The sequence below is a fragment of the Pollicipes pollicipes genome, unplaced genomic scaffold, assembly GCF_011947565.3.
Source record: "Pollicipes pollicipes isolate AB1234 unplaced genomic scaffold, Ppol_2.1 Scaffold_3447;HRSCAF=4054_pilon_pilon_pilon, whole genome shotgun sequence".
Classification (NCBI taxonomy): Eukaryota; Metazoa; Arthropoda; class Thecostraca; order Pollicipedomorpha; family Pollicipedidae; genus Pollicipes; species Pollicipes pollicipes.
This window is the reverse complement of record NW_023596297.1, coordinates 39114588-39238088: the sequence shown is the minus strand read 5'-3', so window position 1 is coordinate 39238088 and position 123501 is coordinate 39114588. Positions and strand designations below refer to the sequence as shown.

General features: G+C 51.2%; 3 protein-coding genes across 6 annotated transcripts; 2 read left to right on the top strand and 1 right to left on the bottom strand.

The window, feature by feature from the left end:
* Nucleotides 1–31298: 31298 nt before the first annotated feature.
* On the bottom strand, nt 31299–46839 carry LOC119091366 (uncharacterized). Of its 4 annotated transcripts, none has more exons than XM_037214117.1 (8): nt 46716–46839; nt 38700–39697; nt 37634–37828; nt 35095–35375; nt 34455–34597; nt 34023–34162; nt 33348–33498; nt 31299–32770 (listed from the first exon to the last, which is right to left on the bottom strand). In XM_037214117.1, the coding sequence occupies exons 1-8, from the start codon at nt 46810–46812 to the stop codon at nt 31833–31835; spliced, it is 2943 nt and encodes a 980-aa protein (XP_037070012.1). In that variant the 5' UTR covers nt 46813–46839; the 3' UTR covers nt 31299–31832. The 4 variants fall into 4 exon arrangements, with proteins under 4 accessions (XP_037070012.1, XP_037070013.1, XP_037070014.1 ...); XM_037214118.1 differs by lacking the exon at nt 46716–46839 and adding an exon at nt 46366–46513; XM_037214119.1 differs by lacking the exon at nt 46716–46839 and adding an exon at nt 46377–46513.
* A 4598-nt stretch (nt 46840–51437) lies between these two features.
* On the top strand, nt 51438–70567 carry LOC119091999 (WASH complex subunit 1). The gene is made up of 4 exons (XM_037214951.1): nt 51438–51471; nt 52918–53043; nt 68814–68882; nt 69580–70567. Exons 2-4 carry the CDS (start codon nt 52963–52965, stop codon nt 69715–69717), a joined length of 288 nt encoding a protein of 95 aa, XP_037070846.1. The 5' UTR covers nt 51438–51471; nt 52918–52962; the 3' UTR covers nt 69718–70567.
* Nucleotides 70568–77019: 6452 nt separating this feature from the next.
* Nucleotides 77020–109471, top strand: LOC119092645 (uncharacterized). The gene is made up of 3 exons (XM_037215606.1): nt 77020–77098; nt 95581–95910; nt 109158–109471. Exons 2-3 carry the CDS (start codon nt 95614–95616, stop codon nt 109305–109307), a joined length of 447 nt encoding a protein of 148 aa, XP_037071501.1. The 5' UTR covers nt 77020–77098; nt 95581–95613; the 3' UTR covers nt 109308–109471.
* The last annotated feature ends 14030 nt before the right edge of the window (nt 109472–123501 follow it).

The following is a 123501-nucleotide window of genomic DNA, read 5'->3' as shown; positions in this document are numbered from 1 at the left end:
CTACCACTCATGGGGAGAAGGAGCACTTCGCCAGCTGGTGCCGCGGCAGCAGCAGTGCAGCCACTGCCCGACCAGCTCAGTGAGATTACAAACCAGCTGTTAAGGAGCCCCACGCGCTGGCCTACTCCTCAGAGGCCTCTGACCCAACTCGTCTCACCTGTACTGTCCAGGTGACAGCCGATGGCACCACCCAGGATGTGCCACTGCAGGTGGACACTGGTGCAACGTGTTCCCTGCTCAGCCTCAGCCGTGCCAGCCAACTCTTCTCTGGCGTGTCCTACCAGCCGTCTAGCGCTCGGCTGTTCGGTTTCGGCCACCAGGCTCTCACGGTACGAGGGGCGCTGCCTGTCACTGTCTCTCACAATGGCAACCAAGTGGTGGCATCCTTCTACCTAGTTGAGATGCTCGCAAAGAAGCCATCGTGGGGATGGACCTGCTGAGTGCGTGGGACGTCACGCTCCACCCAGTCTCCCACACTGTGTATACAGTGACAGCAGGTTCGACGCCCGAGTACCTCCCAGCCACTGAAGTGTACCAGCACCTGATCAAACTAAAGCCGGATGCTGTGGCCACTGCCTACAAGCTTTGTAGACTGCCCCTTGCCTACAAGCTTTGTAGGCTGCCCCTGTCAGTGACGGATGAGGTGTTCGCTGAGCTGCGACGCTTACTTCAAGCAGACATCATCCAGAGGATTGACCCCTCCTAGTGGGTGAGCCCGCTCACCGCGTCTTGCAAAAAGGACGGCAGCATAAGGATCTGTGCGGATCTGCGAGGCATCAACTCCCAGATCGTGGCAAAGGTGCACCTTCTCCCCACCATCGGCGAGCTCGAAAACAAGCTCCGTGGATCGGTCTACAGCCGGATCGACCTGAAGACGGCCTACCATCAGCTGCGCCTGCGCGAGGAATCCCGCCACATCACCGCCTTCCTCACGCCGGACGGCCTGATGCCTTACACAGGGGTCCCGTTTGGCCTAGTGTCCAGCAACAGCGCCTTCCAAACGACCCTGAGTTACCTACTTCAGGACATCGAGGGCTGTGGCCACCGCCTGGATGACACCCTGGTGGTCGGCCGCGACCAGCAGGGGCACGATCAGCGTCTTCGCACCGTGATGGACCGCCTCCGTCAGGCCAACGTCACCGTGATGGACCGCCTCCGTCAGGCCAACGTCACCGTGATGGACCGCCTCCGTCAGGCCAACATCACCTTGATGGACCGCCTCCGTCAGGCCAACGTCACCGTGATGGACCACCTCCGTCAGGCCAACATCACCGTGATGGACCGCCTCCGTCAGGCCAACGTCACCGTGATGGACCGCCTCCGTCAGGCCAACATCACCGTGATGGACCGCCTCCGTCAGGCCAACATCACCGTGATGGACCGCCTCCGTCAGGCCAACGTCACCGTGATGGACCACCTCCATCAGGCCAACGTCACCGTGATGAACCGCCTCCATCAGGCCAACGTCACCGTGATGGACCGCCTCCGTCAGGCCAACGTCACCGTGATGGACCGCCTCCGTCAGGCCAACGTCACCGTGGTGGACCGCCTCCGTCAGGCCAACGTCACCGTGATGGACCGCCTCCGTCAGGCCAACATCACCGTGATGGACCGTCTCCATCAGGCCAACGTCACCGTGATGGACCGCCTCCGTCAGGCCAACATCACCGTGATGGACCGTCTCCATCAGGCCAACGTCACCGTGATGGACCGTCTCCATCAGGCCAACGTCACCGTGATGGACCACCTCCATCAGGCCAACGTCACCGTGATGAACCGCCTCCATCAGACCAACGTCACCGTGATGAACCGCCTCCATCAGGCCAACGTCACCGTGATGGACCGCCTCCGTCAGGCCAACGTCACCGTGATGGACCACCTCCATCAGGCCAACGTCACCGTGATGGACCGCCTCCATCAGGCCAACATCACCACCAACATGGAGAAGACCTCATTCAGCCAGGCACAAGTGGAGCTCTGCGGACATCAGCTGTCCCAGACTGGAGTGGTCCCACTCCTGTCTGCCACCAATGCCGTGGGCGAGGTCCCGCTTCCCACCAACGTGAAAGAGCTCCGTAGCCTCCTGGGCACAACTGGCAGGTTCAGCCAGTTCGTGCCCCAGTACTCATCAGTGGTGAGGCCTCTTGCTGCCATGCTGAGGAAGGACACCATCTTCCAATGGACCCAGGAGGCCGACGACGCCTTCAGTGAAGTGAAGCAGCTCATCTCTGTCAGACTGGTGATGGAGCCCTTCAACCCGAGCCTCCGCACCGTTGTGACGTCCGACGCCAGTGGCCGCGGCGTGGGCGCCGTCCTGACCTAGGTTCAACCAGACGGTGATGAGCGCCCCGTCGCGTACTGGGCGCGATCGTTCACCGACACAGAGTCGCGTTACTCTGCTTCCGAAAAGGAGGCCCTCAGTGCCGTCAACGCTGTGGAGCCGCTTCTTCACCCTGAGGACGGACCACTCGGTGCTCACGACGCTGCTCACGCCGAAGTCGGCCAACCGCGCCGGCGCGCGGATCGTCAGACGGCAGGCACGTCTGCTGCCGTACTCGAACACGGTGGAGTACCGCCCCGGCCACAGCATCCCCGTCGCCGACGCCCTGTCCCGCCTCGCGCTGCCAGACACGGTCCCCGCCGAGACCGACAGTGACGGAACCGTCGCCCTTGTTACCGATGAGGCCGCCGACGTGACCACGGACGACGCCGTCCGCGCCGCGTCCGCCGCCGATCCAGTCCTGGAGGAGCTGCGGTCGACCATCCGCACCGGCTGGCCGGACGCCGCGCGAAAGTGTACGCCATAGGCACGCGACTTCTACGCCGTGCGGCACAAGCTGCAGGCCCGAGAAGACGACATCGTGCTCCGGGGTCTGGACCACGCGGGCGTCCCGGCCGCCCTGCGCACCAAGTACCTGGAGCTGGCCCACCGCGCGCACAACGGCATGGTGCGCACCAAACAGACCCCGCGCGATCTGGCCTGGTGGCCCGGGGTGGCGAAGGCCGGCGCAGAACTGGTCACCGACTGCCCGGCCTGCCACGCCTAGGACGCCGTGCTGGCACAGCAGCCGCGCCCCGCGTCGCTGCAGCCGGTCTAGCTCCTCTACCGGCCACAAATCAAACTGGGGCTCGACACCATGGGCCCGATCCCCGGCGTATCTCTGTCCGCCAGTCACGCCATAACAATGACGGACTTTTTCAGCAAATGGCCTGAGATCGCTCTGAAAGCGACCGTCGACACCGATGACATCATCCGGTTTTCCAGCCTGCCCTGGTCTCGACAGGGGTTTTGCGCAGAGCTGGTGATAGACAGCAGCCTGGAGTTCACCAGCGATAAGTTTCGCCAATACCTCGCCGAATGCAGGATAATGCATACCACCTCTGCAGCAGTGTTGGAAAACTCGACGTCTCCTGGCATAATGTGTACCAGGAGATTTTGTACTCCAGGATTGTGACTATGTAAAATGCAATATTTTGTGCTCCATCATGATGCAACAAAAGCGGTTTTTGAGAAGAAAAAAAGATCATTACATCTCTCTGTTTTAGGACAAAATGAAACCAGAAGGTGCAACAGCTTGAGACTTGCTGCTTCCATGAGGAGCCATGCATTGATATCTGCAAGAGCACAATCTTGCACCCACCAGACTACGATGCCCAATAGCAAGCAGCCCTCGGTGTCACCTAGGTATACGACAAATCATGTATGGAAATGTGAAAAACAAAGTGTGTGAATGTTGAATGAAATCGCCTTTGAACAATCTGAAGATTAGCAAAGCTCTCACTTCCTACGTCCTACCCAGACCAGCTCAAACTTGAACATGACTTAACCTACCATTGACGACGAACCGCATTAATTGCCAAGGATGCAATGAACGATCATAGAAAGGATCATAGAAAACCACACAATCAAGCACCTACCACAGACGGCCGCCTGCTCTCGCGCCACCACTGTATCATGACAATGCAAATAAGAGAATCACTCGCAATTTAGCGTCGGAAACGTCTCAACTCATCAGTGGCTTGCGCCCGCCTCCCAACTCAGGTTGGAGGTTAAACATAGCAAAACTCTGCAATTGGTTTCAATGATTCGCCTCGTCGTGGCTGCTTTGTCAAGAGCATAAACATTCCGCTGGCGCTCATGCCTCGAGCAGAGCTGTAGACATTTGGTGGGAAGCTATATAGAGATGGGTAGCACGATTACGACGGAGGACATATTAGTACTCATCCAGATCCGCTCTGTGGTTGGATTTTTGGCCATTTCCTGGTATGCAGAGTACAAAAATGCAACTGTAGCGAGGGATTTAAATCAAGTTAAGTTTTTCACTTCAGGGTGTGAAATTATATCTGCTAATTCAGGTTTTACGAAAACATACTTTTAAGTCGAGAAACTTTGCTATAAATGGCCAAAAAGCTGTCTGGAGACAGCCATTTCACTCCGGCAAAAACACCACGTCACCAGAGTGACATGAACCCACAACTTTGGCCCGGCAAATTAAGGAGAAGGGTTTATTAGGAAAAAACGTCAATGAATTGCAACATTATTATATTTCGCAATGACATGGATTAAAGCGCAACAAAGCCCATAAACACATCGCATTATCCGCCGGAGTCAGCGGAGTGACTGACTCCGATCCCTTTTGGCTGTCTGGTGTCTGTCAGGCATTGTACTTGCGCTGGCTCGATAAATCGGTTGAAAGTGCCGCCTGTTCCTTTTATTCGGCTGGGACGTGCGGGCGAGGTGGAGGGTATTAATTTTTAGCCGTTTCTAAAACCAGTTAGAGCGTTGCAGAGCGTGAGTAGCGTGATCGTGGTGGAGCATTAGTAGGTAGTCGTCTGTGGCATGTTCATTTGCATTTTTTGTGTACCATTTTTCCCTGGCTGTGCGTATCGTGGCCACCCTTCATGTTAGAGGGTGTATAAGCCCGGCGCGTAGCTATCTTCAATGTTGGAGGGTGTACAAGCCCGGTGCGCAACCAGCCTGCGTTTTGGAGGGCCTATACGCACAGCCTTTCATAAATTGCAAAGCTATATATATATATATATATATATATATATATATATATATATATATATATATATATATGCACCTGTGTTTCATACCACAGAGTCTGAGACCGCGTTGTTTCAATGTCTCATGTTCAATACTGATGTTGTCTTTCATTTAAAGTGCTTCTACATGAATTGCTGTACATAAAAAGTGGCACCTTTGTTGATTACCACTCACGGCACTGTTATCTCCTAAAGATAACCTAATTAAAACTGTAATGACCCGCAGTACTTAGATCTTTTTGTACTCCGCTACCAGGAAAACTTTGGGAATTTCCAACACTGCTCTGCAGTATACTGGCCACGCGGCGGCACTGCAGCAGAGCGAAGCCACGAAGTCACGCAACTGGTACCACGTACGACTGCGAACTTCGGAAATCACGTGCGACAGTATCTCGTACAGAACAGGGCAACACCGCACTGCACCACTAGCGAATCGCCTTCCATGCTACTGCACGGCACCGCATGCACCTCAACCTGCCGGTCGCTACAGTGGCGCCGCCACGCGGCAGCGCGCTCCAGCACCGGGTTAAGACGCAGCAGCGACGCGACAGCCGCAGCTACGACGGCCGATAAGCCGTCCGACCGCCAGAGCTCCGGCCTGGCGACAGTGTCTGCGTGCGGAACCAGGGCCACGTGCCCAAGAGCCACAGCAGGTGGTTCCAGCCCACTCCGCATCGCGCGGCAGCTCGGGCCGGCCACGTTCCTGCTGTCGGACGGCAGCAAGCGGAACGCCGCGCACCTGGCTAAAACGCCGAGCGACAGCGTGGGTGCCGCCGCCTCGGCACCACCGATCGCCGACGGCCCGGTGCCGCCTCCACACCAGCTGACGCCGCCGCCGAGTCCCAGCGCCGCCGCCTCGGCACCACCGATCGCCGACGGCCCGGTGCCGCCTCCACACCAGCTGACGCCGCCGCCGAGTCCCAGCGCGACCCGGCCAGGGCCACCGCAGGGCGGCGCCAACACTGCACGACTGGGCGATGCTGGTGGCGAATCGCCAAACGGCCATGAAGACGCGCCACCAGACGGCGCTAACGTGGCGCCGCCTGGCGACACCTGCGTCCAGCCAACCGACGGCTCGCGGACGCCCTCTGACCGAAGCGGCCCGAACCGTGAGCTGCGGCTTCCTCGAAAGGATGCCGCCGCTTTCTGCCCCGGCGTCTGACGTAAATACGTAAATGGAAACATGCGAACCTTTAAGGGCCGGCGGATGCAGTGTCCACAGTTGGCTCACCGTGACAAACCATGCTCGTATTGTCCACCTCTTTAAGTACATACGGTTCCACCTCTACCCGGTCATCTTGAAATACAGTCTTACGTTGAAAACCCGCGCGTGTGATCCCGACTTTAGTCCTGCCGGTTCGAGTACACTTACAGAGATGTATGGCTTCGTGTTACACTCCGCTGTCGCGTCAGATTGAACGATTCCCTAGAAACTGCCTTCTCTAAAAGGTAACCGCAGCCTGACGTTGACCTTTCATTGGTCAGCGGCCTTATAGTGGATATCTTATTATTTATATACCAAAAGATCTGCAATGCCTTTTGTCATAGCTATGCGAAGTTTTGCGCAACTGCACCGCGCCGTTCTCAAATAATTCTGCAAAAACCTTCGATGGGTGGAGGTCAAACTAACGACTAAGTTGGGTGCTGGAATGTTTGAGCACGCTTGAAGACATTGAAGCAAGCATGGGATATGATGAAACAAGCCTACTTGATGGTGTACTTTCAAATGCAGAAGACTGCTTTAACAGCGCAGCTTTTCTGTTTAGTAGATAGCTCCTCAAAGCGTCATTGGTTGTGCCATGGAGCGTTTTTTGACAGCACTCACTTGTGGTACTTGAATATTCCGTGAGATGGCAGCACGGGCTTTGAGTGTCTGCTGTGCCAAATATCTATATGCTCGAGTTTTGGCCCTTTCTTGTGATGTTTTTCCTCATATTTATCCGTGAGATTAGTATGTTTACTTGCATTTAAAGATGCGGGTTATAGCTCTAGTCCTTGCTTTTCGACGGGAAGCCTTATTTCAGTAATACCTAGAAAGTAGAATATTCAAGATGGTTAGTTCAGTTCAAAACCTGGTAGAACTCTTGAGCACTTTCTTTAAGCAAGATAAATTATTTTAAGAAAAGCATAGTGCGAAGGCGCAGACATTGCCTAGGCCATTCTTGGTAAAAATAACTTCAGGTTACAGCTGTGCTTACCTTACCTAACAGATCTCAATTTTTCTCAAGGATCAGTTCGATAAAGAACAAGGATAGGGCGTCCCGCCAACACTCGCGGATCGCAGCCTATGTGACATGCAAAATCAACATGCATGAGTATACACAAATCCTCCATCGGAAATCCTCCGGATCGCAGCCCATGTGACATGCAGAATCAACATGCATGAGTATGCACAAATCCTCCATTAAATCCAAACCTCGCGCTTGTCATTTGCCGTGAAAAACCCCGATCAGTCAATGTTCCTTGACACCACTGTGTGGATTGCCGGTTTGAGTTATGTAATCTGACGTCAGCACTCATAATAAGCATGACTGAACATTTGGTGCCGGTTTTGCAAGTCTTAACTCAACTCACAAGGTCGGCTCGGAAATACTCAAAGCTCACATGTCACTCTGTTATCGAAGAGTCACATATCCGTTTTATGACTTGACACACGTGTCATGTCATTGGGGCTCTACGACGCACTCAGCTGTTGAGCCTATATGGCGTCGCCTGCGTCTCACCCTGGCAGGAAAGGCGGGCACTGCGGGGAATCGAACCCCGTACCTCCGGTTTCCCAGACGCGCAGTGGAACTTGACACACACTCCCGACTCCATTTCTTGCGCAGGCCGACCTTGCTAAAGGTCACGCCACGCTGAGCTCACCCGACCCCACCAATTACCCCGCTCCACGTGTTCGCGTGATAGTTGGGTTTGACCCGAGGGCAGTTTTCTTCGAGGGGCCAACAAAATCGTAGTTGTTACCAGCGCCACCTGTTTTACGCACAAGGGTCATCCTCTAACAAGCCTCAAACTTGCCACTTTTCACACAACTGGTACCTTGTGGATTGAGTATGAAATAGGCATCTCGAACAACACTAGCAAAACAGCTCAAACAGCTGTTGATTTGGCTTTTGATTAAAGAACATTAATTTTTGGAAACACCCAAAGATGTGCAATTATGGGAATGCACTAGCAGACCGGGGTAGGTTCGCGGTTGCGATTGTTAACATATTATTGTGATGTCAATTTGCGGTTTACGCGCTTATATGTGAGCGATGAGGGTTATAAGTTTAGTTTTTCTGGTACTAAAACGTTTCTTCCGAACAATTAGTTGGATAAGCATGCCGAAGGCTACACCGTCACACACAAAACATTTTGTGGTAGGTCACCCGGCTGCTCCGTCCCACCAACATCTGCCGACAACGGGGAGTTACATCAGGTGGCTGAGGGAATCGAAGCAGAATCTGACCAATACCATCTTCACGTCCGCAATGGTAGAAATCAGGGAACTGTGGACTAACGGAAGGATCTCCGTTCATTATCTAAAATACGTGACAAAAGTTATCAACAGGGATTGATATGATCGCAACAGAGCTATCAGCAAGAAATCAAAGAAAGAAACAGAGGGACACATCAACACCACCACCGCGAAATTCAACAAGCCTCTCGATGTCACAAAATGCAAGCGCAAGTCCCAGAGCAGCTTCCCATGCCCAGCTGCCTACAGAGCGTAGGAAGAGGACGTTGCCTTCTTGAGGGACAAGTGCAAGTACCGGGAGCTTACCTTGGGGTCCTAACCTGACCACGACTGTGACTAGGGAGGTTCGCGAGGTCCGGAGGATAGTCAAACAACTCCATGGGCGTCGTGAATCGGCCGCCAGTGAGGCGGTGTCTGCTGCTGAACCTGCGTCGCCTTCCCCGCCGACTGCTGAAACCGCTCCGCCTGCTGAGCTAGCGCTGGCTGCTAGCGCTGAACTCGGGCTTGATCCGGGATCAAGTGGTCTCAGCGCTGGCGAGTGAGCCGCAAGCACGGATTCTGACTCGGTGTTGTACATGGTTGAAGGTTGCGACGACTCTGGTTGTTCGCTACGGGTAAGACCACTGTCGCTGTAGATTGTAACGTTAACTATATGACTAGCTCCGCTCTGGCGATTGACAGCCACGGTGGATCGGATCGGGTCGCTGATGCTATCATCAGCGACTCCCAACAAGCCAGCAGAGACGGACTGGCTGCTTGAAATCAAATATCGTAGATTCTGAGAAAATCTGGCGCGCAAGAGGCAGAGCGAGAGAGGAGACGGCCCATGACATTGTTGAATCGATCCATGGGTCAGGTTTGACCATCCTCTACTTCGACGACCGCGAAGGCAGGACCTACATGAGCCAAACGCAGCCACGCGAATGCCTTCTAAAAAGCACGTGGTTGTCATCGTTGAGCCAGACGGCCGCTACGTGACTCACTTCACGTCCAAGTCCGGCCACGCCCCGCACTTGCTCAAGGCGGTACACTCCGAGAGCCTGCAGTGCGACGGTGACGTCAATATGCCCGCCTGCGATGACACGGCCGTCAACACCGGGGCGGCGAGTGGCGTGCTCCGACTGTTTGAACCGGTCACCGAGCCGCCCTTATACTGGTCCATCTGCCAGCTGCGTGGCAATGAGCTGAACATCCGCCACCTGCTGCTGAGCCGGGACGGCACCACCACGGTGCCGAAGTTTTTCTTGACCCATCGGCAAAATCCGCGCCGGACAGGACTCGGAGAGGGACGTTGTGGCATTCAAGCCTACGCCGCGGCATATGCCAAACCTGCCGTCGATCTGATCTAACAGCTGAGCACCGACAAACGGCTGCTGCACCCGCTGGCTTCTGGCGCTCAAGACGGCTCCGTCCGGACCCTGACAGCCCGGCGGTGAATCGGACCATCGAACCATGTCAGGTGAATATGAAAATGCATTGTTCCCGAATTTATATCCATGAATGTGTAATCCTAATCATGAACCATTTAGTATTTCATGTGCTCACGGCTGAACATTTACTTATTATCATACGTTATGCCGTAGTATGTCTTATCATTGCTCGTTGGTTCATGCTTACATGTATAGTTGCTGGTATGTACTCTGTTACTTTTAAGGACTATTGATATTGCATAATTACACGCACCAAAGAGGCGTAATACGTTTCGTATGATCTAGTGCTCAGTTCCTAACGAATTGTACCTATCCATCCGCTTTTGTTTTCAGATGGTTTACACTGGTCGTTCGCCTGCTCCTAGCTGACGTCTCCACCTATATCTCCAGCAGGACTCTCAAGGTCCTCGTCCAGTACGTTGTCGGTCACTTTGTGCAGGCATGGTCCGTCATCCGGCAGAACAACATCTGCGACTTTGGCTCACGCAGCTTGTTCCGGAGCATCGCGCTGCTCGGCGAGCTGCCGCAGCACACACAGGCCACGGTGCAGCCAGTCCTCCAGCGCAACGGGCTTGTCCGGAACAGCCGCTGCTGGCCATGGTGGCGGATGAGAACCATGTGGTCCGCACACAGGATGTTCCGATCGTCACGCCGCGCGTGAGCAGCAAACCAAGGATCTTTTTCAGTCCAGGGTTTTCGCCATACCAGCGATAAAATTCGGGCCATGAGGTATATCGGACTGATCTCCGGCGCGAACCAGTCACACAGTCTCAACTGCAAAACCTCGGCGACAGCGAGCTGCGGGACAAAGTGCAGGCTCCGCTGGCCATCCCGCTCTTTCCAGCTCACACCCGGGCAATGGGGAGGCCCAAGCGCACCGTGGCCGACGCGTCATCGGCGGAGATGGGGTAAGCGCACCGTCGCCGAGGCGGAGATGGGGCAATCGGCGGAGATCGGCGGAGATGGGGCAAGAGGCGGAGATCGGCGGAGATGGGGCAAGAGGCGCGGTATGGCCTCATGACGGCCAAGCTCAGGCAATGCCAGATTCTCCCCAGCGGCAACTGTAAACAAATATGTTCTGAATGTAAGTTGGTAATTGTTAATCAATCACGTCCTGGTATCAGACTCCCGTTTCGACTTCAATCTATTATACAAACGCTCGAACCTTATTTATCCTTATGTCCAAATTAGGCATATGCAAATTGGAAATGCATTACAAAACGGAAATAAATTACGAGATACACTGTCCTCTTTTCAGCAAATTTTATGATCCCTGTGCTTCCATCTCAGCACTTTAATTGTGTGTGCCGAAGGTGGTCATGACAGCAGGCCGCGACAAGGCAGCCGCCGCCGTCGCCGCCGCCGCACCATGCCGCCCGCCCGCTGCCTGAATGCGGGACAGTCCTTCAAAACAGGGGAGATCGGAGAGCGGAACGCCTGACCGGCACTCGGCTTTCCCACATCCAGCACGGACTGTATCTCTGCCTTCTGGTCCAGCAGCACGGGGGCAGGAAAGTTGGAGACGTGCAGCACACAGAATGAAGACGGCACGCCGCGTATCAGCCAGCCCGGCAGTGGCTAGTGCAACAGTGCATAGCAGCATAGCAGAGTGAGACAAGCGAGGCACTGCAGAGAACGTCTGGGGCTAGAGCTGGAACTTTGGCAATATATGGAGCCCAGCTGCGACGGTACCTCTGCTACCATGCAATCTCAGCCAACACGCGTTTGGGGTTTCTGGTTTGTGAACAGCAACTGTCTGAGTCGGTGCATCGAATACGCATGCTCGGCCAAAAGCAAGATGGGCGTGGGGGTCACCCTAACCCCCCTATACCCCCCATACGCCCGTGGTGCAAGCTGCAGATCTTGCTATAGTTTTAAGTTGTACACCGGACAATATATTCTGATCCAGATACTAAACATAATTTTGTTTGCAGCACTGGCTTGTTTTAGAGAAGTAAAGGCCTAAAGTAGTACTTACCAACATACTCGTACGAGTTCATACTCAACGGCACATAAGGTTTCCGCCACGTATGGCAATCAATAAATATGACAATGAATCAGGCAATGCCTGATCCGCATATTAGACCTTAGACCCGGTCATTTTCGTACGACGGCTTAAGGAGCGCTCGGTAGCATCGTTTCCATACGCGAAGTTATTTTGTATCACTTGCCGCCCACGGCTGTTGTTACCTGCGGCGGCCGACGCCGCCTAGCATACGGCAACTGCAACGCCGGCCTCTATTCACAGCGGTATCTCGATCGGCTCTTGCGCCAAGAATTTTGTTGTTTGGAAGGAACTTTTGATATGCCGTTTACTTTTGGGCTCCAGCGCCAAAGAATTTGTTTGTCTCACTTGGTTTTGTTGCTGATGACACGCCCTATTCAATATCCTCTCCATGTCCCTTATTAAGGACATGGTGTGAGGGCAATTGGACGGTAGTTGAGAGGGTCAGCTCCAGTGTTCCCGGGCTTAAGTACTAGCACAACTTTCGCCCCCGCCATGATGGCGGAAATGTGCCAAACTACCACAAACGATTGAATACTGGCAGCAGTGCTCGCGGCGTAGAGTGGGGAAGTGGGGAATCATATCCCTGTGTATTAGGCCAGGACCTTCGACAACTATAACTCGCGAACGAATAGCTGATTTAAGTTCTGTTATGGTGAAACGTTGGTTGTACGTCACCATATCATCTGTGTGAGACACTGACTGGAGAAGCTTTACATGTGCTCCTGCGTTGCAGGAACTGAGACAAAGGTGTCATTTCGGCTACGATCTGACAGTGCATGGCCAATAGCGTTTACGATCTGGCTCGGGAAAATGACATTTTCACTTCCAATTTGCAATACTGGAAAAGGAACCAAGGAGTACCTGGACCTGTGCTGCCCTCTGCACCGAAACCGAGGGCGGGTGCTCGCTGAGCGCATATCTCCTCCATGCTGGAACACAAGCCCACTTGTACGGTTTGTACGCCGTCACGCCACTCGTCTCCGATGTCTCCGAGGGTGACGCCACAGGGCATCTGCATCATCGAGAGAGAACCTTTTCCTCTGGATGATGCAAAAGTCCTGTTCAGGCAGCTGCAGTGCCCACCGAGCCAGCCGGCCCTCCGGTTTGCGAAGCCCAGTCAGCCGCTGCAACACAGAGTGTTCGTTACGCAGCCGCGAACTGCCGCCCGGCCAGCAAGTGGCATAAGTGCCGTGTTGTTCAAACCACCGCCAGGAGCTCCCGTTAAGTGACTGAATACAGTCTCTCAGACTGTGTCAGTGCACGGCTCGCGAGAGCGATCATTTTGCCATCCTGAGGTAAGCAAGCACCGGTCCTGCTCGCGTCCGCGTCCGTCACAAACGAACTGAGATGCGCCAGTCTTGAACCTGGGCTGACCGAGAACGGGCGCTGCGACCAATTTGGCTTCACCCTCTGAAAGAACACCTCTGCGTCCATGTGCCCAAAAAATAGAATCCTCTTCTCTGTCAGTCTGGTAAGCGGTTTCGCCGATGAAGAAAAAACCTGGACATGGTTTCTAAGATATGAGCAAAGACTCAGAAGTCCTGTAACATCTCTTAACAGGTATCAGTGTCGGCCAGGGCTTGATGGGCTGTGCTTTGGCAGGGTCGCAAGAAATGTCCTCTAAGGCAATGATGTATCCCAAAAATTTGACAACTTTCTGAAAAAGTGCAGCTTGCCGGTGTGCAGTGCAAAAAAAGTGTGCAGGTTTGACGGTGCTCCGAAAAAGAGCACTGTCAAACCAGTGCTCTGCTGAAGGTACGTGGTATCCCCATCACGCCATAGGGTGCAGTGGTGTAGTGGCGGGGCACGAGCTCTGTGGTCACGGCTGTGCTGTTCTTGTCCGACTCTTTTGATGGAAATTTGTTGATATGCCTGATTAGGATCTTCGGTGGTGAGCCAGTTCACCCCAGAGAGACGATTCAGACAGTCCTCAATCCTACGCATGTCTTGAACTGACGGTACAGTAAGGACGGATGGTAAGACTGAATAGTTTGTGCAAGTCCCCACGGATTAGGATGCCTCCATTTGAATTGTTCACCAAATCCAAACGATCGGCCTACTGTAACTCGTTGAATGCCTTTAAGATTACTGGTTCACCAAGTCTGCAATCTGGACTTGTACTCCGCATGTGAGGTGAACAGGGCTTGTCTTTAGGATTGTAACACTGGCTTGGATGTGCCTGTTGGAATGGTGTGCTCATAAATGCTAGCTGCACCCAAGCCCGTATAAATGCTAGCTGCACCCAAGCCCGTATAAATGCGAGCTGCACCCAAGCCCGTATAAATGCTAGCTGCACCCAAGCCCGTATAAATGCTAGCTGCACCCAAGCCCGTATAAATGCTAGCTTCACCCAAGCCCGTATAAATGCTAGCTGCACCCAAGCCCGTGAAAGCACCCACGAACTCAGTGAGCAAGGCTTTGAATTTATCCCGCTTTGGCTGCGGAAAGCGACCAGCCGCTTTGTCAACATCCAGGGCTATCTCAAGGGCGGGATGCTCCTGGGTGAGAAATGCCTGTTCTACATACACTGTTCTGCTTGTTCTGTGCACTACATGCACTGTTCTACATCCAAACTACGTACATATTTGCAGTGTGAGTTCCGTTAAGATGTACATCCTGGTCACTAGTATTGAACAAACGTAGAGGCACCCTGCAAACCGATGAAATATTCACAGCAAGGCATGCGACAAGAAGAGGATTGCGCTCTAAAAATCGACCCTACCCTTCAACACAGCAGACAAGGAATCAAGTGTGGCATTGGGCAGAGAACAGATCTCTCTGGCACAAACAATTTTACTCCAAGCGCGGATCACAATAGTGTGACAACTGCCAAACTAAAGTTTACTCAGGAAGTAGTTCCCCGTTGAGCTAGACACTTATTTTGCAACACATGCAAAGGATTCATTAGCTGGCAACTAGCCATACACAGCATGAAGCCTGGGCAACACAGCATGAAGCCACACAGCACAGCACCTTCAATGTCTCGGACTTTCACCGAGCGTTCTTCCGAAGGCGATTATATCGTCGAGATACACAAGACAAATGCCCCACAGAAGCCCGCTAGCGACGCTGTCGTGAGCCGCTGGAACGATGCCGGCGCCCCCTTCAAGGAATGGATGTCATGTTAAATTCGAACTGTCCCTTGCGCGTTGCAAAAACAATCTTGTGCTTATCCTCCTCCTTGAGCTCCTGCTGCAAATACCCACTTTTCAGATCCATGACATGGAACCACTTGGCCGCGGACAGGACGTCCAAACAGTCATCGATTCAGGGCAGTGGAAAAGCGTCACTCGTGGTATCCGCGTTCAGTCTACGGTAGTCGATACAAAATCGAATCGTCCCATCTTTCTTCTGCACCGGAACTACACTTGCTGCGTATGGGGACACACTTGGCTTGTGACGTCACGTGCGAGCATGTCGTCCACCATTTCATCCATTTGCTTTCGCATGCGATGATCCACTCGCCCCGGCTGCATGGACCTCGGCGGCGCAGCACCCGTCCGAACTTCATGCCGAACGACGCCTGACCTTTCAAGTGTTCCATCGGTGGGAAGCCGATCCATGCACGCAGTCAGAAGCATCGCGATCTTCTCTTTTTTATCTTCCATACTCGCCTTCCCTTCCTGTTGGTTCTTTTGGGCGACGTTACGAACAAAGTGGGGTGACGAGGACTCATGCACCACCGCCACCTGTTCAACATGTCCGACGGTTGTTCCTTTGTATAATTTGGTGCTTCCCTCACCTGGATTCACAAACCTCGGGCTCACCTGATGCTTGTCTCCAACAGTGTTCAGCACATAAGCATCTGCAATCTGGTGCTTATCTTCAAGCGTCCCATCAGGAGTGTACATTACGCATGCTCCGGCTGACTGGTCCAGAGCCGCGTTCTCCTTCGCGACGATCTCATGTCGACCTGGGACGACAATATCGCATGACAGTGTTACCCTGCCATAACGGAGAGCTGTCACAGCTCCAACCTGCATCTCATCACTAATGAGGCAAGATTTTCCGAACCTACAGACGCCTTTCTGGAGACCCAGTCAATTGAAACGGTGGCCCCCAGCCTTCTTACCATATCAGTGCCCAGCAAACACTGCGTGGTCATTGCTGACACAACAAACACAGGATGTTGCGAAAGAACAGAGGCGTCTACACGAGGATCCGCCAACACCAATGCCTGGAACAACAAGGGCTTACCATCGATTTTAACAGGCTGCTGGCGCACCGCGCAGGGTGCTAAGTCGCAAACGCCCGGGACTGCCGAGCTGACTAATGTGCACTCGGCTCCTGTGTCCAACAACCATGTTGCAGGCTGCCCCTGCACCGACCCTCCAACACACACAGCCTTTAAATTGTTGTCGGGAACATTGGTTGCACCTACCGCAGCTTCCACACCGCGCGCACCACTGCGCAGTCCCTGGACCACATAGTCACTGGGCCTCGCGCATGGCACCGCAGAGTGGCCCTCTTCTCCGGCTCTCACTGAAAACCCACCTGAGCTTGGCAGAAAGGCGCAAAATGACCGGGCTGTCCATATCAGTAGCGCAGACCAACACGCCCCCGCTGCAGCCACCACAATCTCTGGTCAAGTAAGCGCGAATACCACAACGATAACAAGTACCACCAGGAACGGCTATTCCTCCACGACCTCCATGTTCAGTGCACTCGCCTGCTCGGTAAGCACCTCAGCCGCGCACTTCGTGATGAACACCCCCAAAGGTCAACCTGCCAACGCTCGCCTGAAGTTCTGCCATCGGGGCTGCCACCGCCTTGACCTGGTCGCGGAGCTCCGCCACCTACTCCACTTCAGCAGACCCCGCCTCCAACCTCCCCGCCGGTGAAGAAGTCGGAGCCGAAGGTGCACCGCGAACCTGCTCAATCCTCTTTGTCCGCCATTCCAAGTCGGCCAGAGATTCGTCTTCTGGGGATTGAAGCATCAGCTGCATCCTGAAATCGTAGTCTAGGCCAGTGATTAATTGAGCCTTGACAACCCCCTTTAGAGGGTTAGATGCCCATTCCGGGTAAGCCCGTTCTGCCAGTTGCTGTAATTCATGCAGAAATCCGGCAATTGACTGTCCCTGCTAGCGTCGGTACGAGCTCAGCTGCAGTGTATAGTCACTTTGCAAGCCAGGCGAGGGAAACTCGGGCATCAGCGATTTTCGTAACTCTGCATACGTGCTTTTGCAGTCATCTGGCAAGAGCATGAAGCAATCACATGCCGTGTCAGACATTGACATCGACAACTGACCCAATTTGGTGATCTCATCAGTCCAGCCATTAACCAGTGCACACTGCTTAAACTTGTGAAGAGAACGCCCGACATTGTCCCTCCCATCAAAGTCTCTTAGTCTGACCACTTTGCCAGCAGATGCTATGACGGATGACTCGAACTCTTCCTGAATTGTTGGCTTAATGTCCTCTTCAGATGTTGTCTTCGGCGTCAGGTCTGGCTGCCGCTGCCACCGTTGTGACAACTGCCAAACTTAATTTCTTCCGGAAGTAGTACACTGTCAAACTAGACACTCATTCTGCAACACGTGGAAAGGATTCATTAGTTGACAACTAGCCATACACAGCATGCAGCCCTGGGAGCTAGCATAAGGGCATGCAGCATGCAGCAACGAAAGCGTCCACGACCGCATGCACCAAGCGGCCACCATGCAGGGAAATACAGCATGCGACATCAGGAGCACGTGCACAATCACCAAGACATGCACATGCAACACGTCACAGTAGGATCTTTTAGAACTATCCGAGTCGTATCTGACCTTGAACTAGACTGGCGGCACGTCCGTGGTAGCGTCTCCTGTGGTACAATGAGTTGTCCTCTTTTCATGTCCAAGTTTTTCTCTTTTTCATGTTCACGTTTCACCTCCTATCTCGGTGATAGTTTGGCGCCCAATATGCACCGATCAAACAACTTGTTTGACACGTAACAGCCAACATGGTGCGTACAGGGCCCCAAGGCTATTGTGACAGTGGTCTTACTGAGGATGTGGAGACCAGTCCCCCTCCCCCTCATCCGCCAGGCTCACTGTTTTGTCCAGAGGTCGCAAGTGCACACATGAGGGCTAGCAGTCCTGTCGGACGTTGATGGTGCAGTCCTGTCGGACGTTGACGGCGGTCGGCGTGCACCGTAACCCGGCTTGAGGAACTCCGCTGGACGTCAGGCTCCACCTGCCGCACCGCGCGCCGGCAACGCATCCTCCCAAGTCAGCAGCGACGACCGCAGCGGTAGCGAGCTAAGCAGCGGCGGTAGCGAGCTAGGCAGCGGCGGTAGCGAGCTAGGCAGCGGCGATAACGAGCTAGGCAGCGGCGGTACCGAGCCAGGCAGCGGCGGTAGCGAACTAGGTAGCGGCGGTAGCGAGCTAGGCAGCGGCGGTACCGAGCCAGGCAGCGGCGGCAGCGAGCTGGGCAGCGGCGGTAGCGAGCTAGGCAGCGGCGGCAGCGGGCTGGGCGGCGGCGGTAGCGAGCTAGGCAGCGGCGGTAACGAGCTGGGCAGCGGCGGTACTACCGAGCCAGGCAGCGGCGGCAGCGAGCTGGGCAGCGGCGGTAGCGAGCTAGGCAGCGGCGGCAGCGAGCTGGGCGGCGGCGGTAGTGAGCTAGGCAGCGGCGGTAACGAGCTGGGCAGCGGCGGTACTGCCGAGCCAGGCAGCGGCGGCAGCGAGCTGGGCAGCGGCGGTAGCGAGCCAGGCAGCGGCGGCAGCGAGCTGGGCAGCAACGACAGCGAGCTGAGCGGCGACGACAGCGAGCTGGGCGGCGACGACAGCGAGCTGGGCAGCGGCGGCAGCGAGCTGGGTGGCGACGACAGCGAGCTGGGCAGCGGCGGCAGCGAGCTAGGCAGCGGCGGCAGCGAGCTAGGCAGCGGCAGCAGCGCGCTGGGCGGCGGTTGATTTCTCTCCTATGGCGTTTGCCATAGTGGCTCCTTCCGAGAAGCACTTTGGTTTTGGTAGTGAGGCGTACCACATGATCCATGTGGTGCACCGACCCAAACTTCAACCAATGCGATTTTCGGTAAGATGCCTTTGCCCGCTTGGCCAATCACAAGCGTTCTTTTGTTCGCGTCAGTAGAGGTGCCCACGGTGTCCGTCATGACGGCGACCGCGGCTGCAGACTCTTCTATGGCAAATTCCAGGCCGCCTCTCAGCCAAACACAAGCCACCAATCGCACGCGTTCTCCGCCAATCAACAGCCAGAACTAGTACTGGGCCCGATGCAACCCGCAAATCACATCCCGCAAATTTGAGTCGCCGGCGAACTGGCACCTGCAATCCGCAGTGAGCATCGCTGCCATAGTTTTGCTTTGGATAGTTATCTCGACACTCTACGCAAGGATGCGTAGCGCCGCGGGATGTTGCCAGGTTCGTAACGGGCGGGTGGCGAGTTCGATTCCCGGGACAGCGGCAGACCTTCGTTTGCGCCCACTTTGCACGCTTGCGTCGGATTTGCTGGAGCAGTTCATAGGCATTTAAGTAAAGTTATGAGATGTTCATGCCGCGCAAAGCTCAGCCATTATCAATTTCATTGTACGGTCAGATGCCGGTCATGATGAGAACTCACGCGGGCATTCGGCCTTTCCGTCAATATCGTCGGCTCTGGACATACGCTCCTTGTATTTAGTCGGAGCCGAAGCCTAGCCGGTATCTACGAGTTGTCCGGATGTGATGTGGACCACGTCGCGTAGAAGAGCCTGCTTCGAAACAAAAATAACCGGACTTCAACCACCTTGTTTCGGGTGACTTGGTGTTCTTCGTTTTACCTGTATGCGTCTCAAGGTGTAATTGAAATAGAGAACGCAATTCTAACGGTATTTATATGATAGTGCATGCCACATATCTGCATCAATACAAGTCAGCGGCATTGTTATCTCCGCCTGGTCCTCTAATTGTTGGCACGTGGCCGCTGTGGCCTCCCCTCCCCCGCACCAACCTTCACCACTGATTGAGTCAGGGGCGGATCCAGAGAGAGTGGTCACGGGGCCCATGACCCATCGTGGTACCCCGAAGTGGCCCATAGGCTCCGAAGGGGCCCGTAGGTGACCAAACAGGTACAGTTTTTAACACAAGACACACAAAAACAAAATCTTTGGATTTCCAGGCCACCGAGAAGAGTTGCAAACGAAAGTGAACGGCCTATGAGAAAAGACAAAAATGTTCAATAACGTAAAAAGTTGTTTATTGGAAATTATAGGCCTTATCACGCTGTCCATAGTCCCATCCTGTTTCCGGGGACCTATATGCCCACTTGCAAGGTCATTTCGATCGTTAAGGAGCCTTCCACGCTAGCCCTGACTGCTTTGCGTTTGCTCGAAGGGACCTGCACGACTTCTGCACTCTTCCTGCTAGCGTGCCGTGGCACTGTTGTCAATCAGAGGCCTTCCACGGATTCTTTCCAGTCGCCAGAAAGGCTCTGTGGGCTATAGCAGGGGACCCCCATGTTAACTTGCTCGGGAATTCTCGGTGGCTCGGGGGTCCTTTACGTTGGTTTCGGTTCACCTACCGACACACTTGCGATATGCTCATGGGCCCTCTGCATTGGTCTAGGGCGCTTCCAATTTTATGTCACTTGCTTAGGGCCCTATGCTCTAGTCGGGGGCCCATCTGTTAACCTGCTTATGCACACTGTCGGTCGGGGCCCTCGAAACTGGGTCCAGGGTGCTTTTCATTTGAATGGAGGGCCCTGTACACTTGTCGGGGCCACATCTGTTAACCTGCGCCGGCACACTGAATTGTTTAGGGGCCCGGCACATTGGGTATTTTAATGTAGGGACCTACGCTCTTGTCAATGCCATCTGATAGCCTGCTCGGATACACTCGATCTTTCGGGGGCCCTCTACATTGGGCCTTGGGGAGGCCCTATTTGAATGGAGGCCCTACGCACTTGTCTGGGGTCCCCTCTGTCAACTTCTTTGGCCAAAGTGGATTGTCCGGGAGGCCTGCACATTGAGTCTTGGCGTTTGAATTTAGGGTTCTGCGCTATATCGGGGTCATCTGATAACCTGCTCGGGTACACTCCATCTTTTGGGGGCCCTCCGCACTGGGTTTTGGGCACTTGTTACTTTAATGGAGGGACCTACGCTCTATGCTTTTGTTGCGGCCCCTTCTGATTAGCTGCTCCGGTGCATCCGATTGTTGGGTGACTTCTACGTCGGGTCTTGGATACTTGCTTTTTGAGTGGAGGTCTTCACGGGGCCCTATCTGTTAACATTCTCAGGCACCCTCGATCATTCGGAGCCCTCTACAACGTGCCGTGGGTATTTCACATTTGAATTGATGGCCCTGCACTCTTGTCGGCGGCCCCATCTGTTCCCCACCTTTGAATTTAAGGCGCTGCACTCCTGTCCGGGGCCGTCTGGTAATCTGCTAGGGTACACTCCATATTTCGGGGGCCCTCTGCACAGGGTTTGGATACTTCTTATTTGAATGGATGGCCTAACGCTCTTTTCGGGCCTCTTCTGATAAGCTGTTGAGGTGCATTTCATCGTTCGGGGGCATCTGCATTGGGTATTGAGTGGTTCCTATTTGAATGGAGGGCCCTACGCTCTTGTTAGAAGCCCTATCTGTTAAGACGCTCGGACACACTTTATCTTTCGGGGCCCCTCTTTATTGGGTCTTGAGGACTTTCTATTTGATTGGAGGTCCCTGGGCTCTTGACGGGGGCCCGATGTAATAACCTGCTCGGGAACTGGCCACGCGCTCATGTCGACCCCCCCCCCCCCCCCCCCCCCCCACACCCATCTGTTACCTCCTCGGGCACACTCGATAAGGAGCTAAATAACTATCTAGGTAAATATATTGTCTCGAAGCATAAGTGCCCGGGGTGCGATGGGTGTCGTATATGCATGCCTGGGTGTTAAGGGGTTTGCACGTGAAGAAATATGGTTTACGAATTCAAGCGTAAGCTGCGCGAAAAACATGGGAAGTACATGGGCTGTGTTGAGAAGTCCATGCGTCCTACTCGTTTCATTTGTGATGAACACCTGCGAGATGCTCAAAACGAAACAGATAATAAAAATAACTCTTTGGCGACCACCTTTTTGACAGAGCACGCTAAGGTTAAAATCCAAGGAAGTACGAACCATTTCCCTTTAGAGCTCAAAGGTATCTTCAAAGCACGGGACCATCTAGACAGGAAAAATGGTGAATTTATTTTTATAAGAAGCTGGCGACCAGACTTCAGTGTACAAGACTCGTCATGAACGATTATTTGAATGTGACTAGTGTCTTGATGTGTTATGCATGCTGGCTTAAAATCGCCTTCATGTATCAGTGTTGTCTGACGCTTGATACACGACATCTGTTTAATTGAAATCGTTGCGTGTAAAAGTGATGCGTGATGCGACGTGCCTGTTAACTTGAAATCGCTTGCAGAAGTAAATGATGTGTTATGCGTGACGCCTGTTAACTTAAATTCGTTTGCATATATAGGTATTTTTCGCGCATTTTAATTCGCAGTTAGATGTCCACTGTATCGCAGAAATGACTGGCAATTGCTCCTTGTTTAATCCCCTGCATGTTGGTGGTCTGTAAAAACTGTGGCTAGCTGTTTTTTTTAGGAAAAAAGTGAAACGTCGAGTAAAATCGGCAGAGAAATTTGAATCTGTTAATCTTTTCGATAAACGCATGTAGCCGAAATATCACATGTATCTTTCCATTTTCCTCTTTTTTCTTTGAGAAATAAAGTGATTAAAGTTGTTGTATCTATACGCATAATGTTCCTCACAAATGCACTTTACAATTTGGCGAAGCGCTGCCATCATGTCGATAGTGATGGCGGCATGCCTTCTACATAACAGTTTAAACGTAATATCGAGATTTTGTCCGGTCACTAAGGTCAGTCTAGACCGAAGTCATGCCATAACGCCAGGTCGACTTCAAATACAACTGCGTTAGGAGCAATGGCTAAATTCCTATCCTGTAAATGAATCGTGTGCAAGGTTGATGTGTGGTCGTATATGCAACTCCTGCAACGGGAAGAGCGTTCATTTCGAAGGACGGAACGGCCAGCATCGTCTCGCATAGGATTGTGTCGCCGAAGACTCACCCTGCGGTAGAGTTTCTCTGTTGCCGGCGCAGTATCACATGCCTGCCGCCGTCAGCAGCTACAAAGCCCGCCCCCACAAACTCGAATTCAGTTAGTAGCCTGTGCCGGGGAACTCAGTTGAAATCGCCGGGCGCGACAGGGTCCGATACCTGCCAGTCAAACACGCGATTTCAAACAGCAAAAGTAAGGTGATGCAGATGACTTCGTGGACTGGAACACGTATCAATTTGGTGTTTGGGAGTTGCCCTGTCGCCTACGCCACCTTTTTTCCTTTCTCCTCTCCTTCTTCTTACCTTTCCGCCCACTTCCCCTAATCCTTGAGTTCCCCCCCCCCCGCCGAACTCGGCGAATGTGCACCAGCTTCGCTTGCGACCGCAGGGAAGAAGTGCATTGTTGCCACCAAGCGTTGGCGGTGTCATTTAACTCGGAAGTGACTTAAAATTGATATAATTATTATTTGCTGACAGTGCTGCATTTCCTCTTCTCAGCGCTATTATTAGGCGTAACTAGTCCTGAGGTTTCACTAGAGAATGTTTTTGAAGCAGGCTCCAAATGTGGAACGTTACTTTTGAAGAGAGTATGTCAGTTTCATACATGTTCCATCTACAGCCAATCCGGACGGAATTACATGGTCATAGCGTCCGATTTAGTTTAAGTAAAAGTTTAAGGTAAAAGTTTCTACAAGACATAATGACAATATGAAATGGCGACTTGGACAGAAGACATGACGATGAACTAAGCACTAATCAGCCAAAATTATTATTCAAGAATTGATGTGAAGGCATTCTGTTAAAACATTCCAATCAATAAACATTATTTACAAATATGAAGCCTTATCACGCGAATTGAACAAACCGTTAGTCTATGGCTCTGGTGTCACCCTTTGGCTTGTAACACGCTCTTTTTCAACTCGACATGACTGTCTTTAAGCTAGTGAAGCTCATTTTCGTCACATTAAGAGAAAGTTGGGTCCGCGCCGCCCGCGTTGATGATGATGACTGGGGTTTTAGGGCGCGTCGACTTCTGGAGTCATTTTGTGCCCATAACAGCTAAGTTTTTACCGTGGTGTGTAAATGGCTGTGAATCCTACGTTTCTCAAAAATGAAAACAGCTGTCCGGTGCCAAGCATGCGAGAATAATCACCAATGAGGTCTAAAAAGGTAAGACCTGGCGCATCTCGTCCGAAGTAAAGCGCCCGCTCTTCTCTGAACTGTGGGCAAGAGTGAATAACGTGCCGAACCGTAAGTGATGCATCACAGTGAGGACGTTTAGGGCGTTCTTCACTGCACAAAAGGTAGCTATGCGTTTCGTGTGTGTGGCCAATTCGTAATCTGCTGAGGGTTACTTCTTCGAGTCTCAACTTACGCGAGCTTGAAGACCATGGACCCAGCTGTGGCTTAATCATCTTTAACTTATTGTTTACAATGGCGTCCCAGCAGCGTTGCCATTTCCCCCACACAAAGGTCGCGATGGCAGGGTAAAAGTCCCTTGCTGGCAAGGGATGCGGATAAAGAACGGATGCAAGGTGCACGCGCTGCCCATTTTGCGGCCGGGTCAGCACGCTCGTTACCTGCGATACCCACATGACTCGGTATCCAACATAAGACGACAGTTTTACCAGCAAGATCCAGCGCTCTCAGGCGAACTAAAATATCCTGTATAATGGGACAAGGTGGGTTAAAGGTTGTCAGAGCCAACAGGCTGCTCAAAGAATCGGATAAGATCACGTATGAGTTGCTCTCACCAACTTCGATTAAGCATAGGGCTTTACTGACTGCAACGAGCTCGGACGTGTAAACTGAGGCGTGTTTCGGTAAAGAAGAGGACCGGATGTCTTGGCCATTCACAAATGCAGCACCAACGCCTACCTCTGTTTTGGACCCATCAGTATATGTGACTTGCAATCCTATGTACGACCCGATGTGCTCAAGAGCCTTCGATCTCAGGTCGCATGGGATCGCTCCCTGTTTGCTAGTGCATGAAAGGGATACATCCACTTTAGGTGAGATTAGCTCCCATGGAGGCACTAATGCGGGACGTGACCTCAGCACACCACGCAAATTTATGTCGCTTTCCCGGAACAGCTTCCTCATATGGACACCAAATGGAATAGCGGACAGCCTTCCGCTACTTTGGAACTTGCTTTCCACATCACGTGAAAAGAATGCTCGGTGAGTCGGATGGTTGGGAAATTGAGCTAGCTTGCAAAAGTACCGCATGCCAAGCATTTCCCTTCTCAGTGCCAACGCCAGGTTCATTAACTTCCACGGTAAGGCTAGCAACTGGCGACGTCCTGAATGCCCCCGTCACAATGCGTAATGCGGTATGGTGCACGGTGTCTAATAAACGTTTGGAGGAACTCGGCGCGCGGTCATAAATAAAACAGCCATAGTCAAGTTTCGAGCGTATAAGTGGGCAGTATAGCAGTAACAGTGTTCTTCTGTCCGCTCCATAATATGTTCGAGACACATACTTCAATATGTTCAATGCTTTAAAACAGTTGTCACGTAGGGCTTTCAAATGTGACCCATACGATAAACGGTTATCAAACTGCAGATCCAAGAAGCGGGTACTGGATTCGTTCGGGATGGTCAGGCCGTATAGCCTTAAAGCCATGGCGGGACATTGACGACGTCGTCTGCAAAAGTGCATAGCGACTGTTTTGGAGGTCGAGAAACGTACTCCGTTTATAACACTCCATCTTTCCAGGCTGATCAGAGCCAGCTGCAAGCGACGCTCCAAAGAGGCAAAGTTTGACGAGGCGTACCAGATGCCGACGTCATCCACGAAGAGAGAGCGGCTGACCGACTTTGGAAGGGAGTCACCAATATCGTTAATCATAACCGCGAACAAAGCGACGCTCAAAACGCTGCCATGGGGCACGCTATTATCTTGTTGGTACCTATACGAGAAGTGTGAGCCAACACGAGCTCTGAAAGAACGATCGGTCATAAAGTTCGCTAAGAACGTGCCCATGGCTCCTCGAATGCCATAATGAAAGAGCTTTTTCAGGATGCCGTAACGCAACGTCGTATCATAGGCTTTTTCGGCATAAAAAAACACAGCGCCAGCATGTCGTTTTTTCCTAAAACCGGTGCGGATGTTTGTGTCGAGAGCTATAAGATGGTCAATAGTACTGCGATTTTTCCTGAATCCACACTGAGCAGCCGTAAAAACGTTGTACCGCTCCAAAAACCACGACAAACGCACATTTACCATACGTTCCATCAACTTACAAATGCATGATGTCAGTGAGATAGGGCGATAGTCAGCAGGGTCAGCCCCACTCCTACCAGGCTTGACCATAGGGACAATATGTGACTCACGCCACGACTCCGGAAAACCTCCATTCTCCCAGAGATTGTTGTACGTTGCCAAGAGGGCCTCAACTACTGAAGTGGGAAGTTGCTTAAGCATGGCGTTGTGAGCTAGATCCGGACCCTCTGCCACATTGCGCAGCGATCCGATCGCGGAAATTAGTTCGGCCATTGTGAAAGGTCGGTTATACGACATCTGCTCCGCCGTGCTGAAGTCGACAGGGGATGCCTCGCAGCGGATCCGGCGACGCATAAACTGCGGGACGGCATTGCCGTTACCACGCCGTTCGGAGAATGCGCGGACGATTTTATTTGCTACGTCAGCTGGGTGTATAATGTCACGTCCATTGATACGGAGCACAGTGTGTGGTACAGACGAGTGCTGTCCAGCAATGCGTTTGATCCGCGCCCATACATTGGATGTAGGTGTTTGGCAGTTTAGTTGGCCGACGTACGATCGCCACGATGTCTGCTTAGCCTCTAGAATGGTACGTCTAGCGGCTGCTCGTGCTCGTCGAAATGCAATAAGATCCTCAGTAGTGCTCCGACGGTCAAACTTTCTAAGGGCCCTCCTACGCGCACAGATTGCGTCCCGGCACTGCTGCGTCCACCATGGGACAGGAGGACGACGAGGGCAGCCCGACGTTCGCGGTAAGCACCCTTCTGCAGACCGCAAAATCAGCGATGTCATATCCTCTACCGACGGGGTTTCACTCGCTGGCTGCATAGTAAGGGAGTGCTTGATCCTCGCTTGAAACTCAGTCCAGTCGGTTTTTCTAAAATTCCAGCGCTGTGGTCCAGAACCAAGAAAAACGTCAGCCCGGTACTTGATCCAGATGGGAAAGTGGTCACTTCCCATTGGATCGTCTGACACCGACCAGTCAAAATGGTTGATCAGTTGTGGGCTCAAAAGACTTGATCTATCTAACGGGGACGGCGCCGGCGAAGACGTGACCCTCGATGGCGGTGCAGGAGGAGGGCCCATCAGTGGCTTCCGAACCTCGGATGATCCACCAGGGGCCTCTACGCGTCGCCTTGGGTGGTGGACCGGCTTCCCCCGCGGGTGCACGTCCCTGATCTGCCCCTGGCAGCTGGCTAATCGCCTTCGTCCTCTCTTGCTCAACTAGACGCGCTCGTTTGGCTTCGCGGGCGCGCCTGTCAGCTTCTTGACACTCCATCGTCTCTGCTACACGTTCACATACACTGGTGAGGGGTGTCTGTGATGAGGAGACCGGTGGTTTCTCAGACGAAGGAATACCGGACGGCGCGCGAGAGCTGCGGCCACGCCGAACCGTCGTCCACCCGTCATTTGTTGGCGATCCAACTGGTGCCGAGGAGGCCGGCAGCACGGCGGCCACCGACTGCTCGGTTGGTGGGGAGGGAGCTTGGGGTGCTGGCTGTGAGTCCGGGGCGCGTGCTGAGGGTAGAACTGATAGGTCAAACGATCTCAAAAGTTCCAGAAATTGGACAGCCGTCATGTCCTCGATCACGTTGGTGTTCGGTAACGAAGTTTTCACTTTCGATGCGTACGATGTTTTTGGGTGGGTCTCGTTGTAAAGTTCTCGAGCCTCACGGAATGATACGTTTTTAGAAGTTTTGATTGATATGATTTCCTTCTCCTTAGCGTAGGCTGGACATGCACGGTCGTAGGACATGTGCGGAACCTGGTCCTTGCCGCAGTTGACACAGTGGAGTTTGTCAGAAGTACATTCTTCGCTCATGTGCTCGAGGGACGCACATCTGCCACACGATGCGCGGTTCCGACAGTTGGGTTTCGTGTGACCAAATCGCTGGCACTGATAGCACCGCATGGGGTTAGGCAAAAACTGACGAACTTTTACGCGGACGTATCCCACACATATCTCAGATGGTATGTCGGGGCGACTGAACGTGAGTATAAGGTTGTTCGCGGGCACTAACTCTCCTCCCCTTCTGACAAGAATCCGTCGAGCGGCGGTCACTCCAAACTCCGAGAGCTCCTCCACGATGTCTTCCTCGTCAACGTCACGCACATCAAAACGGTTCACCACGCCCCGGGACGAATTTGTCGTGTTGTGTGGTTGGCTGACATTGACACTTTTTTTCGCGTTTGCCAGCCCCATCTCGAACACTGTACGAAAAATCAGTCGCTTCCATAGCCCGACTCGCCTCCAAGTCACTAGCAAATTCAGCTTCTATTTTTCCATCCCGGAGCTTGTCACATCTTAGAATTTTTCCAAATTTGTCGCAGCCATTTTTTCTCTGAAACGGTGACAGGGACGCCAACCTAATCTCGTCACTTCCGAAGACGAGGATCCGTGGTCCGGGGATAGCAGATTTGCTTCTGCACCCTGGAGTTGTCGAGGTCCGCCCCCCTTTCAGAGGTCGGGTGTTTTTAAAGGTAGAGGATGCCATGCAAAAAGGGGTTTGCATTTCGGCACCGGGGCTCCCCACCCACCACGGAGCCCAACTGGGGGACGTCCCAACACTCCCTAGGGAGGTGGTCACCGCCAGGGCTACCCCGGTGCTATACGGGGCGAACAACGCCTCCCACACGGCCAGGCGTAACCGGGGAGACCCCTCCCCGTCCTGACCGTGGCTCAGCGCCGCCGCCCCTTGACCCCTTAAGCCGCGGCGCGCGGCCAGGTGCCCCAAGCGGAAACCCGCAAAGAGCACCCAACCGCAACGCGAGCGACAAGCCGCTAGACCCGTGTGGGGCCCCACGGCCCCCCCACGCCCCCGGATATCCTGGCGAAAGTGGAGTGTTGGGACGCGCCGTGACTGACCCGCACGACGCGCCCCTCAGCCACCAGGATCCGATCAACCCGGGGACGTGGGCGAGGGGGCACGGCGACCTCGATAAAATGAGGATGAGGAGTGGTGATAGGGCCCGATGCGGGAGTGCGGGTAATGTGGAGGGAGCGGGCGGGACAAGGAGCAGGAGCTCACGTACCGGCAGGGTCGCTACGCCCTGGGAGGAACAGCTTGCGCTGCCCGCCCGTTACCGGAGCTGGGACCCGAGGGGGCGCTAGTTCCCTACACCAGCCGAAGCCGGTGCCCCTGTGGGGGGGGGGGGGGGGAGGAGCGGGCGGGACAAGGAGCAGGAGCTCACGTACCGGCAGGGTCGCTACGCCCTGAGAGAAACAGCTTGCGCTGTCCACCCGTTACCGGAGCTGGGACCCGAGGGGGCGCTAGTCCCCTACACCGACCGAAGCCGGTGCCCCTGCGGGGGCCGCCCGCGTTCGAGCGTTGTAAAACGATTCGGTATGTGCCACGTTTCCATATCTTCCAACCGATGCTCATTATAATCGTCAATGAGCAAGGCGTTTTATGGTCCAAATCGTAACTGCCGCATAACCTTGCCTGGCCGCGGGACTCGCCCGGCGGCTGTCTCCCTGCGGTCGGCGCCACGTGCACGCCGCCAACAGCTGCAACGTCCGCCCCAGCCTACCCACGAACAATAAAACGAACTCGGATCCGGCAGAGGCCTGTGCCGCAAAGCCCAGTGACACTCGCCGGCCGAGGCAGGGTCCAATGCGCGCAGTCATTGACGATTTCGAGAGAAGCCTACAAAATATATGAATTTAATGCTTGGGAGTTCCGCTGCCACCTACGCAACTCTTGGCTTTGCTCCCCTCCTCCTTACCTTTCGCTGACGCCGCTTGTTCCCTCGAGTCCCCCCCCCCCCCCCGACGAACTCGCCGGATCGCCCCCAGTTCCGACGCGAATGCTCGTTCGTGCAGCGTATGCTGCCGGGGCAACACAGACTGAGAGCATACGTGCCGGTCATGGCTATTGTCCTACTGGAGTCACCAGGGACAACCGCACGGGCATTGCCAAAATACACTAGCACAAAACTCTAGGTGTTCTTGTTTCAGTTCACTTCCTACACGTCACGTGTGAAGTCCGTCGGCCGTTGTTGTCCTGGCTAATACTGGCCAAAAAGAGGGGTCGCAGGTGTCGGAAGCGTCAGGTCCCCCCAGATCCCCCCCCCCCCCACACGCACACACCCTAGATGCGTCATCCACGGGGCACAGGCAGCAGTGCCGCGCACTGCTGTGGTCGTGTGGTCACATGCCGCACTATTGTGGGGCGCTCTAAAAAATAAACACGCCTGTATGAGACTAAGTAGCTTATGTATTCCTACTCTCGTCACAGAGCATACACACGTAGCAATCAAACGTCGCCACAGCACCCGTGCTGGACCTAGAGATCAAGACAAACTGTCACGTCCAACGAAACAAAAACGTTCCACGTAACTCGATAGGTCCAGAATAAAATAATATAATGCTAGGGATGAAGTCAACAAGTCTACACAAGCATCACACAACCCGCCATGAAATGCATAGGAAAGAAGTCTTAACATTACACGAAGGGTCTACATAAATACATACCGATAACCACAACTTAGACAAAGTCGGTCAACATGACTATTTGCGAAGGCCACCGGGCGTAGATACTGCAGCGTCGTCCAATCAGCCTTGTTTCCAAGGCGAACAGGCCATCGCGCTCGTGAGCCTACTACATCCTTTGTACACGGCGTCAGGTCCCGATAGCGAGGGTCCGCACCCCGACATGGCGCAGGGCGACACGCACCGCTCCCTATATACAGACAAAGCGTGTATAAAGGCGTGCGTCGTGCGGCGGTGCTGGCCGGCCGTCCCCGGCTCACTTCTTCAGGGCGTCCATGCCCGAGAGGATGTCGCCGAGCAGATCGGCGCCGGAGCTGGACCCCAAGCCCGAGCCGGGGCCGGGGCCGGGGCCGGGGCCAGAGCCAGGGCCACAGCCAGAGCCAGAGCCAGAGCCAGAGCCAGAGCCAGAGCCAGAGCCAGAGCCAGAGCCGGGGCCGGGACCGGGGCCGCGGGACGGTCGGCTCTCAAGGCGCGGCCGCTTGCCCGGGGTGGGATCGGCGCCGTCGCCGGGCCGCGCCGGCGAGCCGAGCTCCAGGCGAGGCCGGCCGCCGTCCGTCGGGGAACGACGCTTGTGCGCGGCGCCGGTGCCGGCCGGCCGCGGTTTGGACACGCCGCCGCTCGACTCGGAGCGATGCTTCGACCGCGCGGCGCCGCTGCCCGGCTCGGGACCGCGACCTACGCGCTGGGCTGCCGGAGTGCAGCGACGAACCGCCGGAGTCGGTCCGTGCCTTTGGAGCCGGACTACTGCACTCGGTTCGCGGCTTCGGGACCGGACTGACGGTCTCTGTGCGCGACTTGCAGGTTGGACTCCTGGCATCGGCGCACGCCTTTGGCGTGGGACTGCCGCATTCAGTGCGTGACTTGAGCGCTGGACTGCTGGACTCGGTCCGTGGCTTCCGAACCGGACTGCCGGTATCCATCAGAGACGGGACAGGGCTGTCCGCATCAGGCAGATATTTTGGTATGGTACAGCTGCCCCCAGCCCGCGGCTCCTGCGAAGGACTACCGACTTCGACGCGCGAAGCAGGGCTGGCAGAGCCTGGCTCCGACTTGGGCGTGCAGCTGGTGGCATCGGGCTCAGGTAGTGCTGCCGCCGACCGGCTGACCTCTGGTGGCAACTCACCGGCGGCCATGTTATCTGCCGTCTGCGGCGTGGGCCCCGAACTGTCGCAGTTCGCCCGGGGCTGGCGCTTCGCCGCCGTCCGGGGCGGCCTGGCGTACAGCCGGAGCGGTACCAGACTCCGACAGCGCGTCGGCAGAGGCCGCCGTCCGGCCGGCCGACGGCGCTGGCCGCTCCGGTGAACGGTAGGTCGGCGCTTCAGAGGCCTCGCCGGCCGGCTGGCTCGACCGATCATTGGTGGTCGTCAGTAGCTCGGAGCTCACGCTGCTCGGCTCCGCCGGAGCGCCGTGAGCGCCGACAGCTGGCTGCTCCGACGGCTCGGCGGCAGCAGCAGAGACCGAGTCAGCTGGCTGCCTCGACGCTGCGCCGCTGGAGAAGGCCGAGCCATTTGATTGGCGCTCCGGGCTGGCCGAACGGACCGCCTGCGCGGACGACGGGTTGGCCACATGGCCAGACTCAGCAGGCGCGGGGCCATCCACACAACTCGTCTCCCTGCGAGCCGGGCTGTCCACACGCCGTGCCTCCTTGGCCGCCGCCGGGCTGGCCGACCGCGTCAGTTCCTTGGGCGCCGGGCTGGCGAACTGGCCGGTCGGCTGGCGGGCCGGACTGGCGGCCGGCGCCGACTTGTGACCGGCCGAGCGGTGCGCGGACGGTGTGGAACCCGACCGCGGCCGCTCGCCGTTCGCCGGTCGCGACTTATGGCTGCGGCGCGGCTCCGAGTCCTCCCGGTCCCTGTGCCTTTTCTTCTTCTTGTGCGGGGTCGAGCGCGGAGTGGAGTGCGGCGTCGAGTGCGGTGTTGACTGCGGCGTCGAGGCCGGTGTCGGCGTCTGGGCGGCCGGCTGCTCCGGGGCCGGCGGAGTCGGCGGAGCTGCCGCTGCCGCCGCCGCCGCCGCCTCGCTCTGCTCCGGTTCCTCCACGTCCGGGTAGTACTGCTTCAACCGCACGTGCCACGCTGTCAAACAGACGACAATCATGTTAGTACAGGTGCAGTGTGTATGCATTTTGCGAAGACTGGATCAGTTGTCAGCAGGAAGACAGTTATTTCATTTCTACATTTCCACACAGTTGAAATGGTGATTTCTTGTCCGGTGTGGCTCCAGTTGGCGGACGTCCCTCCCGAACCACGCATCATGTAACTATGCACGCCAACACCGAACAGACCAGACTTTTGTGCGCAGAAAATACAGAGAAAGGCAGCATGCTCTAGGTGACGAAAACTTTGTTGTGTGTTCCTTGTGAACATGACCTGTTGCGCACAACAAGAAGGGCCGGGGATGCAGCGAAAGCGCTCGAGCTGCCTGTTGCCCGCCATGCCTGACGCCGGTTCTCCACCGGCCAAGAAGTCACCCGCGATTGTCGGTTCTGCTAGTACAGGTAGCTCCCTCACGACAGGCCCACACTTCGGCCCCAGTCGTTCCTGCGTGACACAGCCACCCGTGACGTCACAGGCAACACCTTCAGGTACTCGGCCAACGGGCCTCGAGCGGCTGAGCAGAAGGTTGCGGCGGCGTCCGACTGCCGTCCCTCACCGACGCTGCAGACGGCGGTGACGGTGCGGAACTGATGGATGATGTTGCGGGGCAGGAAGTAGATGTCGTTATCGGCCAGCCGGATCCGCGAGTAGCGCACACCGTCCCTCCGCAGCTGATTTAGCTTGGCGTCCTCAGCCCAGTAGATGGTCTGCGGCCGAAAACAGTGACGGCACGGGGCCAGCCACAGCACGCGGGGCGGGGGGGGGGGAGGGGGCAGTACGTTCCAGAGTCTCTGCTGTACAGCTGATGCAACCTCTTGGCTGGGAAGATCGGAAGTGCTTTTACCGGGGTAATCGCCCAACAGGCGAAGCCGCCGCCTAACGGGTAAGAGGTAATTTCAAGTTCAGCCAACCAGCGCTGCGTCCATCAGGCACGGCACGGCTAACGACCACCCAGAGCGTGACCCAGCTCTCTGTTAACCGAACGTTGCAGGATTTTTTTTTTTAAAACGGACGTTTTCACAAATCTTACAACGTGCGACATCTCCCGGCAGTTACCAAGACGAGCGTAAATTGACGGAAGCGACCTAGCAGTCCTTTCGATCCACAGCGCTTAACTGGAAACGCCCCAGCCGCACGCAACTCGTGCCGTGCGACCAAGAACACGCTGCATGGTGACGCAGCGAACGCTCGCGCCTGACCTAATGTGTCGGCTCAGCTGGGCGCACCATACCTGCGACATAGGCGGCTCATGGAGGTCCAGTTGCAGCTTCTCCACTATTGTGTTGAAGTCCTGGGCGTGGAACGCCACCACGTCTTTCGTGATCCGGTTGTACTTGTACTTTTCGCCGCAGTGGACTGCCTTCAGAATGCCTGCACAGCAACACACGAGGTCAGTGGACCCAATGGTGCAACACTGAGAACATCCTAAGGTCTGACATGTTGCACGGATTTTTGGCAACGTACTGCAGCTCGACCGGGAAAACAACACGCGGCACCGGCCATTTCCTGGACTTGCATCGGTCCCTAAGCATGTCATCAGCGCAGCACTCTTTGAACACGTCGTGCGCGACACAGGTCGACCGACATCGTCATCATGCAGCGACGAGCCAGCCGTCCACGTGACGCGGCCCCGGGCCCGGCCGGCGGGCGCCTTTGCACTGACCGACAGCGCCGGTGGTGATACGGTCCAGGCCGTGGCCCACGTGGTCGGCGTGCGCGCGCGTCCGGTCTTCGAACATGATCTCGCGCGCCTCAGAGATGCGCGGCAGGTACTGCAGGTTGCGCAGCTCGTTGATGGCGGCGTTCCTGTGGGAGGGGCGGCCGTCAGCACAACAGCCCACGCCGGCGCTCCGGGCCGTCCTGGTTTCGCTCAACACCGCATACTGGCCAAGTCACCGCGTTGACACATGCCCCAACTCATACCAACACGGCGTGGGCTGGACTCATCCCGCGCGCACATAAGACGCTGGCTCTCACACGCCCAAGAACACGCGACGACGAGCACGACGCATTGCCACATTAATCTGCTGCATATGACGCGGCACACGAATCTGTCATTCGTCACAAACCAATAATGTCACAAACAGTGCGGCTACAAGCTGGTAAAATTCGTCGGAAATTATCTTACATGCATGCCATATTACATTGACCTGCAATGGCGTATCCGCCTTCTTGCGTGTCAAGCCACCTCGGCAGGCAAACACTCCACACCGCAGAGTTCCACGAAACAGACAGCGGCGCTTCCCCGGAACCCGTCGGCGACCTTCCGCCACGTCTTTCCAAACCGGCTGCACGGCACCCACCGTTTCCGTTTGAAGGGGCTCTTGCCGAGCTCGATGGTGGGTATGAGCTGCTCGCCGGGTCGCACCCACAGTATGGGACCGTCGTTGGACTTGCGCGGGTCCATCTTGTGCAGCACGGACATGGGGCCCCAGGGCATGACGGCGCGCAGGAACGGACTGCGCTCGAACTCGGCCAGCAGCTCCGGGTAGTAGCCGCCGCACTCCTCGTGCACGGTGCCCACCAGGCTGATGTGGTCCAGGGGGCCGTATCGGAACGTGCCGCGGTCGTAGTGCTTGTGCACCTGCAACGCGATATCGAAGCTCGTTAGAGGTGACGCTGAGCCTTGTCAGGGGCGGCGTCGAGCCTTCTCAGGGGCGGCACTGAGCCTTGTCAGGGGCGGCACCGAGCCTTGTCAGGGGCGGCACCGAGCCTCGGCAGGGGCGGCACCGAGCCTTGTCAGGGGCGGCACCGAACCTTGTCAGGGGCGGCACCGAGCCTTGTCAGGGGCGGCACTGAGCCTTGTCAGGGGCGGCACTGAGCCTTGTCAGGGGCAGCACTGAGCCTTGTCAGGGGCGGCACTGAGCCTTGTCAGGGGCGGCACCGAGCCTTGTCAGGGGCGGCACTGAGCCTTGTCAGGGGCGGCACTGAGCCTTGTCAGGGGCGGCACCGAGCCTCGGCAGGGGCGGCACTGAGCCTTGTCAGGGGCGGCACCGAACCTCGGCAGGGGCGGCACTGAGCCTTGTCAGGGGCGGCACCGAGCCTCGGCAGGGGCGGCACCGAGCCTTGTCAGGGGCGGCACCGAACCTCGGCAGGGGCGGCACTGAGCCTTGTCAGGGGCGGCACCGAGCCTCGGCAGGGGCGGCACTGAGCCTCGGCAGGGGCGGCACCGAACCTCGGCAGGGGCGGCACCGAACCTCGGCAGGGGCGGCACCGAACCTTGTCAGGGGCGGCACTGAGCCTTGTCAGGGGCGGCGTCGAGCCTCGGCAGGGGCGGCACCGAGCCTTGTCAGGGGCGGCACCGAGCCTCGGCAGCGGCGGCACCGAGCCTTGTCAGGGGCGGCACTGAGCCTCGGCAGGGGCGCGCCCGCGGATCACCGCGTTGTGACGACCGCGAGAAAACGGGAAAAGTGCGGGGAAACCGGCGCCGCGCCTGTCCCGTTTTCTTAACTATTCCGGTTTATTAGCTTGCATAAAGAAAATACGCTAGGAGCCAGAAAGCCTTAGGGTCCTGATTTTCTAGTACGCGTGACCATGCTCATGGTCACTTATGATCCTGAGCACAGTCTGAAACGTCGAGTTCTGTCCACGTAGCCACGGTTTGCTTGATAACGTCGCTTTCGTTTAAACAATACATTTTTACCTATTTTCCCCCATTACCCATTATGCATCTTTACCTTTTTTGCCCTTTTCAATCCTCATCCCGCACTTTGCCCCCACAACGGTACCTTTTCATCGACTTAGGGCCGGCGGGGTAGAGCCGACGGCAGGATAGAGCCGGCGGCGGGGGAAGCCACGGCACCATCATTCCCCAAAAACAGTGGACATAAAACTAAAATTAAACATGGATATGGCTTTGCATTCAAGATATAAGGTAAGCGTTTGGCCTGAAGATCTCAGCAGCACAGACACACTGTTGGAAGGATGCTATCAGCCTGCATACCAGGCGGACGAAAGCTGCATTGCACCATCCAACTGTCACGCCCCTATCGAAGAACCCAAGTATAATTACGTACACTTGCATGCAATGGTCCCACAAAATCACGCCAGAGAATTTTCATCACGAAGTCTTTTTATGCAGAATGAGGAAGTGTATTGCCTGCACCCCTCTCATCGCGCAACCAGGAAAATCCCGATGGTTTTACTTCGAGCACTTCAAGCACGCACTTCAAGCCCACAACTACCCGCAACCCATGGGACAGAATAAGATCATGTTAACGGCGTAAGGATTTATTGTTGGTGAAAGAGCTAACAGCGAAAGGGTTTGGGGCCTCCAAAAATGTGCTTCCTTGTTGTTCTTCAGAACAATCAGAAATCATTTCAAAACAAAGATCTACAAACCAAACACAGACAAAAATTCAACTACGACATTGCCATATGTGCTTTGTTTTTCACCACACCGGTGTGGACTAAAACGCAACCATCACGGAAGCATCACCATTACCGGGCACTCGCCTCCCATACAGTGCACGCTGAGGACAGCACTAAGCACACTGCTGCAGCTCAGCAGCACAAAACTATTTTTGCTCGGGTCAATCAATTCAGGAAATTAAAGAACGGAAGAAGAATGAGCCACCATTTGCACATATGCAACGTCGCAACACACACTAGGACAAATTCGGCCTGTTAAGCAATATATCGCATTTGCACGCACAAATCTACTACCAACTCGATAAGCGCACCTTGATGGACACGCAAACCACGAGGATTTTCTTGCACTGCATTGGATGCCCTAGGAATTTAAGAACATCGGTAAAATGGTTCAGTTGCGCAACCGCGGCCGCAGTCATCCCCACGCTATCGAGCTCAAAATGTGGTTTTCCGCCGGGCATGAGCACCCACCTGTTCTTTGTAGGAAGCCAGCGTCTGTGTTTCGATGTCGGCCTTGTTGCTGCTGCCGATGATGCCGTTCTTGACGGTGATGTTGGGGTAGTTGGAGCCCATGTGGTCCAGCAGGTCGGGTAGGTACTGCGCAGCGCCGTGTACGATACCCATCACGTGACGCGCCCAGCCGTGACGGTCTTCCGCGAACACCTCCTGAGCAGACACGCATGCGTGTCAGACAAACAGCAAACACACAACCAACGCCCTACAAGGACGTCACCCTTGCCGCTCATTTGAATTCAGATGCACGCACACAGAACCCACAGGGGAGCATGCAACGCACACAGAAACCCACAGGGGAGCATGCAACGCACACAGGAACCAACAGGGGAGCATGCAACGCACAGAAACCCACAGGGGAGCATGCAACGCACACAGAAACCCACAGGGGAGCATGCAACGCACACAGAAACCAACAGGGGAGCATGCAACGCACACAGAAACCAACAGGGGAGCATGCAACGCACACAGGAACCAACAGGGGAGCATGCAACGCACACAGAAACCAACAGGGGAGCATGCAACGCACACAGAAACCCACACGGGAGCATGCAACGCACACAGGAACCCACAGGGGAGCATGCAACGCACACAGGAACCCACAGGGGAGCATGCAACGCACACAGGAACCAACAGGGGAGCATGCAACGCGAACAGGACACCACAGCGGAGCATGCAACGCAAACAGAAACTCACAGCGGAACATGCAACGCACACAGAAACTCACAGGGGAGCACGCGACGCACACAGGAACCCACAGGGAGGCACGCGACGCACACAGGAACCCACAGGAGAGCACGCGACGCACACAGGAACCCACAGGGGAGCATACAACGCTCACAGGAACCCGCAGGGGAACATGCGACCACCATCTTGGACTGCACGTAGCGATTTTCCGGCAGGATTTTGCACATCTGTTGGGAAAGTCCCACTCGATTCCCATCGTGTTTGTACTTACGTGTTTCTCAACGAGCATATGCCAAATCACAGCGAGACCACGCCCCGTGACGAGCGAACCCCGCACCTGGAAGAACTCGGTGACGAGCTGCTGGGTCTGGACGGGGTCCAGGGCGCCGATCTGGTCCTGGTACATGTGCACCACGGTGGCGCCGCCGTTCGGATCGACCTCGATGTGCATGTAGCGGCCGAACTTGTGCCGCTCCAGGCCGTGCTGGGTGTAGTTGGAGGCGAGCGGCCGAGGCACGCCGCCTGCCGACAGTCGCTCCTGGCCCTTGTCGCGGCGGCATTGCACGCCGATGTTGTAGCGCTTGAGCCGGCTGCGCTCGTGGCAGCGGCGGCAGCTTTTGTCACGCCGGTGTTCCTTCTTGCGCTCGCTGCCACCGTGGCCGCGCTCGCCGCCGTTTACGTGCTTGGCGTCGGCCTTGGCGCCGCGGCAGGCGCCGAACAGGTCGACCGGCTTCATCTCCTTCTTGGGCTGGTAGCCGGGCTGCGGCCCTTGCGGCGACGCGGCCGCCGGCGGCGTGGCCGCCACAGCCGGCCGCACCGCGCTGCCCTCCGCCGTCGACTCCCGGCGGCCGGTTGGCGGCTTGTGCGGCCGGGCCGTCTTTACGTGCCGGTCGCGCGTCTCGTCTGCAGGCGCCGCCGGCAGTGGCGGCGGCGACGCCGTGTCGGCGCCGCACTCCGTCTTGACGCGCGCGTCGTGGCGCAGCTCGTGCTCGCTCTCGGTGCTGAAGCGGCGCAGGTCGCTCAGCACCGCCTGCTGGAAGCCGCCGTTTTCGAGCGCGGCCGCGTCGCCGGCCTGCGCCAGCGGCCGACCGTCGCCGTGCGGTCCCACCGTGTGGCGCGCATCCGCCGCGAACGGCCGCGACGAGGCCATCGCCTCGGCCGCCGGTCGTGTGTCACTCAGCATGGTGTCCTGACGAGCTACATCGCCAAGGCGGGCAGGGAAATACTTGCTCAGCGAACTCTTCCGTATTGCTGTGTGCTCTGTCTTAGCTGGGAAAATCTCATGAGTGGTGTTGCTGCCCTCAATGCTGGGAGATGTTTCCATTAGCCTAAAATCTGCAACAGGTGAGTTGACATTATGTCATCCTTTGTACCTGCAGTTCATCAATGCCATGTTGTAAATACATTAGCACTTGTTTGTACTACCATATTATGCATCAATGTTTTTCATCACAAGAAGTTGAGCCATCACATTTCAAAACATTATATGAAATACCTTGAATAAACTACTAAACCCCTCAGCATGATGATAATTTGGGACAGATGTACAAATGTGGAACAAAATGATGTAAATGAAGTGCATGTGCAAGGAGTATTATGCAATCGATGAGATGGTACTGTTAGCCTTATTCTCTGTGGAATAGCCAGGAGAAAGAAGAAATGGATGGATCATTGTGGATCAATGACCAGGACAAAGAAGAAATGGATGGATCATGGTGGACCAACGACCAGGAGAAAGAAGAAATGGATGGATCATGGTGGATCAATGACCAGGAGAAAGAAGAAAAGGATGGATCATGGTGGATCAATGACCAGGAGAAAGAAGAAATGGATGGATCATGGTGGACCAATGACCAGGAGAAGGAAGAAATGGATGGATCATGGTGGATCAATGACCAGGAGACAGTAGAAGGAGATGTTTTGATATTTCAGCTACATGCCTTTACCAGAACACATCAGAAGCAAACTCAAAATCCAGTACTAACTCCCAATACCACTTAATTTCCAAAATCAAGTAGAACCAACATATACAAAAAATCAAAAATTGTGTGCAATTGGTGGACAATTCTAAATTTTGAAGATACAACTCACATTTGTTTTGATAAATGCATGTAGCTGAAATATCAAAACATCTCCTTCTACTTTCTCCTGGTCATTCTATGAGGAATAAAGCTAACTGTAATGTCTATATCAACCTGGGGCAACACACATAATTACACCCATTATAGAAATTCTGAGGAAATTGCAGGCCTTGGCTCAGTCTGTCATAACAAAATACCTGACCAGGGAAACCTCACATCAAATGTCATCATGCATGATGCCATCACATGCAGATTATGGTGCAGCAATTTGACACAGAAAAGAAGGCATCTGGACACACTACTCATGCTGTTGAAATACTGGTAATCTTGTTGCAACAGGGAGCTGCTTTTCATGTTGAATTACCCTGAAAACATATTCCTGGTTGATGTAAAAATGGTAGCTCCCACGTTCATGTTTCTAAAATAAATAAAACACATCTGAGTAGTGTTTGCAGTAATTACCATTGATCCTCATCATCTGATCCTGTAATGAAGCAGGACAAGCTACTTTACAACAGGAAAATTTTTGACAGACATATACCAAAACAAGGAATTGGAAACAGCTTATTGTGTACTTAGATGGATGTTTTGTGACATGTCTTAATAAAACATGTCCTGTCTAGTGATGCTGATGTTGGCTTGTTGTATGGGCTGCCCACAGTTAATGACATCACTCACTCATTAAATACCACAATAAAACATCCATGTACTCCTTCAAAAAGAAAATACACATGGTCACCATCAGAAAAATGTCATATTATCTGCTATGCCCACAGTGGCAGTGTTGGAAAACTTGACATTTTCTGGTATAATGTATACCAGGAGATTTTGTACTCCAGGATTGTGACTATGTAAAATGAAATATTTGGTATTCCTGCAACAACAACAGCTTTTGGAAAAACTCATTTTACCTCTTTGTGTCAGGACAAAATACAACCAGAAGGTGCAACAGCTTGAGACTTGCTGTTTCCATCAGGAGCCATGCATTGATATCTGCAAGAGCACAATACCTGCAAGAGTCTTGCACACACCAGACTAAGATGCCCAATAGCAAGTAGCCTGCATTGCCACCTAGGTGTATGATAAACCACGTATGGAAATGTGAGAAATAAAGCATGTGAATGTTAAATGGAACCACCTTTGAACAATACCGGGAAATGAGAAACAAGTACCAGAATCGCACCTTCCCGTAGATTCGCAAAGCTCTCACTTCCTATGCCAATGCACACCAACTCTAACTTACAGGTTTATATAATTTAACCTACCACTGACGACGAACCGCATTAATTGGCAAGATGCAACGAACATTCATAGAAAACCACACGCCTAACTACCTACCACAGACCACCGCCTACCAACGCGCCACCACCGTGTCACGGCAATGCAAATAAGAGAATCACTCGCAATTCAGCGCCGGAAACGTCTCAACTCGTCAGCGACTTGCACCCGCCTCCCAGCTCACGTTGTAGGTTGAACACAGCAAAACTCTCCAATTGGTTTTAATGATTCGCCTCCTCGTGACTGATTTGTCAAGAACATACATATTCTGTTCGTGCTCATGCCTTGGACAGATTTGTAAACATTTGGAGGGAACCTGTATAGAGATGGGCATCATGATTACAAAGGACTTAGTTGTACTCATCCAGAACCGCCATGCGTTTGGCTTTTGGCCACTTACTGGTGTCCGGAGTGCAAAAATGTTACGGCAGCTGTGGATTTAAACCAAGTTCAATTTGTCACTTAATGGTGTAAAATTATAGCTGGCAATGCAGGCTTTACAAAAATACTTTTTTAAGTCGAAAAACGCTGCTATAAATAGCAAAAGAAAAAACTGTTCGGAGACAGCCATCTCACTCCGGCAAAAGCATCAGGACACCAGAGTAACATGAACCCATAACTTTGGCCCAGCAAATTAAGGAGAATGGTTTATTAGGACAAAAACATCAATTTATTGCAACAAAAATTATCATATTTCGCAATGATATCGGTTAAAGCGCATCAAAATCCATCAATACCTTGCATTATCTGCCGGAGTCAGCGGAGTGACTGACTTCGATCCCTTTTGGCCGGCCTGCACGGGTCTGTCAGGCATTGTACTTGCGCTGGCTCGGTAAATCGGTTGAGTGCTGCCTGTCTCTATCGTTCGGGTGGGATGTGCAGGGCCTCGTGTGTTGACCGGGAGTGGGAATGTGGAGGGCATGAATGTTTAGCTGTTTTTAAAACCAGACGGTTGGTGAAGCGTGAGTAGCGTCACCGTGGTGGAGCGTGAGTAGCGTGATCGTGGTAGAGCATGAGTAGGTGGCCATCTGTGGCATGTTCATTTGCATTTTTTGTGTACCATATACCCCCCCCCCCCTCCATTCTGGAGGGTGTATAAACCCGGTGTGTACCCACCCTCCATTTGGGAGAGTGTGTAGGCCCAATGCGTAATTACCCTCCGTTTTGGGGGGTGTATACACAGGGCCTTTCATAAATTGAAAACCAATGTATATGCACATATGTTTCATAGTACAGAGTACGAGACTGCGTTGTTTCAGTGCGCCATGTTTAATACTGATGTTTCCTTTCATTTAAAGTGCTTTTACATGAATTACTGTGCATGAAAAATGGTGCTTTTGTCGCGTGCCACTCAATGTACTATTATCTCTCAAAGATAACCTAAATAAAACTGCAGTGACCCACAGCACTTAGATAATTCTGTACTCCACTACAGAAAATTTGTACTCTGCTACCAGGGAAATTCTTGGAATTTCCAACACTGCACAGTGGCTTTATTTTGACACCATTTTCTTGCTTTCTTTCACAGATTCTAAAAATGGGTTAATATCTCAAAACCCTTGTTGTTATGGATGTTTCAGATACTTCCTTGGCATACTTCAGGATACTCATTCCTGGTTTTTGGATCTTGATTTTTGTATTTGTTTGAGCTGTTCGTTTCAGTGGTAGTCACATGGTGTTGACACAGGAGTGGTATCGCTGTTTTGAGCGTCTTTGTACTTACAGAAAATGTCTTGGCAAATGCTGAAAACAGATTTTCCTACTCTTTTTATACTTGAAAACATGAGATGTATCTTTGAGCCACATCAAATGATCTAAATAACCCCATTTCCCCAAAACAGGCACTTATCCTCTTCTATGGAGAGAACCATGCCAGTGGTATGCCATTAGCTACCCACAATGCTTATCATTAAGAACATTCAGCCTTGTGACATTCCAGTTCCCACAACCTTCAGCCATAGTCCGTTAGCTCATGGAAACATGTCAACCTCACCTGGTATTTCACAGCAGCGAAATCTCGCATCCCAGCTTACATGTGCGGGAAAATGGGAATTGGTCTGCCCTCACACATGGGATTGAATGGCTCAACATGTATTTTAACATAAACCTTAAACATACCTATGTTACAGAAACCTTAAACATGGGACTGTGCAGGTTAAAAACAGCAAAGAAGAGCTGCAGTGCCTGTGATTACCAGGCAGTCATGGTAGTTCTCAGCAAGATCTTGACACAGTAGCAATGGCACAACATAGGACTTTGGTTCTGTTTTTAAAAATCTTGGGAGAGTAACTTTTGAAGTGATGCCTGCTGCCACCTTATGGCATTGGGTAGCATGGTCTCCTGCCTAGAGTCATCCTGGGTTGATGATGTTCTATGAATGCAAATTTTGGGGTGGGTTCCTTTTAGCACAGGCAGCCCAAGTCATTTCTGCTGCAAATGAGATAGCTTGCTACCCTATTTGTGTGATGATTCATGCCACCCTATGCATCCTGTCCCCATTCTTGACTTGGTTTGCAGTCTGCCACAATGCCATGTTCTGTGACCTGGTGTTTCCTTCATGTGTGGCACAATCTTACACCTAACAGTATGTTGACTGAATTCCAGAAACCATGAGTGTAATGTTAAAACAAAATAATTAGTGTTGAAACAGCTGGGTAGCAAGATGTACCTTAAATCATGTTAAAATAACATGTGGCTTCCATTCAACCATACATGCAAAATTTGCTCCCAAAGTTGAGAGCTGAAAGCCCTTCTCCCCCCCCCCCCAAAAAAAACATGCACAATGGCAGCAAACTACATCACTGTTAATGCAAAAGTGATGTTAAGGGTGCAGTCATCTGTCTAGTGCTAATTGATGCTGGAAACATGTTTCAGAACCCATTCATCTTTATACAAAGACCATAAAGGGAATCTTTGGACTGTCTCTGTCTCTGTCTCTGTCTCTGTCTCTGTCTCTGTCTCTGTCTCTGTCTCTGTCTCTGTCTCTGTCTCTGTCTCTGTCTCTGTCTCTGTCTCTGTCTCTGTCTCTGTCTCTGTCTCTGTCTCTGTCTCTGTCTCTGTCTCTGTCTCTGTCTCTGTCTCTGTCTCTGTCTCTGTCTCTGTCTCTGTCTCTGTCTCTGTCTCTGTCTCTGTCTCTGTCTCTGTCTCTGTCTCTGTCTCTGTCTCTGTCTCTGTCTCTGTCTCTGTCTCTGTCTCTGTCTCTCTCTCTCTCTCTCTCTCTCTCTCTCTCTCTCTCTCTCTCTCTCTCTCTCTCTCTCTCTCTCTCTCTCTCTCTCTCTCTCTGGACTACTTTACTGTACCACCCAGTGATGGAAAACAGTGGAAAACAACAGCAGCAATGCACCATCTTACCCTTGAAACTAAATTATTAGTAGGTGGGTCAGCCAAGGGTTTGATGCATTAGCTGAGCATGGGGCAAAGCCCACTTTTGTGCTAGCAAGAAAGAGGTAGGGGTTGAGATAAAAGTAGGATTAGGAGTAGGAGCAGGGGTTGAAGTAGGGGTAGGGGTTGTAGTAGGAGTAGGGGATGCAGTAAAAGTAGGGGTTGCAGTAGGAGTAGGGGATGTAGTATAAGTAGGGGTTATAGTAGAAGTAGGGGTTGTGGTAATAGTAGGGGTTGGAGAATGGGTTGGAGTAGGAGCAGCAGTTGGGTATGAGTTTGAGTAGGAGAGAGTTTGGGTAGGATTTCAGGTAAGAGTAGAGGTATGAGTAGGTACAAGTAGAGGCATGTTTCAGGTATGTTTTCAGTTAGTTGGTTTCAGGTGAGTACATGTATGAGTTGGGGTAGGAGTGTGGGCTGGGGTGGAAGGAGTTCGGATAATAGTAAGAGTTGGGATAGAGGTCCAGGTTGGAGAAGGCATTGGGGTTAGCATAGGGGTAGGGACTGAGGCAGGAGTAGGAGTTGAGGTAGAAATAGGAGTTGGGGTGAGAGCAGGCATTGCGGTAGGGGCATGGGTAGGGGCAAGCATGAAGATAGGAATGATAGCATTGGTCAAGGCATGGGAAGAAGTAGGAATTGAAGTCAGAATAAGAGTAGGTTAGGTTAGGTCATATCCTGGGCAATTGTCAGCTTGAATAGTGGAGTGAGGTGATCTGCTGTGGTGCTTAGTAAAACAAAATCCTATGCTATTATTGCATGCTGTGAATGGCATGACACAGCAGCAACTGGTTAGAGTACATATGGGGTTATGCTAACATTGTTCTGCCATAATTAAAATGGAAATGTTTAAGAAAACCTAACAGGGTAAGCTGAAACAATGCACAAAACTTTATATGTAATCATCCTTGCCAAGTTCACCTAGAGGTTCCTAGTTCAATGGCAACCATCTTTCTTTAAGTAAGTTTTTGGGATGTGCATTCATTTCTTGAAAACTGCACATTGATTTTCAAAACAAGGGTCCAGAACAGAAATGTTCTTAAATGTGAATCCCTTAATTATACATAGCAAGATAATGCAGATTGAAGCCTGATTTTCATCAATTAATCTAACAAACCTCATGTTGTATGTCTTGACATCTGCGCAACCCACAAATCATGCATTCACTAACCAGGCCACCAGAAGCAGATAGGTTACACACGCAAGCGACATTCTAACCGTCCACTAGGGTGCCAATGTTAGCTTTTCAAGCGTAAAAGTTTGAATTACCTCGCGTGTACCTGAAAATCTTTTTCCGATCAGCACGTCTGTCACAAGTCAAGCAACAATGCGCCAAACACCACCACGTACAACCCCCACCCACACCGAGCCATTGTACGTCACACTAATCGCAGGAGCGCCACCAACGTAAACGACGTTCTGGACCCAGCTGCCATCTTGGTGTAATTTCGTATTGATCGCTAAAACGTTCTGTCATTGGTCACTATTTTGTTAAGGGCTATCGGATTCGTTGGAGGTGTCTGAAGAAGCCAATTGCATGCTGGCTAACAAAATCAATGCATGACGTCATCCGACCCATGCTGCAAGTGCTACTGGTTTAAGTGCGTTCATTGACTTACCATTTTCGAATATTGGACCAGCCCAAAACAAAGGCTCATGAAGAGCTCTTATCAGGCGCACAGAGTTAGGCAGGCAAATAGGAAGACGACTTGCCATTCAACCTGGATCATCCCAGACAGTCCATAACGGTACCTGTCAAGATGGCGGCGCGCATATGATGTTTGTCGCGATGGCGTATGGTTCGAAGCATTACAGGTGTTACCTTTTTTGAACATAACGCGTAGCACCACTTGGTAGGTGGGAGCGCGTTGAAAATGGCAAAATGCTTAACTCAGGGTACTGAAAATTCAAAATTAATCGGAATCTGATTCTGAATGATATGAATAGAAATAAGCGTTTGTCACGCAGAAAAGTGTGTCTGCACTGGCACTGAAAAAGTTTTGCAGAATTTTTTTTATGGATGTCTAAGTGTAAAAGTTTTAGGGTGCCTGTAGGTCATTTTACATTCTGAGATGGGTATGCAAACTTGGAATGGCATGATGCCCAGTCTGCAAAGGGTGGCAGACCAGTCAACATGCTTAGAGTGGGTTCTGTCCTGTCCCATTGATTTATATTTAGTCAGCCAGCATTTTCACTAGGGGAAGAGCTGATGGTCTAATTACCATGTGAAGTGTTGAACAGTTTCATAACCATCTTTTGTGCTTCTGTCAGCTATTAAGCACCCTTGCTGTTTGAAACCTGGCAACTTTGTATTATAATATTTGTTTTTTTATTATTAAGCTCCAGAATAATCATTAAATTTGCAATATTATGAAGGCAAAAGGTTTTATGCTTACATCACATTTTTGCCTGAGTGCTTAAGTGCTATTGATAGATCCCTGGTCAGATGGGTCATGCCATTGCTGTGTGCACATTCAGCATTATGATATGGTTGTAATTTATGTAACCATCATTCATTCAAGAATAATGTGCCATGTTTTATGTTAGGTTTCTTCTGCTGCCTGTGCCCTAGTTCATGACAACAACAACATCTGAACCTACCATCTGATGTCATTTCTTTGGTCAGTGTATACATTGCTACCTCATGTTAAGAAGGAGCATTGTACATCAATCAGTTTTTAAGGCAGAACATATTGTAATTAATCATGAACCCGGTCATCTAAGCTCTTACCTTGGAACTTAAGTAACTAGATAGCAAACACCCAAGCACAAACATGCAGCAACTACAACCCCAGCACCATTTCTACATATGATCACAACATTACTGCATGATTACAACATTACTGTGCATCAAGAACCTTAAAAACATAGGAGGCCAAGGCAAGAAAAATTCAATAAAATGTGTTGCATATCCAAACAGTCTTTCATATTGTTTGTAGATTGGTCAACATGGTGGGGATGGGACACTGGGTTGAAGGGGATAGGGTGGGGGGTTAGGTTAGGTTAGGTTAGGTTAGGTTAGGTAAGGTTGTTAGGCTAGGCTAGGTTAGGTTGGGTTAGGTTAGGTTATGCTAGGCTAGGCTAGGCTAGGCTAGTTTAGCTTAGGCAATGTTCTGGACTATTCTGGCCTGTCCATTTTGTTAACTTACCGAGACATGATGAGAAATGTGTTTCATCGCATTATTATTGTGACCTTGGTCCTGTACATTTTTTTATAGTTCTTGATAAGCAGTAATATTGTAATTATGCAACAGCAACAGAAACGGCGCTGGGGAGTGGAGGCGGTGAGGTGCGTGCAGCGCTCGGGAGCTCGCTATTGTAAATATTAAGATATGAAGGTGGGAGCATGAATCTACCTGTTTTAAGGTTGTTTACGATATGTTCCGCCTTAAACATGACAAATGGTGTACAGTGATTTTTTCTAATACTAGGTAGCAATGTATACCTACGCCATTTCTTTTTTTTGCACAGATTACAGTGTGTTTAGTGATGCTGCAGAACCTGTGCCCCATTTAATGACATCCCAGGGTACCATGATCTGTTGTAAAATAACTTAAGGTGCCCTACATAAGAGAATTTTCCCAAAAAATTTGTACTTGCTCCAGGTATTGTTTTGTGCTCCAGCCTGGTCCCAGCAAAGTCTGTGGTCTGCAAAACTGTCACATTTTGCAGACTTGTCATGTTTTGCAACCACCAACTGCTCATCAATGATTTGAAAATTTCTTATGTAAATAAATTACAGCATGGCAAAAATACATTAAAGCTGTTATTTGTTTTCCTCAGTATGCTACATTATTCATCAGTGGTAGCGTCAACCATGTATTTTCATGTTTTAAGTTTCATGGTGTGTGACCACAAAAATAGGTCAAGGTGTTGTGTTGCTTGATTTTTTACTTGGTCTGTTGTGTGAACTAAATCTTTTGTTTGTATTTTTGTTGTTGTTTTTTTTTTTGCTCACTTCTTCATTAGTATTGCCGGCATCCATTTGTCAGCTCTGTAATCTGATTTCTGGGGTTTCAGCACCAGCACTGCACTGTGGCTGCTGAGCCATCATCATGCATCTGGCTGGGGAGGATGTGGGTTCTGTGCCTCTGGTAACATGTGATCTGCAGCCACAAGAGACTTTAGTGCAGATTGCAGACATACTGGATCACTTGAAATCTGTCACAAACCTAGTCTTCAGCAGAGTGTCACATCGCCTCAACAAAAGTCGGGCTCGTCTCGCACTGATTGAACAGCGTACAGAGTCTGTCGTGTCACAGATCAAAGACTTGGAAAATAAGAGTAAAGCAATACAGGTAAGCATGGTTGTATCTCCAATACATTTGTGATTTGTTGTCAGAGCACCTTAGCCTTCTGGTCTTACAAGCTTTGTGGGAAATATCCAAGGAATGCTACTATATAGCATGCAACAGCTCAGGTGTGAAATCTGTTAAATGTTGTGTTTCTTTGTTACTACTGATATTGGTAACATAGTTTTCAGCCCAACAGACAGCACAAACAGGACAATCCTTGAACTGTGTGAAACCATTGAGAGCATCAAAATTCTGGTATTATGTAATGAGCTGAAAAATTCAGTTATTGGGTTTTTGAGGTGTGGAGAGATGAGACCATCATATTTGCTCTTAGACTGATGACTCCAGCTTGAAAGTTGCAGAAATGTTCATGCTTGCTGGTAGAGTTAGTGATTTTTGACACTCACCAGAGTTTTTGTTATTAGATGTTCTCCAGTGCCAAGTTTCCTGTGCATATTGAAGACAGTTGTGATGACGAAGTGGTAGAAAGCTTTGATGAGTTTGGGTATGAGGCAGCCATGAAGTGGACTAACACTATCAGCACAAATGAGCAGTCATGGGTTCAGCCACCAATGCAGGTAAGCCTTTCCCCACACATTTTGCAGTTTTTGTTGACATTGATATTACCACAGGCTTTTGAAATGTTTGTGCTGTATTGGGTCCTTGCAGCCAGGTTCCATTAAGGACTGCAAGTGCTTTACCACATCTGTCGCTGTTTCAGGAGAAGCTGCAGTTTTTCCATGTGAAGACCACAACACTGGAGGAGCTAGAGAATGAGGCTGCTCGACAGCCACCCCCTTGTCTGCAGTCAGCCACTTCTCTCCTTGTGTTCAACACAGACAGGAATGTGTACGCTGCCACACCATACTTGCTCGTGATTGACTGGTGTTTAAATCTTGTTTCACTTTTTGTTGGTCAACTATGATGATGAGCATCACTAGCATGCTTCAGCTGTCAAAATACCACCAAGGCTGACTCTCACCACCTGTGGAGTACAGAAGCTTGACGTGGTTGTTTAAAGAAAGCAGTATGCCCCGCCGCAAAACGTCAGCTGCCAACTAGTCACGTTATGTTGGCTATGTGTTGAAACCCATTCGCCATTCATGTCATTCTTTTGAGAGTTACTCTGGCCTCTTGAGGGCCGATCTGATGGGGCTGTCGCGTGGGGCTCACCTGGTGATGCTGACGGTGCTGTGACAGATTTTCTGGCGGTCCCGGCGCGGACCCGCTGCGGGGGCGGGCGCCGGGCCGGCAAGCGGCCGACGCCGGCGGCCCGGCAGGCCGACTGGCCGAGGCTCCTGTCTCCATGTACCGCGACCAGCCGGCCAGCGCCGCACAGCAGCTGGTGAGGGCAGGCGCGCTATTCGGCCGGGAGCGACGCGATCGTGTGCGCAAGGACACGGTGTCCCGCCCGCGTGCCCTACAATAGAAGCGTGGGATGATGCTGGTGCCTTTGAATACACCCCTGTGTTGACGTGATTTTAAAGATTGCTCAGCATGTCACCATAAACCTGCATTCTGCCGTTTCCATCTTTGAGCTTGGTTTTAGAAGCATCAGTGTGGCTTATTGTCGTTAGATGTTCGGTAAGCTGCGCGTCCTTATTTGGATCGTGCTAAACACCGTCGTCGCCGTCATGTCCCGGCGCGTCAGTCCTGTGTTGTGTGAGCTGACTCGACCTGGCCTGTGCGGCAGCCGGACGCGCTGTCGTACCGGCCCGACCTGGGCCCCGTGCCGGACCTGGCGGCGCCGCTGCTGCTGCCCGACCTGCCTGGCATCGCGGCCGATGTCTCGTTCTCTACCGACCTTGGTCCGGCCATCGCGCCGTCGGTGGCGTTGGCTGCCGACCTGCCACTGCCCGAGCTGCCGCTGCAGCTGGACGACAGCCTGCTGGAGGTGGCGCCACCGCCTCCACCCCCACCGCCGGCGCCGGCGCCTGCGCCGCCCAGCTGCCCCGGAACGGAGCCGCAGGTTCTGCCGCCGCCGCCTCCCCCGCCGCCCCCGCCGCCGCCGCCGCCGCCGCCGCCGCCGCCGCCGCCGCCGCCGCCTTCTGCCGTGGAGCCGCCGCGCAGCACGACAGCTGTGGGTTTGACGCCGGGCGCGATGATGAGGGGGTTGAGATGAGCGTGGAGGCTGAGGACGACGAACGTCACGATCAGGGCTGTAAGACATCCAAAGGCTTAGTTATGTTCACCATTGCTTGCATGATGGTATGATGTCCGGTAGAGAATGTTGTGTCTGGTGGCAGTCATAATCTATGAAGCAGCATGGTTGAGCTCGTTCATATTAAGTTGCTACCACGGCAATGAACCATTATGGCAGTGACCTCTATCATTTTTTCCAAAAGCATGTAAAAAGTGGACCAGTCAGGCTTGCTTCTGATTTTTAGGGGTAGTTGAATCACCTTACATTTGTGACCTACTCTGTAGGATGTGAGCAGTTTAGGAAGTTTTGGAGTGTGGTGTAACTTCAACTGCATTGAAATTATATTTCATTCCACATTTGCATATGTGCATGCTCTTTGAATGCACATTGATCAAAGGTATGCTTGACATTTTTTCAACAATTTCGTCCACATTTGTAGAATTCTGGCACGCAAAAACGTGCTTCGATTTTATTGTCATGCAAAATTGTTTGCCTTCATTAGCCAGAATGAACTGCAGTCTAAGGTATGTTAATCTTGATACATAATATTTGTAACTAATAAAATCGCAGACATTAGCCCTTTGAGTCATGCAGTCGAGAAAACCGAGTCATGTGGTGGTAATGTCGTGTGGCGTTTACGCACTCTGCAGATCTGGGCCCGGCTTTAAAACCAAGTCATGTGGTGGTACTGTCGTGTGGCGTTTACGCACACTGCAGATCTGGGCCCGGCTTTAAAACCGAGTCATGTGGTGGTAATGTCGTGGCATTTACGCACACTGCATATCTGGGCCCGGCTTTAAAACCGAGTCATGTGGTGGTAATGTTGTGTGGCATTTACGCACACTGCAGATCTGGGCCCGGCTTTAAAACCGAGTCATGTGGTGGTAATGTTGTGTGGCATTTACGCACACTGCAGATCTGGGCCCGGCTTTAAAACCGAGTCATGTGGTGGTAATGTTGTGTGGCATTTACGCACACTGCAGATCTGGGCTCGGCTTTAAAACCAAGTCATGTGGTGGTAACGTTGTGTGGCATTTACGCACACTGCAGATCTGAGCCCGGCTTTAAAACCGAGTCATGTGGTGGCAATGTTGTGCGGGGTTTACGCACACTGCAGATCTGGGCCCGGCTAGAAAACATCTCCGCCTCAGAGCCTGAACTGTGTTAGGGTCTGCACTTCACGTACCGAGGAACTGGTTGCCGCCGCCGCCGCTCAGTCCACACCAGGGAAGCCAGACACGGACCCATTTGAGAGAAAACATCGGAAGTGTCTGGCAGCTGGTCTTGGCGATGGGGACCGCCAATAACAGAAATGAAAACATAAGTGACCGCTCTTCACATTTTGTTTGGGCAGGCAAATCAGCCTGTTCTGTTTGCCAGCAGGCAGTGCCGTCGGAGCTGGTGTCATCTCCGTCGCGGTCCGACCTGATGGAGGCCATACGACAGGCGGGCGGCCGCAGCCAGGCCAGGCTGAGAGCTGTCAGCACCGGCGCACCGCAGCGTAAACAGGTACGGCAGGCAACCGCATCCCATGCCGCCCAAATAGCCCGTAGCTGGGATGGTTCACCGACAGAGCAGCGCCGCAGGCTTTCTGGAAATTCGCGTTGTCAGTTTTCTATCATCTATTCGACTTACTGTTGCTGTTATAGCACTGATACTGGTATGCTGTATGCTGAGTCTGCCACATTGTAGAATGCGTTAGGACAGCATATGAGAAGTGGTGCATTGAAATCGACGAAGTTGTTTTCCAATTCGACGCGGAGGTCTACCAAGCATGTTGGGTAAACGACATTAACATGTGATCAGCGTTAGAGGGGCAGACGCTACTGGCTCACCACGCTGGTGTCTTGTATTTCAAATCTGGGCGTGCCCCAATGCGATCAAATCCGTGTTTGATTGCCAACTAATATAATTTGGAGACGATCTCCTTCACTTCGGCGTGCATTCCCACCGGTCGCAAAAGGTTGTACGTCAGCATCGAAGCTGGCGCCGACCACCCGAACACACACGTATGCACACACACACACACATACGCACACACACGCGCACGCACACACACACGCACGCACGCACGCACGCACACGCACGCACGCGCGCGCCCGCGCGCTACACACAAGCGCCCACACGGATGTGGCACGTGCGTATTCGCGCGTCATTAACGCTTGGGTGCATTTGTATGCAAATGTCTTGCGCTGCGGATGCACATAAATCGCTGACTTTCTGGGTCGGCATACTGGGGGGCAGCGGTAGCCTATCGAAAAATGGAAAGAAGCGTACACAAATCACGGGCGCTCGCAGGATATTAGAAAGGATTGTGACAGTTTGTAAACTACGGGTGCTTTGCTGTCAGTGGAGCTAGCGATTGAAAGTATTTTTAGTTCCGCAAATCATCCAAGGACGCTAAGATATCGACCGCGGTCATCCTTCTCCTTTAGCCCCACCGAGCTGCTTTCTGTGATCAGTTCTCTGCAGATTTGTGCCTTGATTCCAAGGGTGGATCTAGGATCACATTACGTTCCGTATTAATAGAATCCTTGGATCTTTTTTGTGCGAAGAGGAGGGCTCCAGGTACATGTACACTTCTGGATGCAGTCGTAACGATAATGAAGATACACGGCGCCATATATATTCCCGCGTTCAACTGTGTTAGAAGGAAGATGATTTTAAGTAATGTGTCGCAGCATAGTTGTAACCTATCTGCTTGTGTTCTCAACCTTGATAAATTGGTTGTTGTGGATGATGATCAATCACATTGAACGAACATCGCAAGTCCGTTGCTAGGTGGATTGATGTATCACAAACCGCTGCTGAGCACTAAATTATACAACGTGGGCCAAGTTTCAAGAAGCTTCATGCAAAGCGAAACAACGAAATTAAGCGAAAGAAGGAGTAGATTCGTCAATGTCAGTTTCAAGGAAAGGTAATTGTACGAAGTAATGAAATTAAGACTACGAAGGTTTTCTACCAGATTAGAAGGGCTAACTTAACGGATCAACGGAAATGTGTTTCATGAGAGCAGTGTTACAGCGAGTAAATTGCCAGGACAAAGAAATGAGGCACATGGAAACCAACGAAGCTCATTGCTTCGCCAACAAGAAAAGCAGTGGTGTGGTTTATGAGGTTGAGCTCACATGACAGACTCAGACAGGCCAGGAACCAATTAAGAGAAAAAATTGTTTTAAACGAACTGTTTTCACAAGGTACCGCTGACAAAAATGTGCAACATACTTAACGATTCGTCAGGGGTGTGCATAACTGTTTCAGTCTGTACTTAGCTAGGTAGTAACAAGACAAACTCACAAGACGTAAGACACATCTGTTCATGGGCCTGAACCCAGACACTTTCAAAATGTGGCAAAACAATGTGCATTAATGCAGCAAGCAGAGGCCAGACGGAGGGCGTCTTTGACAGTTCGCCTCCATGATTGCAGCTCCCAAAACTGGTGAGCAGGAACACGGCTACAGGACAAGGCCTCATGACGACAGGTTGGGCGGCAGGATATTACCAGAATATACTAGATGTGAAATTGGTACCGGCAGCAGCGAGTTTATATGCTGCTTTTTATCAATGATTGTTGCAATACTGCCATTTAAATCAACATTGGTAGACACATGATATCGGGCTATCTATTATAGGAATTATTTAGATTAGCGTCCTTGATAGCCTAAATCTTTGACCAAATCTGGCATTCTACAACTGGTGCCGCGGCGACATAACAGAACTGCACTGGTTCTGCTGGCAGCCTTCTGCTTTGTGGCGTGATTCGCGGTGGTGGTGTCTCGGCTTGCTCCGTTTCTGCGTTAGTTTTCTTTCGTTGGGCAATGTGGTTGCGGTATTTTTGTTAAGATTCCATCACATATTGCCATGGTAGCGTTTACTGTATTCCGTCTCGCCTATCTTAATTTCAAAACAGTAATTAGTGTATTTCTCCTTCAGCGTCCCGCGCTCACGCCATAATTTAGGCTCCGCCCCTTCCCGCGGCCGGGAAGTGCTGCCACCTGCCAGCCGCTGTAATAACGACGGGGCTGGTGGACTGATCCGCGCTTGTGCTGACGACAGCCTAATGTGTGTCGGAATTGTGTTATTTAGTTTTAAGTCGTTGTAATAACTGGTTCATAAGTTAATTTAAGTTAAGGTTAAGGTTAAGACCCAAGATGTCATCAACATCTCCCCTCCGGCGGCCGGCCCGGCGAGGGGCTTGTGTACCCCCCTCCACTTCTCCTTCGAAGGGATCGAGCCTCGTGCTCATCAGGAACGTCGACGGAAAAAGTTACCGCACGACGAACTCTTTTGCCATCCGTCGGGAGCTCGAGCTCCACACCGGTGAAGTGGATGGAGCCAAGCCGCTGCGGTCGGGAGCCCTGCTAGTTAGGGTTTTTTGGAGCGTCGGGCAGAGGCCCTGCTCAAATTGAGCAGTTTTCTGGGGCGGGCGGTCACAGCCACCATCGCAGACCGCCTGAACACCATTCAGGCGGTCGTCTACAGCCCGGAGCTCACCGAGCTGTCGGACGACGAGCTACTAGAGGAGCTCACCGAGCAGGGGGTGTGCGAGGTTATGCGCCTGCCCTCCCGCCGTCCCGGCCTAGGCCCCAACTCACTCGTCCGCCTGCGATTTAGGGGGCTAAAGCTCCAACGTGCCATCCACTGCGGGTACTTCATGATCCCGGTAAAGGCCTGGGTCCCTCCTCCCCAGCAGTACCGCGCGTGCCAACGGTCGGCCACGCTGACCGGACCTGCCGAGCTGCGCGCCCGACCTGCGGCCGCTGCGCCGACCCTCATCACACGCGGGAGTGTGACGCGGAAAACCCGCGCTGCGCCACATGTAAAGGCCGGCATGCAGCTGGGGACCGTCGCGCCTGTCCCGCTTGGCATGTGCAGCGCGAGGCGCTGCGCGAGCGCCAGCAGCAGGCGGCGGCAGCGGCCTATGTACCGGTCCGAGTGCTCCAGCCTCAGGAGTGGCCCACGCCGCGGGAGGCGTACCCTCATCCTCCCCCTCTAACACCAGCTCCGCGGCGGCGCCCCGTCCCTCCTCCACGTCCTGTAGAGGAGCCTGAGGTACCGAACCAGCGTTGTGCCTCAGCACAACGCTCCTCCTCAGCACGCCGCCCTCCCCAGCAGGTCAGCCGTGTCTGGTGCGGCGTACGGCCGAGCCCGCGCCAGCCGACCCAGTCACAGCGAACCCGGCGGCTGCGAGCCTCCCTGAGCAGGAACCCGCCCCACCAAACTGGGAGAGCCTCTCTCCCACCCCAACACGTCGCTGTTGGTCCACTCCACCCGTGCCGGCGTCCCAAGGAGCCCATCCAATGCCCCAGCCGCCGCGCTCCCGACGCCAACCCCCCGGGCCAGTCCCCCAATCGAACGCCGAGCCCGACCCGTTACGCGCTCCCGCCGTCGCGCCCCTCGATCGCTCTCTCATTGCCGCTCCGCAGGATGGTCTCCCTCCCTGCCCTAAATGAATCCCCAGTTCGGTGAATTCTTGCTCCAATGGAATACGAGATCTCTGGTATCCCATTGGGCAGAATTCAAGGAATATATGATCAAAAGCAAGCCATTGATAGCCGCCGTCCAAGAGACCTTATGTAACGACTCGGATTCTTTTAATTATAACTTTAAGATCAACGGTTATTACCTCTACATACATAACGTAAACGAAACCCAGCGCCGAGGCGGTTCGGCCTTGTTTGTGTCAACTAACCTTTTGCATCGTCAGGTTCATTTTAGTACTCATTTCAATTCAGTTGCAATAAACGTAAAATTAGCACAGTTAGATCTTACTCTTCTTTCTACATACATTGGCCCCACTAGCCTTGTCTCCTCAGCTGATCTCTCCGCCTTACTCGTACGAATTCCTTCGCCCTGTCTCTTTCTTGGGGATCTGAACGCCCATCATCGCGCATGGGGTTGAAGCACGACACAAGCAAGGGGGAGAGTTTTACACACACTCATGGACACTCATGACCTCATATGTATCAACGAACTGACAACTACGTGCATGCACATCACCACGGAGGCACAGTGACATACTCGGGTATAGATGCGGCCTTGACAACACCACGCATGACACCACTCTTTACGCACAATGTTCAGTCAGGCACACTGTTTAGTGACCGCTACCCGATCCACGAATTTAGAGGTTCCATCAGGGCAAGTAGATTTCAGTTTTCTTCCCCGATGGAATGTTCGCAGAGCGGACTGGGCATCTTTCCAAAATTATATAGATTAGGCACACCCCTCAGGCACAACGCCCGACCTCCCTACATTTCTAAACAATATTTTAGCCTCAGCGCACCAGTTCGTTCCACACACTCATCGTCGACCAGGGCACAAACATGCGCCCTGGTAGAACGATGAGTGTCTGCGCGCATTAGCCCTGCGACGCCGGGCTATGCGTGCCTTTCGTAATTGCATTCGCAGAGCTCATGAATGGGAGTTTCGGAGGGCTAAAGATCGAGCCGGTATAATCATTAAACGCGCAAAACAGGAAAGGTGGGCTCAATTTTCAAATACGTTCAACCGCTTCTCCCCTCTATCTAAAATATGGTCACTGATTCGGTGTTTCACAAACAAACGCACGCCACATTATAAAACCCCACACCTTGTAGTCAGCAACCAACACTACAGCATCCCATTCGAAGTCGCCACAAAATTTGCCACACACTTTGCCCGTGTATCATCATCCGAGCAGTATTCCCAACAGATCGCTAACACGTAATGCCACACTGCTCGCACTCAACTTCACGTCTGCTAACACTGAGACATTCAACGTACTCTTCACACCCTATGAATGGGACCTTGCGATCAGTAAGTGCGGAAACACTTCTGTCGGTCCAGACCAGTTATCCTACCCCTTCTTTAGAAATCTTACTAGGTCCGGACTCACCAACCCTCTGACCTTCTTTCACCTTTTCAGAACGGCTTTCGCCCCGGCCGCTCCACGGCGGACAGCCTGGTCCATATTATAGATTCAATTAAGCTCGGATTTAAGACCAAATCTACTACGGTGGCACTATTCGTGGATTTAAAGGCCGCTTTCGACAAGGTGAAAAAGTGCCCTCCTCATTAAACTACATGAAATCGGAGTTCGTGGCTGGCTCGCCGCTTTCATTAAAAACTTTCTATCTGATAGGACGTTTCCTGTGCGTTGCGGAAATACTTATTCTTTTCCGACGACGCAGGATCACGGTCTTTCTCAGGGCAGTGTCTTATCTCCAACCCTCTTCCGTGTGATGATAAATGATGTTTTCAATAATATAAATAATATTTAACACATTTACAACACATTTAACAGATAATAACACACATTTTCAGTATTCTTTATACGCGGACGACCTGGCTGTGTGGCATACGCATGCTAATGTCGATCGCGCACTGCACTATATACAGTTAGCTGTAAATGATATTCACGCCTGGTGTGCACGGTGGGGACTGCAGATTTCCCCCGCAAAGTAAGCTGTAATTATGTTCTCCAGGCAAAGAATGTTCAACCTCCCACCCCCTGAATCTTAATGGTGAAATAATTCCTCTAGTTGACAAGTTTAAATACCCTGGAATAACATTAGATCATCGTCTTACTTTCAATACTCATTTTGCTGACCTTAAGCAACGATGCGCCAGACGATTGAACATAATGAAATGTATAGCAGGGCGGGAGTGGGGCGCCGACAGACGCACTCTCCTCCGCCTCTATACCTCCCTGATACGCCCGATCTTGGACTACAATGGCTTTCTTTTTTATCATATTTCTTCCAAAAAAGTCGAAGCCCTGGAGACCATCCAAAACGCTGCCCTCCGCATGGTGACTGGTGCCCTTCGCACCTCCCCGGTACCGAATCCGCTCGCGGACACGAATATCCTCTCCCCATCACACCGACGAAAATTACAACTTTTCAGATTTTACGTGCGCGCCACAGCGCATGTTGGTAACCCCACATGCAACGCCCTCGCACACCTCCGCCCCAACCGCACACTTACCAACGCGGAACTCCAGCATCCAACCATCAGCACTCGTGGTATTGGAGCGCAGCGAGCGCCTTATCTCCCCGACATTCCCTGCAACCAAACTCCCAGTCCCCGACCCTTTCGGGGCGACCCTATACCTAACGTAAACTTTCTGTTTAAATACCAAAAAAAGCGTATCAGAAACCGAAGTGCATTCACTCTTCGCAGAGTTCAAAGGAGAATATGACCAGCACACCTTTATTTATACTGACGGCCCCCGACGCGATGGTCGCACAGGAGCTGTCTTCGTTCATCACAATTACTACAAATAAAACCGCCTGTCAAATTACGATACTGTGTATACGGCTGAACTAACAGCAATCCTGGCAGCCCTGCTCTACATCAAACAAGGTAATCTACAAAGGGCAGTCATATGCATCGACCCTCATTCGTTGTTACAAGCCCTCATCCCATAATTCATCCCACCCAACTTTAAACGGCATACGACGAACGCTCTGCTCCCTTCCTCAACAAACTCACGTAATATTTCTCTGGATACCTGAACACGCAAATATTCATGGAAACAGCACTGCTGACGAAGCAAAACGAAGTCTCATGCTTCCGGAACGTAATGATTTTCATTGTCCCCTTTCTGATATTCTAGCAGCTATCAGTTTACATTTCCGTCTCTTTCTCCAATCCGAATGGGAACAACGCGCTCATTACCACCTTCACCCAATCAAACCCATACTTCAGCACTGGGCGACAATTAATCAAGATAATCGCCTGAAGTAAGTGCTGCTTGCCGGACTGCGTATCGGTCACACCAATGTCACCCACTGCCACCTTTTCGAACGCACTCCTCCTCCGCTGTGTCATCTCTGCGACATCCCTTTCACAATAAATCACTTCTTCCTCGCGTGTACAGTATATCAACGATCAAGGCAGTCGCTCATCAATTACACCAACTCTAATCGGCTTCCATTCAATCTCCATTCTCTCATCTGTGATTCTTATCCTGATTTGATCGTTCTCTCTCCTCTACACAGTACAGGATTATATGCCTTCATTTGAAGAAAGGGTTTTTCCTGCATAATTTGGCAAAGATTGCAGGTTTTTCCCTATTGGCTGGGAGTCCTGGATTTTTTTTTTTAGTTAGGACTTTCCAGGACTCAGTAACATCACACAACACCGCAAGGTCGTGCCGGGCAGCGGAGCCCGGGGCTGATCTCCCCGTCGCTGCGATGAAGCGGGCCGGCATCCATCCATTGCACAGGTCGCCGACAAGTCAGCTGAGCAAAGGCCATCGCTGACACGGGCATCCCACACAGGACACACGGCACCCCAGGACTAAGGCGGAAGGGCCGGTGGGGAGGCTCACTTGTCGTTCAAACGCACTGAATGTGTGTTGTCTCGTCATGAAATAAATATATCTGTTGCTGCGGTCTGATTTACTTGCTACGATCTTGCTGGACGGAAATGAGCCAGGTTAACGTAACGTCACTTAAAAATACCCTCTCCCTTGCTTTGCCCCGAACAGCATAAGCTAGTTTAGCGTAGTCGTTGTCCGGCGTTATGCCGGAAGTGAATTCCCCCCCCCCCCCCCGGAGGTTACCCCAGGTCCATCGAGGAAAAAAGGAGCCCTTGCGTTGGCCCACCGAAGGAAATATGGCCGCATGCAGGGCAGCTCGGGCATTTGGCGTCGTTCGTTGCTCGGAAATCCCGGCGAACATTTTCGTAAGGATAACTACAATGACATTATCCTGACGTTTGTATGATAATCTTCCCTGAATTGTGTCCTAAAAGAGCCTACAAACAATCGAAACCTCCAAATTTTAGACCTTGCACCACTATTACATTCAAATTTGTTATGGAAGGTACACTGTGTCCGTCCAGGTGTGTCTGTTTATACACAATGTAATGCTAAAGTGTATATGCAACTTCATGCCAGCTATACGATTTTAGGCCTTATAAGGTGGAACATAGCATAGATTTTCGGCATCAAGCCACGTACTGGCTGTTTTCAGGTTGTCATCTACCGTGTTTTGGGGTTTAAAATACAATCATTGGCATGCAATGAATCATCATATAATATATTTCGTACTGCTTATAACAATGATAATGATTTGAACACACTATTATGAGCACTGTACCAGTGGTCAGTGGTCAGGGATGCGAAATAAGTTAGGGCCCTCAATTCACACTCAACTTATCTCGCTCCACTCAGCCGCAGCGAACTGAGCAGTGGGAAATGATGTGACCCACCACTCAAAAGACACCAACAAACAGGTTTGGCTCACTTCGTTCTCAAAGTCAGGTTGCAGGCCAAATATTTCGGGGGACGGGAGCCCCTGACTGAGAAGGAAATTGCACACCTGCCAAATGGCAATCAATGTTGGGGATGTCTTTATGGTTGCTGGCGTCAAATGTGACCCAGCACACACATGGTGAAGATGCTCTTATGTTTCTAGTACTGGTACAATTACGGAAGTATGTTGAAGGCATGCCATTTGGGCACAGGCAAAGGTTGCCACAGGTTGTCCTTCACACAGGCAACCCCTTATGCTGTTGGAAAATGACTAGCTGCAACCATTAGTGCTGCATGATACATGGATGAATTACCCTGTCCGAAATCCTGTTAGGTTCTGTGGAGCCAGTTGGCATTGTTCGTCTACTGGAGCTGAAATTTCCCCCTCATTTTTTATACCTTGAAAGATGACACCCTGCTCTGCACACTCAAATCTGAAGTCGGTCTCAGTCTATCAGCAGATATTGAAGAAATTACAGAAAAGTATTATTCTATGTTCCACACTTAAGGTTGTTTTTTTTTTTGCCGTTAGATGTGCAGCTAACCATGTTTGGCACATCAAACCAACTTTGTAAAGCCTCACAGTGCCAGGGTCATCTACATCACAAGTGACCTACACATTTGCAACATATTCTGATCCAGTTTTCATTAGTTCTTGGCTTTTGAAGGTCAGGGCCATGGGAAGAGGAGGGGGGGGGGGGGGGGGAGGATAAGATTACTGCTTGAGGCTGATTTTCAACCTCTGAAGATCTTATGTTGCCCCTATGGACATTGACTGGACATAAATCATGAAAACTTTGTTGGAAAGTTCATGTCGCCCCTGCTTGACTTGCAGGAGCCCGGCTGTCGCTTTTTACCTGCATTTGAGTCTGCACGGGTGTTACCTTAATACTACGCATTTGGGACCATAACTGCACCGGCCCAAAATCGCAAACAAATTAAGGTTAGGAATGGCTACGACAGTGCACAGAAGGAGCATTCCAAGAAATGGCATATGCACTCTTAGCTTTTCTCTCAGATTGTTATGTTGGTTCAGATCAGATTTCAGATTGTATTTGCCTTTCCAGCCCTTCCGCTCAGCAAGACTCCTAGTGCCTCTCTTAATACGCGCTCGGGCGGGGGTCGGATTGACCCTCCCCCTTCTGAAGGGTTTCAGGATTTTGTTTCCGAACGACGGGACGTGGACGCGCCAAATTTTGCATAGCTGTAGACAATTAAATGGCGGATCGTCTGGCATCAAAATTTTATATGTACCTTGTAACGTCGCTGAGCTATGGCAGGTCAAAATCAGGCTATGGTTTCAGCGAGGGCAATTTCTGGGGAATCGTTCAATCTGATCCAACAACGGAGTGTTAGGCGAAGCCATACGTCTTTGAGATACTTTCTTGGGCAGCACAACAATTGAGAGAACAAATTACATTGGCCTAAGGTCAGGTATGAAGGTCAGACCAATGTTAAAATCAGCCTGCTTTATTACCCTAGGGCTTGTTGTGTGGGGTAGTTTCTGGTGCTCATTTCGAATTAATTGATACCAGGAACTGCATTACATACCTTCCATAGACTTCTTAAGGGTCAGAATAGGTCACTGACCTAAGAATGATCCGGGTCAACATCCTGTTTTTGGGAGCATACCGCGTAGCGTAATCTATATCGCTTATACAAATGCAGGACACAAAGCGGTGTTGTATGATTTTGGTCACCATGACCTTCAAAAGGTCAAACATGGTCACTGACCTTAGATGAACATATTACATTCTGTTTGGAACAGGCATCTAGGTTGCAGGGCCCTTTGAAGGACAACCTGGAATTTGACCTTGTTTGACCTTAGTTGGCTCGAAGGTCATAACCCAAGAACCTCAAGCTGTGACCTAAGTGAGATTAGGTACAGGCCTATATATCTAGGGAATTTGATGTATCTAGCTCTTTTAGTTCTTGTGACCTCAGGGAGGTCAAATTGACCCTCTCACACTCGAGCGAACGGTGTTCAACCGGCCACCCGGGCTCGTGTTGACATTGAATGCAACCGTTGCCGCCTTCTCAGTGGTTGCACACTCAAGTATCTCCCCTCCATTGAGCTGACCGCTCGTTTATACGTATCACCGGTTTAAAGTAATTCGCACCTGTACCGCAGTTAGGAACGTTCCGTGACAGTAGGGGTGATAATCGTCTCTAACGTTGGTGAAGGTCATCCTTATTGGATGTAAAACATGGTATGGGAATACGGGCTGGTGTTGGAACATTTGACCAGCCACAGCTGTTTTAACCACAGGTATGGCTAGGAGACATACTAGCATACGCCCTGACACTTACTTTATTGGAGAGAACAGCTTAGAAGCATTCTAAAAAACGATCATTAAAAAGCACGTATTGCGGTGCCGTTCAACACGTCGACGCCCTGGGGCAATCCCCTGGTGCGTCACCATGGGATTGCCAGGTCTAGTCCCGACTAGGATCTGACCCCCCCGTTACAGGATATTTTTGGCATGCTTACTGATTGCATGCGATATTTGAGGCAGACGCTTCTGCGGGAGAAATGTCATTGGTCTCCCTGCTCACCACAATGAAAGTAGTGTGTTTCATTTGCCTTGTCTTTTCCAACGTGTGTGTTCTGTAATATTTGCGACGCAATAATGAACTAAAATGTATGTGTAACAAATGTGACGAAGCTTGGAACATTTATATAAAAAGATATTTGAACATGGAACTATTATCCCGCAAATTCAGCGAAACACTCTACTTGGGCTCTGATTTTCCCTCATGGCGTTTACCACAGCGACTCTTTTTGAGGCGTACTTTGGCTTTGGGAATTGGAGTATCACATGGTCCAAAGTGACGGAGTGGTTCTAACTCCGGCCAATGCGCTTCTGGATAGCAGGTCCCTGCCTTCCGCTGGGCCAATCCCAAGCGTTCTTTTATTCGCACCAGTAGAGGTGCCACGGCGGTTTTCATGACGACGGCTTTCGCGGCAACTGCAGGTAAGAACCGTAGTGTTGCTACGAAGCGTTGAGAACGCAATTGTGGCTCGAAAATCATTAAAGTGGATGTCATTATTATCTCTAGACGATGCCCCAGTGGCACTACCCACTGCTATTATTAAGTATGACTGGTCCTGGGGTTTCAGTAGAGTATGCTTTTAAAATATGCCCCGAAGGTGGGACACTCCCCCTAAACAGATGTCCTTTAGTGAGCAGATTGCGCGCCCTTATAGTCCTGGCTCCAAACAGACAATGAGAGAGCTATCCACGTGTTCGACAATGTATTGATGCCTAGGAGGAATGCTGAGGATGGCACATGTGAAATGAGGAATGTCCGGTTGTTATCTACAAGTCGACGCATGACCTCGCCACGTCGAATCCACTGGTCCAGGACATTCAGTCGCGTCTTACCTCATTGGATCGAGTCTGAAAACGGTCGGACTGTATTAGATCCCAAGTCACTTGGGGATCTAGGGAAACGATCTTGCCGACGCAGCAGCGAGGCGCGATACAACTGGGACACGCATTCCTGTAACACCACTCCCAGCTCGAGACATGCGCCCGCAGTACCATATATGCAGGAGCGATGGCAGCACCGCTAGGGCTCGCTGAGTGCTAACAAGCTGAAGTCACGAAAACTCCTTATCGGATTGCGGCAGTGGTGTTTCCGCAACAATAGGAGGGAGAAAGTTGTCCTTTGCCGATTGCGCGTAGGCCACACATACGCAATGCATCGGCACGTGTTATTGGCTCGCGACAGACCGCGCTACAGGCTATGCTGTGACCCGCTGACTGTGCATCACGCACTCGTTGCTTGGCACCACCTTACTGCAACCTGAGTGCAGTTCTTCATACAACGCCCACAGTCGTTGGGCAACCTGGCAACACAACCAGTGCACAACGGCTATAGTCGCACATTGTGTCACTTTTTAGGGCATTGTCTCATGTTGTCATGTCAGGAAAGTGTTTCCTTTGCGCTGTATATTTTTCAGTTATATTTTTACCATGAGACCATGCCCGACCTTCAAGACCTTAGCGGGCAGCCTGTTTCATATATCTGCTTGGTTTTGCTGTCCTGCATGAAGTGGTCGTACACTGGGCGCTATGGGCACTGCATAACCTACCGCAGTCGATGTGCAACCGCCAACCTGATTCGAAGAACGAGACTCGAGAAGTTGCAGTGACCTTGTGATGAAACCTAAAATACAGCAAGTTATGAAGTGACTGTTGGGACGCGCTACGTTCATGTCTTGATTTACTTTAAACGCTCTCCAACTTGGAGTGCTACAGTGTCTGACTTGTGTATCAACCATCCTGCATATACTTATCAGTATATCATTGTTGTGGTTAAATGACTGCCCTGAATTTCATCCTAGAAGTGCTCTTGATTACCACCCTGAAAGATGGAAATGGTCTTTAACTTTTTACTGAGACACTAATATTTTTTATAAGAAAGTACTCATATATAAAAATACACTATAAAACCTAGCTAAAAGCAGAAGGATAATAATGTGATCAGAGCTGAGTGTGGATGCAGGATATTACCGCTATAGACAATTTTGTATTTCGGAGGCCCTACAATGGGACAGTTCCTGGCAATCATACTACATTTTAGCATGTCTACTGGCGTAGCACACGTAATGTGTAGCAGGGACGTAGTCAGTGGGGGGGGGGGGGGAGGGGGCACAGGTGCACGATGTCCCTGAGCCAAGATATTTACAAGGATACTAGGCAATGTTGTGAGAATTTGGTTCAAATTGTGGGGAGTTCGGATAAAATTTGACATCCCCCTGCCACTTTTAGGAACTTATGGCTATATATGTTTCCCAGTCGCCCAAAATGTCGTGGGAATGTCTTCTCAGTCGTGGTAATTGGCCACCTCAGTAGATGCCATTATAAGACGTATGAACAGCTTAGGCGAACGTGGTGATTTATTTTTGAATAGCAATGACCAATGAAGAAAATCTTGGCACGGAGCCCAATTTCAACGCATCGGGCCCCCGGCTGAAACACGACGGAGGCGAATTAACATGAAATTTTTTATTCCCTTTCATTATCTGACCCCCCAACCAAGACAAGAGACCCTCTGCCATTCCCGGTGCCGTCGCTGTCCCTGTTCTGCAAATATGCCCATGGACGACTCGGGGCTTCTTGCCGACGTAGGACCCGCTGTTGGGCACCGTCAGACAGACAGATGCGTTAATGGCCCTTGTGTCCTGACAGACACTAGGGCCGTTGGGTTTTCCAGCCCGCAACCTCCCCCCCCCCCCCTCCCCCCGCCCTCCCCCAACTCCTCAGCTAATGCAATTGACCTTCAGTGACATTTGCCGTCGTTTTCTTCACCTTGGAGCAAGGGGGGAGCAAGAAGCAATTCACCTCGCTTCTGCTCGAGAAATGGCCCCATGGAGCCAGACTGATAGGGAGCCGAATTTTCGGTTTTGTTGGTTTCCGACCGCTATTGAGACCCTCATCGTCTTAGCGGGCCCCAATCGGAGCGCCGCCCGCTGACTGTCATTCGAAGGCCCAGCGCTGCCGGCTGGCCGCCCGAGGTCGTAATAAAACCTCCAGACAGCCCTCCTCACCCTCAAATTTAGGCCCTTGGTAATCGCGCCGTGGGCCCGTCGGAACCATGGGGGGGGGGGGGGGGGGGGCGTGCCCATCTGCCTGGGATCCCTCACAACATTCGGCGCGCGTGGTGGCTGCATCGCGACAAAATCTGGGGAGGATATGGGCTTGTTGAACATGGTCACAGCCGCAGGGTTTATATGTGCCTCCTCTCACACACGCAAGCACTTAGGCTCCGACATCAGCCGTCGCCCCGCCAATATCCATATATATCCATATATAATAGGCGTGGCCACCACTGGAGTCGCTGAGAGGGTCTGCACTGAGTAGGTCTTTCAGCTCTCGCTCCTCTGGGGTCCGGACACCAGCAACTTTGGGTAGATCGAATTATTCAAGGCGTTGTTGCAGCATTGCGGTCATGCCCTTATATAATCACTTGAAGTTCTGCTATACGGCCGAAGAGCTCCAAACTAAAGTGCCTTGATCCAAGAAGATAAAGACCCCATGACACTGGAACGGAGAGCTGCAGTTTAGGGCCATTCAGCAGGGGTGTCGCCTTGTTTTGTTTTTGTTCTCGTTTTTTGCTGAGAATTTGAAGATATTTTGTGATACAGATAAACAATATTTAGTATTTCATTGTTACCCTAAACAATATGAGCGCTGTTAATGCATGCCGATCGGCAATTCTCCAACACGTACTTCTGCTTTTGGTTAACGTTTGCTTGTTTAACTTAAGATGATGAACTCCGCATATATTTTAGCTGCCTTAGCTGTACTGATGCTCATCGAAGTGCGGCATATATCGTAAGCATTGCGTTGTTTATGCATGTAAACATTGTTGCACAGTTTGCCTTCTCTACGTTAGGTGTGAGGGATTCTTATTATTTTCCCCGCTTTCCAATTGTTGAAGGCTATTTTGTTGATAATGCGCGTTTGATTTACGACATTGCATGTAAATATGAACCGAAATTTCTATTTCCAACTGCTTACCGCCTTAAGCACAATAGAGTCACGTCTTAAACAAAATGTACGCCATCCGTCGAGTATACGAACTGCAACACTACGAAGCTACGAATTTTCGTGAAACTGGCTTATTAACGTTTCGTGCCTTAACGCGGCGTAATTTCGTAAGTTCGTAGATTCGTAACTCCCCTTCCTGAAGCTAGTCGCAGGTTTCTGATCATTGCGAACAGCTCGTGGATACTGCCTCAGAAATTGGTGGTGCTCGTCAGGCTTACCAGATGGCTGCCGAAGTGAAGTGGCTTCTTTCTCTCAGTGACACAGTGTTGGTCGCCATTCGCGCTCGCCAGAGTGTGTAATATCCCTGTTCGTACCTGGCGAATGATCCTTGAGACCCAACAGCCGCGCTGATGCCGACTATGAGCTTCGCTGATGACCAGGTTTGGTCCTTGCCCTCGCCAGAGGTAGAGCCTGCAGTCAGCCGGCCCCTCTGTCGAGCATGGCGGTGACGTCACGTTTCCTTGCCTTTCAGGATGCCGACGCGCCTCCCAGCGGCGATCTAATGGCGGCCCTCGCTGCCAAGCTTTCCATACGACGAAAGGTCAGTGTACCGGCGCGCACCAGCAGCGCTCGTCACCGGACGTGCGATGATTGGATAGTTTACGACAGTGTGTGTGCTCGCAGTGCTCTCGGAACGTTCGCGGTTGATGGCGGGTGCTCTCAGTGCGGTAAAGGCCGGCCGTGTCATAGACTGGGTGCCCCTCTTGTGCACTTGTGGGGTCTAAGACGGCGTTATGCGCGGACTCGGCAAAGGACATTCCTCCGCTCGGCTCCCTGCGGAAGCATTGATCACGGTCTGCTGTCATCCAGCTGATCAGCCAGCAGCAGCCAGGGGGCGTAACAGTCGAGTGGTTAGCACTCTTGGCTCTCACGTGGGAGCTTGGGTCTGTATCCCGCTCGCGCTACGGCTCATGCTAGTGCTATTATGGTCACCATCGTCGCTGGTATTCGGTAAAAGGGTGTGCAACGTCGTGCATTGTGTTGCCTTTTATTAGAACAGCTGCAAGCACGCATGATGTGCGCATGGATATTAAGTATCGTCGACATAATCGTCATGTATCAATACAACGTCGTTTAAATAGTACGTCCTGGTATATTGACGGTCTTTGACTCAACATACGAGCTTCTAAAATTTGTACTGCCGAAAACCAGGAGCTGAAGGCCTTTCTTATGTCATGTACCGGAATCACCAACCGTGCGATGCGTCCCTCACCGGCGGCGCCTGTCGACCCTGGCAGGGCATCTCGGGCGACAAGACGCACCCCGACTGGTCTGAGACGTCGGGCGCGCTGGCTAAGGTGTCGGCGCTCATCCCGCCGCCGCCGATCGACGGCGACGCCGCGGACCACCCGCCCGACGACCTCGACTGGAGCTGAGCCGACGTGGGGACTGGAGCTGAGGCCGCTGCTCAGCTGACATGGGGGCTGGAGCTGAGGCTGCTGCTCCACTGACACGGGGACTGGAGCTGAGGCTGCTGCTCCACTGACACGAGGACTGGAGCTGAACCGACACGGGGACTGGAGATGAGGCTGCTGCTCCACTGACACGGGACTGGAGCTGAGGTCGCTGCTCCACTGACACGGGGGACTGGAGCTGAGGCCGCTCCTCCGCTGACACCGGGACTGGAGCTGAGGCTGCTCCTCCGCTGACACCGGGACGAGCTGGGGCCGCTCCTCCGCTGACACCGGGACTGGAGGCAAGGCTGCCGCTCCGCTGACACCGGGAGTGGAGTTAAACTGGTCGATCTACTGTGATGGTTAGAAAAACGCCCTTCCACAAATGATTTTATACGATCGTTGGTGGTGTAGGTTGTGACTGATGAAGGGGCTCATGATGTATACCTTGCCGTTGCCTTATGTGCATTATGAGCATCAGGAAAGCATTTATGACGCTGTTATTGTATTCAGTTCAGTTATTTCCATATGGCTCTGACAGTCCAGTGATGAGCACCATATGGCCATTGTAGTCGGTGCGCCCCAAAGCCAAAATTATCACAGCGGATGTTTATCGCGACAGTAAATTGCCAGTTAAGTTATTATCCGCAAGCCGTGCTAGTATTCATGTGTCATTCATCTTCAACGTATGCCAGGGTTTCCGGAGTGAAATTCCTTGCAGATTCAGCATTGTTGTCAACAAAATTGGAAAAATTATAGCATACGCATGCATGTGTGCGCCATGTGAAAATCGGGCATATGTATTGGTTCTGTAATATACTCCAGAGCCGATGTTCTCGCGCCGAGACGTATGTTGGGCAAATATGTACTAGCATATTCGGACAGGTCGGATATACAACATCTAGAACGCTGTAGCATGTCAGATGACTGGGCCCGTTTAAAGGGTCGCTTCCCGTCCTGGTAAGAGAGGGAGAGAGAGAGAGAGAGAGAGAGAGAGAGAGAGAGAGAGAGAGAGAGAGAGAGAGAGAGAGAGAGAGAGAGAGAGAGAGAGAGAGAGAGAGAGAGAGAGAGAGAGAGAGAGAGAGAGAGAGAGAGAGAGAGAGAGAGAGAGAGAGAGAGAGAGAGAGAGAGAGAGAGAGAGAGAGAGAGAGAGAGAGAGAGAGAGAGAGAGAGAGAGAGAGAGAGAGAGAGAGAGAGAGAGAGAGAGAGAGAGAGAGAGAGAGAGAGAGAGAGAGAGAGAGAGAGAGAGAGACAGAGAGCTGGCCGCTAGGCCTGGTGGTGAGAGCAGATGTTGTTTAAGTCAACATGTCTGCTTATACACTCTGAAAAGCGATGGCAGACGTTCGTAAACGCTCTGGAGGCGTGGCAAATACGCATATTGCGTGTTAAACCGATGCGTGCTGTGAGGGATGTCGATAAGCATTATAACCTCTTCATTTCAGCATCCTAGCGTCATGCAGTTCACCCAGCCATGTCAGCGACACCTGAGGCTGCGATAACCACAAGCCTTCTCAGTTTCGATGAAGTAGATCCAGCTATGCGTACAGCGCAGGCGGCCACGTTAGCCTTGTATTAAAGGGAATGCTTCACGTTCGGAGATGTTGAGGCATCAGATATGGTGAAACTAGTTCACTGATAATTAATGGTATACTTTTCAGTGAAACGGACGCGACTAGACCACAATTATCTGTGTAGTAAATATGCGCTCCAGTGCGTCGTGGTTTGGTTACGTTATCGTACCTTGTACAACAGTGATTGAGAGCCGGTTGGCGGCCGTTATATCTGGAAATCGCATAACAAATGCCAAATATGAACGCCCGGACACTTATATTTTTATTTGCCTTGTTCACCGCATGGCTTATGGGATGGCAAGATTTGAATAACGATATTGTGACGCCATGAATGCCGAGGTGACTTTGAAATACTCTTTCCGATATACGTTTCCCTATTTTCGCGGGCGTGCAGCTCAGAAACTCAGGGAGATTAGGTCTTAGAGTGGCACGATTGCGAACACCACCGAAAGGTCTTCAAGATGGCTATTTCAGCTCAAAACCCCGTATAAATTCGAATTCCTCCCTTTCATAGTTTGGCCAGCCTGAGCGGCGTCAGCGAGGCTCTCGTTCGGCATGCAGACACCCGGGTGGCTTACCGAGCTGTCGTGGGTCGCTAACGGACCTGGTGAGCGCGCGGAGCTCTGCCTGTTCCATGCTTCGGGCGCGCCAGTCATCGGGGGTTTATCTTGGTTTTGTCTCGTTGTACGGTTCGCCGGTTTCCGGGCGCCATGAGAACGTCGCCTCCGGGCATTAGTCTGCCACGTGGGATTGATTACTTTTTTCAGATCTTGCAACTTCTGAGAAATCGGTCCTCATCATACCAGCAGGTGCAAGTGAAACGGAAATAGCAAGCAACAATAGGAATGTGTGGGAATGCCCGGCGTTCCAAGTGAGCAGAGGTAAGAAAATGATTACGATGAAACGTGTCTTGTGCGCGATACTCCAAAATAGTGCAACCCGCACGCAACATGCGTCAACAAATGGGTTTCTCGCCGGATTTTGCCCATTTCCTGCTAAAAATTGTGGGCTGAAGCCAAAGTGTGGCGTGGGGCGCTGGAGCCCCCGTGCAACCGAATAGGAGCGTGCACTTCTGCAAGGCTAGTTAAGCATGTCTTTATCTAACAACTTTATCCGCAGTTTTTGACGGATTGCTTAAGGTCATCCAGTCCAATAGCTGGTCTGGAAAACCTAGACCATGGACTCCAGATGGTGCTTACTTGGTATGAGTCTGCCGCTGCATAGTGATGCACGCACGCACATAAGCAGGTACGCGCGTGTAATCGGCCTTCAGTTTGCCAGTAGCTACTGGTTAAAGGGAATGCTCCACATCTGAAGACATTGGGATGGGCATCAAACATCATGAGAAAAGCTTACTTGTAACTATCGGTAAGCTGTCAAGATTCAAATGCGCCCCATAACGTCATTGTTTGATGACGTCATGGAATGGTTTTGTGACGATAGCAATACCTGGCAACACCTAGCAGCTAGACCTAAAGAATACCCCGAAGCCCACGAAAGCTAACGCCAACCGGTCATTCTCGTCGCGGGTGCTGTGTTAGGTGGCAGGCTAGCGAATGGCTTGTCTGTGGATTTTTTGTCTCGGTACTGGTCGTGACGGAGCCCTTGGTGAGCTGTTTGGAAAGGCAACGCAGCGATCACCAGCTTCCAGGGCAGATTATTAATATCGAAGCACGACATGCTGTGAAAACTCATATACCGTCATTAATCCGTGCCGAAACCTGCGAAGGACTGTTGATGTCAGTACTGTGTTGCCGACTTACACTTGCCTGCGGTGCTGCAGTCCTGACATTGGTATCATGTGATGTGCACAGTAGTTACTTTCAATTTTTAGTTGTGACTGGAAATGCAGTTGCATGCAAAAATTAATGAATCTGTCACCTTGCTATGAATTGAAGCATTATTATTTCTATGGTAAAAGTGGTACGGTTGAGCTACCTAGAACGTTTTTCTTGCTTAGGATTATGTATGCAGTTATAAGCTAACCCCGATATAACACTCGTGGTGCAACAGGTTATCGTTGGTGATAATCCTTTGGTGTCGTTAAATCAGTTGTTACAACATTCATAAATTATAAGCCGTTATCTCACAGGCTTGACATAGAGTAGTCAACCAATAGGGTACATTGTGTAACGGCACGGATCAACAGTGTTATCGTGGCACTACCTCGGTGCTGTACTGTGGCATGTCATAGTGAACAATGATACCGTTTTTGTACTGCAATCCCTGCTGCTTTCATAATAAATTTCATCATGAAAAATGGGTTAAGCATGCATTATTGTATTCCGCATCTGACATATGACTGACCAAAAACACATGATGCGATATACAAATCACTTTCAGCAAAGCTCAAAACCAATAAGTGACATCACTCGCTCAGTCTGTTTTGGGAATCCACAAAACAGAGGTGACAGATGCAAACACGTTTTCAGCTTCCACAGCCATCCAACATGCTCGGCCTTCAGGCTGTTCCCCTCAAAAATATTGTTCGCACAAGTAATAACACATGCATAACAAGAAAATGTTAACCTGTAGTGAAATGACACTGGAAACCTGCTGACCTTGCTCACTGCCGGAGACATGACAAGTGCGTGTAATTATGGTTAAATGGGCGAAATGAAAGGAAGTGATGACGTTGCCGGTGCACACAAAGCTCATGATAAAAGTACTACCAAGTGCTATTGAAGAAAACAACAGCAATACTTCTCCATATTTCTCAGCACCCAGCATCTCGTGCAAGTTGCAGTGACTATGACATGCTGTGTATATCTGAAACTTCCGTTTATAACTGAAAAGCTATGCACACAGATGAATGTCACCACACCATCGAGCAGTTCGCATGGTCGTAGGGTAGCTTGGACTGGTGGTGCTAGTGTAAAGTTCGTGCCAGTTCGATCAGCCCTCCAAATGACAGCGAGTCCAGCTTGGATTGGGGCTCGCCACACGTCTCAATCTGCTGAGAGAAAAATGCACACAGAAAAACGTAATATAATAGGTCTCTTGCAGTCCCTTCGGGGGCCAAGGTCCGTGGGCCCTACCCTTGGGCCCCCGCGAAGGCTCCCATAGGCTCCAAAGGGGCCCAAAGCGGGCTGAACAGACGCATTTTTTAACAAAAAACGCAACACAGTTGGACATTTTTTGGCTTCCAGGCGTCCGCGAACAGTCGCAAGCAAAAGTGAAGGGCCCACGAGTAGACAAAAAGAAAATACTGACTGATTGAGTAGGTCAAGACTGAAATATGAGACTCATTACGCTGTCCAGAGGCCCAATGCTGCTTTCGGGGGACCTACATGGCCATTTGCAGGGTCAATCGGCTCATTACGGGGCTTCCCACGCTGCATTTACTTTTTTTCATTTGCCTGGAGGGCTCTTGGCTGTTGCTGGGCATTTTCTGCTACCGTGCCGAAACGCTCTTGTCATTCTGGGGCATTCCACGAATTATTTTCATTCGTTCGAAAGACTTTGGTATAGCCGGAGGCCCCATATGTTAACCTGCCGCGGTATTCTCGGTTGCTCAGGGGCTCTTCATGTTGCTCTCGGTTAACTTGAACGACGCACTCGTGATATCCTCATGGGTCCTCTACACAAGTCTAGGACGCTTTCAATTTTCTGTCACTTGCTTAGGGCGCTAGGCTCTCGCCGCCGGTCCAGATGTTAACCTGTAAATCTGTACACTCGGTCGGTCGGGCCCCTCCAAATTGGATCTTGGTTGCTTTGTTTTTCAATGGAGCCTTACACACTTATCGGGGCCTCATCTGTTAACTTGCTCGGGCACGCTGGACTGCTTGGGGGGCCCAGTACATCGGGTATTTGAAGGTAAGGCCCTACACTCCTGTACGGGGCAACCTGATTACCTGCTCAGACACACCCGATCTTTTGAGAGCCCTCCTCGCCGGGTCTTGGGTATTTCTTATTTGAATGCAGGGCCCTACGGCATTCTCAGAGACCTTTTTAATAACAGAAAAATCAGTATCAGAAAAGTTGTTTCTCGTGCCTTGCAAAGGTTCATAAAGTCCTTACTATCATGTACTGTGCAATAGCGATTTCAAGGGTGGCATACAAAATGCGGGACGGTTTCTGATCATGCCAATGTGTAAGTTTGCGAAACTACCTTTTGAAGCAAGTAGCAAAACCTGTCCCCAAAGGTAGCCATGCAACTACGCAGTTCGAAACTGCCGAAGGCTCCGCAACGGTGCAACTTAGACTTTTAGAAATGTCACAGACGCCTTCAGTGCTGACGACAACCCATGTGACCCATTTTGACCGAAATCTGAAGCGTGAGGCTGCAAAGCACTTATCGATTTATCGTGAAGTGCCCAGATGCCTTCTGACAACGTATGTGCTACATTTTCCGTGGCCTCCCTGCGGAAAATGTACCATGGATGCACTCTTACCTAGTCCGGACGTGTTAGGCCGCGCCGTGCTGCATGCAATGTTGTTTTTTTACGCCCCGCGCACCCTACCTATTTCCGGTGATCATATCGAACCGCCTTACTTATATGTGTTCTGTAGATTACACCCAATTCTAAACTCTCAAAGTCAAAGTTTCACATTGGCTTTAGATGTGAAGTCATTCTTCCTTAAAGCAACCTCTTATTGGCCAAATTGCAGAATTATCCGTGTCATCGGGAATGCAAATTAAAGCGTTTAAAATCCGTAAGAAATCAGGTTTCGGAAGTAGTTTACGCCACCCTTATCGGCTGATCCTCTCAACCAATTTTAGGAAGTGATATCCCCGTGTCCCGGCAAAGGTCAGCCAGGTGCATTTGCCACGGTGCGATGAAGACTGGCAAGACTAGTAGGCTTTGCTAAAAGTGATTTTATTTTCTGCTGTAACCCGGTGGTTATACTGCTTGCAGGTGTTGTTCGTTAAACTATTGAAAAATACATTTTTACGATTCCAAATGTCATGCTCCTTTTCACATTAATCTAATGCATTTATCTAGAGATTTAAGTGCCTAGAAATTCAGCGCAGAAGGAGGCAGCGGGCCTGCTCTTTTCTGCTGGCCAATGGTGAACCAGTCTCCATCCCGCCAGTTAGTGGTACGCCAGCATCTGCTCAGTCAGTGGGTTGTGTGCCGGTATCCGCCCCGTCAGTCAGTTGTGTGCCGGTATCTGCCCCGTCAGTCAGTCGTGTGCCAGCATCTGCCCTGTCAGTCAGTCGTGAACCGGCTCTACCCCGTCAGTCAGTCGTGGACCAGCATCTGCCCCGTCAGTCAGTCGTGAACCGGCTCTACCCCGTCAGTCAGTCGTGGACCAGCATCTGCCCCGTCAGTTAGTCGTGAACCAACTCTACCCCGTCAGTCAGTCGTGGACCAAAATCGGCCCCGTCAGTTAGTCGTGAACCAGCTCTACCCCGTCAGTCATTCGTGGACCAGCTCTACCCCGTCAGTCAGTCGTGAGCCAGCTCTACCCCGTCAGTCATTCGTGGACCAGCTCTACCCCGTCAGTCAGTCGTGAACCAGCTCTACCCCGTCAGTCAGTCGTGGACCAGCTCTGCCCCGTCAGTCATTCGTGGACCAGCGTCGGCCCCGTCAATCAGTCGTGGATCAGCATCGGCCCCGTCAGTCAGTCGTGGATCAGCCTCCGCCGCGCAGGTCAATCGTGGCCCAGTCATCGCCGCCGGGCGTGTGACGTGGCCAATATCTCTATAAATCGCGCGTGGCGGGCAAGCGTGGTATAAATCCGCCCGTCAGTCAGTAGGGAACGAGCCTCCGCTGCGCCGGCCGGCCGCCGACTTGTCTCCGGCCCGGCGGTCAGCTGTGGGTCAGCCTCTGCCCAGCGGCCACTCGGTAAGTGCCTCCGCCTGCACCTGACAGCGCCTCGTTAGGGCGATGAAGCGAGGTTGATAGCGATGCTTTTTACATTTTTTGGAGCCTGTTTCGAATCGTCTTCAGGTTGGGCACCTGCTCTTTGCATCCGGTCGGATAGTAAGGGACAGATTGATCTTGGATGCTGCAAACCGTGTGTTTTGCACTCGCTGCCTAAGCTGGCGGGGAGGTGATGCGGTCAGCGTTTTGGGCATGGGTTTTGTTGATGCATCTTAATTCTCGAACCTTTCTACTGGGAGCATATCCGCGCTTGCGTTTTGCGTCTGGCAGTAGGCGAGCGTGTCACCATCCAGAAAGCTGTCCTTATCGCGCGCTACGCGAATGTTCACGGAACCAGTCGCTAATGATGTGCTTTGTTCAGACCAGCCTTCTGGAACCATACCTCTGGACGTCTGCGAATCGCGATATAAACTGTGTCGTACTGGGCACGCCCTGCGCAACGGACTACGACGTCCTGTGTTTCTTGCTGTAGCTAATATAGCTGTGTGCCCGTGTTGTCATAGTTGTATGAAATGATTGAGACGAGGTATAAGGGTCGCGAAATAATAGTTCTTAGGACTAGCTTGGCTCCTTGGTGTGTTAGCATGGACAACGTTTCGACCAGTTGATTCAGAGGTAGAAAGGCGTCCACTCGCCCGCGAGCGTGGGAGGCTATTATCAGTGCCTGCTCTCCATGAGGTGAGGCTGAAACGTTCTCATTGCCATAAGTGCATTGCTACGTTCTCATTCTATTCAACACATTCTTGCATGAAATGTTGACTGCGATGAAATCGCGCGGATACAGCACTGGAAATGGAAAATATGTTTTAGTGGTCTAGACCTTTTCAGCGCCACCATGAGGGGAGACAGTTTGTGGGCACACTTCGCTGTCTCAGAGTTTGTTGAAGCGTCAGTTAAGTTCAGTTTTCACTATGCTCCTCGTCCTTACTGCGCTGTCTCCTCTGCGTGAAACAAAACTCTCCGCTCACGGAAGACGTAAGCTCATTACAAGAACCTTTCACGGCGTCATGTCACCGTCCAGCTGAGTTTGTGCATCAGTTTTGTTCATTGGAGTAGACAAATAAGTAAGTTAATCGAGTAGTATAATTTCAAACATCTCTCGTATGAACAAAAACAGTGCGGTGCAGACTGCAGAATTGGTGATCTAAAAACTAATGGCGTCCTTATTATCTTTGTGCATAAATTCATGTTTGTCAAAGTGGCATGGTTTGCTTTAAAATGCGACATTATGGCATTGAGCAGTCAACCATCTTGGTACGTGTCCCGGTGTGTGTTTTGTCAGAGGGATGGTGAGTAGTTGGTAAGTGCAGTTAAATTTGAATGTAACATTCGGCCCGTGAGAAGTGTGAGCTGTGAGTAGAAGCTAGCTACCTACATATTTTGGTCGAGGCATGCAGATAGGGTATTCGCAGTTTTGCGTAGGTGCCTGTCCAGCATTACGTGTGGTGTCCAAGCATATGCGTGGTTGTGAATGGGACATGGGACTAGACGAACATCTAGATGATGAATATTTGTTCTACTCATTATGTGGAGCTGTTCAGTTTGATGTTGTTCAGTCCAGCTTCGTTACATTTCGTTTTTTCTCCTGAATGTTCAAAATCGGTCTGTGTTCGGCACCCTGCAAATTCGGCTCCGCCTGGTATGCAATGTTGACGTGCCAACTACTTTTTAAAATCAACGTCTTACAACCTATCGAAATCTACGTCAAATGAATGACGGCGAGTAGCAACAAACGAACTACATCGTGTATGAATTTTAAAATAGAATTTGAATCGCATCATATTGTTACATCATATAATTAGATCGTATATTTTGGTATCGTAGAGCACAACTCGGCTTCTATCCAAACTGGATAGACGCATGAGTATCCATTCAATGGGCAATGTAAACGCCATCCTTCGTAGAAAACTTTACTGGAAGTGTTGAATGGCTTGCCTTTCAACATGCAAGCAAACCATAAAACACGTAAAAATTACACCCAGAATTTCTGACTGCTGTAAGAATTCAAAGTTCAACCAGAACAAGGTGTTTTAGTTTCTTGCCGTTTTTACGTCTGGTCGCACAGTTTTATGCCGGTAATATGGTGAGTCAGCTTCCAGAAGTGAGGGTCTGATCGCCTCGTGTGAATTCTAAACAGCTTGGACAAAACGATTGCTCCTTGACCAGTTGGTTGATTTCTAAATTATTTTCGGAGGTGGATAGCACGAGACCTGGCACATAATTTCGCGCTGGATATGCACGGGAGATCTGCATTGTGAAATGTATATGTTTTAGAATATCCGCCATAGCTAACCATCGTAAGCTAATAGTAGGTTTTGTGGGGTTCTCCGGTGTTCGCTCCAGGCAACTATGACAAACGTGGTGCTTTTACCACTTCCGGTGGTAAATTTAAACGCGCTCCGAAAGTTAATGAGGTAGAATTATTCCAGATTTCACAGGTCACTTCAGGCTAATTCCGTTTGAGCTATAGTTATGAAATTTACAAATGTGTTAGTTCAATCAATTCTGAATACAATAGCAATACTATTATTCTGAATACAATCTAATTCTGAATTCAATGGCAACACTAATACAATAGCTCAGGACATTCTGAATGACAATTTTTGAAGTTATTGTTAGGAAAAAATGAGATTTAGATATCCTACCCGCTAAGTAAGCCCGGCGGAGTGTTGGGACGCTTAATAACTCTCTTTGCAAATATCTGGAATGCCCGAAATCCTAGGTCAGGTACTCCAAGAACCTTAAGAGAACCGAAGTCCGCAAACCCATATGAGGTATCATTTCCGTTCATGCGCACGCAGAATAATTTTGGAGCGTAATTCAAAACCTTAACACGCGCCCGCGTGGCCGGTTGAATGCACTCCGCATGGTTGGGGGATCAACTTGAAACCCCGCAGAGATCTCAAAGACTAAGAAAGCTTGAGATACCAAATTCATAGGGTGTGTTGGCTTGTACGTGAGCTTACTTGTGTCAAAATTGTATGTTCCTGGGTCATTTCAACTCTGGATGAAATAAGGTCAAGCAAAGTCGAGTTCCAGATTAATGTCCAAAGAATTCCCAGATTTTCTCGTGCAACCAGCGTGAGCCTACATACCTGTTTTCAGGAAAAGGTCACTGGTGCTCTCTTAAGGCCAGTGACCTTGTGTGACCTTTCGAGGGTCGTGGTGACCAAAATCATACAAGGCTGCTTTGATTTTTGCATTCAGTAAACGTCAAGGCTTACGATAGACAGCATGTTCTTAAAACAAAATAATGGCCTGGGTCATTTTAGGCCAGTGACCTATTCTGACCTTTAAGAAGTCCATGGAAGGTGCATAATGAGGTTGCTGTCATCAATAGATTCAAAATGAAAACCAGAAACTATCCCACACAGCAAGCTCTGGAGCGATAAAACAGGCTGGTTTTGACCTTTGTCTGATCTTCATACCTGATCCTAGGTCAATAGAATGTGTTAATTCAACTGTTTTGTTGCCTAGAAATCTATTACACAGATAAATGGCTACGTCAAACGCTTCGTTGCTGTATCAGATTGAACGATTACCTAGAAATTGTCTTCGCTGAATCCATGCCTTGACTTGATTGTGTCGTAGGTCAGCGGCCTTACAAGGTGTACCTAAATCTTTTGAGACTAAACGATCCTATATTTGATTATCTATTCTGTACTCTGACTCTGACTTAGATATGCACTGTATCGTAGTCATGGCTGGCAATTGTTCCTTGTATAATCCCCTGAATGTCGGTGTGCTGTAAAAACTGGCTCTCTGTTTTAAAAAGACAACTTAAAAACCGAGCAGGATCGTTGGCATACAATTTTGAATTCACGTCTACTATTTGTTTTTTTTATAAAAACAAGTTGCCGGAATAAGAACAACTCTTTATTTCCACTCTCCTGGTTTTTCTCCGAGCAGTAAGGCTATTACTATTGTGTTACCTATGTGACTGACGTTCTTCGCAACTGTACACTTAACAACTTGCGTAATTTTGCAGACGTCAAAGCGGAAAGAATCTTGGAATAGAAGAGCGAATCCCGCAGATGGAACCACGTTAAGCAAAGAACACTAAAAAATCCGTCAGTAACTTTTGGGATTAATTTAGAGCTATAGGCAAGAGGCGCACGAGAGAATCAAATGCGGTAAATTTATTGTATGGTGTATATTCAGGCATACATCATGCCCATACGGCTACATATAAATAAAGGGGTCGTTTACTTCAATTTGAGAAGAAATATAGTTATAACTAGTATAAAATCATCCATTTGAATGGCATATTAAATATAGTTACAAGGGTGATGAACGCGATGAACTGGATAAACTCCCACCAATTTGAACCTCCATATGACATATGGAGGTTGAACATATGACAAACAATAAACAAACAATAAACAAACATATGAACAACATAAAACATATAACAATAAACAAACATATGACAAGGAAGAGCACAGGAGGTTAGATGCAATATTTCAGGACCTAGAAGGTGGTTGTATGAGCCATGGGAGTAATCTGATTAGTTGGAAAGAGCTTTGAGGAGGATGGAAGAGTGACAAAAATAAACCCTATATCAGAGATATAGTTTTTTGTGTTCATCTCTAAAAAGGAGATGCCACAAGCCAGTTTACAAAAACCCATTCACTCCCCCGACATTTCAAAGACAAGCTTTCCTTTAAATCCTATAGGATCCTAAAACATATGATTTTTTAACATGGATGGGTGTGCTTAATTCAGCGCTCTTGCTTTCCAAATTGAGGCCAAGTGACATTGCGCTGAACTTAAGTTACTTGTGCATTAAAAATGTTGGAAATTTTCGCCCTGAAATGACCTGCACGTTATACTCAAAGCAGTGGCTGTTCCTAGGCTTGAATTGATTGCAGCTGTGTGTCAGCCTCTGACCACCATGCCTTTCAGCATTTATGTGATAAAATGTGCTGTGCTATGCTTCTACTATGCCAAATATATTCAGCTCATATGCATTTTTGCTGTGTTGTTTACAACCACGTTCTATATTTGTGAGTGGACTCAACTAAATTCGCACGCGTCACGCAAGATTCTGAACAACATAAACATTACAAAATAATGTCAGTTTGACTGATTTGGCCACCATAACCAGGTACCTACGTGCTATAACGCAACATTTTACGCACTCATGTGTGTCTGTTAGCCACTACGGCCCAAGATCAACATCCAATCCTACCCGCTGTCCGGCTGACAACATATGGACCAAGGCCCTATAGTCAAGTTATTTCAGTCGGCAAAAATTGCTCATTTGCAAACCAAGTACAGAAGTCGCTCTAGACACGTTTTCCAACCGCTTCCCGATACTCTCCAATGACCACAAACCGATTGACCATGCCGCCCTGCAGGAGCATCTCGCAATCTATTGGGAACTGGAATCCGAAAATGGCGAAAACTTTCTTTTCCCGTCGAAAAAACAAATTCACGAACTTCTCCCACCTCCATCCAACCGTATTTCCGTCGCCTTGGGCTACCCATTCGCTTTTTTTGTATCAACGCGCATGAAACTCGGAGTTTAGCTCCAATCGTTACTAAAAACTTCCTCTCCTGGTAAGTATCGGTACTAACTTTCCTCGAGTATGTGTTGGCGAGTCGCCGTCACCAGTATGGCACCGCAGCGGCCCGCGCTGCCGGAGCGCTGTTTCATTAGCGCTGTGTGCTCGGCTGGCGGCGGTATGTTTGCTCGGCCCGCCAGGTGCTATCGGCTCTCCAGGGCGTGCCAGTGGGAGCTGGCCGCCAGGTGGGCGGTGCATCGCCGGTATTGGCCCGTCCGGCCACCCGGCGGGTTTGATTGCGTCGCCGATAGCGTCCGACAAAAGGCCTGTCATGCTGACGTGCAGTGTCAGCGCAGCGCCAGTCCATATCACACTCGTCGTCAAATTGTTTGTTGACGTCTGCAGTTGATGTTGGGATTAGTGGTTACGTAGTTCATCACAAAATCTTTGTTTAAGCAGATTTGTCTTTCGGCTTCTGTCCTTTCTTCGCTTAATTTTCCTCCTTGAACATAATGTTACAATTGGTATGTTCCTTGAAATAGACAAGCAGTATTAGCATGCTCGGGGACAAATCCGGAATAATTTTGTAATGTCTGAAATAGTTGCCACACATACCTGCATTTAATCCAAGGGAGCCGGCCTTGAAAAGACTGCCGACTTGATGCTTCCTTTATGTGACGTTAAAGCAACCACGGAGCATCTCCACGTGAATTACAATATAGGTGTGTTTACAACACGATTTTTATTGAAAGGTATGTTCCACATTCGAAGATGTTCCGGGTAGTATCAGACATGATGAAATAAGCTCACTTGTAACTTAGGTATCCTTTTGGTAAATGGTAGGTGGAAAGACTGACCTAGACAGTGCAATGTCTTTGCCTAGTAATATCCTACTCAATACGTCATTGTTTGATTACGTGATCATGCCTTGCACAACTAATTACACATTGCACATACCTTGCACAAAAGAATTACTAATTGATTTCCGTTATTCTTGGAAATCGTGCTTACGAACATCAGATAAGAACGACTCGACAATTTAATCTTTATTGCCCTTGTTCGCCGCATGGTCAATGAAATGGCAGGATTTTAATGACGGTAATTTGGCGTCATGGACGCCTGGGTGGCCTTGAAATAGTCTGCACGAAAAATTATGCACCATATAGTCTGCACATCTTCGTGAGCGTGTAGCTCAGAAACTAGAGATGTTCCGGTTCTATGAAGGGCATGGCTGTGAACTGCACCGAATGATCTTTAGGATGGCTATTTCAGCTTAAAACTCAACACAAATGTGGAACACTCCCTTAAATGCATGCAGATGATTTTGAAATATGAGTTACAATAGGAGCCAGTGGTCTCAAAGCGCTCTTTATGTGTAAATCGTACCTGTTCAAGGCACGGATCCGTTAATAGATATTTTGCTGCTATAGAATGGAGAAAACGGGCACCTTTAGGCAACTAATGGGCCTTTCAACCTAAATAAATGCGGAAAAATATCAAATTTACTTCTGTGCCAAGGAAAGCAAACCCAACCGTCCGAGTGTTACCACGAGCATTGTCATACGCGTCATGGTACCTGAAAGGAAACTAAGAATAAGCAGAATTGACAACCATAACGTGCGCTCGTAGTCAGGCAAACTTTGCAAATGGTTATGTTGCACTCTGCATGCGACATTTACTAGCGTAAGTTAAGATTAAATAACCTTCCAATGAATGGCGGGTTGGTTTGGAAACGCGGGCCCACGTCAGGGAGATAACGGGATGGATGAATTTATCCTCGGAAAGGAAAAACGACATCGCAAAACGCAGAACACCCCGTGCAGCGTTTTCCAAAATTGTCGGAAGGAAAAAATCCATTATCTGCGACGGAAGCCAACCAAAATATGGGGAAAAGAAAGAATTATGTTTTACACAACTCACACGCTTTTAGCACTAATGGTATGTGCAAAACAGTTCATTGTCCTTACCGTGATGCAATGTAAGTGCTCTCCCCTAGTTATTGATGCATAGTAAACATGCTAATTACGCTTGCTTACACAAAGTAGTTAGCTTATCCTTGTCTTGCATTCAGTGTTTCTGGTTAGCGAGTGATGGCGCTGGCTTGTCAAACGGTGAATACAGCGATTTAGTAGCATTTCGCCTGCTTCTACGGCCCTGGGCAGGTTTAGGTAAGATGATCTGGTCTGTCAGCCTTTGCATGTCCTATGGTCTGAACTAATGCAACGTAACTTATCCCAACCGAACGCAACCAAGCCCGACCGGACCCAACCTGCCCAACAAACCAAACCAAAGTCGATGCGGCAATATCCATCAGTGTTCTCCGACCACCCTAATACTTTTATGGCGTGAAATCTATTACCAAAATGCACCGATTAGTGACCTAGGGGCATAAAGAAATGGAGACATTTGGCCAAAAAAGAGCCACAAGGGCCCACCGAGGTTGGAGTAGCGGAAGCAGAGATGATAATCAAAGTTATCGAACTCAAATATACGACTGCGAGTTGTGATCATGGTTGATCCAGCGACTCATGGATGCGATGTTGAGTAAGAAACTGAATGCTAAAGGCTACAAACTTGCAGTGTTATTTATAGTATAAATGGGATTTAAGCGCTTATTTACGTAAACAAACATGCTCACACAGAGGGACCCGGCGACCACACAGGCCCGCGCGAGAAGGAAGAACTAGAGCCAAGCGTAACCGAAATTCCTACTGGCCGCACATAGATAACGTTTATGGTCCAGAACTAGTCCGCAACATCCTGCCCTGCAGCCAACTCCACGCCACAAATGACCAAACATCTGCGCCAAACAGCGGCGGGCCGGCCGCGAGCGGCGAGCGGCGACCGCTCCTGGTGAAGCCTGCCAAACAGCGGCGGGCCGGCCGCGAGCGGCGACCGCTCCTGGTGAAGCCCTCTGCAGGAAACGGGTCGGCACACTCGACGTCAGGCACATCGGCATCGAGGTCAGCGGGCTCATCAGTGGCACAGAATACACCATCAGCTTGGACAGAATCTCCAACATTAACTATACCATCATCTTCAACACACTCATCGAACACACCCGACACGGGCTGCGCGGTTTTTCCCACGGCGTCGTCTACATCAACGCCTGCGACGGCGGAATTACCCGCACCCGGGGCAGCCGGAACCACGTCGTCCTGTGCATAGAGCTGCACCTTTTCAGATTGCTGACGTGAACCAGTACATTCTTTTGTCCACGTCGATCATAGAATCTGGTCAAAGCATTTTGATAATGTACGGTCTACTGTGAGCCGTCGCTTCAAATTGTTCATGTGCTGTTGGTATGTGCCACACACTAGCTCCCGGGTGTCAACAGCCTCACGACAGGCATACGCCACACGTCTGCATACATGTCATGCGTCTGCGTCTGTGACAGGCATACGTCTGCGTTACACACTGACTCGAACGGCGAATAGCCAGAAGTTGAACGTCGCGAAATGCGAAAAGCGCTACGCGCACACCAACCCATCCATCTCAATCTCTCTCTGGTCGGCACAACATAGTGCGTTAGCGTGTCGCAGAGAGTGCGCCTGAAACGTTCGGCCTGGCCGTTCGTCTGCGGGTGCGCCATGGTACAACGCAGCTTCAAAATACCAAACATCTCGCAATTCCTTTTCATCAAACCACTTTCAAAGTTGGCTCCTGAATTTGTTAGAATTATTGTTGGTGGACCAAAACGAGATATCAAGCTGAATAGACCTGCTGAACAGGCCTGGAATGGGAATAGGAATTAAGCCGAATAGGCCTGACCTTCTCCAGGACAGGTACATTTTCTCTCCCCCTCCCCCCCCCCCCCCCCCGACGCGAAAAGTTTGGCCGTTCCACACGTACGCTCTCCGCACAGTTAAGCCAGTAGCCACGTTCAGAGGTTAAGAGGCTGTGCCGGTGCGTGACCTGATGCACGGTCCGAGCTACACCGGAGTGCGAAGCGAGCGGAACGCCACGAGCAAGTCTGCTGACCTGCTTTTGCATACTGCTCGGCACCAGCATCTGTAGGTCACGCGCACCGTCTGTCTGTCGATACACAAAGCCGTCACGCGCAAACAGATGCCCTCGTTCCGGAAGATAGACAATTCCAGCGCGTCCCGGAACGTCGGCACTGGCGCTCCCGCCTGTCTCTATAGGGCAGGCGGCCGCCGGCAGTACTGCATCAGCTGCCCTGAGGGTCCGCACTGGCGCTCCCGCCTGTATCTATAGGGCTGGCGGCTGCCGACAGTACTGCATCAACTGCCCTGAGCGTCGGCACTGGCGCTCCCGCCTGTCTCTATAGGGCGGGCGGCTGCCGACAGTACTGCATCAGCTGCCCTGAGGGTCCGCACTGGCGTTCCCGCCTGTCTGTATAGGGCAGGCGGCCGCCGGCAGTACTGCATCAGCTGCCGGCGCACGTTGCCACTCCGTCGCCAAACTGAAGTACTCTGGCAATGCGTCCCGCGCGGCACCGTCTGGTGTGCGTTCGTGCGTGAACGCGCGTTCGCTCATTTGTTCGTGTTCACCGTCTGGTGTGCGTTCGTGCGTGAACATGCGTTCGTTCTTTTGTTCGTGTTCACTGTCTGGTGTGTGCTTGTGCGGGAACACGCGTTCGTTGGTGCGTTCGTGTTCACAGTCTGGTGTGTGTTCGTGCGTGAACACGCGTTCGTTAAAACTTCCCGCAGGAGCACCGGCTTCGGCCGGTGTACAGGACTAACGTCCCCTCGGGTCCTAATTCCGGTAACAGGTGGACAGCGCAAGCTGTTCCTCTCAGGGCGTAGCGACCCTGCCGGTACGTGAGCTACCGCTCCTTGTCCCGCCCGCTCCCTCATCATTACCCACTTTCCTGCATCCGGCTCACTCATCACTCCTAATCCTCGTTTTATTGGGGTCGCCGTGGCCCCTCTCCCGCGTCCCCGGGTTGATCGGACCCTGGTGGCTGAGGGGCGCGTCGTGCGGGTCAGTCACGGCGCGTCCCACCACTCCACTTTGGCCAGGATATCCGGGGGCCCGTCGGGGGCCTCACACGCGTCTAGCGGCTTGTCGCTTGCGCTGCGGCTGGGTGCTCCGCGCGGGTCTCCGCTTGGGACGCCTGGCCGTGCGCAGCGGCTTAAGGGGTCAAGGGGCGGCGGCGCTGAACCACGGTCAGGACGGAGAGGGGTCTGCCCGGTTACACCTGGCCGTGTGGGAGGCGTCCGTTCGCCCCGTATAGCACCGGGGTAGCCCTGGCGGTGACCACCTCCCGAGGGAGTGTTGGGCCGTCCCCCAGTTGGGCTCCGTGGTGGGTGAGGAGCCCCGGTGCGGAAAGAAAACCGCCTTTTACATGACATCCTCTAACTAAAAACACCCGTCCTCCGAAAGGGGGTCAGACCACGATAACCCAAGGGTGCAGAAAAGACTCCGCTGTCCCCGGACCACGGAGCCTCGTCTTCGAGAGTGATGAGATTAGTTTGGCGTCCCTGTCACCGTTTCAGAGACGATATGGCTGCGACAAATTTGGAAAAATTATGAGATGTGACAAGCTCCGGGATGGAAAAATAGAAGTTGAATTTGCTAGTGACTTGGAGGCCAGTCGGGTTATGGAAGCAACTGAATTTTCGTACAGTGTTCGAGATGGGGCTGGTAGACGGGGAAAAACAGTCTCAATGTCAGCCACACCACATAACACCAAAAATTCGTCCCGGGGCGTGGTGAACCGTTTTGATGTGCGTGACGTTGACGAGGAAGAGATCGTGGAGGAGCTCTCGGAGTTTTGAGTGATCGCCGCTCGACGGATCCTTGTCAGAAGGGGAGGAGAGTTGGTGCCCACCAACAACCTCATACTCACGTTCAGTCGCCCTGACTTACCGTCCGAGATACGTGTGGGATATGTCTGCGTAAAAGTTCGTCAGTTTGTGCCTAACCCCATACGGTGCTATCAGTGCCAGCGATTTGATCACACGAAACCCAGCTGTCGGAAGCGCGCATCGTGTGGCAAATGTGCGTCCCTCGAGCGCATGAGCGAAGACTGTACTCCTGACAAACTCCACTGTGTCAACTACGACAAGGACCAGGTTCCGCACATGTTGTACGACCGTGCATGCCCAGCCTACACCAAGGAGAAGGAAATCGTATCAAACAAAACTTTTAAAGCGTATCCTTCGAGAAATTTATAACGAAACCCACCCAAAAATATCGTACGCACCGAAAGTAAAGCTGCGTTGCCGCACACTAATGTGATCGAGGAACTGATGGGTGTTCAATTTCTGGAACTTCTGAGGTCATTTGGCCTATCAGTTGTACCCTCAGCACGCGTGCTGGACTCGCAGCCAGCACTCCAAGCTCCCTCCCCACCAGCCCCCGCAGCCCTCTCGCGCCGTCGGGTATTCCTTCGTGTGAGACACCACCGGTCTCCTCATCACAGATTCCCCTCGCCAGTGCCTGTAAGCGTGTAGCAGAGACGATGGAGCGTCAAGAAGCTGACAGGCGTGCCCGCGAAGCCAAGCGAGCACGTCTGGTTGAGCAAGAGAGGACGAAGGCGATTAGCCAGCTGCCGGAGGTGGACCAGGGACGTGCTCCCGCGGGGAAGCCGGTCCACCACCCAGGCGACGCGTAGAGGCCCCTGGTGGGTCATCCGAGTTTCGAAGACAACCGATGGGCCCTCCTCCTGCGCCGCCATCTAGGGCCACGGCTTCGCCGGCGCCGTCCCCGTCTAGAGTGGGGCGCCTGGAAAAGCGTGGCCCTCCCTGGCCCATCTCGCCCGCAGACGGCAGCCCAGGTATTAGGCCCCGAACCCGGCCGGCGACTGTGGGATCAGACCCCGGTGGTTCCTTGCACCCCGTAGCTGGACCGTCTGGGTCTGCTGTAGCCGGCGCAGCCGAGTACTTTTAAAAGTAGGTTTGTTTTACACTTACAACCCAAACACATGCCCCCTCCCCTCTCATAGGCATCGACACCCCGAAGTGAAAGAAAGCTAAGGGACCGTCCTAACCTCTTAGCTTCATGACGGATATTTTACTGTGTAACTGCAGTGGCGTCCGAATCAATCTACCAGGATCTTCAACTATGCGTTAACGAGCGGCGTCCGGCGGTGAAATGTCTCCAGGAGACAAAACTGGCACCTGACAGCGTTTTTGGTCTTTCGGGTAATGCTGTTTGGCGGCGAGACTTGCCAGCCGACCCTGTTGCGCATGGTAGCGTTCTCCTCGCCGTGCACCACAGCGTGTGTGCACAAAGACTGACTTTAAACACGGATACCTCAAGCTGTCGCAGCCAAAGTGTTTTTAAACTGCCATACGTCCACAATATGCTCAATCTACTTTACCCTGGGACTAGGTTTCCGTCCGCTCACCTGAGACACCTGGTGGCTCAGCTTCCACCGCCTGCCCTCATATTAGGTGATTTTAACGCTCACCACTCAGCGTGGGGATGTATGCAGACAAACACTCGCGGGAGACGCTGCGAATTCCTCATACATGAAGAAACGCTGTGCCTCTTAAACACGGGCACGCGAACGCATTTTACACTCCCATCGGGGCAGGCATCGGCAGTCGACTTAAGTCTTTTGAGCCCACATCTGATCAACCTTTTTGACTGGTCGGTGTCAGACGACCAATGGGAAGCTGACCACTTTCCCATCTGGATCAAGTACCGGGCTGAAGTTTTCCTTGGTTCTCGACCACAGCGCTGGAATTTCAGAAAAGCTGACTGGATTGAGTTTCGAGCGAGGATCGAGCATTTCCTTACTATGCAACCAGCGAGTGAACTTTCATCAGTAGAGGATTCGACTACGTTGATGTTGCGGTCTGCGGAGGAGTGTTTATCGCGAACGTCGGGCTGCCCTCGCCGTCCTCCCGTCCCATGGTGGACGCAGCAGTACCGGGACGCCATCTGTACGCGTAAGAGGGCTCTTAGGAAGTTTGACCGTCGGGGCACGACTGAGAATCTAATTGCATTACGACGAGCACGAGCGGCTGCTAGACGCACCATTCTAGAGGCTAAGCGGGCATCTTGGCGATCGTACGTCGGCCAACTTAACTGCCAAGCACCTGCCTCCAGTGTATGGGCGCGGATCAAACGCATTGCTGGACAGCGCTCGTCTGTACCACACCCTGTGCTCCGTATCAATGGACGTGACATTATACACCCAGCTGACGTAGCAAATGAAACCGCTCGCGCATTCTCCGAACGGTGTGGTGACGGCAGTGCCGTTCCACAGTTTACACGTCACCGGATCCGCTACGAGGCATCCCCAGTCGACTTCAGCACGATGGAGCAGCTGTCGTACAACCTACCTTTTACAATGGCCGAACTAATTTCCGCGATCGGATCGCTGCGCAACGTGGCAGAGGGTCCGGATCTAGTTCGCAGCGCCATGCTTAAGTAACTCCCCACCTCAGTAGTTTAGGCCCTTTTAGCACCTTACAACAATCTCTCGGCGACTGGAAGTTTTCCGGAGTCTTGGCGTGCGTCACACATTGTCCCTATGCTAAAGCCCGGTAAGAGTGGGGCTGACCCTGCCCACTATCGCCCTTTCTCACTGGTATCATGCATTTGCAAGTTGATGGAACGTATGGTAAATGCACGCTTGCCGTGGTTCTTGGAGCGGTGCAACGTTTTCACGGTTGCTCAATGTGGATTCAGGAAAAATCGCAGCGCCATTGACCATCTTATAACTCTCGACACGAACACCCGCACCGGTTTTAGGGAAAAACGACATGTTGGTGCTGTTTTTCGATGTTGAAAAAGCGTATGATGCGACGTTTTGTTACGGGATCCTCAAAAAGCTCTTTCATTATGGTATTCGAGGAGCCATGGGCACATTCTTAGCAAACTTTATGACTGATCGTTTTTTTTCAGAATTCGTGTTGGCTCACACTTTTTGGACAGATGCCAACAAGAGAATGGCGTGCCCCAGGGCAGTGTTCTGAACGTCGTTTTGTTCGCTATGATGACAAACGATATTGGTGTATCCCTTCCAAAGTCGGCCAGTCACTTTCTCTTCGTGGATGATGTCGCCATCTGGTACGCCTCGTCAAACTTGGCTTATTTGGAGCGTTGCGTGCAGTCGGCTGTGATCAGCTTGGAAAGATGGAGTGTTGTAAACGGACTACGTTTCTCGTCTTCGAAAACAGTCGCTATGCACTTTTGCAAACGACGTCGTCAATGCCCCGCCATGGCTTTAAGGCTATACGGCCAGACCATTCCGAACCAATCCAGTACCCGCTTCTTGGGTCTGCAGTTTGATAACCGTTTGACGTTTGAGTCACATTTGAAAAATATACGTGACAACTGTTTTAAAGCATTGAACATATTGAAGTATGTGTCTCGAACATGTTATGGAGCGGACAGAAGAACACTGCTACTGCGTTACCGCTCAATTATACGTTCGAAACTTGACTATGGCTGTTTTATTTATGACCGCGCGCCGGGTTCTTGCAGACGTTTATTAGACACCGTACATCATACTGCATTACGCATTGTGACGGGGGCGTTCAGCACGTCGCCAGCTGCTAGCCTTACCGGGGAAGTAAATGAACCGCCTTTGGCACTGAGGAGGGAAATGCTTGGCATGCGGTACCTTTGCAAGCTGGCTCAATTTCCAAGTCATCCGACTCACCGAGCAATGTTTTCACGCGACGTTGAAAGCATGTTCCAAAGTAGCGGAAGGCCGTCCGCTATTCCATTTGGTGTTCAGATGAGGAAGCTTCTGCGGGAAAGCGACATAAGTTTGCGTGGTGTGTTAAGGTTGCGTCCCGTATTGGTGCCTCCATGGGAGGCTAATCTCACTGAAAGTGGATGCAGCCTTTTCATGCATCAGCAAACAAGAAGCGATCCCGTGCGACTTGAGATCGAAGGCCCTAGAGCACATCGGGTCGTACATAGGATTGCAAACCACATATACTGATGGGTCCAAAACAGAGGTGGGCGTTGGTGCTGCATTTGTTAATGGCTTAGCCATCCGGTCCTTTTCTTTACCGAAACATGCCTCAGTTTACACGTCTGAGCTTGTTGCAATCAGATCGAGGTTGGTGAGAGCAACTCACACGTGATCTTGTCCGATTCTTTGAGCAGCCTGTTGGCACCGACAGTATTTAACCCACCCTGTCCCATTATACAGGATATTTTAGTTCGCCTGACAGCGCTGGATCTTGTTGGTAAAACTGTCGTCTTATGTTGGATACCGAGTTATGTGAGTATCGCGGGCAACGAGCGTGCTGACGCAGCCGCAAAATGGGCAGCGCGTGCACCTTGCACCCGTTCTTTACCCTTGCCAGCAAGGGACTTTTACCCTGCCATCGCGACCTTTGTGAAGGGGAAGCTGGGACGCCATTGTAAGCAATAAGTTAAAGGTGATCAAGCCACGACAGGGTCCATGGCTGTCAAGTTCACGTAAGTTGAGACGCGAAGAAGTAACCCTCAGCAGATTACGAATTGGCCACACGCACGAAACACATAGCTACCTTTTGTGCGGTGGAGAACGGCCTAAATGTCCTCGCTGTGATGCACTGCTTGCGGCTGGCCACGTTATTCACTCCTGCCCACAGTTCAACGAAGAGCGGGCACTTTACCTCGGACGAGATGTGGCAGGTCTTACCTTTTCAGACCTTATTGGTGACGATTCTCGCATGTTTGGCACCGGATAGCGGTTTTCATTTTTGAGAAGCGCAGGATTTACAGCCGTTTATACACCTCGGTAGCCACTTAGCTTTTATGGGCGCAAAATGACCTCAGCAGTCAGCGCGCCCTAAAACCCCAATCATCATCATCACGCGTTCGTTTGTGTGTTCGTGTTCACCGTCTGATGTGTGTTCGTGTGTGAACACGCGTTTGTTCGTGTGTTCGTGTTCACCGTCTGGTATGCGCTCGTGATATGTGTTCGTTCGTGCGAGAAGGACGAATCGTAACCAAGCGTAACCGAAAGTCTGCACGTAGGTGGCACTAGGGATCCGGGGCTAGTTCTCACAATAGTCATGCTGTTTCAGGCCAAGATTAAGTCATAGCAAATTTGTGTTTTAGTCTATCTCGTAGTCTGAGCTCCGGCCCCCCAGAATATTTGGGTACGGATTTGATTCGCATTTGCTGTGGCTTGAGTCCGGTTATGTGCCAGAGTCCACTGCTTTTCAAGTTGCTGCAACATACTTATCATGCCGATTCGTCCATGAAATAAATATATTCACTCGGTACGGTGTTTGCTCACGCATCCGTCTCTCTTATCCTCTACCGCGCTTCATCCTGCATCCTCGCGACACCCCGCTTGTCCGGGGCAGGCTGCATGCGCGAGCCACGAGTGGGCCGAGAACCCCGTGGGAAGGGGGACCCCACCGGGTACCCAGCGCGCATGCACGGGTTAAAGCCCGACGGTTTGCCCCCCAGGCGCATGCGAGCCTGCTCCACCGTTAACCATTTTCCTTCATCCCATAGCCCTGAAATGATCATTTCTGGTCGAAAGGGCTCTAATCCAAAAAACCAAACCAAACCAGTGTTTGCTCATTTGACTCTCTTATCCTCTAACTTGCTTCCTCCTGCATACTCGCGACACCCCGATTGTCCGGGACAGGCCGCATGCGTCAGCCACGAGTGGGCCGAGAACCCCGTGGAAAGGGAAACCCCGACCGGGTACCCATCGCGCATGCGCGGGTTAACGCGCTCGGGCGTCAAATTGACCCTCCAAAGGGTTTTCCAGAATGGTTTCTGAACAGCGCGGTGTATCCGCGCCAAATTTTGCATAGCTGTAGACAACTAAATAGCGGATCGTTTGGTTTTACAAATTTAGATGTACCTTGCAAGGTTGCTGACCTATGTCGGGTCAAATTCAGGCCATGGTTTCAGCAAAGTCCATTTCCAGGGGATTGTTCAATCTAATGCGTCAACGGAGTGTTAAACGAAGCCATACATCTCTGAGATGCTTTCTTAGACAGCACAAATGGTTAATGAGCAAATTATGTTCAACTTAGGTCAGGCATGAAGGTCATACCAAGGTCAAAACCAAATTATTTTGTTACTCTAGGGCTTGCTGTGTGGGATAGTTTTTGGTGCTCATTTCGAATGCATTGATAGCAGTAACCACATTATGCCTCTTCCGTTGCTTTATTAGAGATCAGACTAGGTCATTGACCTAAAATGACCCAGGTCAACATTTTGTCTTTAGGAACATACTGTCTAGCGTTATCTTTGTCGCTTGTTCAAATGCAAAACTCAGAGCAGTCTTGCATGATTTTGGTCACCATAACCTTCAAAAGGTCAAACAAAGTCACTGACCTTGAATAAGCATGTGACCTTTTGCTTAGAAACAGTTATCTAGGTTCTGGGGCACTTTGGGGACCAACCTGGAATTTGACCTCGTTTGACCTTTCTTGACTCAAGGGTCATGATCTAGGAACCTCAAACTTTGACCTAAGTGAGTTCACGTAAAGGTCAATACATCCTGTAAATTTGGTGTTTATACCTCTCTTAGTTTCCGAGATCTCCGGGGGTCAAATTGAACCCCCCGAAGCGAAGGGTATCTAGCCGGCCATCCAGGCGCGTGTTAAACCTCGGCGTTTGGTCCCCGAGGGGCATGCAAAGTTTGCCCCACCGTTAACCATTTACCTGCATCCCATAGCCCTGAAATGATCATTTCTGGTCGAACGGGCTCCAATACAAAAACAACAGTGTTAGCCTTATAAAAGCTCATCACTGCGGAGAAGAGTGTAGTTTCGCAAAATAAGTCGGAGCTGAGTAACGAAAGCTGTTAAACCTCCCCCAGTAAATGAAAACTTCGGTTTTCCTCCGGTTTAACCCACTTTCATCTCCGAAGTTGAGAAGACTGGAGTCTTCCCCAACAGAGTATCAGCCCCACACCTGAATGCCAACTCGGGTCCTGGTCGGGCCGCACTCAGAGCCCTGTCTGCTAGCTCCTCATCCCCTCACATCACCACACCTCCTACGCTAACCCATCGCGCATAAGCCTGTGCCTCTGACCGCCAGGCTGCAGGCGATCTGTGGTGCGACCCACTACTCATGGACCCGTCCGGCTCGACCCCGCTCACGCCAGCCGCGCTGGGCACCGCCGCGCCACCTATCGTCGAGGAGACGGTGATGTCATCTAGCACCGTTTCGGATGTCTGCCATCAGGCGGCGCTCTGGCGGCTGTGCACCGCGCGCATTCAGCGCCAGGTGGTCGAGCTGCACAGCGTGGCGCCCTGGTACGGCACCGTGTACGCCCTGCTGGTGATCGTCACGTACGTGCTCGCCTGCCTGATCCTGCTGACCAGAGCCGGCTCCACACTCAGCTACAGAGGGCGCAGCGCCGTGCAGGTGAGTATCACCAGCGTGGCTGGAATACTCAGCTACAGAGGGCGCAGCGCCGGGCAGGTGAGTATCACCAGCGTGGCTGGAATACTCAGCTACAGAGGACGCAGCGCCGGGCAGGTGAGTATCACCAGCGTGGCCGGAATACTCAGCTACAGAGGGCGTAGCGCCGGGCGGGTGAGGATCACCAGCGTGGCTGGAATACTCAGCTACAGAGGACGCAGCGCCGGGCAGGTGAGTATTACCAGCGTGGCTGGAATACTCAGCTACAGAGGACGCAGCGCCGGGCAGGTGAGTATCACCAGCGTGGCCGGAATACTCAGCTACAGAGGGCGTAGCGCCGGGCGGGTGAGTATCACCAGCGTGGCTGGAATACTCAGCTACAGAGGGCGTAGCGCCGGGCGGGTGAGTATCACCAGCGTGGCTGGAATACTCAGCTACAGAGGACGTAGCGCCGGGCAGGTGAGTATCACCAGCGTGGCTGGAATACTCAGCTACAGAGGGCGTAGCGCCGGGCGGGTGAGTATCACCAGCGTGGCCGGAATACTCAGCTACAGAGGGCGTAGCGCCGGGCGGGTGAGCATCGCCAGCGTAGTTGGAAGGCTCTGCACAATGAGAGCTCAGCTGCCCACCACCGCCCCAACTTCTGAAAATTCAGCATTGGTCCTACCTGTCGGCATCGAATAGAAACAATAGCGAGAAACAGTTTTGTCCACCACGATCTCTATCACCGCTAGCACTTGAGAAGACTTCTATTGCCCCGGTTGAGTGCAATGCGTTCACTAGAGCACTTCATGGATCCTATCAATCCATGGATTGTGGATCAATCCGCGGGCTGGATTGGACCGGATCAAAAATTTCCAACACAACAAGAATTGGGACCGGACAGGATTTTCAAATTTTCCAGCTCATACGGATTGAACGGAGTGAAAGCCAGTTTAAGGAAAGTTGTCACTCAATAGTTCGTCAAATTTTCGATGAAAACTGTCACGATAAAAGATTCAAACCAATAGGATGCAGTGCTTTCAGCTCCAAGCAATCCACAAGTCGGCTACAAAACCTAGCCAGAGATGCCACAAGCAAATGTTACGACAAATACATCACATTAAAAACCTTATATGAATGAGCGACACTCAGAATGCTGCTGTGGGAATTTAGATCTCACTTTCCTTTCAATGTACCTAAAATATCTAATGATTTGATACCCTATGTTATCATAGCATGGCCACCATTCCCCCTAAGCTTGTCAGCAACTTCACTTGGAAGGGTACGTCCCGCCTTGGGCGCACATTTCAAAAAAACATACTCTAGTGAAATCTCAGAACCATAGGCGTAGGAGCGTTTCAAAAAGCGGGCGGCCAAGTTCAGGGCGCACTGCAGGCGTACATTTTCATGGCTCTTCGTTTGCGCGCCACCCGCCCGGGACCAGAGGGGTTCCGCGCACAGAGCGTGGGAAAGCGAACCAGCCGGCCATGGTCAAGGGCTTCCCACTCCTCTCCATCCCACTCCCCCCCCCCCCCCCGAGCAAACAGGTCCATCAGGTCGAGGGATGAATACGGCTCGGCTCGACGATCCGGCCGATCAACTCACGCCGCCAGAACAACACCATATGCGTCTCCCAGAACAACCATGACGGCGGCCCCACCTGCCAAAATCTCCATCGCGCCAAGACAATTGGAGGCGAGAGCGGGCGATCGGCGAGACAAATACGCACAAGAGCGCTCAAATAGCATGTTGCGAGGCTGTTTGCGATTTCAGCCCAACAACACCCTCCGCGCCGGCGCCGCCGTCGCCCCAGATGCCGTCGGGAGAGCCGCGCGACGTGGGAACTGGGCCAGAAGGGGGACGCGCAGGGTGCGCCCGAGGCGAGAGCGGGCGGACCTTGCGTCGTCGCCAGCGACGCCACGCCCGAGATCTGACCTAGGGGCACGTCGAGGGCCGGACTCTGGAAGCGGTGCATGCCGGCCTGGTGACGCATTGGACGGAGGGGGCGAGGCGGCAAACCCATGAGGTCACGCAAGACGACGAAGACGGGTCGACCCAGTTGAGAGGTATCGAAAATTGCTAAATTGTCATGCGAGAGGCTCCGGAGGACAGTACGGACCAGGCAGTACGGACAGTAAGGACAGTACGGACCAGTGAGTACGGACGGTACCAGTGAGTGCGCCCGACGCCTACCGCGGCACCTTGAGGTCGATCCTCGAGGCCCCAGCTCGCAGCACCCGGCTGCGACGTTCGACGCGGCGGACAACGGCCACCGAAGACAGTGCACACGATGTGAGTGCCCAGGCTGTTGACCCCCCCCCCCCCCCCCCTCCTTCCAACTCACCGGGCCATGGACGGCTGGCGCTCAGAGCGTGCCCTTTCAACGCTCTCTTCACCGGGCGGCGTAAGCCGCGGTTACCGGATCCCTTCCGCAGAGCCGGGGAGAGGGGGAGGGGCTCGGGGGTGGGTGTGGTAGGTGTCACGCGGCTCGACGCTGAGCTCGCCTGGGCGATGGACTGGTGTGTCGCAGTCTGTGAGTGTGTTAGGTGCCGCGCGGCTCGACGCTGAGCTCGCCTGGGCGATGGACTGGTGTGTCGCAGTCTTTGAGCGATGTTTTGCCTCGTTGTCTTTGCGTGTGGATACAGGTATCGGTTTGCATAGCGATGGCTTAGTGAGGGAGCGAGGCTGGACGAGGTCGGTTCGGGCGGCGAGAGGACACTCGGCCCGGCGTTGGGCGGTGCTGTGTCCGGAGTCCTAGACGCATGCTTGGGCGCAGCGGCCAGTTCGTTGACATGCCCCGTAGGCGTCCGGAGCTTACCAATGGCGGAAGACATGCAGAGGCGCATCGGCTTGTCTGGGCCCTCGTCTGGCCGTCGTCGCGGCCAGACGCGATGTACGGGCCGCGCCGACATGCGATGGTGGCAGGATGTGGGTCAGGTGGACCGTTCGCCTTACATTTCTCGTTTCGCTTACCCCTTTTTTGTCAATAGTTAGAAGCCGGTTTAGTGTCAATAGTTAGAGGCAATAAGCTGGAACCTCACGGGTTCGGTCCAGCGCGCATGCTCGGCCTCTCTCACGTAATAGGTTAGCGCGGTCTAGCTCCTCGCATGCTGCGGGGATTCCCCCAGCGAGCGCGTGTATTGCCCGGCTTCTGTCTCCCTCTCCCTTTCACTAGGCCTGGATCGCTCTCTGGCCAATTGATGCACGGCGTTACTGTTTCGTTAGCGAAGGCCCATCTCGTCCGAGATGGATCCGACACGGACGCCGGAGGGTTCGGTATAGGGGAGAACGGCGTCGAATTCTCCGAACCGAACATGACCCCGGTATGTAGGCTAGAGGTCGAGGAGAGACCGCCTGCTCCGGGATGTTGAGGCATAGCGGTGAGGTGCGCCGAGCCCGCGACATCTCGAAGGATCTCCCGCAGTTTCGCGAGACCGGGGAAGGTTACAAGCGGGGCGTCGCCCGGGCCGGCGTTCGGGAGGAGACACGGACGCCATCTGTCAGTCGACATGGGCAATCGCGGTAGAGGGCAGCACCCGGCGGTGTGCGATGGCGGCGCGGGCACCCGCGACCCGCCGGCAGATGACACTCTCTCGCGGTGTGGATGGACGGAGCAGTCCACCGCTCGCGGCCCGCCGGCAAGCGAGTAGCCCGGCGTGGCTGTGACAAGGACGAGGAGCCAGACGACCGTAGCCCTGCTTTCACGCAGATGGACGTTTGTGGGTAGCGCGGCACAAGACACAGTTTCGCTTCCTTTTTTTCGAGACGGCCGACTCGTTTTGTTTCCCACTTGACCCCAGGCGTGACGGCGTAAAGAGGCATTGGTCATGATGTGACCTTGGATCTGTGGGGGCCGCCTGGGATGCTCGATTGTGCAGGGCGGTAGCGGAGTCTATCCGTGGTGTCTCCGCCGTGGGAGAAGGCAGGAGTCAGTCCGCTCTCTTCCGACGTGGTGCACGCCGGGCCTTATGAGCGATTGGTGACGGGATGTTCGGGACGGATAGGGATCCCGCCATCGGCGCTCATAGGGGAAGACGACGAGGAGTCAGGTTGCCGGACAGGCCGGTCAGGCCGAGTCTCCAGAGCGCGCCGGCCGAGGAGACCGTAAGGCGTGAACGCAGGGTCGCGCCGGGCGCTCGTCGTCTGCCGAGAGGCTCCACCGTCCCATGAGCGCGCTGTCTACCTCCAGGCCTCTGAGGGGCGCGCCGTGGGGCGGTGCCTTGCAAAGCCTGCTCCGGCGGGCGGGAGGCGAGGGCGCAGAAGCGCCGGAAGCGACGCCTCCGTGCTCTACGAGGCGCTACCTAAGGCGCATGCGCGGCAGCGGGAAGCTGCGAGCGGTGGGTGTGGCCGTGCGAATGATGGGCCGCCCATCATGGACGGAACGTGGGGGGCGTCATCCAAATAGGGAGCCGTCACCCTGCAGGTCAGGCGAGGGAACGAGTCGCCGTTCAGCTTCGGACACTCGTGGTCGGCCCAGCAGCTGCGTCTGTGCCAAGCTGGCAAATCAGCGTGATAGGCTTTGAACGGGGCTTAAACGTAGATTTATGACAAGACCGAATTGTGATAAATGAATTAAACTTGACGAGGACCCACGCGGACGAGCCAATTATAATGTCAAGGTGCGGGAAATAAAGGCGGGGGGGGGGGGGCCCACCCGTGTGCGTGCCAAGAATGAATGAGAGGATGTGGGCGCCAGCGTTTGCGAATGCTTGGAATGAGTGTGATGGGCGCCGAGTGCGTGGAGTCTACGTGGATTAGTTAAGGCCGGGGGGGGGGGGGGGAGGGGTCCCAGGGTCATTACCCAGTGGGCTCTTGTCAATATGATTGGCCAGTGCGTGGGACCCTTGCCGGTTGGGCGTATTAGTATGCACGCGATCCCGTTTTTGCCCCATTTAAATATTATCGCTAGCTTAAAGGGTGGAGGTGGATACCGTGGTCAAGGGCGCACAGCCATGGGCGGGGAGACCGCCGTTCATGGTGCCTGACCGGATCCGCCATCCTGCCAATGCTCCGGTCACCCGCTTCATCCTAGCTCTGTGGCTCACATGAGTGTGTGTTGGTGTCGAGTGTACCGGAGCCACAACGTGTCGAGCCGTGCGCTAACATCATCGGGATTGTATGCTGACCAATGGGCTCCTCATTATAAATCTACTCTCGTGGGAGGGCGTGACAGCGGCAGCCGGCGGCGCACAACATCCAGCGGCGGCCAGGGCAGCCGCGCACGACGCCCACCGCAGGACCCCCCCCCCCCACCCACCCACCGCAACCCCCCCCCCCCCCCCCACCTCCCGCAGTACTTTGGAAACTTTTCCGGAAAGCAAGCCCGATGACCGAGGGGGGAGGAGTGGGATAGGGATGGAGGTTGTTATCGCCCTTTATTCAAATGTCATGGCTACTATGCTAGAGATACATCTAGAACTGTTTCTCACTGGTGCACAATCTTGCCTATTCGACTCATCTATGTCATTCGGCAAATGAGGGTGTCCAGCTTCCTAAGATCATTCCTCCATTTCAGCATTGTCTTTCCAGGGGAGGCAAAATGGATGGATAATGGCGTGGATATAGGCTGGTGAGAATTTTGAAAGTTAATCGATGGCTCACGGTACGGCAGATTTTTTATGTGCCTTCATTTTGCTAGCTGCTTTTCAAGAGTCAAAGGCTTGAAACCGCAGGCGCCATAAAACTGGAGATTGTCCCTCAGAAACCAAGCCACAGAATGAAACCCCTTCTGTCATATATTCCTCATCTGGGCCATGCCCCCGGATGTCTCCGGCATGACTGACTTCGAGCTGATCGTATGGCTACCTTGTTGCATATTTTTGGGTCAGCATTACTACTAGTTAGTGTGTACAATATATGTTGGACACCTGCAGCAGTATCTTTCTGAATAATCTTCTCTGACTCCATACCACCGAAGAAAAAAGCCTCGGGGAAGCTGCCTGCTTAGGTATGACTTGACCCAACGGACATTTAATTGCCCATCATGCAACGTAGACGACTCGATCTGCTTTTGTGTGTAGGCAGGGGCGTAGCCAGAGCCTTGTTAGAGGGGAACATATGATTGACAAAAGCCCCTCTTATCGTAATCCCCTCTCTCAAAAAAATCCCGGATATAGCTTGCTTGTTAACAAGGGACACGGCTTTCTTCGTTTTATTGTTATTTTTTATCTTGTAACCAGGACAGAAACCAGGAGTTACCGTGAGACCGATTATGTGTCAATAGACCGCAGAAATCAGACAATAAACGATCGCCTGAAAAAATCACCGGCGCCTTTCATTTACAGTGGTTTAGTGAACACTTTCTAAACCGATAGAATTCAAAAGCTTTGTAAGAATTTTTATCTGGGGTCTACAGACGTTACGGACACCGTGAAGGTAGATTGTAGATCGATATGTTTGACCAAAATTCGAAGATAAAAATTTGGTTATGGTTCGAATGGTCAACATTGTGTATGAACATAGCCAAGCCATGCTTGTCTAGAAATGCTATACATCCTGTCAGAAACGATTAGTGATACAATTTTTGACATGCGCGCTCGTAGATCGCGCTCAGTAGCAACAAAATGTTGATACCAGGCGTTGCAGTCTCCATATTCGGCGGAGCGTTGGTACGGTGGCTAACTTTTAGCCGAGGCTCACCGGTGGGTGAAAATGATGGCGTTCTGAAATAATTGCCCTTGTATACTTAAATTAATAAGCAATACAGGTCATGTGACGTGATTTTGAGCATGCGCACTCGCAAGTCTTGGTCACAAACCTCGACGTCAGGCGTTGCAGTCTCCATGGGTCGTCTAGAGTTGCCCCAGGAGCCAATACTGAGCCAGTGCCAACGGGTGCACGAAAAAATGACGCTTCTGAAAAATTATGTTTGAATGCTGCAGGACATCAAATCTTTCATTTAGAAGGCGGTCTGGGCGCATATTTCAGGTGTGCAATTTTTAGACTGATAGAAGAACGGATTGGCCCCTAAAGCACCGCGAAGTGGTGCTGGAATCTGGTGGTGGAACTGGAAGAGTAAAGGTAGAATCTCTATTTTTCGTGTTTCTTTTACTACCAATCTGCCCAGAGGACAGATTAATACGGTGCACGCCATCTGGTGGCGCTTGCAGTGGCCGACGTCATTCGGTTCTACGGAAGCTGCAACCCAGGCCATCGCTGCCCTTGCTCTCTAGGCTGTGGGCGGGCATGTTTAAACCTTTTCATATAATATGTTCAACTAATCCGCTTTGAAAAAAAGAACGCTCTCAGGCAAGCATGGGGTGGCCTTGTTCGTTTTTTTTTACCTCATTTCGATCCACTATATCCAAAAATAATGAGACCCCCACTCTGCTCAACAATAATGAGATCCATTATATCCTTCCAGACAAGGGGCCCCTTGGGTAGAACACCAGGAGCACATTACCGTTTCCGGTCAAGGGCTGAACGGCCATTCCGTCCTATCGCAAAGTGTCTTCTGGCTGTCATTCTGGCAACAATTACAAAAATATACCATATCCAGTCGTTCCCACGGGAGGCATTCTGACCCGCGAAGTTGGCCCCGGATCAGCATAGGAACCCTCACTGACGCAACAACATCCCTGATCGCCGCGGGTGGTTCAATAATTGTCACACAGACTTCAGTTCCATGTTGTGCTGTGTCCTTCAGGGATATTGAGGACTCGCTGAACGTAGATTGTTGATTAAGTGGGGTCCCAAATTTGTATTAGCATGGCTTATCCATGCTCGCTTTAAAATGTCCAAGATTCTATCCGAACTGATTACTGATAAAAAAAACCTACGTAGTCTGATTCGGAACATGCGCACTCGCAAGTCATAGGAACAACAGTCTCGACGCCGGGCGTTGCAATCTCCATGGGCTGCGCGGCGTCGGCCTTATGGCTGTGACGCTAAGCGATGGCCAATAAGCAAGTGAACAAGATGACGCATCTTGAGGAAGATGGCTGCTGGACTAGGTAAATCGGTATGAATGTTTAGCGTAGTGCGAAAGTAAGCTAAACACAACCTTAATCTGAAAAATGGTGGGGGGCCGTTAACACTGCTGGCCCCCATCTTGAAAAGTGGGGTGAAATGGCCCGCTGCCCCCCTCCCCCGGTTCCTCTACCCATGCTCAGAACTAGTTGCATCTAATAACAGCACTGCGTAGTACCACCACAGCGCCGTCAACACATAAAAATACCTTAATTTTAACTATTTTCGAGTCCAAATTACGCTGTCAATGCTTTATAACAGCACTACGACTCTTCTCTCCAGTTGCGACCATCGCGATCATGCAACCAAGGCTACTGGAAAAGGCTACGCAGGCGTGACGTCACAGCAATCCTGTTCTACTTTTTCAATGTTATGTGAACAGATGGTGTACATTTTGCATAGTTAAACCTTCTAAAGACAAATCAGTACTACGATCTGCTTCCAAAAATAGACCCTACTAAACGACGTTTTCTAGGCCCAGTATCCGCACCATACTTGTCGTATCCAACGTGCCTGAACATTTGTGTGCAATGCCTCTTTGTGGGGTGTATATTGATTTGTAAATAAATGGATAGCATGTGTAATGTCTGCATTAAATTTATGAATCGGCAATAATTGTCCATTTATCGTATTATGTATCCCTAAGACTATTTCCCAGCTGGGATATGGGCCACCACTCTCTGACTGGCAGAAAGCTGCAAAACTTACCAGAAATCGTCCTATTTTACAGGAAAATCGGCCATCTTAAACTGAAATGACGCGCTCTGCACGCACACCTCCCGGGGTTCACCCCTAATTGCCTCCATTAGGGGAAGCCAATTCTGCGTCTACCTTGGCGACGCCTCTTCTCTGGCTACAGGATATGCATTCTAGTTTCTCAATGGGCGTCCCAGGGTGCTGCAAGCCCGTCTGGGCCGCCGTTTCTCATCTCCACCCTATGTTGATGTTGTATGATGTTCTGCTTTACACAGACGGCTTCTAAGCACTTCCGGCTGGAGTTCGTTGTCGCCTACCCAGAATGCAGTAATGCGCGGGAATTGCATGCAACTACCGTGCGCACCTCCACTGGTGTGAATAAAAGAACTCTTGTGATTGGCCAAGCGGACGAGGTCCTGTTACCGAGAAGCACACTAGTGGAAGTTTGAGCCAGCGTGCCACATGGGTCACGTGATGCTTCTATTCTTAACAGGCGCCCGGGTGGCCAGCTGAATACCTTTCGCTCGAGTGAGGGGTCAGTTTGACTTCCTCAGATCTCAGAAACTGAGAGAGCTTAAACACCAAATTTGTAGGCTGTGTTTACCTGTACTTGAACTCACCTGCGTAACAATTTGGGGTTCCTAGGTCATGACCTTCGGGTAAAATAAGGTCCAACAGGGTCAAACCTCAGAGTTGTGTTAAAAGCATTCTCAGCATCTAGACAGTGTCCCGAGCAAAGGGTCGCTGGTACTCATTTAAGGTCAGTGAATCTGTTTGAACGTTCGAAGGTCGTGGTGACCAAAGTCAAACAAGAATGCCTGGACTCTTGCACTTGTTGCACTTGAACAAACGTAAAAAATACGCTGAGTGGTATGTACAAAATAACATGTTAAGCTGGGTCATTTTAGATCAGTGGCCTATTCGGACCTTTCAAAGGCCCGTGAAAGATGCATAATGCGGTTCCTGTTACCAATAAATTCGAAATTGGCGCCAGAAGCTACTCCATACAGTAAGCTCAAGGGTAATAAAACAGATTGGTTTTGACCTTGGCCTGAACTTCCCACCCAACCTTAGGTCAAAGGAAGTCGTTCATTCAATTGCTGTGTTGTCGAAGAAGCTTTCTCAGAGATGTATGGCCTCGTCTAACACTCCGTTGCTGCATCAGATTGAATGATTCCCTAGAAATTGTCCTCGCTGAATCTGTGACCTGGCTTTGACCTGCTGTAGGTCAGTCACCTCATAACGAACATCTCAGTTTTTGATACCAAACGATCTGCTATTCAGTTGTCTACAGCTATGCAAACTTTGGCGCGGCTACGCTGCACTGTTCAGAAACCATTCCGGAAAAACCTTGGGGGAGAGGTCAAGCTGACCCTCTCCCACCCGAGCGCGTGTTAACACGCGCTCGGGTGGGGAGGGGTCAAATTGACCCCCCGAAGGTTTTTCCAGAATTGTTCCAGAACGGCGCAACGTAGCCGCACCAAATTTTGCATAGCTGTAGACCATGACATAGCGGATCGTTTGGCATCAAAAATTTAGATGTACCTTGTAAGGTGGCTCACCTATGGCAGGTCAAAGTCAGACCATGGTTTCAGCGAAGGCAATTTCTAGGGAAGCCTTCATTCTGATCTAACAACGGAGTGTTAGACAAAGCCATACATCTCTGAGATCTTTTCTTAGGCAACATAACAGTTGAATGAGCAAATTCTATTGACCTAAGGTCAGGTATGAAGGTCGCACCACGGTCAAAACCAAGCTGTTTTGTTACTCTAGGGCTTATTGTATGGGATAGTTTCTGGTGCTCATTTCGAGATTATTGATTGCAGGAACCGCATTATGCATCTTTCATGGCCTTCTTAGATGTCAGAGTAGGTCATTGACCGAAAATGACCCAGGTCAACGTTTCGTTTTAAGTACATACTGTCTAGTGTAATCTTTGTCGCTCAGTCAAATGCAAAACTCAAGGCAATCTTGTATGATTTTGGTCACCTTGACCTTCAAAAGGTCAAACGAGGTCACTGACCCTAAATGAGAATGTAACCTTTTGCTTAGAAACGGTTATCTAGGTTCTGGGGGCGCTTTGGAGACCAACCCGGAACTTGACCTTGTTTAACCTTTTTTACCAAAAGGTCGCGATCTAGGAACCTAAAACTTTGACCTAAGTGAGTTCACGTACAGGTCAAGACGCCCTGTAAATTTGGTGCCTCTAGCTTTCTTGGTTCCCGAGATCTCATGGGGCAAATTGTCCCCCCCCCCCCCCCCCACCCGAGCGAGGGGTATCTAACACACCCGGGCGTGTGTTAAAGCTAAAGCGCACTTTGAAAAGAGCCACTGTGAAAAGAAATTACCACCATTGGGGTGAAATCAAAGCAAAAGTATAACATTTCGTTGAATTCGTAGGATGATAGCTTCATGTTTGCATATCTTGTTGTCTACACCAAACGTTTTAATACACACGCTGGAAAAAAGAAAATGAAAGATATTGCTTTCAGAGTGGTGTGCAGGGAAATAAGTGAGCTTCCTCCTGCAAGGCTGGTTATAGGAATCTTCAAATAAGAATTATGAGCCATTCAGACGGATTTCAAGAAAATTGATATTCCCGATCATTCGCACGCTGTTTGCAGTTTACGCTGATCAGTTTACATGCACGTCTGGTGCAAGGGTGCAAGTGAAAAGTGCAAAAAATGGCGAGCTTCTCCCTCCAATCCCGGTAGGTGACATTGCATTTCAGGCTTTAAGCAGGACAGGAAGTCGTTTTGTTGGTAGAAAGCACGCCACAAAGTTTTGAAATCCAAGCTCCTATCTGAGAAAACTGAAACTAGCTAACTCTGTGGAAACAACAACGTTTTTGTTTGCCTACCCAGTCAGCCAAATTTATGGGTTAACATCAGCTTCAAATGAGGCATTCTGCCTCAACTGATCCAACAGGTATCTGCCAGAACAAATGTATATGCAAGGCAAGTGATGTGTTCCAGAAAAACACTGTTGTTATATTTCCTTACTATCAAGGTCTTTGTCTTTATCCTATTTCATCGCGCCTTCTAGAGACACAAGGATGTTGTTTTGCACGTAAGATTTCATACTTTTGACCAAGAAAACAGTATGTTTTGGCCCTTCTGAAAATAATACATTTCCTGGCAATCAGCTAAACTTCTCTGCCTTCAAATAGATGAAATGTGATAGCTTCAACAACAACCGTTTCTTTGAAAACAAGTGTTCAAGCAACAGATATTGGTATGTTTGTTGTAGTTTTGTATAGTGTTATAGACTTTTAGGTCAAGTAATATATAGGTATATTGTGACGTGTTGCATGTGCATGTCGTGGTGATTGTGCACGTGCTCTTCTTGTCGCATGCCGTATTGTCTTGCATGGTGGTCGCTTGGTGCATGCGGTCGTAGGACGCCGTCGTTGCTGCACGCTGCATGCCCTTATGCTAGCTCCCAGGGCTGCAATGCTGTGTATGGCTAGTTGTCAAGTAATGAATGCTTTCCATGCGTTGCAGAATGAGTGTCCAGTTCGACGGCGTACTACTTCCTGAATAATGTACAGTTTGGCAGCCGTCACAGAATGTACAAGCATATGTGCCAGGAATGACAAATAGGTCTTCCCCATTGTTGGACTACGGTGTTACAGTGTCTTAGTACAGTGTTTCTCAGCCTAGTCTTGAAAAGTGAACAACAACAACAAATAACCTTGAAGAATTGTCATAGCTCCTCGTTGCGGAAGTAAAATTATGGTAAAATTGGAAATATTCACTAGGAATAAAAACCATGTTTGCAGACCTGCACGGGATTTGTTCCCAAAAGTTGCCATACAGGGCGAGGTGGCTTTCAAAATTTTGGTGTCGGGCGGACGTGGGCTTTCCACGTCCAAAAAGTTGCAGCACTAGTAGGTATGTTGGGGCAAGCTGGGATATTAGATCATCATATGTTCTAATTTCTTCAGGAAGAATGGAAGCTCTAGTTTTCTAGAGGAGCATATTTGAGTGCCGGTCATTCATATCAGTTTGGCAATGGGATATTTCATCAGAAAATTTATTTGTGGAATGTGTGGCTGATTATGGTCTGTGCAGGCTGTTTGTGCATTGTTTGGAATTCAAAGTACCGCATTATATTGGCTTAAAAGTTGTTTTCTGAGTTGAAGTATTTATTGAGCATGTGGGGGAGTATTAAGTGATCATTTGCATTTGATTGGCTGTCGATTGTGCCCAGTCGGCTGGGTTCGGGATCTGCGGCTGGTCCCTGGTGCGGTCATGACAAAGTTGCGTTGGCACGCTCAGCTCACGGTGACCAGCATTGGTTATCATATTTGGTGCCTGTAGGATACAGGATCATGAAAGGGAAAGTACAATAGGGCAGCGAATCGCGCACCGCCTTCAAAGATGCATTTCATGAAGGCGTGCGCTGATGTCTCTCCACTTGATCAGATGCTGTTTATTTCAACGCAGGCAGCAGGCAGTGCCTGGCCTCAGGCTCTACGTCGACCTGCGACAACCATGTCTAACCTCAAATGGAGCAGATTCTCGTGATAAGACCTCAGATATGCTTACTGGCGCCACTAGACCCTATTCACGGTCGCGTCATTCATGTACTGTGTGCCGCAGGCGTGTCGCGTGCTGTCGCGGTCGGGCCGGTGCCGTCGGCTGGCCTCCCGTGACGCTACGGCCAGCACCGCCGATGGCTGCAGTTCTGAGTCGGCGCTGGCCAGCGAAGCGAGTCCCCACCACGGCCAGCCACTGCAGTCGGAAGTCTGAGGCGGCTGCAGCTCGGACTGGCCACTGCAGTCGGAAGTCTGCGAAGACTGCAGCTCGGACTGGCCACTGCAATGACGCCGTCGCAGCTAGCGACGGCACACGCACAGCTGCGGCAGGCTGTGAGCTGATGCCACTGGCGGCACATGCTCGGCTGCGGCGGGCTGTGAGCTGATGCCACTGGCGGCACATGCTCGGCTGCGGCAGGCTGTGAGCTGATGCCACTGGCGGCACATGCTCGGCTGCGGCAGGCTGTGAGCTGATGCCACTGGCGGCACATGCTCGGCTGCGGCGGGCTGTGAGCTGATGCCACTGGCGGCACATGCTCGGCTGCGGCGGGCTGTGAGCTGATGCCACTGGCGGCACGTTCGAGCCGATGTAGTTTGACAGGGTGCGTATTTGTTTGGTAGTGACCACTAGTAATACATGTGTGATGGTAGGATTTTTTTTTGCCCCGCTCACAGACGCTAGCAACATAGTTGTAAGGTCATACATGCACTTAGTCAGCCATTCTAGGACTTCGTATTCAGTTTCCCGTTTGTCGAGAAATAAAGCGACATAAACTCTAAAGATATCACTTTCACACTTGTGCTTAGCTATATACTTGTTGATGCGGTTTCTCCATGGCCGACGCCGCAGTGGCCCTGGCATCCAGCCTCAACATCTCTTCTATGAGCAGTTTTTCGATGCGTCCTTGTTTCTCCACGGACCGATGCTGAACTGCTTCGGTAGCGCGGACGAAGCACAGCAGCCAGATGTCCGTCGTTCACTACAAACTTTGCCCTCATCCAATGGAGTGGGTGACGCTTCATCTGGAAGAAAGCCAGTGCAGTAAATAGCAGCATTATGTCCTCCACAATCAGATTGAGCACTGCGGGATTATGGAAAGGTTTGAACTCACTCTCACGATCCAGTCTGAGGCACCTCGCGCGTTTCCCTCCACGTTCCATTGCCATCCTCAGAAAACACAAGAAAAGATCTACTCACAGTTTACGCATAACTTGTTTGCGGATTACCAGCTTCTTAGTCAACCACATGACGTGTTCACTCGTCCTGTATAATCTCACGGGTGGCGAAGTCGCCGTCGTCCAGCGCTGGCGCTAGCGCGCGCAGGGTCTTGTTCCTGGGCGACAGGCGCCATTAGGGCCGTCGCCTCATCTCGCTCCAGTCGTCCGTAGCAGCTTGAATAAACTGCAGCACTTTGATGATAGCCTCGAGCGTAGGTGCTGGGACAGTTTGCAGGAAATGCGCAACCTGCCAAGGACGACGTTATTTTGTTGGTCACTTGAAGTGACAAGATGATGAATGGTATCTCCCTTAACCATCCGGCTCGGCAACATGCGACCTAAGTTCAAACATTATTAATTTTTCACACAAGCAAAACGAAAAGGGTGCTAATTTAATACTTGCTAATAAGACAGAGCGTCATTGCAAAAACTGACCGATCAGTAACGCATGCGCTTGCGCTCCTTCAGCGGCAAAGATCTGCAGCGTGGGGATCTCAGAGCCCAGCTGGCATCAGCGAAGAAAGCCGTGGCAGACAGGTATTCAGTACACGTCTCCTTCTCCGTCCAGTAATCAGTGGTGAATGTAACCGACGGTTGCTGAAAGGTGGAATAAACGCATAGCGTTTTACTCTCGCCCTGGTTCGCCATCTTTTATAACACATAGGGCATAATAATAAACGCGTGAGGGGTCGATGCCACCCTCCTGCCGTTTCCAAACGAAGACGGATGGAGCCTAGCGGAAACAATGTCTTGATCCCAACGAGATCTTGCGATTTAGGGATCATCAGTCATGTTTGCTTATCGACCTCTGACACGTGCTTCTAACTCTTTTTACAAGGCATCCTCTGCTTGGGCAGCGATGGTCTTGAGGACCGCCGCGACTGTACTCCGGCCAGGGGTGAGCGACTCTCTCTCTAGATTTACGTTGCCGGGAGCTGCACCTCGCCTGCGCGAAGGCGTGGGCTTTCACGGCGAAGCCTTTGGCAATGGAAGGACGGGCATGAGTTAACTTATTTTTACGATGATGATGTTGTGGAGCTACTGCACGTGATGTCACTTGGTCTGGTCTCATTAACACGCGCTCGGTTGGGGGGCCAAATTGACCCCCCGAAGGTTTTTCCGGAATGGTTTCCGAACGACGCGGCGTTCGGAAACCATTTCTGGTTCGATGCTGATTGGCCGATTGTGATCGAGGGGAGAAGCAGCAGGCAGGGATACCCTACCCGGGTGCGATAGTGGCCGAATACTGCGACACTTCATGGCAATGGTGACATTCCAGTTGAACGGACAGTTTTTGGCGAGCGGTGTCGACATGCCGGGTACCGCCAGGACACTGCGCCTCTGCCTGGGCGTGCTCGTGCTGACCGGTCACACTCGGACCGTCTCGGAGCGCGGGTTGACGCAAAGCTGACGCTTATGCGGCGGGCGGGGTCGAGTGGGGCCTCCGTGCCGGCGCGAGTCGGCTGGGGTCTCCGTGCCGGCGCGCGGGTCGGTTGGGGCCTCCGTGCCAGCGCGGGGGTCGGCTGGGGTCTCCGTGCCGGCGCGCGGGTCGGTTGGGGTCTCCGTGCCAGCGCGGGGGTCGGCTGGGGTCTCCGTGCCGGCGCGGGGTCGGTTGGGGCCTCCGTGCCAGCGCGCGGGTCGGTTGGGGCCTCCGTGCCAGCGCGCGGGTCGGCTGGAACCGCCGTGCCAGTGCGACCGACGCGGCGCCGTCAGCCGCGAGCCGGGCTGTGGCGGTTCGCGTGTCGGCCGCAGCGGAAGCTTCGACTCCTGATCGTCTGCTGAGGCTGACAGCTCCCGTCGTCATTGCTGAGAGAAACTGGCGTGGCAAAACTGTCCGGACAACCGTCCAGTGCAGAAACGTTAAAATTATGGTAATTGAAGCGTAAGTTGATGCGGCCGCTGCCACCCACCCCTTACCGTGGCCTCCTCCGGTGCCCGCGAGTAATGTCCGGGCGCGGCCTCGTGTCCGGGTGGAGACGGGGACGGTTGAACGCGTCGGCTGGGAGAAATACCCCGCTGTCTGGCCGGCAGCCGACCGCCGCTGTCTGGCCGGCTGCCGACCGCAGCTGTCTGGGCCGGCAGCCTTCTGCCACTGTCTGGCCGGCTGCCGACCGCCGCTGTCTGGCCGGCTGCCGACCGCAGCTGTCTGGGCCGGCAGCCTTCTGCCACTGTCTGGCCGGCTGCCGACCGCCGCTGTATGGCCGGCAGCCGACCGCCGCTGTCTGACCGCCGCTGTCTGACCGCCGCTGCCTGGCTGGCTGCCGACCGCCGCTGTCTGACCGCCGCTGTCTGACCGCCAAACTACGCCGGTCTCGGTGGGAGCCATCGTCGGCGCATAAACAGCGGTGTATGCCGCCCCAGAGAGTAGTTCCCGGCCCAGCCGAGGACCCAGCCTCCTGTTGTGGCTCGCTCCCGCTGTTTGTTAGGAAGCTGGCAAAATTGGCGAGTGCCGTGGTTTCTATGGGTGGGTGTGAGCCATGCATGCCCACGGCGGCCAAGATGCGACTTGCCGATTTTGCCAAGGACTAGGGAGAACACTCCGTAACAGAAGTGGAGGGGACTGTCTCGCCGCTGGCTGCGGTCTGCGTTCATCGGTAGAGATCCACCCAATCAATGCGTTCGCGAAAGTTCTGGACGGCCACGGCGCCCTTGGGTTCTGTATGGTGGTGTGTTAGTGGATAACGCCCCCCCCCCCCCTTCCGTGGTATGGTGCTAATCTGGATAGCGGATGATATGAATTACGTGGCAATGGGGGGATTGGTGTTCTGGTGTGTGGGGGGGGGGGGGCCTATGCTTGAGACTCTGGACATGGACGCTAAAGGTATGATCACAGAAACGTAGACGATACTTCCGGCCACTTTTTGCTATTTCTGAGGGCCTTGATGTGGCGGTGACACGTGGCCTTGGCATGCTTTAGCCTATCAATGAACACCTTGCCTGTGTGGCTTCTGCGCTCTGGACACACGTGCCATCGTCAAGTTTTAATTTTGGGTCAATGTAGGTGTCGACCATATCATTTACTGACATCTTCAAGATCGGGAGAGCCTGTCCCCAAAGGCGATAGTTCTATTACCTGTCTTTCACTCCCCGTTCTTATTCATCCCCGGGCGCTGTCAAAAACAGTGGCCTTGGCACGCGTTTGTGGCAGGGCGTACTTTGCACCATAGTTGGCATTGTACCAAAAAGGAGCGCTTATTTGTCCGTTGGTTCTTCTGTCAGCACCCATGTCTCCCTCAGCCGCCATAAAAACAGATTGTTTGCGTATCGTGGGAAGTTGAGCAGACTTGGGGGAAAGCTTCCCGAACGAGGCGGTAGAGTTGTGCGGCCACCGTCATCACAAGACCCTCGTTATCACTTCTTAATGGTCCAGATTGTTGTTAGCTTAGCTGAGTGATGCCTTTCCATTGTCAACAATCCGTAGACAATGCGTAGTTTAACCGTCGCCACCCGCGTGGCATTGCCGTGTAGGCGCCGGGCACAAAACGCATTTCAGGAAGAGCGGACATGTTTAAATCGTTCATATTTCAGGCGTTGATTTGCGTTGTAGCCCGAGCGATGCTTCTCTCTTGCACTTCTGCACTTCTCTTCCATGCAGTGGGGCTTCTCGAACCCCATCAGGCCTTGGATGGAAAATGTCTTGACTGTTCACTAAACGTCTAAATGAAAAACCTCCTCGGTGCTTAACCAAATCTGATGGAAGAACGAAGAGTTAGGTTGTCGCTGGTCTGGGAGCCAGGAACTGCAGCGGATGCGCACGTTATGTTCGGACAGCGCGAGCTTCTTTTGTGAGCTCACTTTGAATGGAAGAAACTTGAGCGCTTGTCTTGCCAGTCTAAGCGCAGTGGTCAGAGGCATAGTGTCGCAAAATGAGTTTGGGGAGGGCTGGGCATTGAAAAAAAATGACGAAACGTACCCCAAGTAGCCAAGAGATGGGTTCTCCACGTATTCGGCCCACTTTCTTCTCAAAGTTTGGCATTAAATTTGGATCGTTTGGCATTAAAAATTTAGATTTACCTTGTAAGGTCGCTGACCTATGGCAGGTCAAAATTAGGCCATGGTTTCAGCGAAGCCAATTTCTAGGGAATCGCTCAATCTGATGCGACAACGGAGTGTTACACGAAGCCATACATCTCTGAGATGCTTTCTTAGGCATCACAAATATTGAATGATCAAATAACGTTGACCTAAGGTCAGGTATAAAGGTCAGACCAAGGTCAAAACTAACCTGTTTTAGTACCCAATGGCTTGCTGTATGGGATAGTTTCTAGTGCTCATTTCGAATTTATTGATGGCAGGAACCGTATTATACATCTTCCATAGACTTCTTAAGGTCAAAATAGGTCATTGACCTAAAATGACCCGGGTCAACATTTGTTTTTAAAAACATGCTGCCTAGCGTAATCTTTGTCGCTTATTCAAATGCAAAACTCAAAGCAGTCTTGTATGAGTTTGGTCACCAGAAACTTCAAAAGGTCAAATAAGGTCACTGACCTTACACGAGCATATGAACTTTTGCTTAGAAACAGTTACCTAGGTTCTGGAGGCACTGTGAGGACAAACCCGGAACTTTCACCTTGTTTGACCTTATTTAACCCAAAGGTCGTGACCTAGTAACCTCAGACTTTGACCTAAGTGAGCTCACGTACAGTTCAACACACCCTGTGAATGTGGTGTCTTTAGCTCTCTTAGTTCCCGACCGGGGAACTAAGAGAGCCGGGGAAATTTGACCGGGGGAGGTCAAATGGACCCCCCACCTGAGCGAAGGGTATCTAGCCGGCCACCCGGGCGGGTATTAAAAGTCTACAGGATCTGGGATTGGGATCCGATGCTCCGTCGTTATCATTGACCTAAATGAGAAGCGAGACTAACCACATAAATCCGAATAAGGAAAATGCTGAAATGTAATGCTAAAGAGAAGATGCCGTTGTAAGTGATGGGGATAGTTCTTCCGTCAGTTTCGGAAAATCATTACAACAGGCGACATATACTGGTATAAGAAACGGACATAGGACGTATGTCCAGTGCCGCGTAGATCGCGATGGCTCTTGTCAGGTTGTCCTTCAGTGCGTTCCTTTGTCCTGATAAGACTGCTGTACGTGAAAACGTCATGGTCGTCTAGCCCGCCTCCTTCTTGGTATGACTGCCATGTGTCGCTGTGGGGACGACGTCCCAGACCCTTCGTGGCCGGGGACATGTTTGATAATGTCGTCACACTTATTGAATGCCAAAAAAGTGCGTCTCGGAATCCTCGATCGCCCAACCTCTCAAGTCGCCCAATATCTTTGCTTTTCTCCTCCGCCTCGCCCAGGAGAGTAAAACTGGGGACTCGCGGCTTCAATAGCACTGACAGCACTGTGAAAAGCACTGATCTGACGCGCATTGGAAAAACACTGTGTCACCACTGATCTGTGACGTCAGCACATGTGACGTACAAACCAGCAGCAAATGACGTACAGATCAGCAGCATGTGACGTACAGATCAGCAGCATATGGCGTACAGATCAGCAGCATATGGCGAACAGATCAGCAGCATGTGACGTACAGACCAAAAAGATCATACTAAGCTTTGAGTTTCGTCGAGATGGGATAATCTGTTATAATGTGATCTTGTCTGTTGAAATTTGTTTTCGTTTTCGCAATTTTGTCACCCATCGTTTCGCAAAAGCGTCAGTTTTTGTCAACGATCATATCTGGTAAATCTGAAGCCTTACCCCCTCCCCAACCCCACCCCCTGCAACAAGGACCAAAACCTGATTTTACTCCAGTCAATAATCTCTTAGTAGTTCATCAAGATCACTGGAGTAAATGTCAGTGACACAATGGAGATCCTTACTACGCACAGGCATTGGGTGGCTATCTGATGACCATCATGTGATCATCAGTGATCATGAGCGATCATCATGCATCTTAAGTGATTATGCACTAGCAAGCCAAGGCAATGCTTGGGGCTAAACTTAACACAGTTTTACCTTTATATGTTTTTCACATCAATGTTTGTGACTAAAACCAGTTCAAAATGCCACATGTAACACCAAAACAGTGCCTTCACTGGATGCTACTTAGGCCTTTGATCCATGATATGTGTATCAATGTATAGGGGAATAATTTACAACCTGGTCGGCCAAATTATCTCACAGGTGATTTGGACATGAATCCAGCACTGATAAGGCCATGCTCGATTCCCATTTTTAGCAAATCACACCTACCAACAGTTTCATTTGAAACTATGAACCTGGAAGAGAAATATATCTGTAATTATAAATCCACAATTGAAACATAGCTGCTATCACAAATCTGGAATTTAAATATAGCTGCAATCATAAGCCCACAATTTAAAGAAATTCATGTTCAAATAATTTAAACATGCCAAATGTTGACAATATTGAATAAGTGTTTCAAACATGACAAATTTTATCTGCAGGTTTGAAAGCGTGCTTTCGACGGAAAGGAATACATTTGAGTACACCGGCCAAAATTTAGTGGCAAAATGCACAATAGCCAGTACTGCTACTGTGATCACCGCAAGGACACACTGTGCCTACAGTAGGAACAAAAAAAAAACAAAAAATATAAAAATGTTATCACAGCATTGAATGCACTGTTCGTTACAGATATTAAGCAGATATAATCTGAGCAGATATACAGATATAATCTGAATTATTATTCAGATATAATCAGATAATTCAGATTATAAGTGATTTTTCCCACTTAAGAAATACCACCTAGGTACCACACAGGAAGTTGTTGCAACATAAATAAGTCATTACAATGTGCCTTATGTATTGCTATGAAAAGGTGTTCAGCTGGAAGACCTAAATACAAGAAGCCAGATAGCATAGTTAAACGGTTGAAAGACGTAAGCAAAAATTAAACCCCAGAGGAGCACTGACCCCCAGTTAGGCCATGAGCGCCTGAAGGGAAACTATACGGCCTTATTGGCGCCGCCACTGCCCCCGTCATTGGCATCAAACAAACAATATCACAACAATAACGCCAAGAAACACACATCCATAGTCAGCTGGTTATATTTGTGGCTTGCAAAGGCCGTGCTTCGACGCAATATATCCAACAAAAGCCACAAAACAACCAAGTATTTGTCGCGAACACCAAATCCCCGCTCCCTCTGACGCACCAGGTAACCCGCGCACACGGCTCGGTGGCTGTCCCAATATGCCGGCGGCTTTCACGTAGTGACGGCCAGCTGTTGTCCTATCTAGTCCTGTATATCTATGGATGTCTGGCATTGATGTGTTCAAGCTTCGTAAACAGCTGATGACGCCGACCAGCCTTAGCCGTGCTCTTGGCGAGGCCGACCTATGCGCGCCGCAATCGTCCTGTGCTGCGGACAGCGCGCCAGTGTCCTGTGATTGAACGAACCGCGGGCTAAATCACAAGGCTTGGCATGCATTTAGCAGACATTTTTGCTCTATTAAGGTTACGTAATGTTCAGACCAGTCATTAACAACAGAAGTCTGGGCTGGTGGTAGGGTGCTGTGGACTCGGCGGACGTTGGCATGCGTTTTAGCTCTAATGCAAGGCTTTCCTTTTTCTTCAATCTAAGAAGGGCCTGTTGGACAGCGCGTTTTGTTTGAACACGGCCTGAGCATTGGAACTTATCAGCTTTGCCAGGCATTGTGTCTTGCCATGATGTGTAATGTTTTCTATGAATAGTATTTGGCTTTACATGCCACAACTTCTTGATCAGTTTAGAATGACCCCTCATCTTTTGTGAGCCGAAGGGATTTCGACCATTCAGAATGTATTTTATGTAGTTTCGTGTAATCAGATGTGGTTCAAAGCTTAAGCCATATGATTCCACTGATCAGGTAATTGAAGGTGTTCCGGCAGATTTATGTATGAAGCAGTATGCTCGGTATCTAAAAAAAAAAAATATGAAATATATCTCTCCATTGTTGACATATATTTTGCAAAGTTACCTGCTTTCATATGCATTTGTTGTGCCTAACTAATAGTTGATTGCACATTTGTAACTTAAAAGCACTTTGAAATCGTTTCTATTTTTTAAACCCGCCATTACCCGCAACTTTCAGAAATATCTGCCAAAAGCCCCGCGGGCTTTTTAGCCGGGCATGCTGCGAACCCGCGGGGTTAGAAGTGACAGCACGATCAGAAACACAGGTAAACGGCTTCAAGATGTTATTTGTGTAATTGGGTTATCATTAACACTTCTTTAAAGATATCAGCAGGATTCCGCCACTATCTCCTTCAGCGGAAAAATCTAATGTGAAGTTTAGCATTGTTCCGGTGTTTTGATGCCTGTGTGGAAAGGAAAAAGTCGGGGATTGGTGACTAATGCTTATCCGAAAGGACGCCTTTGGTACATGGTACATGGTACATGGTACATGGTACATGGTACATTTGGCATATCAGTCCTAATATATATATATATATATATATTGTTATGTTGGGCGGGCTCGATTTAATCTCTAGTAGACCGAAGGCGTTTAACCAAATTGGAGCATATTAATCACAGGGGAATATAGGCGTGAAGTCATCCAAATTTCCCACATCGCTCAGATCATGTTCGACACGAGTACACGGCGGCTATAATCCCCAGGGGAGGTAGCAGTCGTCGGTAACAACAACGGACACTAAATATGTGTCAACATCGTGGATAACAGTGTTGACAAGGACACGCTGACATCGTGTATATCAACGACGGCGGAGGGTGGAAGAACCGGAGTCTGAGTCAAAGGGAACGGAGGGAGAGGAGCCAGCTACGTCGTGAATATGAACAAGAGCTGAGGGTAGAAGGACCGGGGTGGCAGTCAAAGGGAGCGGAGGGAAAGGAGCCAGCTACGTCGTGAATATCAACGAGAGCTGGCTTACCTTCCCCGGCGCCGCCCGGACCACCACTGACCCATCGCCGACCTCGACCCCTTGCGTGACCTACTCCCTGGCCTGTGATTGGCCGGGTCACGTGACCACGTAGCTTCGAGGACAGACGCGAAAATAAAAGGTCTCCTTACAAAAGAAAGGCAACCGCTTTTGAAATTCAAATCCAACACGAAATGCGTACACGCTCACAACGCAGGCGAGCTAAACCGCTCTGCCACCAGGACGGTGATCGCGTTGGCGGGACAGAGGGCAACTAATCACGTACACAACACTACTCCCTCCGTACAAAGAATTTCTGCCCTCAGAAAATATTCCCGGGTACAACACTGTGTCATCGTCGCACTTCCTCTCACTTCCTCCGGATGCCTTGGTGGTCTCCCGCCACTTGCGTAGGTGAGCCTCCATTCGACCCGCCCGCCGACTACGACAGGGACCCCTCACCGACTCAAAAAGATTCCATGAATGGATCTTTCCACCCATAAACATGGATACTTGGAGACAATATTGCATCTAATTTGCCGTTTTGGAGGATAATTTTGAGGTGTATTCATGTCTAAATAAAGTTTGATGATGACAGGGATGTATCTATGCGTCGTGATTGTCAAATAATCTGTTGAGAGGGGGAAATGTGCGTTATGTTGGGATGACATTAATCCTTTTGATACCAGTTACATTTCGTTCATATGTGTTTTAAAAACCGCGTCATAGCTCTCGGCATGAACACGCGGCGCCAATGTGATATATGCGTGTCGACAAAGTCCTTGGAGGCTGCAGGTGGCAAGAAAAACGCACATGATGATGTTCGGTTGAGCACACATGCATCAGTTAACAAGGCACCTCTCGGTGAGCTGTAGTACAGGTGAGCCAGCCCGTTCACTGCAGGGGCAATTCTGACACAGTCAATCTGGCAGCGACTCGTCATATCAAGGATTCGTGACGCAACCAAATGGTGACGCAATAGGCAGCATATTTACCAAAACGTCTGATTTTGTTGTCTTGACCAGTATTTTGCACTAATAGGCATATCAATAATCACAAGTGAACTTTTTCCATGATATGTGATGCTTGTCTCATTATTTTCAAAGGCGAACGTTCTTTTTAGAGCAAAATTTTTCGATACATGATAACTTAGCCCTGATATTGTTATGTTTATCAATCATCGGGTTTTTCACCAAACGGTCAATTAAAACGAGCCATTTCAGCCGTCGGTGCCGTTGCTCGGTTCCGGTACGGAGTCGCGATGGCGACATTGACGTTCCGGTCTGTCCAGGCCGCCTGCCGGCATGGCCAGTATTGACCCCGTGGTTACGGCAACGGCGAGCCACATAAACCTAAGGAGGCGGACAGAAGGGCGCACTGTCCATTGTCTAGCGAAACGAAACGCCCATGTAAGGCGCCGGGCGTACCCGGGGGCCCATAACGTGCGCCTGGATCAATGGCCGCACCGGCGTCCGGGCGATGGCTGGCTGGCGGTGCAACCCTGCCTGTGACGGCTGCCAACACTGCGACAGCTTCGTTCACACAACTGTGGTCGCAGCAGCTCTGTCACAAGATGTGGCTGTAGCTGCTGCGCCTACGCAGTGCAGTTGTAGCAATTCCATCCACATAACTGCGCCCGTCGCAACTCCGTTTACACTATGGAACTGCAGTGTCATTCATCCGTCTTATGTACCCTGCAAATCTACTCCGTTTTACCTTGATCTGATTCTATCTATATTATAGTTACCAAAAATTATCCGGTGGCGTAGTGGTTTCTTAAGTCCATAGTAAAATATATGTGTTTTTGCAGTTCTGAAAGGTGATTGATCTCGTGGGTCAGGTGGTACAATGTATCCTGGTAAAATGTGACGCTGTTGAGCGTGACGCTCCGTGCGTGACACCCGCAAATGTGCTCCACTGACTTACCATGATAAATTTAAAATTTGCAATTTGAAAAAATTCGCCAAATCTTTGGACGAAAAACAGGCTTCCATCTTGGCATCTAGGGGTCGTCGAAACGAAATCACCGCAATTCGATGTAGCAAGGAACGGACTGTCGTACCGGTGAAAATGGCGGTCAATGCGTGTGTCAACGGAAGCGCGCTCGTGCAAACCACGTATCCGGAGGTTTTGGGCCGTTTTTCAGGATTACTGTAAGATCTCGGCAGCCCGGGTAGATAACGCCGTGAAGCCGATTGCACAATGCAGGCGCGCGTATGGTCTATAAATCACCCACGCCGCTACACAATGGCCGGCCCTTAGTGACATCAGTAATCGATTCGGAAGCGACCGCTGTCACGTGTTTAGATACCGATCCAGAATGCAGCATGCTGTCGCCTGAATCGTGTGAGATGTGGACGTGATAATTACACAGGCACTAAGCCCAATTCAGTGTGCCTTTGTGCACATGAAAGATTTGCGCATCTCGTAATATTTTGGCTGTGATAGACTAAAACGTAATACGCCGTAATTCTGTGCAAAAGACAACGCCCGTTCGTCAGCCCTCTGCCAATCGTGAGTCAGCTATCCAGTTGTGTGAAAGCGGACATCAGCACGTACCTAATGGCATAATATGTGGCGCTAAGGGTGAATTCGTAGCGACCCGGACGAACCAGAATATATGCCGTCGACGTCATATATCACGTCATACCCCATAGATGCTGCGCTGAGCGGTATGAGCAGCGCCCCGGACGACAACGATTCTACGTGACGCCACGTGTAATCTTTACCGGACGCGCGGGATCTTCCTCCGCGGCTCCATCGGAGTGAGTGATGAAGAGGTCATGTATACGTTACAATAAGCATAATTTGTAGTTGCTATTCTCAGGAGCACTCATAGTACTTGCAACGAAAATATTGTGTCCTTGCATGCGCAGTTATTGTCACGGCAGTCACGAAGATGAAAAAACGAGTCGCGCTGCAAATACAGCCGGCAAAGATTCCACGTGATGTCACGCAGAATAGAGCATTCTTGGCGCGCTGCGAATACGCCCTAAAATTCAAAGAATTGTTGTCACATGTTCAGAGCCGTATCTTCTACGCAGTAATAGTGGGATGGCTTTCATCCATTTGCTCCCTTTTAAACGTAAGAATATTTGGAGAAGACAGGAATCACCAGGCATATGAGTGCGTTGAAGCCATAAATGTGCGAGACTAGGTAAGACAACAGCTGTCTGCCTGGTTTTCGCGAAAGTCGACGCCATCTTGGAATGGTCATCGTTGTGTCTGTGCGGGTTGCCTAGGTGCGCTGGCCGGGGTCAGTATTTGGTGTTGGTGGCAAGTTCTTCATTGTTTTGAACCTTGTGTTGGATGTATATTGTGTGGTAGTATGGTTTCTGCAAGTCTCAGGTTTACGCCAATTGGTTATGGATATGTTTTTTTGTGATATTGTAGTGAATGTAGCGACGCTGCCAATCGGATGTGACAATCAGGCAGCTTTGCTCCCTTTTCAGAGAGCATTCATTGTTTAATTGGGGTCAGAGCTCCCCAGGCCTTTAGTCTTGATGTACTCTTTCAACTTCTGGTCTAATCTGTTTGCCTTCTTGCATGTTGCATCCCCAGCTGAGTGGCTTGTCATGGGTGTAGATAGCGGTTGCTATAAACGCCTTCACAATTGCCTACTTTCTGGCTCATGGATGGTGTATTTCTTTCAGTAGCAAGTCACATGTTGATTTTCTGCTGCTAATTCAATGTTTTATTGTTAATTTTAATAAATTCAATTTCTGAAATTTTCTGATGCTTTGTCTTGTGGCACTCAATGCCGCGCCCAAATTATGGCATCATCTTTTCCTTTTGCTGTACTTAATTTTGACGCAGGGTGTTACATGTAGTGTGAAAATCACAGCAGCTGTTTTGTAGGCCTGTGCACTTCGCTCATCAATTTTAAACCAGTGCATTAAAGTCCTAGCCACCTATATCTGCCAAAAGCTTATGGCAGATTATATAAAAGCTATTCGCCTTTTTGAGAACAAGTACCCTGGGGTCTTAAAGTCCAGAAAATATCTAAAATTGTAACCCCAAGTGCGACGGTTCTGTTGCGTTTGTTACCATCCATTCATGATTTTTTCAGGCGGGTGAAACAACGCCCCGAGCGCCGCCGGTCCGTCGCGACATTCCGGCACGTGATCCACCGGGGTGACGCCAGTCCCGGGGCAGTGGGAACGCCACGGAGCTGAATCCCACATCCATGCTGGCTGTGGATCACAGCCTTCAGCTGAGTGCTGATGGTGCGTGTGATACTGACAGCAACGATGTGCCCAACATCCTGGGCGACCATGTTACGGCCCGTCACTGTCCTCCGTGGTCGTCAATGTCTACATTGTATACATTTTCTACATTGCCATGTCGCCTTG

What these genes read in the sequence shown, in the direction of transcription:
- LOC119091366 (XM_037214117.1), bottom strand. Translation starts at nt 46,812, where the DNA reads ATGGCAAGTCGTCTTCCTATTTGCCTGCCTAACTCTGTGCGCCTGATA. An exon ending in TGGTCCAATATTCGAAAATG is followed by an intron (nt 39,698 to 46,715) that starts GTAAGTCAATGA and finishes CACCTGTTGCAG; the next exon opens with ATTTTAGGCTAATGGAAACA. An exon ending in TATCACCACCGGCGCTGTCG is followed by an intron (nt 34,163 to 34,454) that starts GTCAGTGCAAAG and finishes GTTGCTGTGCAG; the next exon opens with GCATTCTGAAGGCAGTCCAC.
- LOC119091999 (XM_037214951.1), top strand. Translation starts at nt 52,963, where the DNA reads ATGGAGGCCATACGACAGGCGGGCGGCCGCAGCCAGGCCAGGCTGAGA. An exon ending in GCGCACCGCAGCGTAAACAG is followed by an intron (nt 53,044 to 68,813) that starts GTACGGCAGGCA and finishes CTTGCCTTTCAG; the next exon opens with GATGCCGACGCGCCTCCCAG. An exon ending in AGCTTTCCATACGACGAAAG is followed by an intron (nt 68,883 to 69,579) that starts GTCAGTGTACCG and finishes CGACCCTGGCAG; the next exon opens with GGCATCTCGGGCGACAAGAC.
- LOC119092645 (XM_037215606.1), top strand. Translation starts at nt 95,614, where the DNA reads ATGGACCCGTCCGGCTCGACCCCGCTCACGCCAGCCGCGCTGGGCACC. An exon ending in GAGGGCGCAGCGCCGTGCAG is followed by an intron (nt 95,911 to 109,157) that starts GTGAGTATCACC and finishes TGTGTGCCGCAG; the next exon opens with GCGTGTCGCGTGCTGTCGCG.